Raw genomic sequence first — 144,179 nt, forward strand, 5'->3', positions numbered from 1 at the left:
CCTCCACACCTTAAATAAAAAACAAACAAGGTCAGTGGACCAAAGCAAAAACAAACAAAACACCAAAGGGAAAATCAATAATGTGCATCACATCTCAACATGCAAAAGAATGGTCGGTGTCCAACAGTAGCATGAGTAATCCTAGAGGCATAACATCAGGAGGTACAGCTAGACCACTTAATTCAAACAGAGAAGAAGAGGCACATTACCCTAGACAGGGGAAGAGAAAGTATAGAGAAAGGCCCCAAGAGAGGGAGGGATAGGAGGGAGGAAGGGAGGGGAGAGGACAAGGGGATCCTGGACTCCAGTTCCGGCGTATTATGAATGAAAATCAGCAACGAGCAAAAGCCATAGTACATTTCACAGGGGCATAGGCCGACTCAGGTGACAGCCGTGAGGTAGGAAGGAGAAGAAAGAAACACTATCCAGGGAGACCATGTAGACGTGTATTTTACCACAGCTGCCAGGGAATGAGCCACCAAGTGTTCCATTCGCTGTATCAAGGCAACTTCCCGAAACCACTCATCTAATGTTGGGGGTATGGCCGTTTTCCACCTGCGTGGGATCACTGATTTTGCCGCCTGAAGGAGATGTCTAGTTAGGGAGCTTTTATAAACGTGTATTGGCATCTGGAACATGAATAAAAGAGCTGCTTCCGGAGAGTTGGGGACAGAGACTCCAGTAACCTCCAATATCAATTTAAGTACCGCATCCCAAAAACTCCTCAAGAAGGGACAACTCCACCAGACATGTGACATGGAGCCCCCCGCAGCACCACAGCGCCAACATTTGTCAGGCACAGACGGATACCATTTATGAAGCGCAGCCGGGACCCTATACCATCTAGAGACAATTTTGTAGCTAGTTTCCTGGGCCCTAATGGCTATAGAGGCTTTTTGTGAGAGGGAGAAACACCTCTTCCATTGTGCGTCAGTAAATGTTGTATGTAATTCTCTCTCCCAGGCCCCACAGAAGGAGGGGAGTTGTTGAGAACGCTGTGAAAGGAGTAATTTATATATTGTGGATATGGTATGGGTAGGGGGCTGGGAGGAGACACATAGGCGCTCAAAGTCCGTCAACCCCCTGTGAAGATGTGCGCGTCGGTTAACTGTTCCATAAAAATGTTTTAACTGAGCATACTCATATATATGGCGAGTTAGGGGCACGGCATCGGGGTAGATGGAGGTTAGGGGGAGAAGAGAGGAAGCGGAGAGGACCTGAGCAAAATACATGGGGCCGGTGGACGACCTGCCTAGGAAGGAGCGACCAGCTTTACCAGCAGGAAAGTCTGGATTATCTGTGATAGGAGTTAAAGGACCCAGAGGGTCTATAAGCGTACTTCCAGGCCCTAGGGACCTCAACGCCATGAGGGTATGGTAAACAACAAAGGAGGCTTGAGTCGGTCTATTCCCGGGCAGGATCCACGGCAGGGATGATAGGGTACTGGGACATAGTTGTTGAGCCAACCGGACCCATAACTTTGATTCACGGTTATGAAAAAAATCTAAAACCCGTGCGTGAGTTGCCGCCAGATAGTAGAGCCGACAATCCGGCAGACCAACCCCACCCGAACCCCTGGAACGAGTCAGCAGAGCCCGGCTCAAACGTGCACGACCAGTTGGCCAAATGAAGGAGCCGAAGCATCTCTGAAGCCGCAACCAATAGGAGGATGGGATAGAGATGGGGATCGTCTGCAGGAGATAAAGTAAACGGGGAAGGAGAGACATCTTAATAATATTGATACGACCAAACCAGGAAAACTCAGTCTTATGCCAGGAATTAAGATCAGTGCGAAACTTGGCCAGTAGGGGGATAAAATTATTTGTAAACAATTGTGTAAGATCCCCGTTTATACGGGCACCCAAATATGTAATACCTCTGGAGGGCCATGAAAAGGGGAAATTACTTTGGAGAAGCGATACTAACGGGCCTGGGAGAGAAACATTTAACGCCTCTGACTTGGAGAAATTGATTTTGAAATTAGACCATGTTCCAAAACGAGACAACTCGGACATCAGTGAAGGCAGAGAGACATGAGGGTCTGTTAGATAGACCAATAGGTCATCAGCAAATGCTGAGCACTTGTATTCCTTCCCTCCAATATTAATACCCTTAATATCCGTGTTGCTCCGAATGGAGGCCATGAGGTGTTCCATAACCAGGACATACAACAGGGGGGATAGGGGACAGCCCTGTCGTGTGCCATTGTAGATAGGGAAAGGTGCCGAGAGGGAGCCATTTATTTTTATTTGGGCCGAAGGCGTGCGATACAATGCCATAATTTTTGCCAAAAGAGAGGGTCCTATTCCCACATGCCGAAGGGTTTGATAAAGGGCAGGCCACGATATTCTGTCAAACGCCTTTTCAGCATCTAGGGACAGGATCATGAGCGGGATTCGGTTAGTCTGGGCGTGGTGAATGATATCGAAAGTTTTAAGGGTGTTGTCCCGGGCCTCCCGACCAGGCACAAACCCCACCTGGTCCGGGTGGATTAGGTCAGGCAGGTATTTATTCAATCTATTGGCGAGCAATTTTGCGTAAATTTTTAGGTCTACATTGAGCAAGGAGATGGGACGATAACTGGAGCATAGTTGAGGGTCCTTACCCGGCTTAGGGATAACCACGACATGAGCCAAGGTGGAGCTAGGAGGAAACAGGACCTCCGGGGAAACAGAGTTAAAAGCTAACAACAAAAGCGGTAGCAACCGGTCCGCCAACACCTTGTAAAACTTGGCAGTGTAGCCATCCGGGCCAGGAGACTCTTTCCCCAGGAAGCTCGGTTATAACCCTGAGGAGCTCCGAGGAAGTGAAATCCATATCAAGTTCCTCAGCTATCTCCCCCGACAACTGTGTGAAGGGAGATGGGAAAGAATCCCGGTCCGGCGGATGGGAGGGGGCGGAGGTGGGAGGGTCAAGGTTGTAAAGATCAGAGAAAAAGCTATGGAAGCACTCCGCTATCTCTGGGGTCGTGTGAACAACTTGGCCAGAAGGAGCCTTAGTATTTGGGATGTGTGACTGGGCGATTCTATTTTTTAAAGCTCTGGCCAACATACGTCCGCTCTTATTGCCAAACTCGTAGAATTTACTGTGACAGACTTGAAGAGCGCGCTGCTGGGCAGAGTCCAACAGCTGTCTAGCGTCCTGTCGGGCAACCTGTAACTCCCTTAAAATCGGAAGAGACAGCGCACGTTTGTGAGCCAGTTCAAGAGCGCTAATTTTTTGGAGAGCAACTTTAAGGGAGTGGGCCCTTTCTCTTTTAAGGCGCGCCCCGTGTTTTATGAGGACTCCCCTGAGAACGCATTTAAGGGCTTCCCACCGAACCAATGGGGACGTGTCATCCTGGGCATGATCAAGTGTGAAATGTTCCACCGCTTGAAGCAAATCAGCCTGGCACACCCCATCCAGGAGCAGGGACTCATTCAGTCTCCAAGTCCAGGGGCCTTTAGTGATGAAGGGGAGATGTAAGGTGCAATATACCGGGGCATGGTCAGACCACAGGATACTGCCAATGGACGTAGAGGCTACCCAGGGGAGAGCATGTTGCTGAAGGAAAATGTAATCCAAGCGACTGTAGGTGCCATGCGGATGGGAGTAAAAACTATAATCCTTATCCGTGGGATGTTGAATACGCCATGCATCACACAGTTGCAGTTGTAGGAGAGCACGCTTCGCCCACCTAATAGCACCGTATGCAACACTAGAGCGACCAGTAGAATTATCCACCGTCGGATCCAGGGTAAGGTTAAAGTCTCCGCACAGCACCACAGTCCCCCGGACCACCGGAAGGGCGGTTTCTATAAGTTGGAGAATGAAGGGCACCTGACCCTGGTTAGGAACATAAGCGTTAATCACCGTGAATTCCCTCCCACCAATATTAAGCACTAAGATGAGGTATCTCGCATCGGGATCCACAACAAGATTGACAACCTGATGGGGGAGAGACTTGTGAAGGGCTATGGCAACTCCGCACGATCTGGAAAGAGGATTATTACTGAAATGCCACGTAGTGTAATGTTTGTGCTTGATAGTAGGGGTATGTCCCTCCTTAAAGTGTGTTTCCTGGAAGCATGCGATGTGTACCTTACGCTTGTGTAGATGGTGTAAAATTTGCGCCCGCTTTTCAGGAACATTCAGCCCCTTCACGTTGAAGGAGGCAATAGTAAGGTCAGCCATGGATGCAGGCTAAACGGCTCGCTGAGGTATGCCGGGTAGCGCACAAAGGATCTGAGTCCAGGATCGCCAGGAGGGAAGCAGAGGAGGGAGACAAGCTAGGAGTAAAGAACAGAGCATTAGAGAAAAACACAAACATAAAATCTAACCAAAAAGGCAGTACAAAAACCACTGCCGCACAAGCTAATCGCACAATTACAGAGGACCAAAAATTCGGTCCAAAACCTACAGGGGGAAGGTGACAACTACGCATAAGAGTTATCCGCACTCCTTAGCGTATAATAATATAAGTATTAACAGCTTAACATCATTTGCACATTTTAAATAACGAGAGAGGAAGATATTGGAAGGCATCTGAAGGAAATACTCATAGCAACAAGTAATCTTGAAATCAGACAGCAAGTAAGTAAAAGGAGGAATTCCAGGAGCGGCAGTCCGGGTCATCACGCCGAACGGGCTGATTCCATGGGTGGAGTAGGGTCCCGTTCTTGTCGGCGCCTAGATCGTCTGCGAGGTCCACGCGGAGGGCGACCCTCCACCACAGCCAGGGGCCCAGAGAACGGGCGTCTCCCCCGCGATCCCCCGCCAGCAGAGGATAACAACGAGGGCCACTCCGGAAGTGCAACATGAGGAAGGTTCAAGTCCCGCAAGAAACCAGGCAGGTCGGCCGGGGATCGCACAGTGTAGGTACGGCCCTCCTGTCGGACCATCAGGGCAAACGGGAAGCCCCACCTGTAGATGATGTCCCGATTCCGAAGCATCTCCAGCAGGGGTTTGAGAGCAGCTCTTTGCGCCAGCGTATGTCGAGATAAATCCGGCAAAATACGTAACTGCGTGCCTTGGTGGAGAATGATGGGCTGCCGTCGGATTTTTTGGAGGATAGAGTCCTTGATTGCATAAAAATGGATTCGGCAGATGACATCCCTCGGCCGAGGATCGTCAACACTTACAGGGCGGAGAGCTCTATGCGCCCGGTCGATCTCTATATGGGTATTCGGCGGACGGCCAAGTAAAGTATTGAAGATGGTGGAGAGAGTCGAAAACAGATCAGACGCAGGAACAGATTCGGGCAATCCTCTAACACGTAGTTTGTTCCTCCTATTGCGGTTTTCAATATCATCAAGGTGCTGCTGCAAAGTGAACAACTGAGCTGAGTGCTGCTGGATAGTGGATTGGATATCTGCAATAGTGGCATTATCAGCAACCCGTTCCTGCGTAAGAGTGTCCACCCTCGTAGAAAGTGAGGAAAGTTCAGCACGAAACTGTGTAAACTCCAGCTTGCATTCTTCAACGATCTGTCTGGCAAAGGAAGTCATATCAGCCCTAGTAGGCAATAATTGAACAAGCTGGCGGATATCTGAGAGAGTCGCCGGCCGATTTTCACACATAGATCCAGACGACGGGTCGGTAAAACTTAACCCACTATTGGCTGGCGTGTCCACTTCAGGGGACGGGAGTGGGTGTACTTGAGGACCTTGGCCACTTCACGTAATGCAGGCATATTCCCAGGGTGCTGGGGAGACCCCACAGGCAGGGTCAATGCTGTGGTTGTTGGGGCATTGGGGAAGCTGTGCCATGCGGAGCCCGAGGACCACGAGGGAGAGGCCACCACCAGCCCAGGGTCCCTGGGCGGGAGGGGAAGCACTGGAGCTATCAGTCCCATAGGGTGTGAGGTGAGCTGGGTGATGGGAGGCTCAGGGCCTAGGTACTCACTGTGCCTCCTAGCTAGCTCCTCCAATTGCAGACCTGCAGGCTGGGCAGGTGTGGTGTCTCTCATTCCCGGGGATGGAAGTATGCCGCTGTCGGGTCTCGGCAGGAGAGGGCCCGCAGGCCATGAGCGCAGTGACGGGGGAGGGTGTCGTCCCGGGATGTGCAGGCCCTCCAGAGAGCCATCTTGAGAGGCCTCATGGTCTTGCGGCAGGGGAACGGCATCCGCCGCTGCAGGGGCCCCCAATGCCTCCCAGCTAGACCGGGGATCTGGTGCCTCTGGGTCCGGTACCTTCTGTGCTGGTCCTCTCTCTTCCGGATCAGCTGAAAGAAGGGCCGTGCTCTCCAGAGCAGGCCCGTATCCGCTCGCCTCATGGTCCCGGCGGCCATCTTGGAAATCGGCAGGCGTTGTCGGCCGTGCCGCAGGAACTATCACCGCCCGGGAAGGAGACGGAGGACCGGGAACCATCGAGGGCTGCACATCAGAAGGTGAGTGAACTTGTCCTGGTGTCGTCTCCGTCGCCCCTGAGCCCTGGGCCGTTGAAGCTGAGGAGGTCGGGCGGCCATCTTGACCACCGGCCTCAGCCCGCGTCGCAGCCCGCAGCTGCATCTGGGGCTGTCGCCCAAAATAATCCCCGATATCGCGCTGGGGCGATGAGGGGCATGAAGGGGCTGCTGCCTTTGTTTTTTTTGAATTCTTCCCCATATCTGGGAGTGGATGTCAGCCGATTTTGGACACGCTGTTAGAGGAGCTGGAGAGAGCACGTCTTCACTCTCCCATAGCTGGCCACGCCCAATCCATATTATTTGATAATCCGTCAACTACTAAATCACATTTATGCCAGATTATTTTTTTTTTACTGAATCTATATACATAGAAAGAAAAATATTTCTACTTTTTGGTGTTTGGGTGCGCTCTGAGTGCACTGACTAATCCCATAATGCACAGGGCCAGGTTCTCTGCAATCTGTCAGGCTGGAATGTGTTCTTACTCCCAGTGTCTCAGATAAGAACAGGAATGTGGGAATGGAGGAAGCTGAGAACAAAAGGTAAAGTAACTTTTCTCCATGTCGTACATTACACTGCTGCAGTCATGTTACCTGTAGATGTAGTCCCTGTAAGCACCAAGATCAGCACATCAGGCTCTATGTTATCTCAGGTATAAGACAATTTAATGGGAATTTAGTCTGTTTTATACGCCTGGTACAGGGGGGGAAGGGCAATGATTTATCTTCACGTGATTTTCTTCTTGAACTTCATCTGTGTGTATAGAAATGTTCCGGCTTCGTTTCATAAAAAGCTTGGGCTAAAATCCTACCTTTTACAAAAAAAATTTTCCAAATGTTTTTCTATTTTATTATGTATTATTATTAAATATATTTAAAACATTTCAAAACCAGAATTAATAAAAAAAAAAATCATTGTTTTAAAAAAAAAATTGTGTTTCTTTTAAAACGCTTTCCAAATTATGTAAAAAAAAAAATCATAACTGTTATCATGTATTCCCGGAAGAGATACCGTTTCTATAGTACTGTACAAATTGGATACGGGCTCTTTAAATCCGGAGCGACTAATCCATCTTGTCCAGGAATTTTAATCCTATTACAGATTATTTTTTTTGTACACTTTTTGTTTTACATTTTATATAATTTTTTTTTATGGAACCCTTGAAAAGTAATTGATGTGAATTATATATAGGACATTTATACAGGTCACAGATCTTCAAGGTAACTTCTAATATTCTTTATAATTTACAGTATGGGTTACATTGTTCTCAACACACACTTCCGCTGCTGCAGAACCTCTTTTTGAAGAGGGGAGCCTCCTATCCACCATTTAATGCTATGAAACACTCTTATCCTTTTCAAAGAGAAGGCCTGCAGCAGATTGTGTGTGTATAATGATGTTCTGCAGTAGCTTACGTGTGTATTATGATGTTCTGCAGCAGCTGTGCCACGGTACTGTATAATACAAACTGTAGCTGCTGAAGAACCTCTTCTTTTCTTTTCTTTTTTTTGAAGGAGCACTACATGTTAACCAATTAGTAGTTGGCACAGAAGAAGGAAGTTACTGGAAATTTGATCTGTGGCTGCCAGAAGAGATGAACAGTGCCTATGTAGCGCCGCTCATCTCTGTATAAATCAGAATGTGATGTTTATACAAATAAAACTTACAAACATGTCAATTGAAAATTTACATTAATGTGTATTATATAACAACAATTATATATATCGACATACAAAAATTACAAATAAGGCATCAGACCCGAGATCAGGCTTGGATTTGCGGTCGCAATGCAGCCACAGATATGCGCCCATATTACACTCAAGTGAAACTGACCTTACGGTTTCTTCGCACATGTACTTTTTTATGCAGTAAGAAACACAACATAGGTCACCCATGCATTTGCAGTTTTTGTTAAAATTGAGATCTACACATGGATAACACTCGAAAAAAGACCAAAAACACCAATAAAACCAAAACACATGCTATATGTAGAGACTACTATTTACCATCAGCAAAAATGCGGCTGATGTGTTTTTAGCAACCATTTGAACAGGGCATATGTCCTATTAGGGGGGCAATGCAATACCCCATTTATCCAACAGGCGCTGCAGCTGTCTGCTAATTCCCCCAGCGATAGCAGCTGATTTCAGCCCCGGACCTGCAGTGATCAGCTGATCGCCAGTGGGTTCTTATTGAAACAACCCCTTTAAGCTTTTTCACTGATCAGAAACACTCAATATCACATACAAAGTTTTCCCAACATCCACCAGATACTTCTTTTTTCTCAAAGATGACAAAAACATAATACTGTACTTGCGTAGGGGTCCAGGGACAAGCACTAGTCACATAATTAAATAAAATGCCTAAAAAAACAAAACCTCACAAACTGTATATAACTTTAGATTGTGGGAAATAATCAATATCCAATAGACTTAAAAAATGCATAAAAAAAGAGATACAAAAGTAATAAAACAAGTGAATATTAAAAAAAAAACAACCCATGAAATCTCATGTATTGTCACATACGGTGACTTTCCAGCACTATTACATTTAAGTCATCGTTTTCTAGTACACTGAACCTCACAGTTATATTGCACTGGATTGAGAGCTGGAATGGATTATGTGAATGGTAAAAGCACATTGACATAAAACACTGGTCACTCCCCAATTCTGTTAATGATTTGGAAAAGACAAACGTAGGTAAGAAATGTTTACCCACTTATGTATCAGTGCGAGGCCTTCACGGAAGTAGTCGTCTATACAACCCAGCCTCGATGTCTGAATCTAGGTAAGAAATTCCAAATTCAAAGAAATTTTTGTCAATTAAATTGGAGAAGTTAACAGTTTTGGGACAAGTTTGGCAAATGGGAATAGGGATGTAGTAGGTGCATAGTCAGGAGGAAGATGTAATGATATACTATGTATTCTGACATGATGAGGGTTGATGATCAGGTGGAATCATGTGATTTTAGGAATACAATTAGAAAATATAACAAATTTAGTAGAAGGCGTAAGGGTCATGTATAAAAAATGGAACTACAAATTTTCTGAAAATGATTCATGATCTATGAGGCTATCAATGTTTTAAGAGATCAATATGGCAGAGCTGTGTACACAGAGCATGTTTGGAGGCACTAAGGAACCGTAGGGATAGTAATGTAGCTATAGGGGGTGCAGAGGTTTCAGTCACAACCAGGTCTTGGTACCTGAGGATGCCCAAAGTCCCTTCTACCACATAAGAAGACATTAGTTTTCTAAATGCACATGGCACGTGGGGGCATTTGTCCGAAAGCTATCTCATGGCCAGCTTTGAAAAGTGTCAGTGGGAGACTGGGCTGACAGAACAGGCATTCTGGTTGCCTAGGCAACAATACAGCCGTTCCTGCAGAGCTCGTTGTACCACAACAGCTAGAGAACCTCAGTTTGTTGACCATTGCTATATGTCCAGGATGGAAACCAAAAGTCACGTGTGGGTCGCTGGTTTCTTTTATGTGGCCCATGATAACCTACTCCTATATCAAACCAGGGTCTAGGATCAAAGACTTACATACCATAGAAGCAGCCGATAATAAGGGGGTCCAAATCAGGTTGCCCCATTATCCTTCTCCATGGATAGTGTGAACCTGCACAAGGATCTCACCGCAAAGGGACAGGGAGATGCGAACCGTTTCTTCACTGCATTTTATTATACAAAAATTACTGTCATGAAATGGAGAAGAGACCCCGTAAGTGTTAGACTGGCCCACCAGAGTACCAGAGGATTTTTCTTTGGGCACAGACTCTGACCCAGTTATTGGCCCCAAAGGTCCATATGAAGTCTACTTTGGAGCCAATCGTTTACCACAATGGGACTCCATGTGATTCCCACATAACCTATTATACCTTCTTAACCTTTTCTGCCCACGCCACGTAAATTATTGGGCTAATGTCACCACCCACTAACAGCCCGATCCCGTATCCTGACAGTGAACTAAAATAATGAGCTCCCTGTCATTAAAAAAACTCGCTTCTGCATTTGGACGGTTGGTAGAAAACCTGAGACATAATTAAGCAGAGGGAACTTGGAGGCATGCAGAGAAGACACGATCTGCGTCTCCTCTGCATGTTTGTATATATAGATCGTCGGTAACGGTCATCTAATGGGCTATTACCATTAGATCATTCACTGTTATCAGTGATCTGTATATGGGGAAAGCAGGGAACACATAGATCATGTGTTTCCTGCTTAGGTTCACATCTGCCTTGTGAATTCTGTTTTTCTGTTTCGTCATAAGAGCAAAAACGTAATTCAAGCAGTGACAAATGTGTTGTGTCATGGCAGAATGGTATGCTATTTTTTTCGTTAAATTTGACAGAATCTGCGACAGAGTCGCCAACGCAGATGTGAACAGAGCCTAACCTGTGCCCATAGTAAAAACATATAAAGTAAATTGTAAAAAATAAATAAAATGTTCCTATTTTTTTTTTTTAAACGGAAGAAAAAATAATAAATCGGCACTTAGAATAAATTCCTTTGGGGGTGTCCTAGGAACCTAAGTCCAATACAATATAAAGAAAATTGTGGTTTGAGCACTTCCACGTCTCTCCCTACTCTCTGCTCAGTGTCAATTCCAGTAACACGACTTTTTCTCATATTTCAGATGATTGAGCTTCATTTCACGTGACTGGCCGGCTCAACCAGTAAAGAGATGGAGACTGTGGTTATCGTAGCTATTGGTGTCCTAGCTACTATCTTCCTGGCTTCGTTTGTTGCCTTGGTTGTGGTATGCAGGCAGCGCTACTGCCGAACGAAAAATCTTCTCACACACTACAACAACAAGTAAGAGATGAAGACTTAAAGAGTCTCTGTCACCAGTTTAATACTTCCCTATCTCCTACCTAATCTAATAAACGCTTTGATGCTGATAACTACGGTTTTGTTTTTTCAAAAAAATGTTTATTAGGGACAAAGTTCTGATCACCGGAGCGGGGGGAGAATGACCAGACATCGGCTCCAGCCGTGCCAGGACAATTATCCTCCTCAGCAGCAGTCCTGGCACGGCTGGAGCCGATGTCTGGTCATTCTCCCGTAGATCCAGTGAAGGAACTGCGGGAGTAAGTGATGTTACAGCGTGATCTCGCGAGATCACGCTGTGCTGTGACTAAAGCTGGGCATGAATGAAGAGAAGTGTATGGCGCTGATTGGTCAGCGTCATTCACTTTTCTTTAAAACGCCCACTTGGTAAAACTAAAAAAATTGCCCAGTTGGGCTTTTACATAAAATTTGCATAAATGTAAAAATAATCAGAACTTTGTCACTAATAAAGTTTTTCAAAAAAACCAAAACAGTAGTTATCAGCATCAAAGAGTTTATTAGATTAGATAGGAGCTAGGGAAGTATTAGGAGTATAAGTCAGATGAGAGACCATTGTCGTGACAAATGGGATCTGTAGCCACGGCTATAATATGTTTTTGGGTTTGGTTCTCTGGTGGCAGCTAGAAGAATAGGTGGTACCATCATACCACCACTGGCTATATATAGTTGGTAGTATCTACTCTGGGCCAAGGGGGCTTTATTTGGGGCCAAGGAAGCTTTATTTTTATACTGTTAATAACATGCTAATAAAAGTGCATGTAGGGCAATTCACTAATATACATCTATTATCAAAAATTCCCCACCATTATTCTTCACGTGACCAGCAGTACAATGGTTAAATGTTGTGATACATTGCGGTCACAATATACGACGTTCAGCCATAATAATAATAATAATAATAATCTTTATTTATATAGCGCCAACATATTACGCAGCACTTTACAATTTAGAGGGAACATGAAACAAACAATATCAGACATTACATAGTGACAAAGTTAATTTACAATTCAAACCTGGGGAGTGAGGACCCTGCTCGCAAGAGCTTACAATCTATGAGGACATAAGGGAGACACAAAGTGTAATAGTGTTTGTTCTGTACAATGGTCCGGCCATTTTTATACACATGCGGTGGTAACATAAAGCTGCATGAGCCGGTCACCAGCCAGTATCCGTGTATGACGGACATGAAGAGGAGTGTGAGGGAATCTTATTCTGATGACTAATCTAAATGGAGGGCCATGGAAAGGAGTCAGATTAGGGAATGTTATAGGCCTGTCTAAATAGATGTGTTTTCAGGGCACGTTTAAAACTGTGGATATTGGGAATTAATCTGATTGTCTGGGGTAGCACATTCCAGAGGACGGGTGCAGCACGAGAGAAATCCTGGAGACGGTAGTGGGAGGTTCGGATTATGGAGGATTTTAATCTAAGGTCGTTGGCAGAACGTAGAGCCCGAGTAGGGTGGTAGACAGAGATGAGGGAGGAGATGTAAGGAGGTGCAGCACGGTGGAGAGCTTTGTGGGTGAGAGTAATAAGTTTGAATTTTATTCGGAAGGGGATGGGCAACCAGTGCAGTGACTGGCACAGATTAGAGGCGTTGGTGTAGCGGTTGGTCATAAAGATGAGCCTGGCTGCTGCATTGAGGATAGATTGGAGAGGGGAGAGTTTAGTGAGGGGAAGACCGACTAGTAATGAGTTACAGTAGTCAAGACGAGAGTGAATCAGAGCAACAATGAGAGTTTTGGCAGTTTCCTCCGTAAGAAAAGAGCGGATTCTGGAGATGTTTTTGAGGTGAAAATGACAGGAGCGTGAAAGTGATTGTATGTGAGGAGTAAAGGAAAGATCTGAGTCAAAAATAACCCCGAGACAGCGGGCGTGCTGCTTAGGAGTGATGGTAGTGCCACACACAGAGATGAAGACATCAGGTTTAGGGAGGTTAGTAGATGGTAGGAACACAAGGAGCTCAGTTTTAGAAAGACTCAGTTTCAGATAGAGAGAGGACATGATGTTAGAGACAGCGGACAGACAATCACTGGTGTTCTGTATTAGAGCAGGGGTGATGTCACGGGAAGAGGTATATAATTGGGTGTCATCAGCGTAGAGATGGTACTGGAAACCAAATCTGCTGATGGTTTGTCCAATAGGAGCTGTGTAGAGAGAAAAGAGGAGCGGACCTAGGACTGATCCCTGAGGAACCCCGATAGCAAGGGGAAGAGGAGAAGAAGTGGAACCAGCAAATGACACACTGAATGAGCGGTCAGAGAGATAGGAGGAAAACCAAGAGAGAGCCACCTTCCTAATATTGTGTAGGTCCTCCCCGTACCGCCAAAACAGTTCTGACCCATAGAGGTGTAAGGTGTGGAAGGGCTAATGGGCACGTTGATGTAATTATGTTACTGTGTCTTTAATGTTTTTCCCTACAGGAGCAGAGTTATTATAAACCCCTTAACGACTGCCCACCATCTTTTGCAGGCAGGCGGTGCCGGTCCTTAGTCTACAGTGACGTCTTTTGGCGTCGCTGTAGAAAAGACTTATGAGCGCTCATTCTCTAAGCAGGAGCTGTCACTAACATCTCCTGAAGTTAGAGAAGTCTAGTGAATACAGCTGGGATAAAAAAAAAACCTCTGAACCCAGCTGTTTAACCCTTTGATCGCCACAGTCTGTTGCACAACCGAAGGGGACATCCCTCTTCGATCGCGTCAGCGGAAACCAAGTGACACGATCAGAGACTGGAGGAGCCCTCTGCAGTCAGCACTGGGGACCTAGAAAGGACCTCAGGGCTGTCTATTCTAGAGGCCTGATGTTAGGGCACACTAAAAAAAGTCTCAAAATGTCATTATTTAGAATGAAATAAAAAAAATTGCCAATACATTACATAAAAAGAAAAAACCTGCACACATTAGGTATCCACATGACCGTAATAACCTGAAGAATTATTTTAACAGGTTATTTAGTATTCACGCCACAAAAATAAATTACATAACTTACACAGTAAATTTTTTGTACCCCCCCCAACTGCGCAGGAAAAAATATACAATTTCTCTCTCAGACAACATGGCCTGATATAGCCACATCAATTAAAAAATAAAAAGTTATGGCTGCTGAAAAGCAAAGAGGCAAAAAACAGAAACATTTAGCTGGTCATTTAGGACTTTTCAGGCCCAGTCATTAAGAAGTAAGATGCCGAGGGCTCTATGGGTAGCGATTAAGAGAGCCAATGTTACCTTATGTTGTATTATTTGTGCTTGACCATAATAAGATGGGGTGCTGTCGTAAATGTCGTATTATGTTGTAGTTCTGCTTTAATTGGGGCACTGTGATAGTGTCCACCATGGCATGTGGGTGTGCGTGCGGACACTTTAGTGCGCCGTGATGTTCCTGAGGGAAGGTGCACAGTCAATATATTGAAGTGTTTTGGCATCACTAGGAGAGCAGTGTGATGCAGTGCAACCGGACAGGAGGGTCTGAGTGAGCTGCTGGAGTAGGGGAGTAATATAGGAGCTGCGTGTCCTAAGATAGAAGTTGGCCTGACTAGCGGTATCTAGAGGGGAAATGGTCGGGCAGAGTGGAAGCATTCAAATATCCAGGCAGCACGTGATCTTCCAAGTAAAGAGGCCGGGGAGGTTGCTGACTGTAGCAAGGGGATAGGACGGAGGCTAGTCGGTGGTTTGAAGGCCTGAGAAAGGTGAAGGTACGATACTGTTTGACCGACATCGGGCGTACGAATAGCACTCCGTCACCGCGATACGCACCACAGTAAGTTAACTTTGCAGTTCTGGGTGTTTCTTCTCAAGACTATTTTTTCCTATGGTCCATGTGGCTGCTGACTCATTCCCTTCACGATGACACCATGTTCACGTCTGTATCTTTGTGTTCTTAAAAGGCCAACTGTGGATTTAATTGGAGCAATGGAAACTCAGTCTGAGCCTTCAGAACTGGAACTAGACGATGTTGTGATCACAAACCCGCAAATTGAGGCAATCTTGGAAGATGAAGACTGGATTGAAGACGCATCGTATGTTTATATATCAATACAACCTTAATTCATTTAAGTATTTTACAATAAGGCATCTATGGAAAGCATAATAGGGCAGAATAAGGGATGTATCTAAAACGTGAGCCCCTACCAGGACTATTGAACGACTTCTCAATATTATGTGGGAGAGACAATCCATATGCCTCCATATAACCAGATCTTATAATAGAGATTCATTATACTCTAAATTATATCACGGACAAAAGGTCTTGTTGCCTCCGACCCGCCACCATTAAGGGGCCTCTCTTACCCCATCCGCACTACATACAGCCTTCTCTAAATTTCCTAAATGTGAACGTACCTAGTGGCAGTGTTAGTATTATTTAGTCCTTGTATTATTTTGGTGCTCTTTTGTATAGATTGTACAGCACTATTCTGTATGTAGCTTTAGGTGGGTACTGTATGGAGGTATTATTTATGCACTGTATGGCACTATTATTTGGGTAGTATTTTGGAAATATTACTTTTCAGTTCCCACCTTTAACTACAAATAAGAAAATGAAGAGGGGGCTCCCACATATAAATTGACACCTTTACATACCCTTATTTTGCCGTATACACCAATATATACTGTACATAATGCAAGCAATATTTTATTTCTATGTTTTATAAAGAATCGCACAATCATCATTGATTTTCTTGTTTTCATAGCGGCCTCGTGTCTCATTGCATCTCGATTCTAAAGGTATGAATACTAGAAACATATTACAATTACCATATAAATCATCTGCAGTCATTTGGTCCTAAGAACAGATCTTGCTGTTTATTCTATATATACACAGCTAGTTCCCATGATCGTGACGGATGTAAACAAATACAGCAGAGGCAATGGCCGCAATCGGGGACTCAATTACTACAGAAATGTCAAGTTCGAGTACCTATTCATATAAAATCATTGAACCCCTATAATGGGACTTCTTCCTTTTTAGATATGCCATACACTGACCGAAAAGCTGGTTGCTATGACCATGGGGTCAGGTGCTAAAATGAAAACTTCATCAAGTTTGAGCGACATCATTGTTGTTGCAAAGAGAATCAGTCCGAGGTAAGAAAGTTTAGTGGGTGTCAGGTCGGGTCCATGTGCTAAAGTTGCAGTGGGGTTCTGGCCATGTGTGGACTTCAAATACAGTTGTGGGGGACTAATGTGATTAGAATATCAGGGATTATGTGTTGTTACTATTGGGCTGTTTATTGATTTGTTGACTTCTAAACTTCATTACTTTTACTGGATGACAAACGAAGAGTCACAAAGTCGATATGTGGCGATCCCATACTATAGTGTCTTCTTTTATAACTGGCATTCATCATTTGAAACCATCTCTGTCATTGTGTTTTAGTTTCATGTGGGGTTTCTACTGCTTTGTCCTTCCCAGTATCTGGTCTATGTAAAAACTGTATACTGTTTTATATGCCTAGGGTAATAGTAAGGCTCCATGCACACGACCAGGCCTGTAATTACGATCTGTATTTACGGGCCGTGCTCCCATTACAAAGTATAGGAGGCACAGTCCGTAAAATAAAAAAATAGGACACTTATTGTCCCAGGGAAAGCCGTAACCACCCAGACGTTTCCTCTGCTGAGTAAAAGTATTATTACATGGCGGCCATTCAGCTGAATCGACGAGTAAGCCAGAGAGAAGCTGCTTTTTAGTGGCTCTCCGTTCTGCCACAAAGATCGGGTTCCCCTAATAGGGCAAATAGATAAGGGTCATCCTGATGGGACAACACCTTTTAAGATTTTTCAGAAGCTGTCGCTTCAAGGGTTATGTTGGAAAGTAGGATTGTCTCGGAAAAGGCTATCTCACAATGCTGAGAGTTGTCATTTTGCAACAGGTTGGAGACCATTGCTCTATAGAGTATGTATGCATGTTACTACTTAGTGCAGCAAAAAATAGGTATGATCCAGCACTTTGTGAAGAAATCTCAGGACTTTATTTTATAAACATTAAAAATCCACCCGGCAGATAAAGACAAAGGACCAGTATGCTTACGCGTTTCAAACGCCAACTGCGTTCTTATACCTTTTTCTTGCTGCTGTGGAAGACGCCTGGGCCAGGGCGAGATCCGTGCACCGGTGAGCTGGAAAAATCTTTTCATTTTATTACTTAGTGCACCTGGTTAGGACTTACAGTGGAATTGGCTTCTTTGTGGGCTGAATGAATATGCATGAGAATTCCCAAGAAACCACAATATGCCTCAAGATTATCACCAGCGATGAATGAATAGACACTATTGTTATGTAGAGTGTCTCAGCCCACACAATGCCCTGTGTAGTCTATTGGGGGTTTTAAAGGTAGAAGTTAATCCTGATTAAAGTTCAGGTATAACACTATAGACATCAAAATGTGTATAGCATGAAGCAATGTGGACAAAACTACTACAGTATTATAAGTATTAAACTGATAGAATACAACAAAGCAACCCATAGACATGCTGATTTCTCACCGTGAAGGTACTGCAAGTCTCAGCAGGGATTCCTAGCATGGGGTGCGGCCACCATTGTTATAGGGTCACAGTCCTTTCTTCCTTTTGTTCCAAATGCAGTGATGTCTTGGCTTCACAGTGGGTAAATAAACCAATGTTGATGCAAGATAGGAAAAGTTTAGGATGTGGAAAACGACAGCACACATGTTCCATGGCAGTAGTGGAGCAATAGATGTTTTTGGAAACAGTAGTAGTCAATGAGTAGATCACAATCCATCAGTAGACCTCATAGTAGACCAGTAGATTTTGATGTTGAGAAACCAGATTGTTCTTCTGCAGAAGATGGAAACTTGCCTGCTGATATATGGACTTGAAAGTCTTGACCCGTAGTATTAGCTGGTATGGGTAGCATGTACCAGGGCAAAGCGGAGGAGCAGCTCGGTCATGTATGAAGAAGGCCTGTCTGTGGAGCAGGTGCATTATATAACTGACTGTAGCTGCTATGTAAAATATATGGACATCTGAAAAAGGGCATGCCAAAAAGTTGTAACAGAGTCCTCCACTTGCAACGCAGAGCGATCCCTTATCCCCTTGCAGAACTCTGGTAGACTCCATATTGAAAAAAAATTCGGCAACCCTGTTGTAGAGGGAAGAACTGCAACCAGGCCCCTGAGCTTGTGGGGTGCACTGGCTCTACTGCAAAAAAAAAAAAAAAAAGGGGGACAGAGGAGCCATGACATCGTGATAACTGTGCACTTATGTAACATATATAAAGTCTGGCTCCTAAGGGCTCTCACCTCAGTGATCTGAAGGTCAAGCAGGGGAGTGAGATTAGAAAAAAAAAGTATTTTTTCCCCCCAAAAACAGCGCCACTCTTGTGGGTTATGTCTGGAATTGCAGCTGAGCTCCACTTTACTTGAATATAACTGAGATGTAATACCAGACACAACTCAGTGAGTGAAGCGGTTTCTGGAAAAAACAAAAACAAAAAAACCTTTTCACACTAAGGCTATACAACCCCTTTAAATATTGCTATAATAGGTATGTGACTCCCGCTGGATCGGGATGACTCTTAAAATCTTCTTCTGCAATTTGATGCAATATTTGAAAGAAATGGTTTGTTCCAAGATAAACGTAAATCCATTAGAAACACAAAATTAGAGTTGACCGCTTCTAAAACATCTTCTTTAGTTGTATACCTTACAAGTATAGTGGGCGTTCCTCAGCCAGAAAATCTGTGATTACCTGGTCATGATGTCTGGCCATATGTAGATGTAGGAACCTTAGAACACAGCCCAGAATTTGGACCGGGTACTTTGATTTAGATAAGTTGGTGGTGTCCAAATCAGGACCAACCTCAACCTCAAAGTTTATATACATGGCAGTAATACGGTTCTGTGCAGGAGCCATATTTGGAGCCAAGGACAGGATCCAATGCCACCCTGTCAGATGTGAAAAGCCTTTCCCAAAGCAAGTTATGGAATAGGTTTTCCTGATCTCACATCCGATCCCGTCTGTGACACTAAATATACGGCACCATTGTTCAGGTGCTGCACATCTAAAGACTGGTGGTTGCAATACATATCACACACATATCGTGCTGGGGAACCCTGTAACGTAATAATATGGTTGATCTATGATGATCTATTATCTAATGTTGCTTTATTCTGTATTTAGAGTTGATGATGTGGTTCGTTCCATGTATCCTCCTCTGGACCCGAAACTACTTGATGCAAGGTATATGTGGCAGTAACTAGATCATACTAGTAGAACAAACCCACTTTATGGGAAAAAGAGTTCATACCATTTACATATAATCTAAAAAATATGTCTATGAATGGGGCAATCCAGTCTTCTGCCATGGTAGATACAGCTCCGTAGTGGAGAATATGCAAGGTCAAGTATGGTAGTCGATAAATAGGATGTGGCTGGCATCTCGTTTGAGGTTATATATGTATATGTTTAATGCCCAAATCTGCTGAAATTTATGGTCAGTTCTATCTTAATAATGATGTAGGCCCCCTTCACATATGTTTGGTGACCCAGTTTTGTTTCCATCCAGAAACGCCAGAGGGAAACTAATGCCAGAACCGATCTCATGCTTTCCTATAGCAGTTTTGGCATTAATTGCATCAGTTGTGATGTCGGACAGCGTTTTTCTGTCCAGCTACGGACGCCAGACCGGTGCATAAAGTGCACAAAAATGTCATCAGGCATAAAACAACAGGCCGGACACAACTGATATATGTGAACCAATCCTTACCTGTGACATTACAAAATAAGGAACTATGTATGCCATCAACAAAAAGGAATTACCATGGATCGAAAGTTAAAAAAATAGTAACTTTGCAAAAATATCATACCGTTTGGTGTATATAGCTCCAATGCAGACCTGTGTCTCCATGGTTACAGACTACAAACAAACCCTATTTAGTCTGATCCTGCAGCCATGTTCGTCTATCTACCATCTATGAATGTACTCCTCTTATACTGAATGTATGTTAGTTACCAATAATCAGGAGACAGATGGAAGAGAGTACGTGTCAAGGTCTATAGCAGACTTAGTCCAGTAGCTTAAACAATCTGGCAGGGGGAGGGAGGTGAAAATAGCAAAAGTAGTCAAGTAATAGTCTAGGTTTACACAGATAAGTGGCAATAGGTTGTAGCGTGAGGCAGAGACGTGGTCAGGAAACTATCCAAGTTCAGTACACAGGTGAGCAGCAATAGATTGTAGCGTGAGACAGAAAATAACTAGTCTACAGGCAGGAAGCAAATCAGGAGGTGCAAAGGTGAGACTTTTATAGGAAGCCAAAAAGGGGGAAACTAATCAGGTAATCAAGGCAAGGAATCCAAAGAACCTGGACAACAGATTCAGCAGTGGAGCTGTCTAAAGTTTCAGATGGCTCAGAGGAGCTGCTGCCTGGGACGCCGGAGGATCTTTATTCAAATCCTGACAGTATACCTGCAGGATCAGACTACACAGGGTTTGCTTATAGTCTGTAACCATGGAAACGTGTAAGACCGTTTGGGAGCTGTAGACACATAATTGTATAATTTAATCAAAACTATTTGTAAAGTTACTTCATTTTTTTTAAACTTTAGATGCATTTGAGCAATACAAAATTGGTTGCAAAGTATACATACCCTTTAATGTAAATGGAGTTTAAACTCATGTAGCAGAAATCTCTCCAAAGGTTTTTTTCAAATATTGACTTTACTTTTTCTTTAAGGCCCTGTTCACATGGTGTATTTTCCAGGCAGATAACCTGCCTGCACTTTCTTGCTGCGTTTTCCACAGCGTTTTTTGCCATTGAGCACCACGGGCAAAAAACGATTTTTCTGCCTCCCATTGATTTCAATTGGAGGTCAGAGGCAGAACTGCGACAAGAAAGAACAAGCCGCTTTTTTTCCCCCGCCTCCGGAACTCATTGAAATCAATGGGAGGCAGATTCAGCCGTTTTTTGGCGCTGATTCCGATTCGGTTTCCGCGTCAAAATACTCTGTGTGAACTGGGCCTTATAGGGGATCACCAATTATGATCACAATTTTGAGATCTTTCCAGAAACACTAGTAGGACTTGTCCATATCATGTATTTCTATTTTCAGGACCACTGCTCTTCTGCTGTCTGTGAGCCATCTTGTTTTGGTGACAAAAAATGCTTGTCATCTGACGGTCGGAATGGATTGGATCGATCAGTCTCTTTCGGTAGCTGAGGAACATATGCAGGTTCTAAGAGAAGCTGCGATGGCCACCGAACCTGAACGAGTGATCACAGGAGCAGAGAACTTTCTGCAAGAACAGTCTACGATCTAGCAGCCTACGGAAGTTGAGCAACCCCACCAATGTTTCCCATCAATCGCTTTACCTTTCCAAATTTCTCTCATAGACCCTCTTGGACTGCATGTCTTTAGTTACAACTAAAGTGTCCTTTTTCAAAAATATTGCTGGAACAGTTCTGGTGGGACCACCGTGGTTTCTAGATATTGTACTATTGTGGACCTGATCGAAATTTATAGGGCTTGCCCAGAATTTGAGAAAAGGTTCCGCTTTTCTCCCCAAGCAACAGCACCACAAACTGCATCTGGTATTTCAGCTCTGCCCCCTTTCACTTGAATGAAGTAGAGCTGCAATACTAGTCACAGCCCAAGGACAAGAGTGGCGCTGTTTCTGGTGATTAAAATGCAGACTCTTTTTTTCTAAGCATGGACATCCCCTTTAACAGCAATATGTTACACCACTGCTGGTGCCAATTCTTTATGACTAGAAAGTCTCACTCATACCCCTATGTATCTTATAAATAATGGCTTGTAAAAATGTTGCTGAAAAAAATACAAAAATTCTGGACATATATATAGAACCTGCTTTTGTATCTAGTGTCTGTATATATAAAATCTGCACATGTCCTCTCTCTGGTATAGCCTCTTTCTCGTGGTTTACATTTATAATGGAGTTCCTTATAAGATGTGGACATCTTCTCCATTGTATATTACGCTGCATTGTTAAATATTTCTGTAATAAACTGTTGAGCTCTTAATTGTAATCTGGTTTATTAAAGTTTCATAAAAAAATGCAAACAAACCAAGGGTGAAACCGACCACAGGAGCAAGGAATAAGTACAATACACCAAAAAGGGTCACAAAAATACACATACCAAAATCATAGGCCCAACCAATGCATACCAAAGCAGGTCATTAGAAAAGCCAAGAGGTCGATACTGTAAAGACCTTTTTACACTGGCCAATTATCGGGCAAACAAGAGTTCATAGAACGCTCATTGGCGATAATTTCCCTGTGTAAACAGGGCAGCGATCAGCAGATGAACGAGCAAACGCTCGATCATCTGCTGGTCGTATAGTTTAAAAAAAGTTAATTATCATCGTTGCCGGCAGCACATCTCCTGTGTAAACATGGAGACGCGCTGACGATGTGACAATACACAGGGACGAGCGATCGGAGCGGTCTTGTTGATCGGCACTCGTTGCACAGGCCAAAATTGGCTGATGTAAAGGGGGTTTTACATTGGCCGATTATCAAGCAGACAAGCGTTCGTAGAACGCTCTTTGCTGATAATTGCCCTGTGTAAACAGGGGAACGATCAGCAGATGAACGAGCGAACGCTCGAACATCTGCTAATCGTATTGTTTTAAAAAAGTGAAATGTTATCTTTGTCGGCAGCACATCTCGGTGTGTAAACAGGGAGACGCGCTGCTGACATGGTAATAATGTATGGGGGATGAGCGATCGGAGTAACGACCACTCGTCCACATCCATAGCTCCGTGTGACAGGAGCAAGCGAGCGTCGATCAACCATTTCTCGTTGATCGGTGCTCGCTGCACCGTCCGATTTATCGGTCGGTGTAAAAGAGCCTTAAGAGGACCTTAACTGTTGACTTGGGGTAAACCATGACTCAGATATGAGGCAAAAGTCACCTGATAACTAAGCATATATGCACCCAGGTAGACTGTATATATGTGACCCAGTGTACAACAGGACAAAACAAAGAACACACTAGACTAAACACCACAATAAAAGGGGAGATTAGATAAAAATAAGTCTAGGGGACTTGGAGAAAAGAAATCAAATTAAAGTGAATAGTTGATCATATAACAACCAGGACAGTTGTCTGGCAGTATTTTGTGCTTGAAGGATCCCGGGGGGAGGGCAAAGAGGCCTCAGTCCTAAATCTAATATGGAAAAGCCCATTAGATTCCCAAAACAGAAATTGGGATGTATGAACTCCCGTAGAGAATGAAGAGTTATTGAACAAGGTAGTAAGGGGGCCAGACCTAGGGGTCATTTCTTAATCACGTGATCCCACAACTGTAGGATAGGAGGTACTAAGAATGGTAGCATTGATGTAGGAGGCCAAGGAAGGGACTCTAAGGGCACCGGACAAATGTTTCTCTTCTAGGAAACCCACTGCTTCACTGGTCTATGATGAAACCAATTTGGCAACCGAGTGAGGAGGCATGCCCAATGGTATAATCATAGGTTAGGGAGCCCTATCCTACCCCTAAATTTAAGGCACGCGAGAACCGTTCTCACTATGCGAGGTCTGTCCCTTTCCCCCCTACCAACTGCGTAAAGGCAGAAAGAAAATTGCTGAAAGAAGGCAGGTGGAAGAACAATCAGTACCGTCTGGAACAGGAATCTAGGCACTGTCCATCTAAAGATGTCCGTCTTTAGAGAATTTATTCTCCCAGACCAGGACAGAGATTTCCATCGATACACATCAAGGTCACACAGTAGTTTTCGGAGAAATGGAGAAAAGTTGAGCTCGTATAGGGACTCGATCAACGAACCCAAAATTGGTAATGTGAGAAGAACACCAACAAAATGGGAAACTCGATTGCAGTAAATGGGCTGGGGAGGAAGAGATACAATAAAGGACCTAGGTCTTAAAGGAATTTACTTTAAAATGACTCAAATGACTAAAGCATTAAAATTATGTATTATTAATAGCAAAAGAAAATGTGTAGGGAAGTTCATCTGTATATAAGGCACATTTATGATGTCGACCGCGCACTGTCAAACTTCGGACATCTTAATTACTCCGAAGAGCTACCGCCAAATGCTCTATGATAAGAACATAAAGCAGAGTAAGGGGGCAGCCTGGCCAGGTTCCAATTATGATCAGGAAGGGGGCGGACACCACTCCATTTACTCTAAACTTAGCCAAAGGATCGCTATACGGGACATGATCTTCTGTTGTAAGCCCCCTATAAAATGCCTTCTCGACATCGACTGAAAGCTGACAGAGGTGCCTAGCAGTTTCAGCAGGAGATATTAAGCTCAAGGTTTTAATACTATTATCTCCTTCTTCCTTACCTTCGAATAAACCAACCTGATCCCCATGTATTACCTGTGGAAGGAACGTTTGCAAGTGTTCAGCAATAATTTTGGAATATAACTTTGTCACAATAGATTAGGGAGACAGGGCAGTATTGCACACAAATAGGAGAATCCTTTCTTGGTTTGGCAATACAGGAATACGCACCTCTAGAGCATGGCGAGGAAAATGTTAGGTTGGGGACACACTGTTAAAGACTGGGTCAAGTTGTGATTAATTCTAAAAATGGAAGGTGAAGCCATCAGGCCCCAGACTCCTGCCAGGAAAGGTGTTTTTTACAGCTAGTGTACCCTCTGTAGTCGACTCATCTGAGAGTAATGCAGTATCAGAAATATATCTACATCTCAATATGAAAGGAGTATCAGCAATGAGATTGCATATATTGTATAAATCCTCATAGTAGGATTTATAAAACACATGGACAGGGGAGCCATTTTGAGAGGACATAAGTGGCAAGATACCAGGGATGGATGGCTCTAGCCAGTGATTTCTCACATTTGTCTAAACGTTCATAGAAATGTTTGTGAAAGATACATTCGGTCAGTGATCCCACGTATTGGATCCCTCACCTCCAGAAGCTCCGTCCCACATATGGGATCCCTCACCTCCAGAAGCTCCGTCCCACATATGGGATCCCTCACCTCCAGAAGCTCCGTCCCACATATGGGATCCCTCACCTCCATCCCACATATTGGATCCCCAACCCCCATATCGGATCCCTCACCTCCAGCTCTGTCCCACGTATCTGATCCCTCACCTCCAGGAGCTCTGTCCCACATATCTGATCCCTCACCTCCAGAAGCTCCGTCCCACATATCTGATCCCTCACCTCCAGAAGCTCCGTCCAACGTATCGGATCCCTCACCTCCAGGAGCTCTGTCCCCCGTATCTGATCCCTCCCCTTCAGGAGCTTCGTTCCACATATCTGACCCCCTCACGACTGTCCCACATATGTGATCCCTCACCTCCAGGAGCTCCATCCCACATATCTGATCCCTCACCTCCAGAAGCTCCGTCCCACGTATCGGATCCCTCACCTCCCGGAGCTCCGTCCCACATCTGATCCCTCACCTCCAGGAGCTCCGTCCCACATCTGATCCCTCACCTCCAGGAGCTCCGTCCCACGTTTCTGATCTCTCACCTCCAAGAGCCCCACCACATTAGCAACAAAGAAAGTTGCTTTATGTGCGGCCTCAAGGGAGCCAAGCCACTGTACAAGATGTTGAGAGTTTAAAACATTATTCCCTTTTGATTCTGGTTCCATGTTTATTGATAATCCTCTAAGGAAACATTTCATGGCCTTCCAACAGTTTAGTTTTTAATGCTAGTGAACCTTAGTCACTGGGCCATGAATCTATAGCTCTGAAGTGAAAGCATTATTTTGTGCCAATAAAGAGATATTCCTGCTATAGACATTTAATAAAAGATTGGTGGGAGTCTGATCACTGGGACAGTCAGGACGGAGATCCAGCGACACTCACTTACGTCACGGCAAGAATGGGGAGTGACAGAAACAACCGAGCTACAGCGTTTCCATCCCTCCCTATTGACTATGATGAGATGATCTATAAAGAACAGGAAGTGTCACAGTCTATTGTGAGACTCCGTGGCCTTAGTGAAAACGGCAAGATTTGTTTTTTTTTTTATCTATAAATAAAAAAAAATAAAAAAAATTCTTAAAAAACATGTTTAACATAATAGGCCACTTTCTGATAACCTATAACTTTTAAGTAGGTATCCAGTTTAAAGGGCACTGCATACAGAAACCCAGATTCTTTTCCTCCTGGACACAACCCCATGAGTAGAATATAAGAAGAGTGGGAATATTGAGACATCCGAGGCGTTTCTGAAAGAAATCCACAACAGACAGGATATGGAACAGAAGCAAGTCACTTACATTTATGGTGCCTTGTTCATATACAGCAAGGCTTTGCCAGAGACAGAAGAAGATCGATGAAATATCCCACTGGGATCAGTACTTCGGAAAATAATGAAGTCAAACAACCAACTTTAATGTAATTTTTTTTTATTTTTAACTTAGGATCCACAACCCCCCCCCCCCCCACCCCTCAAAAATAATTAAAAAAAGTTCACGGATTTTCCCCCAAAAAACAACTATGTAAACGTGGAATCCCATCAGCAGAAGATAAATCCATATTCTCTATTTCTTTGTCCAAATTAAAATATATATAAAAAAAAAATAATAAAAAAATAAAATAAAAATAATAATAAATGGTAACATATTGCTTGTCCATGCTGCTCTCTCTAGTCAAAGCTAAAATCAATTAAAAATATTTCTGGAATTTTGGTGCATCTGGACAAAGTTTGAAAACTTTTAAACAATAGTAAACGTCATCTCTCTCTATATATATATATATATATATATATATTTATATCCATATATATAAAAACAGGGACCGATGAGACATTGCAGACATCTTGTACACTTGCAATTTTTTTTTTATATTTTAAAACACACATTGCATTGTTGTAGTGTATAAATAGACCATAAACAGTACATACAAAAGGGACATCATGAAATGACACAGGCAAATAAGGATCATGATAAAAAGGCAATAATACTTCCATTTTTTTCCCCAATGTATTTTCTACACAATACAAGCTCAGCCCGAATGAAGGAACACGATTCCATTTAAGATTGTACGGACAAAATGAAATGGGGGCAAAAAAAAAAAAAAAAAAAAAAGGCAGAGACCTAATTCAAACGGTCATATTAAAAAATAAAAGAAATAAAAAATATTCTGAAGTCGGCTGAAAATGAATTCAACCTGCATAAGGCCACATCTCACACAGCTGCTTTTTTTTTTTTTTAATTCTGGAAAACCTAAAAAAAAAAAAAAAAAAAAAAAAAAGCAGCCATGACAAACTATGTATGAACGTGGCTTAATTCGTTGTTGAAGCAGCAATAATAAAAAAGTGTATCTTTCAAATTTTTACAAATAAACGGACTCTAAAAAATGTTGTTAAAAAATAACATATAAATGTGTAATCAATCAAAAATTAAAAAAAGACAATGATTAAAAAAAAAATGTGCATACGGTCGCACGGAGTAAAAATAAAATAAAATGTAACGGTTTTATTGCACGATCAACCCATATGTACTCTCACACCTCACACACACACACATACAAAAGATACACATTCACCATAATACTGATTTCAAAGCATGTACCCGTTTGAAATGGACAATACAATTTAAGGTGTACCTATCCCTTATACAGCCATTTATAATCCGGTGATCTTTATAGAGAAGCGGTCACTAGAACACACCTTTACTGGATCACGATTGCACCCGCTTATGCAGCACTCCATGGGGCCAGGCAGGTGGCCTGAAGTGGAAGGTGGCCCGACAAAAAATTTAATGTGTTCTTTTTCTCAGATCCGCTGTATGGCATAGAGGTTTAGAGGGCAATTGATGGCAAGCTTTATATTACCCTTCATGCCGTGGCTGGTTACTGAATGCCATTGCCACCTTTAGTTCCACATTATGAGGAAATATTACATGTATGATAAATGTTAAAAGGCTTGGTCTCGGCGCAATATTCCCGTTACGTTTCGGGACAACTATCCACATACAAAATGGCAAGTGTAATTGACAAGTCACTTTAATACATAGTACACAAAGAATGAGCTACACGAATATACGGAGAAGTTTTCCACTGGGATTTTTTTTTTCCAACCGTCATTTTCCCCCCGTATGTTAAGCAATTTACCCCCCCCCCATACTGATAAAAGACATACGTTTTTTTTTTTCCCCCAAGAACCTGCAGTCCATATGGAAGCGCTGCCTCTTGCATATTCGCTTCTTGTGAGCAAATTTAACATCTTCAGCTCACTGTGTTGCCGCTGCTACTTTCAAGTGAATATTCGAGCTTATACACCGGACAGAGCCATAAAACTGCATCCATACAAGTCTATGGAGCCCTACCGTACTTCTGTATGCTCTGCCGAGTGCATGGAACCTAATGGGGCTGTCCAAAATAGAAAAACCCATGGTCATATACCCTATTAGGGAATTTGGAGTTCATAGAGGGGGGTCCTCGGTTCAGGATCCTCATCTCTTGGCCATAGTAAAGAGTATCTCTCGCTCTGGAGGACCTGTCCGATCCTACATTATACAGAAAGCACATTGATTTGAATGTGCACTGTGTAATACTTCATGTCTCCTGTGGTGGAGCTGCAGGGAAATTGAACACTTACAGCCAGGTTTTCCCGCAGATCACAGGGAGTCCCAGCAATGGGACAATTTGTGATCATCTTATGGTCAAGGGACACTTCTAACTAGAAGGGATTGTCCAAAGTGGAGAACACTTAAGCATAAAGTATCAATTTTCAGCAAAGCTCCACAAGTGTTATTGCTTTATTTGCCATTTACAATCCGGTGATATTTTCGAAAATGAGAATTTTTTTTTGGGCAGAAGCCTCATTTCACTTCTACTGGTCAGGTAGTCAAACACTTAAGATTTGAGTTGGCAGATCGTTGGATATCCCGCCCAGCACTCAGAGACAGGGTTAGAGTTCCATATATACGGTTAGAGGTCTCATTTGGTCAAACAGTCATCGAAACAAGCCTGCCCTGTACTTTTACAAAAGTCAAGAGCTGGGTGACCTGTACGGGATATTGGTCTCTTCCGATTATCACCTTCCTATTACATTAGATTCTTGGCACATAAAATGAACATGAGGTCCTATAAGACTAGAATTAACATTCGTTTGGGATACAAATCTTGGCAATTTAATGCGATCGTCTGCTGCGGACCGAGGTTTGTGCCATCCAACAGGTCTTTAATAGCATTACTGGGGAGGGGATATTCACAGACCTCATGGTTTAGAGGGGCCGAGTCTTAAGAGCTCAAGCGCGAGTGCAGGACCGTTTTTTACATTCGTAGGCGATCATGAAAAAAGGACGACCATCGTCATAGGACCCCCCCCCCCATGTACCACGCTCTGTGTGTAGATTAAAGGGCCTATAAACCTAAAAAGTCAGCAGCTTATAAAATGAGCTGCTAATATTCCGTTTTTGGCTGGTTTCACATGGCCAAGTTTGTGCGTCCATATTACAGCGGTAACCCTATTGTTCCAAGTCCGGGCGGCCACATGATGGCCTTGTGAAACCAACTTTTATCTGTATTTGTCAACTTACGAGGAACTAAAAACACAAAGTATGGCAATCACTCCAGGAATAAAATGGCTGTAAATGAACACGTCCATATACAAATCGCCGAAATAAAATTAGTCGTAAACATTTAAGAACTGCCTACCCCTCACGACGCCCATAGTAAGGAGAGGTATCTCCGTTATAAACCGCAGGGTCTTAGATGCTTTACTACTCTGATGTATTGCCCGGCAGCTCGGTCATTATGCTACATTATAAAAAGGCATCGTGCTACTTTCTAGAGTTGTCATCCTCTTGGGAGTGTGGGGGGGGGGGGCTCAACAACATTAATGCTGCACACATACATGTTCATGTCTCTCGGTTTACAACCACTGGATCACCCATTTGCATTCACCTTGCGTTCAAAGTCACATGACAAATTTACGCTAAAAATCCGGTTTCTTAAAGGGGTATCGCGCATTTTCTAAAAAACATTCTGGGCACATTTTGTTAAAACTGATGAGTCTATTTTGTGTGTGGCACTAAAGATGATCAGTCAACATACGAGCCCGATGACTGAAGCTCAATGATCCCGCTTGAACGTGGCATGAGAACGGTGGTTATCTTAGGGTATGTAAAATGGTTTTGGCCACAATTTCTAGGGCTTCTTTTTTATAACTGGACTCCACTTGCTCTGCATTTACAGAATGGCATTGGTCACTCTAATAGGGATGCAGATTTGCATTTCTTGGGGCGTCGTTGCTCATCTAATACAAAGGCAACATTTACTGTAATCATCTTATAACATTTTGCACACTTCTATAAAATAAGTTGAACACAATGGTTTCTTTTTTATTATTTTCAATGATATTGCAAAATACATGTTCCTGAATGCTGCATGAACAGTAAAAATGAGGTATATCAAAAGGAAAAAAAAAATAGAAAATAAACACTGTACATACATTTGTCCAAAAAAAAAAAAAAAAAAAAAAAAAAGGAAAAAAAATTCTTGATAGTAATTTTAAATCTGTTAATTTAAAGCTATTGCCGAGAATATTAAATATAGACTGGCATACGGGTGACAGGTGTGACCTACTAAGGATATGACGCCGCGATGATGAACGGGGGCGAGTCGCACTGTTTAAAAGGGGGAATCTTCATCAAAATTCAATATGTGCCTTCAGCTCAAAATCCCATTCCTGAGTCCGAAAATGTGTAAGTCGTCTTATAATTATTCCATGGGCGTTTTGTCGGTCCCTCTGGGAACTTGCATTCGAGAGGAAAAGAAAAAAAAAAAAAAGGAAAGAACGAAAACTGACTGCAGAGCAGTTGCCCCAAAATCGTATTTGGCTACCCTGTTCCCCGTCCCTCCCCCTCCCCCACTATCTAATCTTTCATTAAAAGTTTAGGTACAAGCTGAACTATCACAACACTTTTTTTCATAATAATAATAATAATAATAATAATAAAAAAAAATAAAAAAAAATTGCATTGACAGGGCATAGATTACATCATTCTTATTACGATTGTGTAGAAACATTCTAAATGGCAGTGTCATCAAAATAAAAAAATACACCATGGTTTTAAAAGACCTCGAATGTCTGGCAAATTGACAGCCTCACCTGAAGCTCTGACTAGTTGACGTCTTGACTCTCGAGCTACCTGTTTCGTTTACGTCAGATAGTAAATTTGTGTACCCTGAGAATTCTGGAGTTGAAGTCCTCAACCTGTGATCCACTCCCCCATCAGTGCTAGTGTTAAATGAGATTGGCACCCTGTTGCCAGATTTAAACTGAGAACCGAACGCCTGTGCAAAGTTCTCGATCTGGCAAGTGACTTGTTGTCGGACGTCTTTGTGTTGATCTAAAGGGTTGGCCAGATCCTGAGGTTGTAGGTGGAAACCTGAAGAGGACTCCAGGCCCTTCTGTCGATCCTTCTGCCCGTTCATTTCCTGAGATGAAATCTGGTAACTTGAGGATGTGTCTAAGGTTTTCTGCGAGTCTATCTGATCAACCAACTCTTGTGAAGGAGTCAACTGCTGCGTCTCCAGCGATAAGGAAAAGCCAGTTTGGGGGCCCACCACCATGCCAAAGTGCGACTTTGGAAAAGCAGACGGTAATACTGACGTTACCGACTGACTGAACCCACACTCCAGAGGAGATGTAGTGTAAATCTGTTTGTCGGGAAAGAGAGAATGATTGGCAAGAGATGAAGATAGGCTGACAAACTGTAAACTCGGCCCCAGTGGGAATGAAGTTGTATGGCTTGTTCTTTCCAACGCTTGCTGAAGATATTTCGAATACTCCTGAAACATGTTGGACTTATCATTTGGTGTCGAATGCGAGTCGGAGCAGACGTTCTCCTCCGGCACCAATCCACTGTGGTCACCCGGCGTCTGCAGCTCTCCGTGGTGCTCCGCAATGTTAAAGGAGACATCGGGATGCCCAACCGATTTATGAGTGTAGTGATCCAGGATGCTCTGGAGAACCTCATCGGGAATAACAGACTTGTCGTGACAGTTCTTGATTTCAACATTCAGTGCCTGGGAATCGATAAGAGTTAGTGGGTTGTCCCCATCAATAACACTGGACATTGCCGACTGAATGACCGATTGTTGCGCCACCATGTGCCCTACATTCACGGCGTAGGCATTGTTGCTGCCAGAGGCCTGCAAGTAGCGCCTCTTCTTCAGGAACTGCATTGCATCATCATAATTGCTACTAGTGGGACCTTTGTTACCAGAACTTTGAAGGAGGTTCATGGCGTCTACATTGGTATTTCCCACCATGTCAAGAGAACTGTTGGGTTTATCTGAAAGTTTATGAAGCCCCATGTTAGCGGACTGAGACTCCAAAGACAGATCGTTCTTCTCTGCCGGTTTCCGGTTGAGCTTCTTGAACACCAATTTTGGCCCCTTGGTATCCAAGTCTTCAATGCCCGTGCTGGACGAACCACTACTGGAAGACATGATTGGCCCGTCCACTGCATAAGTCTGAATGTCAAGACCTGCTGCCAAATGTCCCTCATTCAATTTGTTGCCTTGCTTATGGTCCTTATGAGAGGGACCATTTCTGGACTTGCTTTTTTTGCGCCCAGAAAAATTGGAATTTCCCTGAGATAAATCAAAGTTGCCAGACAAATTATCCATACTAGGATTCGATGACCCGGGCTCCAATGATCCTTTATTCATGTTTTCCCCACATGTCCTTTTGTGCTTCAGCAACCTATCTGTTCTTGAGAAGTACTGTCAAAACACAAATTACAGAATGAACGGGAGAAAAAAATATCAAAAAATCATCACACACAACTTTTTGGCGCCGCACGACAGACTATGACGGTGCTGGAAGCGTGTTAAGGACCAGCGCCGTAAATATACATAAACATATTGAGGATGCAGGGACAACAGTTGTGCCTACGCCATAACCCGTGGAAGGACGGCTGTGATTGCCAGTTGGCTTCCCGCAACAATGGCCGAGACAGGAGAGAACTCCACTCTTGGTTATTTAACATCTTAGATGCCACGGCGATCTAAACAAACGGAAGGAAATCTCGCTGTCCTATTGCAAAAACAAGACCTCATATGTATGAAAAATAACGTTATGCTCGTTCTCCAGACACGTCCATTTTAGTAAACGGTTGTATTCCCTTAAAATGAACAAACATTCTGGAGCATCTATTCTTACAAAGCTCTGTTCTACCTCTATTATTCCTCCTGGAAATTATGAATGAATTGACAACTGAGTATTAGCATTTCCCTTGTCTATGGGAAGTGTCACTACACACTGTAATTGAACAGTGTCAGTGCAGGGTGACCCTCCCCATAGACAAGCGGAATGGTAATACTCAGTTGTCAATTTATTCAGACATATCAAGGAGGAATGGCACAACGGGGGAATAAAAGAATTTACTTATAGGGAAGGTGTCATGATTTTTTTTTTTATTATTATTATATTGCTTTAAATAACATTTTTGTTTATATTTTATTAATTAGTGTTGTGACTTTAAACTCTTTACTGTGTTCCTACTTTTACTTCTCTATGGGGGCTGCCATTTTTTTTTTCCATCTCTGTGTGTCGATTAACGACACATACAGAGATGGAATACGGCACATACAGCCCCATAGAGAATGCGAACGGGAGCCGTTCCATTCACTGCAGCGTATGCCGTCTGTGTGGGAACGGCGCATGCGCTGCTCCCACCCGGCTCTACGAACGAGCTTCGTTTTTGTCTATTTTCATGTGGACCAGAAGCCGCTGCCTGACAGTAAAATGACGACTTCCGGCCATAGGTTCAACGAAGCGAAGGCGCAAGGAGAGTAGACCAGCGGAGGTGGTGGCGGCGGCAGGAGCAGGTAAGTTATGTTCGTGTGATACTGTCTGCTGAGCCCTGTATCTAATCCTCCTACACTGTGCAGTCGCTCAGAAAATGGCGGCACACAGTGTAGGAGGTTTGAAGATTCAAACCCCTCCTTCTCCTGGCACTAGCCAGAAGAAGGGAGGGGGGATTGTGTGAGGACACTAGGGAGAGTGTGTCTACCCCAAATTTGCAGCATAAATCAATGAGGTTGCTTTACCACAGTGACCATGCTGCAATTTTTGGGAACTGCTCCCTCTAGTGACCAGCACATGGAAATGTTATAAATTAGAATCTAATTTAGAATATTTCCTGACTTCTGAAAAAATTAAAAACAATGTGTAAATCCCTCAAATAATAATTATTTAACTGAAAAATAATTGAAAAGAAAATTCTAGCGACACATTCCCTTTAAAGAGAAATGTAAGGGAAGCCAACAGGTCCTGTAAAACATAACTGATAGGTGAAGTGGCCTATGAAAATACGGTGCTAGAGAGAGATAGGGAAATTACATTGTAAGCCATATTGGGCACAGGGATGCGGGTTTGCAAACTATGTACAGCCCAGTGGAATATGTTGGTGCTATATAGAATAGGTGACAACGGGCTCAACCACGTACCTGCTGACAAGTGTCACATTTGTATGGCTTTTCTCCGCTGTGTGTCCTCTTGTGTCGCTCCATGTGGTATTTCTGAATAAATTTCATGTTGCACTGATCACAGTTAAAAGGTTTTTCACCTGAAATATAAAAACAACAACTGATGAAATGTTCACGGTAATGAGAACCTGCTGCTGGCACAATACTACCCCTCAAACACATGGCGCTTTTACCATGTGCAGGTGTTCTTGGCTGTCCGACCTTCTAGAGACTAACTGATGTATATTTTCTCGCTTTTAAAGAGATATTCCAGCAAGAAACATTTACTATCCATTGATAGGTGATAAACGTTAGATTGATGGGGATTCGACCACAGGGACCATATGAAGTAGGGGTCAAGCATACGCGCTGCCTCTCAAGACGACAATTATGAACAATCACTATCTACGTACCGCTATGTATTTTTTCATGCCGCTGGAGCAAATACTTCTGTATGAAACTCATATTGCATTGACTGCACTGAAATGGTCTTTCACCTATTAAAAAAAAAAAAAAAAAAGTGAGAAAAAAAACATGACAAGGATATAGAGATAAAAACTATTGCCTTAAGAGCATCTTCAACAAGGCTTATCTTTGTAATTACACAAGTCAGAATAATAGAACAAGCAATCTGCATTATTTGAGGGTTATTCTCCTTAATTAAACTTCAGATGATGTGATCTCTCATCTGTGTACCCTCATAAATAAGGGGTTCCACCCAGCCCTCTTACAATATGCAATTTAGCAGCACCCGCTGCATACTGACAGATAACGGGACGGTCATATGACCTCAGATTTACTGCCGAGCAACAGTCGGTGGTCCCAGTCCTAACTGATCGTCCTATAAGCTCCACCCCCTCAGAGACACTGCATTTATTTGCATAATGGGATATATACTCTTTACACCAGAAACTGTACAATAATCTACTGTAGGGTAAAGACAAAATAACTTCACCAGTGCATTACAGGAGCCCAGAAGAGCGGTGAGTGGTCTGTCAACAAGCTCGACGACGGTTTCCATTGACAACCACAAGAATTGTTAACGCAGCTCTGTAATATAATACAGGCTGGAACACAGGATCAGTACAAGATAATTCAATGTGTTTAGACGGTTTACTAGAGAATATATTTATCTGTAAACCGCAAGGTGGAGCCCAATGGTGGATAAACACTGACCTACTGCCCCAGTTGTGCTCTAGCAAGGATGACTTTGCACTATCGTCAGATCCTCTATCCGCAGTTCCTTCATATTTGACAGGAAGAATAGCACAGAATGCAATGTTATTCTTCCGATCAAAACGATGGACACCACGAAAGAACTCAGACGGACCCCATTATAGTTAATGGGGCCTGTCGGTGCCAATCATGTGACTGCTTGGGCAGTGCCATCATGGATTCCGCTATAACGAAAACCATGATGTCAGTGCGAACAAAGCCTTAAATCGTTTAACATGCAGCCACCCTCCAACTCTGACAGAAGCGATCAGAGAAACCGGTGATGGAGCCGGTTGCTCCTCAGTGTCTGTAAGACGTCTACTTCCAGGACAAAGCTCTATTTTCCAGTCAGGCCTGAGAACGTAGTTATGTTAGGTTTTATTTTAGCCCATGTAAGACATACCTGTATGTATGAGCACATGTCTGCGCAGATGATAGGAACTCCTAAAAGCAGCACTGCAATGTTCACATATATGAGGTTTCTGATTTGGAGACATATTAGCAGCTTCACCTTCACCACCTAGAGACTGAAAAGGAAGAACGTCAATCAGATTTGCTTCCGGAACATAAATATATGTGTATGTACAACTCTCCAATTTCTATAGTCAGTATCAGAGTTTCAGGACTGAAAGCCAATACCAAGTAATTCAACGGGTGACAAAGATATATTGCGATCTGCAGTGTAAATGAATGGAGAGAAGTGTATGACGCTGATTGATCACTGATTGGTCAGCGTCATACACGCCTCTCCACAACGCCCACTTGGTCATATAGTAAAACACGCCCAGTTGTCCATTGAGAAAGTCATTAGCATAAAGTTAATATAGGTCAAAAATGATTGTTTTTCTAAATAAAAAAACACTGCTGTAATCTACATTACAGTGCCGATCACATCATGTACAATATAGGCCACTTATAATGTGGGGACAGAGCCTCTTTAACCCTTTCACTGACCAAGCCGTATAATAAGTCATGACTTTTAACTCTTGCGGAGGAAGATTCTTTGGACAGGAGCTTTGCTTATTCATCAGATTTAGAATCTCAGCTTTTATGATGCCAAAACCAAAGCTCTAGGGGCCCTGGATGGAAGTCTGGGAGCAGGATGAAAAGTTTTAGTTGGGTTTGTGCCTCTGTGAGGTGGGGATAGGGGAACTTTCCTTCATCATCCTCTTATGTGCACTCCGATCATTACATTTAGGTCTTTAGTCAGGACATTTATCGACTCACTGACAGAGATGTTTACCAGCATCGGGATCAGAGATTTTTTGTCTTATCAGTTCTGGAGATTGTGAATAGAAGTGAATGTAGACATAGGGATCAGTGACAAGTATGAACTCTGCTCCTGATGAACTTTATTTTGAACTATTTTTAGCAGGTGATGTGTCTCAAGCTCTGAATTTTAGCCACAAACATGACTTTTATAAAAAAAAAAAAATAAAAAAAAAAATAAAAATTTTTACACACGTTACACCTTGATGCAAAATTGCAGGAAGGTGCCCATGAGTGTAAAGTGGCATTTTTTTCAAGGTGTCTACATTCATTAACCCCTTGGCGACATGTCACGTATGGGGAAGTATGTTCCAGCTGACAGACACTCCATTGCAATGGGCGTAATCGAAGATCACTTCGATTCCACCCGTATAACCCCTTAAATGCTGCGGTCAATAGCGACCGCAGCATTTAAGCCGTTAAAATAAGGGTACGGCCCTCTGTGACGTGCCATCGCCCCCCCCCCCCGCATAGCTTCTTAAGAGACTAAGTATAGCGATATACTGCAATACATCCAGCGATCGCTGCGCTGGTTCAAGTACCGTAGGGGGGACTACTAAAAAGTAAAATACAGTTAAAATATATTTTTTTTAACGTACTAAAAAAAAAAAAAATACTCAAAGTTCAGAAATAAAACCCTCTTTTCGCATATTCGCAAGTTTACAAAACTGATATCGCCGCATCCGTAAAAGTCCAAACTATTACAATAGATTACGTAACCCACTCAGTGAATTCCGTAAAAGAAAACAAAAAACCCAAATTACTGTTTTTTTGGTCACCATAGCTCTCCAAAAAAATTAAAATAAGAAAAATTGGATAAAAACTGATCAAAAAGTCGCATGCACCCCAAAATGGTACCAATAAAAACAACAGCTCGTCTCACAAAAAATAAGCCCGCACACCGCTAAAATAGACTGAAAAATATAAAAAAGTTATGTCTCTAAGAAAATGGCGACACAAAATGTATTTTGTTTAAAAAAAAAGTTCTTTGTAAAATTGGTAAGCATGAAATAAACTAGATCAACTTGGTATCTCCATAATCGGATCAACCTGGTGAATAAAGTGAACATATCGTTTTTACCGCACAATATACGTCATAAATACGAAACCCAAAAAACAAACAGGTTGATCGCAGTTTTTTTTCCCATTTCACCCCATAAAGTATTTTTATTCCGTTTCCCAGCACATCAAACAATGCAGTGAAAAACGACAACTCCTCCCACAAAAAACAAGCCCTCATATGGCGGTCAACGGAAAAATATAAAAAAAGTTATGGCTTTTGGAAGGCGAGAAGGAAAAAACTAAAATGAAAATCTGAAAAATGGCTGTGTCTCCAAGGGGTTAAAAACGTGGGTATATGAATTTCTTATTCAGGCTTTATCGGGGTGTCAAAAATGTGAAAATTGATGGCATCAAAAGCAGGTTTATAGATGGCAATAGTGCAGTGCTGCACAGCTGCCTCATGATGGCGCCTTGTTATGAACACTTCTAATGTGTGGCTGTTCGCAGTGTTATTTTTAAAGTGGCAGTGCCAGGAAATCTTCATGGAATTGCTGTTTCCATGGTTTTTTCACCATTAAAAATCAATGATCTAGCCACAAGCACAAACAAAAGGAAAGGCTTAAAAGCCATTGAGGCCCCATGCACACGACCGTAATTTCTATCCGCAACTACGGACAATATGCAGACCCATTCATTTCTATAGGCCACGGACTCCTTTCTGTATATTTACGGATGTGTCTCCAGGGCTGTAGAAATGATCCGCAAAATTCAGAACCCGCAAAATATAAAACATCTCCTATTCCTGTCCGCAAATCTATGGGTGCACGCGGAATTGACAGCGTCTAAGGATGTGCATCCATAGCCAACCGTAATGGTGGAAGCGTTGCAATGCGACGGCAGGGTATTCCCCAAGAAAATGTCACCTGAGCGATCATGTGACCTTCTCAAAGGGTTGGGTCATGTTGGTGACCGTTTGTAACCTCCCTTTTCTTTTGCGGATCTGTAGATACGAATGCACTACGGACCGTATGTGCGAAAACGTGCCAGATATGCAGATGACTTGCGTCTCACTACGGATCCGGATTTGCGGACAGTAAAAAAAACACTATGGTCGCGTGGATGAGGCCTAACTTTGTGCATTTGGTTATGTTTTTTTTTTTCTAATTTCTGGGGAGAGCCTGCTCCAGGGCCACGCTGGGTGTACGTATAATTATCTCCCTTTATAGCACAGAAAAGTCTATTTATAACACATAAAAAGGGAGTTCACTCAGGGACAGTCTGGTCTCAATGTCCGTCCACGCTCTAGACCCACATCCCACAGCTGTCACTGGCATCACTGTGTGAATGGGACTTTTGCTGCACTTTATATCGGGTTCAGTGACCCCTAAAACAAACATGTCAGTACACAAGAGGCCTTGGAGCTGAAAGCCAGACAGATCACATGGCCGCACAAGTCCTGCTGTATCCAGTCTTCAGCTCTGAACAATCACAAGTCGTCTATTCTTCACAGGGATCAATGACGGAGGTCCCTGTCCAGTCTCCTTCTCCAATGCTGCAGATATAACAGGAGACATCTGGCCGTGCTGTATCCACCACTGTATCTGGAGCCACGGGCTGCACATCACCTTTCTTTAGTTATATAGGTTGAAAAAAAAAGTCGAACCTCACAGAAGAGGCTGATCCGGAGTTTGGCTACACGGGACTTTCTACGCTATTCTGACCGACGGGTCTAAGGCCTTTTTCACACGAGAGTTCAATTTGAGTGTGCAAATAACAGACGGTTTTGCATCCATATAACAGTCATTGTTGTCCATGTATCATCCGTTTTTCTCCTCTGCAGGCGCTCTCTGGTATCGGTTTTCTGCATTTTTTATCTGCGAAAACAGACAGCACAGGGCTCCAAGAAAAAACAGACATCGGTGTGTGACTGGCCCCACTGACTTGTAGGAGTCAGCGTGCTGTCCGCTGTTAAAACCATCGTGTGAATAAGGCCTACACGTGTATTATGTATAGCCCCTTCTAACAAATTTGGTGCAAATCATTCCAGCTATTTCCTTAACTTAAAGGGGTTGTCCAGCTTGGGGGCTGTTTATCTACAGCACAGGTCATCAGTACATGATCGCTGGGCGTCCGACACCCAGACCCTGCAGTGATCAGCTGCTCCGACCTCCTCCAGGCTCAGGAGGTTATGCAGTGGTCGGTGCTGGAAGCAGTTGGCTCTGTACACGGTATAGCGCCCGTGCTGCGTGTACTGCACCTATTCACTTGAATTGGAGCAGAGGTGCAGTACTGCCACGGTACAGGGGTCAGAGCTATCTGGTTCCCGGCACCGACCACTGCATAGCTTCCGGCACCCGGAAAAGCTGATCGGCGTGGGGTTAGGGTGTCGGAGCCCCACCGACCATATACAGATGTCCTATCCTGTGGGGAAAAATAAAAATAAAATACTCCCCAACCTGGTCAATCTTTGTAAATTCGTCCCTCTGGAGTATTAAATGCCTTATTTTATGGGGAAAAAAACCAAAAAACATTTGAAGCAACGCAAATAAATAGATATTTGCAACAATCAAAATGATTGGTCACAGAAAATCTCCGGTACTGCCGATACCTTGTAAAGTAACAAACCAAAGACTGACAGATAGAACTTTGGGCATATTGTGCGATGCAGTCAAATGGCTAAAACTTCTATTCAGCTTTATCCGTGTAATCTTTATTGATGGTAAAAGCTGGTAACAACCACTGCTTATTACATCTCTAATGGGCTGTACACCCAGCTTTCCCAGGGTCCTGAAAGGTAAATCTGCCTAGGTTCTTGCAGGATATTAAATTGATGGCACAGCGACATCCATACGAGTGTGGTGGTGTCTGGTACTGCAGCTGAATTATTCTCAGCCCCGATCACTTGAAATCGATAGGCCATCGATGGAAAATCCCTTTAAGCAAAGATCAGAACAACTAGGCAGATTGGCTAGAGAAATCTGGTGAAGCCTCCATTGGTGACTTTGTAGTGACGGCCGGTAGTGTCACCGAGCCTTCCCTGTACCGGATAAACATCTGACGAGTTCCCCACTCTACAAGGACTTGCATGTCAGGATTTTTTTCTGATTGTATGAAATAGTATTGAGTGCAGCTCAGAGCACAACAAGTACTTTGCTGGGTAGATCCACGCTTATAGAGCAGACATCTGTCCGGAGGATCGCGGCACACTTCAGCAATGTTGGGAGGCCAACCTTGAATTTTTGGGATCGAACACCAACTATGCTTTAGCTCATGAATGCGAGGTCCGCTCTCCATAGCGACAGACTTTACATCAGCGCAGGGAGAAAATATTGACATAGCGGCCTTGCTGCAGATAAGGGGATTGTGGAGCAGACGGCCGGGATTCACTATTCGTCAATTATTAAGAGCTCCTTTTGTGACGTTTACTTTGTACGGTCCTCACCTACGTGTAAACAGCCTGAACCCAGGGCTGGGGGTGCAGAGAACACTGAGAAAGAAAACTGAAGTAGCCAAAATTAATCTGGCAGATAATCCATAAGAATAACTATTTGTTAGGCTCAGTCCACATCTCATTTTACAGGCACGTTGGCGGTATATGCCTTAATTCTGGATTTATACTTCAACGTGCCCATAGACCCCCCATATGCACTCAGTGTATGGAGTAGTAAAAAAAAAAAGGGGGGAGGTCCTTTTGGCTTATGCTGGGCAGGAATATCTTTCAGAACTGTATAAAGGAGCGTGGTCCTACCATGTTGTCTATGCAGTCGGACATCGTAAAAAAAACAAACCAACGTATACATTTTTTTACAATGGGAGTTGATGGCCGGTGTATCCCATACATCGTGTATATCCTCAGAAGAGCCTGAAAAACGAGATGTGAACTGAGGCTTTAGCTATAAAACTCCGGCTTGTGTCTTTAGGAACAGATCCAGTTGTATGTAGAAGGCACCCAGTCATGTGATCACTAGAATACAAGTAGTAGCGCTGCTGCCCAATAAGGCCCTGTTCACATAACTGTTTTTTCCCCTAAGCTTAGCGTGTCTGCCAGAAAAGCTCCTGATGTGCCAGCTAAACATGTCCACAGGGATCCATTAGCCGTCATTCTTTGGGATGTCTGACTGATATATGGCGGTATGAAATAGTGTAGTCCATCACAGGCACCCTTTAAAGAGGCTGTCACCAGATTCTGAAACCCCTATCTCCTATTGCATGTGATCGGCGCTGCAATGTAGAGAACCGTAACATTTTTCTTTTTTTAAAACGTTCATTTTTGGCCAAGTTATGTGCTATTATATATATATATATATATATATATATATGCAAATGAGCTTTGAAATGGACAACTGGGCGTGTTTTTTTCTGTATGTCCAACTGGGCATGTTTACTTGTTTTACTAACTGGGCGTTGTGGAGAGAAGTGTATGGTGCTGACGAATCAGTGACCAGTCAGCATCATGCACTCCTCTCCATTCATTTACACAGCACATAGTGTTCTTACTAGAACGATGTGCAGCCACATACACAAGTGTCCTGATAATGAATACACATGACCTCCAGCCTGGACGTCATGTGTATTCAGAATCCTGACACTTCTGAATCTTTTCTGTGAGATTCCAGCAAGCCACGCGTAATCTCGCGAGATTACGAGGTAAACGAGATTTCGTTTCCCTTGCTGGAAATCTCACAGAAAAGATTCAGAAGTGTCAGGATTCTGAATACACATGACGTCCAGGCTGGAGGTCATGTGTATTCATTATCAGGACACTTGTGTATGTGGCTGCACATCGTTCTAGTAAGAACACTATGTGCTGTGTAAATGAATAGAGAGGAGTGTATGACGCTGATTGGTCACTGACTGGTCAGCGTCATACACGTAAACATGCCCAGTTAAAAACACAATACATGGCCAGTTGGACATACGAAAAAAAACACGCCCAGTTGTCCATTTCAAAGCTCATTTGCATATATATAAAATAGCTCATAACTTGGCCAAAAATAAACATAAAAAAAAACAAAACGTTACTGTTCTCTACATTGCAGCGCTGATCCCATGCAATAGGCGATAGGGATTTGAGAATCTGGTGACAGAGCCTCTTTAAATGTTATAGGTCATGAGCTCTTCATGATGTACATGTTAAACAGATGCCATACTAATCTATAGGTGACGGATGTCTAACAGCCTTTGTTTAACGTACACGTTGGGGGCTTTTCCCGGCGTATACACTAAACCATAGGCCAAAAAAATCTTGGCGTACAGGGCCTGCATGCATATGGAGATAGAACTAGCTAAGGTAGCTGCCTCTTCTCGTGTGGCCAGCTGTCCGGATACTTGACCTGCAGCTGCACAATTGAGAGCCCGGTTCTATGTGCTTTGTTTTTAGGACAGATCACCCGCTACACAAAGCAAATAAACTTCTGTGCTGCTTCGCTTTCAACAACGGCTGCACATAGGTCTTCTCCAGCTGCATCTGGTGGCCGCAAATCAGACTAAATCATTTGTAGTTGCGACTACACGCCGTGACCTGATAGATTGAGCATGTGCAGTAAAGAGAAGAGGCAGCCGTCAGCCAATGACTACCCCCCCTCCCCTCCCTGCCGTCAGACTAGACAGGAAGCCGAGATATACAACTTACAAGTTCAGATGAGGTCAAAACTTAGAAGACTTCAAGCAAATAACAGACAGATCCGAAATAACATATGGGGCAGGGGGCCACTGTAGCCTGTCAACGCTGCAATTTATGAGTGTGAAACCATTGTTACATAAAAGTGATCCGCAGCCAAGGAAGAGACAAAATGTTCCTAACCCTTGTACAAGAGCCCCCTCCCCACCACCACCAGAAAAGTGGGCACCTCGGCCGATGTCTCTCTCAATAAGGGAAGGTCTAAAATGAGGCAGGAGGGATGGCGCCAGCTAGCAGTACCAGTCCATGATCTGCCCACCCCCCAGGGAGCCAGCACTCCTGCATCACCAGACTCGGGACGAATATTGAAGTTAGTGAACCTGGAAGCCCACGTGAGCACATTAAGGCTCTTACTTTAGAGGAGTCACTCCGCCTGCGCTTGGATTTTGCTTCCTGAGCTTCTGAGCTTGGACGCCTGGTCTTCTTCATGGATGGACTTGCATGTTTTGGATCGCAGCCATTTTTTTCAGTTCTTATTAAAAGCTGTGAGAAGATATGGGTACGATTAGCTTTAAAATATGGAGCGGTCACTCTTTAAAAAGGAATATTTTCACTTTTCTAATTGAATGGAAACTATATGGCATGCTGTGTTACAGAGGGTCTCGTACACTATACAATAAAGACACCTGAAGCACATCGGTTATATAGCATGCAGCCAGACACACGTAACCAGCCTGATACACTAATAAGACGCCACAAGAGATTGACTTCAGAGCCCAGAATACCTCAATTTACCTCCTGGGAAAAAAAAAAAAAAAAAAAAAGGCCCAGGAAAGTTAAATCACTTACCAGTATAGTCCCTGTCTGAATTTTGCCCCCACCCCCGAAAGGACAAGCCTTGTGCAAACAACACAGCAACAAGTCGTCCTTGTTTAGTCACGTACAGGTCGCCTCATCGTCCATGGGCTCTGGCACTTATGTGGATCTTCACGGTACCAAAGGAAAAATGGTCACATGCCCCCATGAACGAGAAATCATACGGACAGTGCAGACATTTCACAAAAGCAGATACTTTTATGTGACGCTCATTCACACACGATTATGCTCCACTGCCGCACCATTCATTCATACACACGTCTTTTCCGTGATTGTGCGGCTGGAGAGGTTAAGACGGGGACAAGTTTAACCTGTTCTAGCCATCAGTGGGGGGGGGGGGGGGGGGTGTCCTGGTAGTCAGACCCCGACCAATCCAACATTCATTACCTCTCCTTCCTGTGGCTGGAATACCCCTTTAAATCTCAGAACCAGTGACTGTACTCCAAACATTGAGATCAGGGGCTAAATGTGATCTACAGGGCTTCATACCGCCTGATCTCACAGACCCCGCCAATGTCACCTACTGCACAGACAATTTGTGTGGCGTGACTGTTCTAACATGTTCCATTCAGACATTCATAAGCGGTAGACAAGTTCTTTTGGCGCGCCCCATCAGATGGCGTATAACAGAGCGATTCTTCTCCTAGAAGAATTCCATTATACAACAGCCTATGGCTCTGTATTACGCAGCCTCGGGGACTATGTGCCATGTCCGTAGAGTCAAAGACCGCAAAAATCAGTAAGTACACACGATTATGTTCTGATGATGTCATCACTGCACTTTCTACACAACTAGCTTAAATAGCCTGGAGAAAAAGAGATTTTCTTTTTGCCAAAATTCGGAGAGCATTCTAGAGAATAGAAAAATTAAATAAGAGCAACTCCTCGAAATAATGGCTACAGTACTGAATGCCATGGATTACACAAGGACGCATCATCCAATGCGGACTCGAGAGCCGGTCGTATGTCAGTGACCAACAGCACAAATATGCGCCTTCAGACTGCGACACGGCCTGGTCGCTGCGACGTGTTGGATATAAAGGGGCTTGCCGACAAACAGGCAACAGTGAGGTGTATTTTGGGATACTCTATATCCGCGTGCTCGGTTTATTTTGAAGCGATGCGCAGACAACACAAGTCTACATTCATCTCTATACGGAGCACAGTGGGGGGCCGCAGACTGGCTCAAATCTGATTGAAAAAGGGATTTAAGGACTGAACAAAGCTCCGGCCCCGTACAATGGGCTGGCTTGAGGTGGCCATTGAAACCTTTGTTTCACTTGCTGAAGCCCTAAGAGAGAACGTCTCGATGGCAAGATTTATCTCCGCAAAATTCAATGGCTCCCAGACTGCGATGTCGTCACACCTGCCATGGACAATTCTGTGCCCCACAGCAACACGAGCGGACTCTTATACCACATTTACCGAGAGCAGATAGCAGGTTCAACGGGGGAAGCTGTAAACATTAGGGAACTGTATCCCACCAGACGATTTTAGTCTGCTTATATAACGGACTCCATGTAGGAAACAAGAGTACCCAAAATTCCCATTTTCTACACCTCAATGGGCAGTCAATAGAAAAATTACGATGGAATCGGCCATTAAATCCAGAGCGAACAACAGTCAGGAGGCCTGAATTGGGACATGCGTGATTTCACGTGACTGGAGTTGCGCGTCTTTTTCCCCATCTTAGAATCTCCGCTCCAAAGCCGTGGGAGAAGCCATGTAATAAACATATACAGCTGCCTATTCTTCCTCCATTCAAGCAGCGGTCACTTTTAGGAGGATTATGTTGCACAAGTTCTGCATTAACATGAACGGGACCTTCTTGCAATGGCGCGCATCTGAAGGCGTTGTTCGGCATCGGCCTCTGAGAAAGAAAAACGCACCCACTACTTTTGCAGAGAAGCCGTTCAATGCTTACGAACCAGTTCTCCGGCCGGGACGCTCTTTCTGTAGTCTGTAATGCTAACAAGAGGAAACAAACAATCGGCACGAACAATAGTGGAGATCAATGGTCTTTAATACCTTCAAGAAAGGCCAAACAATGAAAAGGCATCTGGTCCCAAAACTGAAGTGGTTGTGAAGAATGCCTCAGTGGGTATCACCCATTCCGAATGAATGAATGAGCTGGAGCTTCATGAATATCTGTTTAGCTCACAAAATGGCTGCCTCCATGGAGGTCACTGGTCACCAATCTCATACATATTGATTTACCTTACAAAATGGAGGTTTCAGCACATGGCAAACTTTAAACCTCATGTCACATCTACAATACACATACGGTGCGGTGCGAGTATTAGAATGGACTGGGATGTCCCAAAAAAATTACACCAGCCATACATTATACAATATTAAGATCTCAAAATGAAAAAGTTCCAATCTGTTGGAAAATCTATTCCCCTTTACTTATAGAAAGTATCGAGTGTATAGCGAGTATGGCGTCCACTGCTGAGATGGTAAGAGGTTGGGCAGATTTCTTCCAAAGAGGCCTCATCAGTGGGACATCTGCTTGTCTAAGGCCCGAGGACAGGAATGAGCAACACCCATAAGTCAAGTCCTGCCCAATTCCACAATAGACTTGAAAATTTAGGAAGGACTGCCGTTAAACCCAGTAGCTCCCCTTATCCAAATAGTAACCCACACAGGGGTGCAGGAAGCAGAGATATGGGCACCTGTTAAAAATAAAGAAAAAAAAGAATCAAAGAGAACATCAGCTCTGTAGGGTCAAAAACATCCATATTGGACTCCTTCCCATAGAGCCGCTAGTTGGGTTATATAGAGATCACCAGAATGGGGCTTTACTCATGGAAACTAGATCAGACCGGGTGACCAGATGAGGGGCTCCACCCACTGCTGAATGGAGCCGGATGGCGCCAGTGACAACTGGGAGAAGGCTCTTCCATCTGTCCCATGAATGGTGGCTACAGAAACAGCAGATGCCGTATGATGATGCACCTTAACTGTGTTGAGTGACCCCGAGCAGAGTACGTGACTGCCGGGACGTAGACCTGGGTAAGAGTTGTCCAGACCCGGCCTGGTATCCAGTGAAGACGACGCAGCTATTCAGCATAATGTGGCGGCTCCTGAGAAAACGCTTCTAGCACAGGAGGATGATGGCCGTGCCCCGGGACTCTATAATACATTCTCCAGCTTTACTTTATGTACATATAGTGACATTTATGTCATTTATTACGTTTTCATATTCATCTGGTCGCCATCCTTGTTCTGGAAATCCTCCTATGACTTCATATTCAATATACAGATCCTTCCGGTACAGCACATCTTGCAGAGAAACAGTTACAAGGATCTCTATACTGAACACAGACTCACAGTAGACAGGGTTTCCCCATCATTGCCCAGGGGCAGTGATCAGCTAGTCGGCAGCACATCTCCCTGTGTGAACAGGTCCCCATTTGCTTATATGGGAGTTACGGAAACAGCGTAGCTCAGTGAGCTACGCCGTTTTCTGATTACGTGGTCGGAAATTACAAGTGGCAGTGGAAGCGAGAAAGGTAGAATGGGGCCCCGTTCTAGAGATCGGTGCGTGTCCCAGAGGCTATGCCATCAATGTCCCAGATGGGCAAACACCTTTAACGCAGGTGTAGAAACTGGCCAATAAGAAAATGTCACCTGCTTTAAAAATAACAGATCCTATAAAAAAAACCTGGAAGAAAACCAGACTATGGCCCGTTGCAGACAGCTGTATCATGGGCATAACTCACGTCGCGCGCCCCCCCCCCTCGCCCCTGGCCGTACTGAACCAAACTTAGATCAAAGATTAACCCTATGGAGAGCTCCGTTTCTGGGGAGTCCGGGTCTGCTGGCCGTAATACGAACGTTAAAATGTAGCCATATTATGGTCGCGTGAAACCAGCTGAAATCTAGAAAAGAGTGGACACATTGACACTGGGCACGCACGCAGACCAGAACGCAATATTCTCCATACAAAACACAAAGGTTATATGGAGCAGACCGGGCACAAGATGGAATAGAGAGGCCGATCATTCATCCGACAATCAGACTGATAACCTGGAACTATGATAATAAAAGATCATTTCTAAGGCTCTATTCACACAGTCCTGCATGCAAGTTTGAATAGTCCCGCCAAATACATGGGCACAAAAGGACACTATTAGCCCATATAAACCTATGGTAACCTCACAGTATAGGTTTGACGTCACTAGTTACTGGGAGTTCTAGTCAATCCAGACCAGGATGTATCGGAGGGAACCAGGCAGTTTACCTTTAGCAAAGGGAGCAGCGGCCAGATGCCCCGTTAACACCAGGAGAAGTTCGCACTCATTGTGGAATGATTCAGGGAATGTATCATCCATCTCAGGGAACAAATAGAGGAACGGTCGCCTTATCGGGAGCTAGAGAATTACAAAAACAGAGCTGCTTTCTACAAAGCAAAAGAAAAACAAACAGCGCCACAACTATCCATGGTTTGTGTCAGGTATTGCAGCCTCTCTCCACTGAAGTGAATAGGGCTGAGCTGTTATACCACACACAACCAGTGGACAGGCGAGGCGCTGTTTTTGGAAGAAAGAGGACATGTCAAGAGGGCGACACGTCCTCTTTAAGAGGTCAGAACCAGAAAAACATGTCAATATATTATTTGTATTTTTCATAAATTTGAGCGTTTTTTCTTAGCACTTCTTAGCGTTTTTTCTTAGCACTTCTCAAAACGGAGCGTATTTCATGCATTTCAGTTCCGTGTGGTATCAGCGCTCCGTACCCCCCATTTCTTTAGCAACGGGTGCGTGAAAAACAGACAGCACACAGTAGTCTTCCGTGTTTTTCACGCACCCAATGACTTCAATGGGCGACGCGGTCCGCAAAAAACGGACCAAAATAGGACATGAAGTAAGATTCACGTAACGGGGACACTGCGTGAAAGACCACGGACATGCGAATAGCCCCAATCAGTTGCATAGGCCCGTATGCTGTCCGCTTTTTTGAATGGACAGAACATGAACGTATAATACGCTCGTCTGAACAAGACCTAAAACACACACAAAAATGTGTGTGTGTGCGAATGTGTCATAAGGTGGGTTTACGCACGGCAATTTTTCAAACCAAACAATCGGTGGTTTGACAAAACGTGGCTGATGATCTGATTGAAATTTCCTTCATTAGGATCCTCATAGATGGCGGAGTAAACGCCACCCCACTAGACAAGGAGCCTCAGACAAATGCTGTTCCCAGCGACAGTTACACGATTGTGCCGCTGACCATGATGATCGTTACAGCAGAACGATCAATTAAGATCAACGATAACGGATCGCTCCATTGTTGATCTTCATTCACACTGGTAAATTAATGTTGAGAGGAAAAATTGTACCTAAAATATCACAGCTACAACGATGCGTTTTATTAGATTCTCGTTTACCTGGTTATTTACTTATATAATTCGCCCGGAATTTAGAAATTAAAGGGGTAGTCCAGCCAATAACATCCCACATCCACTGGATAAGTGACAAAGCTTAGATTGGAGGGAGCCCAACTGCGGAGCCATCAATCTGGGGTTCCCCACTGATCAGACAGTGATGGCATTTCCTAGTGATATAATAACCCTTTAAAGTGATTATATGGTATCACAGACCGCAAGCAATCTCCACTTGCTGATAAACTATGTTAAAAAGAAGTCCCCCAACTGAAGCGGATCGGGGGGGGGGGGGGGGGGGGTCACAGCTGCAGGGGCACACTTTATTTACATGCCGCTTGTCTTGATTGGTATAAATAATCTCCCCCGCAGCTGTGGTCTTCAGGAGCAGTGATCGCTCACCAGTGGCATTCACACATCGCAGAACACAGGCTCGGTGATGTCGCAGAGCCTAGACCCCGCCATCCGCTAGGAAGAAAAGGCAGCGCGCCCTGGATATAAAAGTTATACTGCCGCCACTCAAATTGAATCCACTGGGGTGTAATGTACATTTAATAAATAGAAGGGGGGGGGGGGGGTTGCTCGTACTGAAGTCAAATCTCAATTCAGCCTGTATTGCACTGCATTCTGGGAGCTCCAGGGACCATCATAGAAAGTAATAGACTAGAGCTAGTCCAGTCACTACTTAGAGGGTTTCATGGACATTGAGTGAAAGTTCATTGAAACCCTTCTCGTTCATGCTTTGCTCTCGGTTAGTGCTCAACGCTATGATTTTGTGGTTTACCATGGTGAGAATATCCGATACGGGGGGAGTGCACAGGCACGACGTCACACTGCGGAATAATCATTTACATGGTGGACATTTCCTCAGGTGTGCCCCTTTACGTGACAAGTATATGAGGCTGGGAATATGCAAATATTTTAGCCCCCAACATAAAGCTCGTTTGTGAGGTGTAAACAGCAGTGCGGTTACTTCTCCCAACTCCAGAATATTCAATGGGAAGAGGAGAATAAGTCGCTGCCCGTGTATGAAAGGCTAGCAAAGATCAGACATGATTATCTTTCAGTCCCTAAAAATTGATAGCCTATCCTCAGCATAGGCCATCGATAGCTGATCGGTTGGGGTCCGACTCCCAGGAGCACCACCGATCAGCTGTTTTGAAGGGGGTGCGGTGTTCGTACGAGCGCTGGTTCCCCTTCATTTCCACTTGCTCACTGTGAATGGTCGACACGGATGTAGTGGTGATTCACAGGTATTGCAGCCTTCTTCTCCCATTCTCTTCATGGCCTATCCTGAGGAAAGGCCATCAATTTTTGGGGACTGGAATACCCCTTTAGCCCTAATGGAAGAGAAGTGTTGCCATGGGGTGTCCCCTCAATACTGTAGTCTCGGATCAGGTCTATTAAAGAGGTTCTCCCCAAAATCATAAGTTATCACCTATCCACAGGATAGGTGATCATTTCCTGATCGCTGAAGGCCCCAACACCGGGACCCCCACCAAGCGCGAGCACGGGGTGCCGAATACCGCACACAGTGAGGAGGAGCTTGAATGGAGCGGTGGTCGAGCATGTTCCCACCACTCCATTCAATGTCTGAACGACTGAAACATCCGAGCGATGTCTGCGTTATTCCCATAGACCTTGGATGAAGCAGTACCGCACATGCTCGATCGCCACTCCATTCAACGTCCTCCGCACAGAGGTCGAACAATGCGGAGGAATGGGGGGGGGGGGGGGGGTTGGGATCCCTATTCACATGATCGGTGGGGCCTCTAGCGAACAGAAAACGATCACTTATCCTGTGTAACCCCCTTTGATAGACGCGATCCGATACGACAATAGGAAGGGGACACCCCATGGCAACACTTCTCCTCCAGGAGGATTAAAGTTCATCATGTCCGATCTTTGCTTCCCCCCATTCATATACAGGCAGCGCCTTATTCTCTTCCCGAAATTGAACTAAACATGTATGATCAGCAGAGCCGAGTGCGCGCGTTTACTCTGGAGTCGGGGAAGTGACCGCACTGCTGTTTACTCCTCACAAATTAGCTTTATGTGCGCTACATTGGCTGGTAATATGCAATTATTTTTGCCCCCAATTTTCTGATTGTGGAGGCCCCATCGATTGCAAGAACAGGGTCCCGAGATCCTCCTCATTGCTCGATCGCCACTTCATTAAAGCTCCTCCTCACTGCATGTATGAGGAGGTTTGGGACCCCATTCTCGTGCTTGGTGGGGGTCCCAACGATCAGCATGTGATCACCTATTCTGTGGATAGGTGAAAATTTATGATTCAGGGAAAACCCCTTTAAAGCTATGTTCACACAGAGTTTTTTGACGCGGAAACTACGCCACGCAAAACTCGTCAAAAACGTCCCTAAAATGCCTCCCATTGATTTCAATGGAAGGCGGTTTTCTCACACGAGCGGTAAAACCGCCTCACAGGAAAAAGAAGCGACATTCCCTATCTTTGGGCGCTTACGCCTCTGAACTCCCATTGACTTCAATGGGAGGCAGAGAAAGTGTATTTTGCGGTGTTTTATGCCAGCGGCGCTCAATGGCCGCGGGCGAAAAACGCAGCGAAAATCGGCGCGCAGGCAGAGGAAAATCCGCAACAAAATTCCAAACTGAATTTTGAGGCAGAAATTCCGCCTGCAAAAAACTGTGTAAAAATAGCCTTAAAGAGGCTCTGTCACCAGATTTTGCAGCCCCTATCTCGTATTGCAGCAGATCGGCGCTGCAATGTAGATTACAGTAACGTTTTTATTTTTAAAAAACGAGCATTTTTGGCCAAGTTATGACCATTTTCGTATTTATGCAAATGAGGCTTGCAAAAGTACAACTGGGCGTGTTGAAAAGTAAAAGTACAAGTGGGCGTGTATTATGTGCGTACATCGGGGCGTGTTTACTACTTTTACTAGCTGGGCGTTGTGTATAGAAGTGTCACCCACTTCTCTTCACAACGCCCAGCTTCTGGCAGTGCAGACACAGCCGTGTTCTCGAGAGATCACGCTGTGACGTCACTCACAGGTCCTGCATACATCGGCACCAGAGGCTACAGATGATTCTGCAGCAGCATCGGCGTTTGCAGGTAAGTCGATGTAGCTACTTACCTGCAAATGCTGATGCTGCTGCAGAATCAACTGTAGCCTCTGGTGCCGACACGATGCAGGACCTGTGAGTGACGTCACAGATCTGCACTGCCAGAAGCTGGGCGTTGTGAAGAGAAGTGGATGATACTTCTCATCAGAGCGCCCAGCTAGTAAAAGTAGTAAACACGCCCCGATGTACGCACCTAATACACGCCCAGTTGTACTTTTACTTTTCAACACGCCCAGTTGTACTTTTGCAAGCCTCATTTGCATAAATACGAAAATGGTCATAACTTGGCCAAAAATGCTCGTTTTTTAAAAATAAAAACGTTACTGTAATCTACATTGCAGCGCCGATCACAGGCAATAGCAGATAGGGGCTGCACAATCTGGTGACAGAGCCTCTTTAAGGCCCTATTCACATCACGTTTATGATGCACATTTAGCGTTTCTGCCAGGAGAGCTCCCAACGTACACGTTAAATGTGCCCATAGAATTACATTTGCCGGACAGAAGTCAAAAGAGCGTCCTCCTACTGGCCAGTATACCGCAGGAAAAAAAAAAAGAATAAGAGTAAAAAATAGAATAGTAGACTACACTATTCCATAGAACGGTATCCAGTAAACGTCACGTGGTGTAGAATAGATATATATATTTTTTTATAATGGAACCTTATGGGTGACAAATTCCACTGTACGGCATCCATTTAACGTATACGTTGGGAGCTTATTCCGGCGTATACGTTAAAGGACAGTCCTAAACGTGACGTAAACACGGCCAAAGATATAATGTCAGACAAATGAGTATCTGGCAATTACTTAAACCTGTGGTCCTAAATACGTGCCTCGCAAGCTCTTGCAAAACTACTACCCCCAACAGGACTGCTGTCAGGACATGCTGGAAGTTGTAGTTTTGAAATAGTTGGACAGTCGCAGCTTGGGGACCACGGGTGAAAAGTGATCTGAATGAAGATCTATGTCAGGGAATAAGATGGTCCAGATGAGGGAAAAATGGAGACCAAATTTACCTGTAAAAATCGTCACAACCCTAGAAAATAATCTTCAATGGTCGCCATTTATTCCGTGATTAGACACGATCCTCTGGTGAGACTCATACACAGATACATGAAAGGTGATCTCTATGAGAGAAGCAAGGCATTGTGGGAAATCTCCTCCTCAGCATTGCTTCACACGGACTACTCCCAGACATTTACCAGTGGCCGGCCAGAACGTGCAGATCTCCAGAGACCACCGTCTTTACCGTCATAGACAGAATGACTCATTTAATTGACAATCTTTAGGTCTATGAAATAATCAAAATCTGTGCCCCAGTGTTTATAACCTGAGCACAGAAAGCTCATTTGAATGAACTTTATTTATACGTAAAATTGAGAACACAACGAACGCAGACTACAAAATACACATGTTCTGATTAGGACTTCCTGTGGACAAAACCAAATGCTTTGTCTGGGAGGGGGGGCATAAATTCCAACCCCAAAAACTGCAGCATTCTCTAATAGAGTCAGCGGGAGTTTATAAAGTGCCGCAGTTTATGCATTTGGGGAAAAACATGGCGGCGAAACACCACAAAGATGCCAGGGCTTGGTAGACGGGGTATAAAGTGCCGGTACGCTTATAGTACATAAGAATTTGGGCTATGGGCAGCTCCACAGATGCTGCTGCTATTGTTCCCGGGGGCAGGGTGAGTGGGCCACAATCTCCCTCCATTTTGTGTTTACAAACAGACTGGTGTGGAGGAGGGGAGAGCTGGGGGGGGGGGGTAACTTACCTTCCAGGGTGTAATAATGACGTAATAGGGGTACACAGGAGTATTATAATGTTATTACAGCTCACCTCTCTATTGAGGCCCAGGTCTGGGATGAGCCCCGGGCTGCCCACCGTCACCTCTACGATCTCGGCCTGTCTCTCCCTGTAGTACTGGTGGTAGTGGTCGTGCTCCCCGAGCTTCTCCTGCTTGATGCCCGTCAGGCTCTGCAGGAAGTCAGCCGGGTGAGAAGGGGGGGAGCCCGGCTCTTTCTTCAGGATCATGTCCCCCGGACCCGATAGAAGAGTCGGCGGAGGAGGAGGCAGCAGTTCTGAGCCCAGCCGGGCGAAGGTAGTGACCGGCGGAAGGTGGCTGAACATAAGCATACTGGGGGGGAACGTCGGCTCCATGGCTCGCCGTGTCCCGGGGAAGGTGAAACACAAGAGCTGAGACAGAGTGGGGGCTGCTGAGGTAACGGACCGGGCCAGGCAGCCGACTAGGTCTTCACACACTCGCACATCCTCACAGTATCGCCTTTCCTCCTTCCATCGAGCCCGCTACCGATCGCCGGGGGCTCTCGGCGGGAAACAATACCGTCATTGACCGCCGGCCTACTGAAGAAACACGACGCCCGAAAGCTCCACAATAGAAGCGGTTGGAGAGTAGTTCTGCGCAAGCGCGGGGATCAGAAGGCATCTCATTGCGCTTGCGTAGGACCCAGAAGGCTTCTGACCGCGCGTGCGCATAGCTCCACGACGCCTGCTACGCATGTCCTGTGGTTATTTAGAGTCCATTGCGCAAGCGCGTCGCTGCGTATAGTTGCGCATGCTGTATCGGAGCAGTAATATGCGCGCATGCGTTGTAGGCTTTTTTTTTTTGTGAATGGCTTTATTTAAAGGGACACTGCAAAGCTGTAATCTGCATTTGCTGCCCAATTCAGCGCAGTCTGCTCATGTTTGTGGTTGCTGAGTGTAAAGGTCATAGATAAGATTACAGACAGAAAATGTCACGTTTCAAGAAGCTCTGGAGGCATTGAAATCAATAACTATAAATTATAATAACGGGCGTTCAGTGTAGCGGCATTAAGAATTGTTCAGCTGGTCATATATGTGAGATAGCAGACCGCGCCTGAGTATAGGACTGGTCAATCTTACTAAGATTTTCTCAAAAAAATGTGCCGAACCTCATTGGCCGTCGCAGTCCTACAATGGGGTCAAACGTCTACCACCTTTTTAGACGATTCCGGTCCGATATTGAAAGTAAAAAGCGTACGCAGGAAAACAAATGACCGCGCGTCCTCAGCGGACAACTCCATCCACAATAGCAGAAGATAAGCGGCCAAAAGAAAAGAAAATGTGATCGACTGACTTCTCAGCAGATTCCACTCACGTGTTGCACATGATATTTACCCCCAAACCATCGGCTAAACGAATTAAAATCCGCCGTTTTCACGGTTATTGTTTTCTAATATGTTAATGCGGTTGTCAGGTTTAAATATCTCCTTTAGAAAAACCTTCATTAACCCTTTAGTGAGGGCTTGTTTTTTTCAGGACAAGTATTATTTTTTAATGGCACCATTTTGGGGCACACAGTTTATTTTTTGCTGGGGGATAATGAAAAAAATCCCTGAAATTCGACATTTTGTTTGCGTCTTAATTTACGCAGTTTACCGCGTGGTATAAATAACATAATAACTTTATTCAGCGGGTCGTTACGATTATGGCGATACCAAATGGATTTAGTTTTTTTTATGTTTTACTACTTTTACACCGTAAAAACACTTTTTCTTTAAAAGTATAATTTTTTGGGTCGCCGTATTCTAATTCGAAGAGCCACAACTTGTTCTTTTTCGGCCGATGCAGCCGTATGGGGCGTATTTTTTTGCAGGGAAGACTTGTCGTTTTTATCGGTACCATTTTAGAGAACATCTGACTTTTTGATAGCTTTTTATTGCATTTTTTGGAAGGTGGGATGAACAGAAAACCTCATTGTTTACTTAATTTTATTCTTTACAGCGTTCATCGTGCGGGGTAAATAACATAGTATTTTTATATTTTGGGTCGTTATGGACGTGACGATACCAAATATGTCTAGCTTTTTTTTTTTTCATAATAAAGCATTTTGTAAGGGGGACAAAGTGGGTTTTTCACTTTTTTTTTTTTTTTACTTTATTAAACTATTTTTCTTTTTTTTTTCCACTATGGGACTCTACTATGCGACTATTTGAAACTTATTATTATTTGATACTTCTGTACTGCATTGTATTATGCCTTTGGCAGGCCCCCGGCTGCCCTGCGATCGCGTTGTAGGGCTTCCGGTTGGGTGAGAGGGAAGTCCCTCCCTCTGAAACCACTTAGATAACATTCGCTTTTGACCGTGGCATCTAAAGAGTTAAACAGGCGGCATCAAAGGTAACTAGGCATCCAAAAACCAGCTCTACGCGACACGTGACACCCGTTCCGGACTTATGTCATGGCGCTGTGCCATAAGTGCCTTTAATGACCGTCATGAAAAGGCGTATGGGCGGTCATTAAGGGGTTAATTAGCTGGAGCCGAGGGCATCTTCAAAGAGAGTCTGTCTCTCTGTTCTGTCCTGTCCTAGACATCCCATTAATTTCACCGAGCACTATGTAATGCTACATTTCCCCTGTGGTGGCGCTGCTGGGAGATTGAACACTTTCTGCCATGTTCCACCACAGAATAAAGCTGATGGCTGGGGGTCCCAGCATGTGGGCAACGTCTTAAAAGTAATCCGTATGAATTTTGATATACTGCAGATGTCCAGTCCCGCCAATGTACATGTATATATTTCCTAGTACTCAATGGAGCTACACTTTAGTCTTTCATACCATTAGCTAATATTGTTGTGTGAAGAAAGTTGATCCAGCGCTGCAGGTACGTGGTTAAAAAGGAACGTATTCCCAATTTTATTGTATCAAAAGATTAAAAATTCGATGTCAGGTGCATATGGGCATCAAGGCAGTATTAGGTGGATGGATGGATGCCATGACTAAGAGCACTTGCCGTGCTTAAAACGCGTAGGCGCTTAAATATCCACCTAATACTGCCTTGATGCCCATATGCACCTGACATCGAATTTTTAATCTTTTGATGCAATAAAATTGGGAATACGTTCCTTTTTAACCACGTACCTGCAGCGCTGGATCAACTTTCTTCACACTTCTATTGTTTGCCGTGGACCGTCGCGGAGATCCGAGTGAGGCAAAGGTGTCAGGCGTTGGACTGGTGAGCTGGAGGTTTCCTCCCCCCATTCTAATATTGTTGTGGCAGATAAGTCATGACTGATATCAGAGAGGATAGACCGTTGGCATGTATCTGCCATCCTGCCTCCAGTCAGGGCACCAAAGTGCTAATGTCGCAGTGCTCGGCCATGTTTGTGCAGGGGGAGCGTCCATTGTCACCTGTTGATATGTCGGCTCGACATTGCAACGTTTATTTCTAATCTTATAAACCGTTCTCAGGGTATTGACTCTCTTGCAACCCATTCCTTTCGAGAGTCACTTAGCAGGAGCGGGAGACCTAGTAATCTGGGTGTTTGGGCCCCCTAAGGTGTTAGGACCGGGGTACGACGTCTACCTCTAAACCCCCTATAACTATGTCCCTGAAGTTGGTCTTGGATTTGCAATTTTGAAGACCTAGTTAAGACAACCATAACTTACATGAACTTTATCTTGGAGGAGCCAACCATGCCAACTTTAGCTTCAACATTTTTCAAAAGTGCTTGAACCACTGGACGGAGCCACCAGATATGAAACCGAATGAGTTTTTTTTATGGTGTAATCATTCATCACATCGTTTGTGAGGCGGAAAAAAGACAGTAGTCCATCCAGTTTAGTCTATTATTTTGCAATGTTGATCCAGAGGAAGGCAAAACCCCCATGAAGAAAAAGCGAACTTTCCTCATCTTACGGAATAATTCCTCCCCGACTCCAATATGGCAACCAGAATAATCCCTGGACGACGACCCATCTCCAGTAATCTAGTAACCATAGCTTGTAATATTACTTCACTCAAGAAAGGCATCCAGGCCCCTCTTCATCTCTTTCATAGAGAGTTTCATAGTCTCACTGCTCTTACAGTAGAGAATCTCCTATGTTTGTGTAGAAACCTCCTATCCCCTAAACATAGAGGATGCCACCTTGTTATAGTTGCAGTCCTGAGTATAAATCAGAGAGATCTCTGTATTGAACTTTTGATTTATATATAGTTATTAGGTCACCCCATCGGACATAATTTTTTTTCTTCTAAACAAAATAACCCAAATTTTGATAATCTTTCTGGGTACTGTATGCCACCCAATCAATTTATTACTTTAGCTGCCCACCTTTGAACCCGCTCATGCTTTCTTGTGCCCGAAACTGTACACAATATTTCATGTGTGGTCTGACTAGTGATTTATAAAGTGGTAGAACAATTCAGGGATCTTTTACCAACTTGTAAGAAGTTTATAATGAATCTCACACATTTAGAGAAAAAGCTTCCTCTACTACTTAAAGGGTAATTTCCACCTCAGACATTTATGGCATAGCCACAAGATATGCCATATATGTCCAATAGATGCGGGTTGCACCTTTAGGACCTAGCTTTAGAACGGGGACCCTGACCCCCGTCCTACCTTCTCCCACTGTCGCTGGGCTCCAGCTACTGAGTTAGGATTTGGCCGGGACTCAGGAAACAGCTGAGCTCGGCTGTTTTTGTAACTTCCATAGAAGTGAACAGAGAGAGCTGCACATGTGCGCAACCCCCCCCCCCCCCTATTCATTCTTCGCCTGGATGCGCAGATCACTTGCAGCAAACAGGGATGTTAAAAGTAAGGTGCAAATTTATTCGGACTTCAATTTTGACAGGATAAAACTAGACCAGATAGAAACTGCGCCAAATTTATTACAATAGCACCCACTTTATGACACTTTTCTCTCTATTACGCTACATCTTGACTGTTGTACTTTACATCAATATTTTGTGCCAAAAAAATGGTGCACGCCATTAATAAATCTGGCCCATTTTACCACTCCTCTAAACCATGACTATTTTTCTATACACTTCAAAACTGTCAAAGGGTGCAAAAAGGGTCTAAAATAATAATAATAATAATAATAATAATAATAAACTTGGTGCATAGAATGTAGTAAAAGATAGTACATAAAAGATGCAGAACTTTAATGGTGCTGAGCGAAGTAACAATTGCAAGAAATAATATTGTACATAATTACATAAAATATTCATGTAAAATTAACAAGACGGAACCCTTCATCAGACATACAAGAAAGAAAGAAACAAAAAAGTGGCACCTATGACGATTATGCATTGGGTGCCACCATTTTTAATAAATTAAAACTGAGCCAGCTCAGCAGAAAAAAAATTTGGCCTTTGCAGCTTCTTCTCTAGCGCACTCCCAGTCAGTACAGACAAGGAAATAAGACAAAGTCTTGCAGAATGTTTAGGGAAGGGGTAGGGACTTCTGGCTCGGTCTCTTGAGTCTGAGACTGTGCAAAAATACAAAGGTTTATCCTCAATATTCTTAAATAATATACATTTCTTAAAATGCAGAGTTCTTACGATATATACAAATAAGGGGCAGGTGTCCGGTCCTCTTTAAAGGAGAAAAAGCATTTCTTACCTATCCGCTGTATAGGTGATCTAGGTTAGTATGGTCATTGTTCGACCACTGGGACTCCCACCAATCCCTAAAACGGGAGACCATTGTCCCTCGTACCTCCTAGCTGTATGATCCCAGCTAGGAATATTTTGGAGCGGCAGTCAAGCATGCGCCCTGCTGTTCTATTTAAACTCTATGGCACTGACGGAAACGAGAAATATTTATCTTTTAATGGTTAAAGGGGTTGCCCCTGTCTATATGAAATTTTTGGTATATGGACGTCAAAGAGGGAAATCCCTTTATCAGGGCCCCTCTTTTAGCTGGGAGACGAGCCACTGCAAAGAACATTTCCCTCTCTGGAGGACCCATGAGAGTGTAATACCAAATTTCCCCTGCAGTGGCCGCTAGTCACTGGAAGTTTCAGCTGCCAAACCTGCAGCTATCAGCTGATTGCCAGCAGGGCCTAATTTTCCCAGATTGGGTAATCCCTTTAAGCATACCTCCTAACATTTAAATACCCATTCGCAGGACACTTTTAAGCCCCACTGTAGTCCAACCAAGAACACCTTCAAAACCTCTCAGAAATGCCCACTTTTGGGTACACTTGCATAAACCCTGCCCCTTTTGAAGCCAATATAAGAGTAATTTCTTCTAAAACTAAAAAATCGTGTTCAGTCGTTTCATTTTATGGAAAAGCTGCGTGAGATAATTAATATGGCTGCCATTACTGTTCTGACCGCTCATTCACTTTTCATGATACATCTGACAAATTATGCAGCAATACTGGAGAGATTGGCTATTTGATAAACCGAGAAAGCTGGCAACCTTAAAGGGGTTGTTTTATGAAGACAGCCCCTTCATAAAAGTAGTCGGTACAGCGATCAGCTGATTGCCTGGGTCCGTCTTCTCTTAACCCTGGCGATCAGCTGAATTCTCATGCCCGGCTTCTCTAACCCCTGGCGATCAGCTGTTGTGGCCAGGGGAAGCCATAGCCATTCATACAAGTAGTATTACATGACAACCATTCAGGTGAATGAGCTGGAGCTGCTTTAAGGCTATGTTCACATTTGTGTTTGAGCCTTCGTTGCAGATTCCGTAAAATTTGACATGAAAAATAGCGCTGCCTGCAAGTGAGTCAATGGGGTCTGTCGGGCCCTGCTGGTATCAGATCCGGCATTGCACCGTGGCTTCCATTATAAGCAAGCGGTTATCTTTTTCTCACAGAGGAGGATACCGAGCAGGGGTCATCCCCTCTATGGTGTCCACATACCCTGTCTAGTAGAGCGTATGTCCACCAGGGTTGCCAACCTGATATTGTTGTTTTTTTTCAGGAAAATTAATCCAAAAATCAAGGACAACCAAAAATATTTAATGGACAAATTGTAAAATCATAATAAATCATAAAGATGATGTGTGATGTATGTCTACAGATTAGAATAGGGATACAAAAACTTTAGCAACATGTGCTTAGACTTCTGAAATGATGATAATAACCTCTATTTGCTCCTCCAACTTGAAAAAAATCCCGAACATATGGACAAAAGTCCACGATTTTTAGGGACTCTCCAGGAATTTACAGACCCTTGGTAACCCTGATGTTCATGATTTGAAGCCCATTTTATTTGCAATTTTTTTGCTTATCTTATACTCTGTATTATAATCTGTGTCCCCCCCCCCCCAGATCACACGCAATTCTACAGACCTTTGTGCCCGACATTCCCTGCTTGTTCAGTTTCTGCATAGAGTTACCTATTGGGAATCATACAGTCTACTGTAGTTAGGGGTGTGCCTGTCAGCAAACTGTTGACTGATTCCAGTAACAACCATCAGAATTGAATGCAGTTCTTACTCAAATTTTCATGTAGATTATATCTAGATGAGCAAAAGTGTCTAAAGGTGAGCATATAGTCTAAAGGGGTTGTCCAGGATTTAAAAAAATAAATAAATGGATCTGCTTTTTTGTTTGCCAGAAACAGCGCCACACTTGTTCATGGGATGTGTTTGGTATTGCAGTTCAAGCCCATTGTCTTGAATGGCGATGAGCAGCAATACCAGACATAGCCCATGCCCAAGAATGGCGCTGGTTCTGAATAATAAAAGCAAATCTATTTTTTTTAATCCTGGATAGTCCTCTTAAAAATGTTAAGAACAAATGTAGGACAAGAACATATATAACTGGTTCCTGACTACAGCCTCCGGTGGATGGACATTATATGTATTGAAGGCAATTGTCATGTCCCATGCATCAACTGTAGCAACAGGGAGATCTTTAAAGACGTCCTTCACAATCAGGTATTGGATGTAGCCATGAAAGTCACTGAATCTCTCGGAATCTGGGTGGATTTCTCTGGTGTTCTCGGTTTTGAGGATAACCTTGGTATCTGGACTCCTTAAGAAGAGTCTTTCCACGGCTCTGTGTACGTTTATAACTCTCCTGATGAAGAGCTGGATTGGGAAAGGTCTGAAGTGCTGACCGAAAGAGATGACGATCACATGGTGAGGACCTCCAGCTAGATGATCAATCTCATCGCTCATGTAGGAATCATCTTTTACAACGTAGGAACGCGATGCGACAAAAGGATGACTGTGCTTTTTAAAGAACAGCAGAATATTATTTTTGTCATCTGCTGCAAAAAACATTGAATGGAGGCCAGCGCGGTGTAAATTAAAGATCTTGAATCCTGTCGGGAAAAAAAAAAGTTGACATTTTTTAACTTCTGAGCCATCATTACATAAGCTATTTTTTCTTCAATCTCCTGTGAACGCACCAAGTGTTCTGACATTGCGTTTGTGGATGAATGAGGATATCAAGGGTGTGGTGATGTCATATTACCGTCTGATGCATTGGTATAAAAAAACGGGTTCCTACACCGGTAATAGATACTGGGAGATGAATAATGGTCGTCTATCATCTGTTACCCAATTCCTGGGATGACTCTGCCGTCTGTGTGACTGCTGTAGCCTTTGATTGGCTGCAGCAGTCACATTGGATTAACTGTCATCACAGGAGGCCGGGCTTTACACCGCACAGAGGGATGAAGCTTCTTTTTCCCATTGAAGTCAATAGGAGGCGTATTCAGCCATTTTTTGGCGCGGTTTCCGTGTCAAAAAACAGTGACAAAAAACTCAGTGTGAACAGGGACCTTAACTTTTTTTTAATATTGTTAAACCATAAAATTCAGTTTGTTTTCTTTTTATTTGCGTTTTTTTTGGCAGAATCGTAGCTTTTCCGCTGCAAAAACGGCAACATTTGCCTATTTGTTGCAGGTTTTACCTCTCCATTGAATGGGGAAAACCCGCAACAGAAGAGCAGCGATTCCGCTGCATAAATTGACATGCTACAGATTTAAAAAAACGCACCACAGGTGAATTTATGAACGGACTCTCTGCAGATTTTTACCGCTGTGTGTGTGAGATTTGTGCAAATTTCATCCACCCTGCCGCTACTGTAATATGCGGCGGATTCTTCGCAATGAAATCCGTTGCGGAAAATCCTCAGTGTTTAAGCTGTGTGTGTCCCTACCCGAAGTCAGTGCCTGTATGCTGTTCTTATTTTCACATCCAGCTCCGTGATGATCATGTGTATGTGTGCATTCATGTATGTTGTGAGCGTACGAAGATCTATGTGGCGAACGTGCACACAGGGGAGAACATGGCATATGTAAGTCCATGTATGTTAAACTGGTTGTACATCATCAGAAAAACATGGTTGCTTTCTTCCAAAAATAGTGGCACACCTGTCCACAGGTTGTGTGGGGTATTGCAAATCCGTCTCATGGAGTTGGGCTGCCTTACCAGACACAACCCAAGGACAGGTGTGGACTGTTTTGGGAAGAAAGCAACCAGGTTTCTCTACTCTAATCCTGGGCAGCCACTTTAAGGGCGTGCGTATGTAGTGAGTTTGTGCATGTGTACCTCCATGTATGTGATGAGCTGCTACATGTCAATGTATGTAGTGAGCGTGCATAGTTGGTGGTTGTGCATGTATGTGTGCCTGCATTTGGTGAGTGTGAGTCCTTGTATGTAGTGAGGATGTATGTGTATGCATTTAAGTATATGCTGAGTATGCATATGTGTGGATCCATGTGTATTGTGAGCATGTGTATGTCCATGTATGTAGTGGGCGTACATAGTTGGTTGTGCGTGTATGTGCGCCTGTATTTGGGGAGTATGAGTTTTTGTATGTAGTTAAGATGTATGTGCTAAGTATGCATATGTGTGGGTCCATGTGTATGTCCATGTACTGTATGTAGTGGGCATGCATATGTGTGAGTACATGTGTGTGGTAAGTATCTACATATACTGACTGCACTGATACATGACATGCTGCTATCAAATTTGCAGTTTTCACTTTTGCTATGTGTGCCATGTTGCATTCACTACACGGCTGGGGGTGGAGGGACTGTGTCTCTCTCCGGTTTTCAAATGTAAAAGGGTATTAAAAAGTTCAGGAAAGGAGGGCACTCGTGAAATATTTCCCTGGCACCACCTATGTATTAAAACTGTTCTGCCCAAGGTGGATTTTAATACATAATATAAATACCTTTTAACATTTTTACTAAAGTTTCAAACCACTGCCGCACTGTTGAGTCTCCAAAAAAATAGACCATCTTATCCTTTAAACAAGCGTACATCTGGTCTTGGGTAGTAAAGTCGGGGATGTTACAGAAGACAGGTCTCCACTTATTTTGTAATACAAAACCACTGGGAAATGGAGACTCCATTCCGATCATACATCTGCTTAGGTTAGAAGGAGCTGTGGACATGGAGAAAATAACAGATTACATAAGATTCCATATATGCTTCTCCTTCTCTATCCAGAAAATATATATATGTTACAATGTCTATAGACCCTTATATGTCATCATTATATAAAGTGGCATGGGAAGTCATTGGTGAATAGGTGGTGCACCTAGCTTTAGTTTTGCACTGTGTCAGAGGACCTCCAAGCTATACCACTACCAACCGGGTTATCGTAATTTCTTGATACAAGGGTAAAGTTACCAACACTTCATTACTCTTTACACAATACTTCAACAGTCCACCATTTTTGAGTTATGTTTCTTCCTAAAAGGGTTTTACTGTAAGGACAACCTGTGTCCATATGACCTATAAGGGCAGCATCTCCCAGTTCTGGATAATAGAGGGTGATCCCAAGCAAGGGATTTCCTTCTCTGATGTCCATAAGCTCTATTAGGGCATATAGACATAATAGAGGGGTATGTCTCTTGTTGAGACCACGTTCAGTGGAGACTCGCCACAAAGAGCGGCTCCCGCTTTGGAGGACTCAGCCAAACCATGCATTACACGGTCACCTATTCATTTGAATGAACTCTGTGTAATACTACATGTTCCCTGTAGTGGCCGCCACATTGGAAATGTGTAGCTGCCACCACTGGTGATCAGTCAATCGCTAAGGGTTTCAGCTGCATAATGTAATAGCTGTAAAAAGGGTGAACTGATTAAAAATTGGGAGAGTTCTGGCAAATCCTGGTTTGTTAACAATTAGAGAGAACGTAGTTGTAAATTCACAGCTGCTAATGGCTACAGAATTTCTATATGTTCAGACAATTCAGAGAGAACTTGAAAGAAACATTTACCTCTACATGTGGATACATTGATGTCATTAAAATCTCCTTGGATATTATTGGCTACCTTTTTCCTAAAAGGAAAACATAAGAAAATATATTAACCCCTTGAAGACAGTTTTTTTGTTTTTTTCATTTTAGTCTTTCCATCATTGCATTTCAAGAGCCATAGATTTTTTATTTTTCCCCATCGAAATAACCATATGAGGTATTTTTTTGGTTTGCGAGACGAGCTAAACACCGTGTTCCAAATTATTATGCACATTGGATTTAAGTGTCATAAACATTTAATTATTAGTTTTTCAATTAAACTCACGGATGGTATTGTGTCTTAGGGCTCTTTGGATCATTGTAATCAATCTCAGACACCTGTGATAATTAGTTTGCCAGGTGTGCCCAATCAAAGGAAAACTACTTAAGAAGGACGTTCCACATTATTAAGCAGGCCACAGGTTTCAAGCAATATGGGAAAGAAAAAGGATCTCTCTGCTGCCGAAAAGCGTGAAATCGTGCAATACCTTGGACAAGGTATGAAAACATTGGCTATTTCAAGAAAACTTAGGCGTGATCATCGTACTGTGAAAAGATTTGTGGCTGATTCAGAGCACAGACTGGTTAGTTCCGATAAAGGCATAATGAGGAAGGTTTCTGCCAGACAAATGAATAGGATTAGGAGAGCAGCTGCTAAAATGCCATTGCAAAGCAGCAAACAGGTATTTGAAGCCGCTGGTGCCTCTGGAGACCCGCGAACCTCAAGGTGTAGGATCCTCCAGAGGTTTGCAAGTGTGCATAAAGCTATTATTCGGGCACCCCTAAACAATGCTCACAAGCAGAAACGGTTGCACTTGGCTCAGAAATACATGAAAACTAATTTTCAAACCGTGTTGTTTACTGATGAGTGCCGTGCAACCCTTGATGGTCCAGATGGATGGGGTAGTGGATGGTTGGGGAATGGCCACCATGTCCCAACAAGGCTGCAACGTCAGCAAGGAGGTGGCGGAGTCATGTTTTGGGCTGGAATCATGGGGAGAGAGCTGGTAGGCCCCTTTAGGGTCCCTGACGGTGTGAAAATGACCTCTGCAAAGTACGTAGAGTTTATGATTGACCACATTCTTCCGTGGTACAAAAAGAAGAACCGTGCCTTCCGTAGCAAAATTATCTTCATGCATGACAATGCACCATCTCATGCTGCAAAGAATACCTCTGTGTCATTGGCTGCTATGGGCATAAAAGGAGAGAAACTCATGGTGTGGCGCCCATGTTCCCCTGACCTCAACCCTATTGAGAACCTTTGGAGCATCCTCAAGCAAAATATCTGAGGGTGGGAGGCAGTTCACATCAAAACAGAAGCTCTGGGAGGCTATTCTGACATCCTGCAAAGATATTCAAGCAGAAACTTTCCAAATACTCACAAATTCAATGGATGCAATAATTGTGAAGGTGATATCAGAGAAGGGGTCCTATGTTAACATGTAACTTGGCCTGCTAAGATTTTTTTTATTGAAAGAGCTTTTGATTTCTGTAAATATGACCTCCTGATGCTGCAAATTTAACAAATTACCATTTTCGTTCTCTTTACAACCTTTAAAATGTTTTGATCTCTGTTGTGCATAATAATTTGAAACAGTGCATTTTGAGTTTTTTACTTCTAAAAAAAAATCTGTTATCATTAGGAGATTTGTTCAATAAAATTTGGATTATACTCCAACGGTTGATGGCTTTTTTCTATGTTGTGGGGGCTTTTTTTTTTGCAAGGTGACCTGTAGTTTTATTGGTACCATTTTGGGATAGATGTAACTTTTTTGGATCACTTTTTAATCAATTTTTTTGGGAAGCGAGGTGACCAGAAAACAGCAATGCTTGCACTGTGAATTTGTCTTTTCCTACGGTGGGTTACATAATGTAATATTTTACTAGTTCAAACTTTCATGGACACGGGGATACAATCATCTTTTTTATTGCCTACATCATTTTTTTCGAAAAATGGGAAAAGGCTTTTTTATTTGTACTTTTAGTTAATAAAATGTTTTAGAGTTTTTTTTAAACTTTTTCTCTAGTCCCCCTAGGGGACTTTACCATGCGATCGTTAGATCGCTCATGCAATACACTGCAATACTTATGTATTGCAGTGTATTGACTTTATCTGTGCTCTACTGTTAAGCCTTGCCTTTGGCAAGGCATAATAGTAGGGCACTGAGGGCCGACCATGGGGGGGATCGGGGGACAGGGGGAGCAACTGACCGCAGCATCTGAGTGGGTAAACAGCCGGTACTGAGTTATCACTGATCCCGGACGTTCTAAGTGATCGCCGCTCCCGAGCCTGCGCCATCTTAGGGTAGCGCACATGTGACGTAACTGTATGTCGGATGGCACTAAGGGGTTTAAATATGTGATTGATTTAACTGTTCATAAAGATCTGAGATGTCAGTGATAGGCAGACCTCTATTTCTAGTAGGTAAAGGGGTCGCCAGGCTTGGAGAACTCATTTTCATATTTTCTATTAGGGGATTCTGGGATAACAGAGTTGAGTTCACACAGGATCTATTACCCGGAGTAGAGAGTGGATACAAAGAGCGTGACTATTGAGGAGCCAGCAGGTCTGTTCATTGAATGAACAGCCCCCTGATTTTTTCATAGGAACTGTGTAGTGTTAAATTTTGCCTGTGGTGGCGCTGCAGAAAAATCCAACAGTTGCTGCCATGTTCTACAGATTTTAGCTGCTGGTTGGGGGTCCTAGCAGCCGATCAACTTATATAATAGGGGACCTTTCTAACAAAAAGGCATTGATCAAAGTGGAAAACTCCTTTAAGAATTCTACAATGACAGTGTTTGTTGCATAGGACGGGTGTGCATAGCAAATGTGGTGCCAATATTTAAATAAGGGTCAGAGTAAATTTTTCCAAAGCATTTATTGAGCATAAAAGGTTGGTGGAAATGAAAATTTTGAGAAAGACTAAATGGGAAAACGCTTGGTTGAACTCACATCGAAAAGGACATGGGGATATTGGTGGAGGGTGAACTAAACTGCAGCAATCCGTGTCAGGCAGCTGCTGCCAAGGCAAATAAGATGATAGGATGCATCTAAAGAGGCATAGATGGGCATCATTAGAACATAATTCTACCGCTTTACAAATCACTAGTTAGACCACAAATAAAATATTACGTTCAGTTTGGGGCCTCTGTGTATAAGAAAAACATAGAAGAGCTAGAGCAGAGTTCAGAGGTGAGCGACCAAAACAAAAAATACAATGCAGCACCCGGAAAAATGATCAAAATTGGAACTATTTAGTTTAGAAAACAGATGAATGGGGAAGACCTCATTACTGTATAAATATAACAAAGGTCAATACAGAAATCTGTCTAATGATCAATTTATATCCAGGACGGTAATTATTTACAAGGGGGCATCCTCTACATATAGACAAAAGAAGGTTTCATTATCAGTACACGAGAGGATTCTTTACTGTAAGAGCAGTGAAACTATGGAACTCTATGGCACAGTATATTGTCATGGTTGATCAGTTCCCTCTAAGATGACCAAAATTGGCTCCTGTCTCATAGAGCTGGTTTTCCCTTTTCTCTGGATCAACACTGCGGGATAATAGGTTTAACTCGATGTCCTTTTTCAACCTTACTATCTGAACACTGGTGGCCAGGGCAAAAAGTTCTACAATATGAAGGCATTTGTACTTGTAGAGCAGTGTTCAATTGAAGCACTTGTAATATACTTTATTACCACTAGATGGCAATGTTTAATAAGTCAACAAATGTATCGATCACTAGTGATACAAAACTTTTTTGGTCCAAGTCCCAAAATGCTCTATTCAAACAGTCACAATAAACTTTTGATGCCGCAATAAACTTTGACAAGTTAGGGCACAGTTTAGTTTGTGTTGTTTGCGTTCTACCAGGATGAAAGGAGTGAATAGAAGACAGCTAATCAGGAAGAGAAAGTGTATGCGAGAATCTTCCATTGAAAGCCATCAATAAAAGACATTTGGCATAACGGACAAATGAAAAACAGTTCACTCAATTCACACGAACATAATAAAACAACACAATAGAAACACAGAGAACGTCATCAATAACACTTGTCTAGCAATAACTTGTTTTATAGAATAAAAATAACACGTCTGCACCATAATTCCAAGCAGTACAGGATATAACTGACACATTGGCAGTATAAAAAAAAAGGGATGGGTTTTGCATTGGCATCTTAAAACACATATATACAAGTTATATTAGTATTACATTGGCACTAGAAATACACTTGTTCTGTCCTTGGGTTCTTTGACGTTCATTATTGACTTTTTCATGTATTGAATTGAGGGCCTGTTCACATAAAATATTTTATCCTCCCTTCCCCATGCGTTTTAAGTTTCACCATAGGCAGTGGGTTATTTGCACTGCGATGATTGATCGTGATTGAGTAACACAGTACCTGTGTATGGGGCGGTAATGGCAAAAATAGTAAGTAATCTTACTGACACTAAAGGTTGGTGACACATTTCCTAGACCTCATCTGTACTGCTTAGGGGCAGTCTGACCATTAGGGCATTTTTAGGGTAGCGATTGAGGGCTAATGCCCAGAAGGAGTCTACAGCCTCTTGGTCACAATTACACCCAGCAGAATCTGTGTATCCTTCGTCTATCAAACGTGTACAATGTTTAAGGGGGGGGGGGGGTGCCAAACTCCACTCTTTGGAGGAAGGAGGCAAGGCCATTTTAACACATAGGTGGGCCCTGTGCGATGATGTCATAAGGGCTCCCCCAGCTTTAGTGGAAATAATGTGGCACCTATCATTAAAACTGTCACGTTATGTAATGGGCTTTGGAAATATTTTTCATAGTGTTTTTTTTCCCCCTAGTGTGCGCCAGCCAGATACCCAAGAAATGCCTTTGCTTCAGATGCCCTCCAGATTGCCACTAAAGTGCTAGCCACAGATGCCCCCTGAGCCCTAGCCACAGATGCTCCAAAGCCACATCTAAAATGCCTCAGATGCCCACCAGAATACTTTCCACTTGCCACATGTCCTGCGATAGAGACCCCCTGCAGAATGCCTGACATGTCCTGTTCCTACCTCCTCCACTAGACAGGGCTTCTTCACTAATTCTGGCGCACCACACATGGCATCATTATCTTGTGTGCCATTGGGGACCCGATGCAGCTGCACCACTAGCCCTATGCTTAAAGCAGCCGTGGAGAATGGGGCAGCCAATCTCTTGTCTATGGGCACTCTTTGTATCTGAGACAGCTCCAACCTGCAGAGACATACTAAACAGATATTGGCAGTTGCTGGTAGAAAACCTGGCAGACACTGGGCACAGTAATAGTGCTTTAGTGAAATGGAAAGTCCTGATTAATGTGAACAAGAAAAGAACTGTGTCTGAACATGGGCAGGGATGGGGCATGTGGGTACAAGCTTCTTATAAGGATCTGGACCAGCTCTTGCCCATGTCTTAGTCCTAATATTAAGTAAAATGGAGCTCGGAGCTACGTTCTAGATCTATTCCTCTCCCCTCTTGATTATTACATTGGACACTGTGAAGGCCAATCTCCTGTTATCTAGAAAAACAGACCGTGGGAATTCCCACAGATCCTGACAGATGAGAAGCTGTGTGTGTATATATATAAGTAAACACAGTAATTCATACGCGATACAGTTCTTCAATAGTAGTCACGATAATATTGTAAGTAAAAGGGGTTATTCCAGCTGGGCAAACCCTGATTATTTTTTTGTCCCCCTAGGGGACTTTTAAGGCTCGCTTTAAATTGTATTCTATAATGCATTGTAATACTTCTATACTCCAATGCATTGGTATCCTGTGAAGGTAAAACTGACAAGCACTTGTTAGGCCAAGCTTAAAGGGGTTGTCCAGTTTGGGGGCTGTTTTTTTATCCTGATAACCTATCCACAGGATAGGTCATGAGTATATGATCGGTGGAGGTCTGACACCTTGGCCCAATACGATCAGCTGTTCTGGCTGCCATCGGGCGTCGGAAGCTATGCAGGGTCGGTGCTGGAAGCAGATGGCTCTGACTACTGTATAGCAGCCGTGCTGGGTTACTGCAGCTCTGCTCTGATTCACTTGAATCAGAGCAGAGCTGCAGTAAGGCCAGTATACAGTGGTTGGAGCCTTCTACTGATGACCCTTCCTGTGGATAAGTTATCAATATAAGAAACAGCCCCAAACTGGACAACCCCTTTAAAGGTTATGGAGATCATTGACATGGTAAAAGTAATTGAGCTAAAAAAGTTGCACTAAATTTCAGGCTGCAATCTCCATTCCTTTGTTCATTTTCAGTCCCCCTGAAATTCAGTTTGCAACCTGCTCCTAGTTTCTGACATTTCTCATGTGGACGTGTCCCTCCCAGTAATACAGGCTGGATGAGAAATCTGTGTGTCTAGGATGCTGCTTCCTTCACTAACTCATGTATCAGCACAGCTTCATTCCTGTACTGCTTTCTTCTTCTACAACCCACAAGGGAATTCTTCTCCATAATGCTGACAGACACTGATGCTGACGAGTGTGTGATTTCCCCCTCCCTCTCCCTGCACTGCCATACTTAGCAACATATAAATCCTCAAAAGCAGGATTTTGAAGCCCACCACTGTTTCCGCCGCTCCGCCCGAAAACACCCAGAAACACCCATTGTTCAAGTAAAGTTACATAAATCCCTCCCCCCCAGACCCTACAGCAGCAAAATTATAGGAAAATTTTAATCAAGACTATTTAGAAAGTTGTTTAATCTTGCATTTAAGAAGCAAATGAACGTTAAAAAAAAAATACGAAAAATGACATTGCAAAGGTGTCTATAGCCTTTAACCCCTTCCTGACATTTTTTGTATGGATACGTCATGGAAAGTCAGTGCTTGCCGCAAAATGTCGTATCCATACGACAAATGGATGACAAGGGCTAAGAAGCTGAGTACTGCCATCATCCCTGGGTGTCAGCTGTATGTTACAGCTGACACCCTGCTGTAATGGCAGGGACCGAAGTTAGCACCGATTCCCGCCATTAACTCCTTAAATACAGTGATCAAAAGCGACTGCTGCGTTTAAGGTGTTTGTACCTAATAGCCACCCTAGCGACGAGATCACCGGTGTGCCAAAGTCTTCTATGGCAACCAGAGGCCTAACACTGGCATCCCGGTCTACCTTGTATGGAAGCCTCCAATGGAAAAGACCAGTGGGGTGAAAATGCTCACTACACACCTTGATTAATGCCTTGAAGGGTGTAGTTTCCAAAATGGGGTCACTTCTCAGGGGTTTCTTTTATTACCTCACATCAGAGCCCTGCAATCGGGAACCAATACTTTGTAAATCACCAAATTAGGTCTCCATTTCGCATGGTACTGTCGAATGTCCAGGCAAAAGGTTTGGGCCACATGTAGGGTGTTTCTAAAACCTGGAAACCCAGCATAATAATTAGAGAGATGTCTTTTCATGGTGGCACAAGCTGGGCACCACATATTTGGCTTAGCTATGGAAAAATTGGCATTTTCACTCTGCAACATCGAGTGTACACTAATTTCTGGAAAACACTTGCAGGGTTAACATGCTCATTACACCCCTAGGTGAATACCTTGAGGGGTGTAGTTTCCAAAATCAGATCACTTCTGGGGGGCTTCCACTGTTTTCGTCCTACAGGGGCTTTGCAAGTGCAACATAGCGCCCAGAAACCAATCCAGCAAAATATACAGTCCAAAAGCCAAATAGCGCTCCTTCCCTTCAGAGCCCTGCCGTGGGCCCAAACAGCAGTTTATGTTCACATATGGGGTATTGTCGTACTCGGGATAAATTACTTTACAAAAATTGCTTTTTCGCCTTTATTTGTTTAGAAAATAAAAAGTTTTGCACTAAAAAAAAATAAAAATCTCATTTTCACTGCCCAATTCTAATAAAGTCTATGAAACATCCATGGGGGTCAAAATGCTCACTACACCCCTAAATTAATTCCTCAAGGGGTTTAGTTTCCCAAATGGAGGCACTTTTGGGGAATTTCCATTTTACTGGTCCCTCAGGGGCTCTACAAATAGGGCCAAGAAACTAATCCAGCAAAATCTCCAAATGATGCTCCTTCCCTTCTGAGCCCTGCCGTGTGCCCAAAAAGCAGTTTATGAACACATATGGGGTATTTTCGTACTCTGGAGAAGTTGCTTTACAAGTGTTGGAGGGCTTTTTCTTTTTTTATTCCTTATAGAAGTTGTTTTTTTTAGCTAAAACGACATCTTATTGGAAAAAAATATTTTTTTTTCATTTTCATGTCCAAATTCTAATATAAAATAGGTATAACACCTGTGTGGTCAAAATGCTCACTACACCCCTAGATGAATTCCTTGTGGGGTGTAGTTTCTAAAATGGGATATTTTTTGGGGTGGCCTTTTGTTTTGGCATCACAAGACCTCTTCAAATTTGACATGGTGCCTAAAATATAATTAATAAAAAGAAGGCCCCAAAATCCACTAGGTGCTCCTTTGCTTCGGAGGCCGGTGCTTCAGTACATTACCACACTGGGGCCACATGTGGGATATTTCTAAAAACTGCAGAATCTGGGCAATAAATTTTGAGTTGCGTTTTTCTAGTAAAACCTTCTGTGTTACAGAAAGAAAAGGATTAAAAATGAATTTCTGCAAAAAAGAATTACATTTGTAAATTTTACCCCTATTGCTTTAATTCTTGTGAAATGCCTAAAGTCTTAAGAAACTTTCTAAATGCTGTTTTGAATACTCTGAGGGGTACAGTTTTTAAAATGGGTTGATTTATGGGGGGTTGTATTGTATGGGCCCCTTAAAGTCACTTCACAACACAAACTGGGGGATGTGAATTAGCAACTATTTTGTGTGGTATAACTATCTATCTTACAAGCAGATACATTTTCATTTTTTGCACATTTAAATAATGAATGTATCGTCCAAATTTTACCAGTAACATAAATTCCAATGTCTCACGAGAAAACAATCTCAGAATCGCTTGGATAGGTAAAAGTATTCCAAAGTTATCAGATTTAAAAAATGAGGCTCTGTCAGGAAGGTCAAAAGTGGCTGCAGCAGGAAGGGGTTAATACATGGCTTAATAGGAACTTAATTATGGCAGCTATGTTAGGCTTCCATGTTGCCATAGCAACCCATCAATACCCCTCGATGGGGCCCCATTGGAAAGACAAAGGGATCCTACTCCTTATTTTATATCTTTAGGTTCTGCGGTTGCTGTTATAATAGCAGATTCTAATGGGTAAACGACCAGGATCAAAGTTATCTCCGATCCCAGCTACTGCAGTGGAATGTCAGCCCTCAATCCCAGCTGTCTCCTGCTGGTGATGACATGGGTGCAGCTTTATGTGACGCCATAGTATTGCGTCAACTACCCTCTTACCGCAAAGTACTATTACATTGCAGGATGGGAAGGAGCTCATGTCATTGCATCCGGTGATATCACTTTGGTTATTAACCCCTTAATGACCGCTTTTTCACGGCGGTCATTACTGGGCTTTATTCTGATGCAATAGCCGTTTCACTCCGCTGCAAAAGGATAAATAAACAGAGCAGGGAGCTGTTAAATCTCCCTGCTCTCAGCTGCCAGAGGTAGCTGAGGGCTGGGGGCGTCCCTGCTCGACCGGGTGAGATCGATATTAGTATCGATCTCACCCGTTTAACCCCTCAGATGTGGCGCTAAATAGCGAGCTCCCTCTCATCCCACTGACACCCGGCGATAAAGAATTAAAAAAAACAAAATAAAGGAAAAAAGTTACACATATTTGGTATCGCCGCGTCCGTAACGACCCCGACTATAAAGCTGTTACATTATTTAACCCGCACGGTAAACGGCGTAAAAAATAAAATAAAAAACAATGGTAAAATTTCTGTTTTCTGTGAATCCGGACTTAATGAAAAGTGATCAAAAGTGATCAAAAAGTCGCATCTACTCCAAAATGGTACCAATAAAAACTGCAAGTCGTCCTGCAAAACACAAGCCCTCACACAACCGCATCGGCGAAAAAATAAAAAAGTTATGGCTCTTCAAATATGGAGACATAAAAACAAATAATTTTAACAAAAAAGTGTTTTTACTGTGTAAGTAGTAAAACATACAAAATCTATACAAATTTGGTACCGTTGCAATCGTAATAACCTGCTGAATAAAGTTATTGTGTTATTTATACCACACGGTAAACGGCGTAGATTTAGGACGCAAAAAAAAGGGGTGAATTTTCAGGTTTTCTTTTACTCCCCCCCCCCAAAAAAAAGTTAGTAAAAGTTAATCAATAAATTATATGTACCCCAAAATGGTGCTATTAAAAAATACAACTTGTCCCGCAAAAAACAAGACCTTATATATGCTCATGTCAGAGCCCAAACCCCCTCTTGCCGCATAATTGAAATATATGGCCCTTCTGAAGAAGTGTTGTCATGAGTTATGGGAAACTGAACATGATGATCTAGCTAAGAAGTAGTGGTCCTACTATGACGAATAAAACAAAGTTACTCTTCTACTGCTGTAGGTTCATCACCACTCATCCTCACCCCGGGACAGAATGGCATGTGCATATTTGCCTATAGCCCTCATAAACCTTGTAGGGTGGCATGACCCTTAGAATGGGCTCCTTTATTTATGCCGTGGAGTATGTGAAGAGAGAAGACCATCTAAGCAGGTTCACACTATCCATGGAGTAGAGGGCCTTAGGCCTCTACTCTCCATTGGTCCGCTGCTATGCTACGTAGATCTTTGATCGTAACTATAAAAAACCACAGAAAGCATTGTAACCAAGAGAATGAATATATATTGTAAATATTTCACCTTTTAAACAGCGGCGTCTCTGGCTCCTTGAGGAAGGAGATGTCTCGGTTGAAGGACTGGAGAGTACTTAATGAACCACAGTGGAAATTGTCCTGTTTGAGACAATAAAATGACTCATTGTCTTTTACGGGTTTATATTCACATACTTCTCCTAATGTGTCCAGCTTGAACCCACATGTACTTCTAACGGACTGGTTTCTGTTTACGAATGTTCCTACAAAGAATATAAGACCATAGTCGTTGTCCCTTGCTCTCCATAGAGCTGAAACCGCTTCACTCGAATGATAAAGTAACAAAGAAATAAAGACTTTGCCTTCCCAAAATAAAATAAAGTGGACGTGATAAGTTCCGTTGTTGAAATCTTCGACCACTCCCGAGGCTCCGGCCTTCAGTGTAGGGTTATATAGTCTAGGTTTTATGAAGTCTCCTCCATATGTCTTCCTATTACCCAAGTAATCAAACATATCAATTTGGACAATTAACTCATCTCCGGTGCAGTACTTCTGTCTTGGGTTTATAATAATTGCCCTGCTCTTATTGGCGCTTGAGGCATATTTAGTATCATTAAACGACACTAGATGGATCCTTTGAGATGTCTTGTTGAGGATAAGAAGCTCTTCTCTTGATAGGGTAATGCTACTACTGGACTTTACCTTAGGTATAGGAGTCTTTTCAGATAAATGCACGATTGCAGGGGAAACCTGAAAAATACAGAATGATAATAGTCTATAGCATATTTCTAGTTATTTATTCAAAAATGCACAAATAATGAATTTTTAGGAGAATTCTATATCTAACCGTATTTTATATTTTCTCCATTGAACTAAAGATCCCCAAAAACCAGGATATTGTATTAGTAGCTGTTGGGTTACATGTGGGCTGTCATGTGGATGCTCCTACCTCAGTGTAGTAGTATCTTTACCCTATGCAGGGCTAACGCACACAAGACTAATACAAATAGAGAGGTCAAGGGGGAGCCGAAAGGTGTCTCTTTATACTTGTACTCTAGGTGACCCGGTGACTGAAGACCATTGCCCTATAAAATGTCTGATAATACTTTAGCTTTCTGTCTCCCCTTATGGTAGCAAGATCAGTTTCTCTAAAAAGTCATTAAGACAGATCACCAGCAAACTGATTAAAAATATACTTCTGTTTTCGGTCTACAGATCCTATGAAGATCTATTTGTCTCCATGGATACAGACCACAAGCAAAATCTGTGTAGTCTGATACTGCAGTCATCTGTTACTCCCTTTCATCTGCTCCTTGTGTCTTAAGGCCCTTTTACACCTGCCGACGCTAGATCGGCGCTCTTTTGCTCCTGTCACACGGAGCTATGGATGGGGACGAGCGGACGTTACTCTGATTGCTCGCCCCCATACATTATCATCATGTCGGATGCACGTCTCTTTGTGTACACAGGGAGATGTGCTGCTGACAATGGTAATCTTTTTTTAAAACGATACGACCAGCAGATGATTGAGCTTTTGCTCGTTAATCTGCTGATCGTTCCCCTGTTTACAGAGGGCGATTATCGGCAACGAACGTTATATGAACCCTTGTCTGCCCGATAATCGCCCAGTGTAAAACCCCCTTTACTATCCTGCAAACAGTAGAATATAAGACAATAACACATGGCTGCAGGATTAGACTATACATAGGGATTGTTTGCAATACACATAGGTCTGCATGGAAGCTGTATACACAAAACTGTAGTGGACTGCATTCAAGCCAAAGCTCCTTGCTCCCAGTTGGTGGGGGTCTCATTAGAAGAATGTATCATGTTCCAAGTCAAGGGAACAATCTTATTCCGATCTAGAACCCCTTGCATGTGTTCTGGAGCTCCTCCTATAGTTGAACACACTTATGGCATATATGAGAAGTTGGGAACAAGGAAGTCTCCCTCGAAGAAGCCATATTGCTCCTGTAGGTCGGTGCTCAATGTGATTTAATAGAGATTATATATAGAATTCCCCTCTAACCCATGTCCATATCATGCACTGAATATATGGACTTCACTACATCTGCAGCTACAATTGAGCTAATTCTGCACAACCTTCTGTATTCATCTAGGAACATAGCAGCCCAGTCATCATCAGACACATTTATGGTACACCCAGATTATAAATCTAATCCCATTAATCAGCGACCACCCTTATATCCGAATATATCAATATTACCGCCATATTAGTAGAGTTGACGTAAGGCAAAGATTCAGTTAGATGCCTTTTCCCTGTATCTAAATACCCTGACCGAGACAAGTGGCCAGTTGGCGCCCCCTGGCAACCAGCATTGGGGGGAAAAAACCCTGCCAGCCCCTAGAGCTTCACCCTCTGAACATTTGCTGTATATTTTTGAATGTGTTGCCCGGATTTAAATCCTAATTTGGATCTCTTAATGAGGTTATCAAATATATCTGAAGATGTTTGCATCTTATATTAGTGCAGCTTATTATATTACGTATGAACATGGAGGTTCTCAGAACATGACGTGTAGAGCTCATGGTGAGAATATTTTTCTAGATTTCCTGTCAGTAATCCAATTTGAGAACATGGCTGATAACATAGAATCGGCTGAAGATAAGAGAGACATAAAATATATTAACTATATTAAACTTTACTAAGACCAGATGACGCGGGCGTAATATGGATGCAATTTAGCGTCTGTATTATGGCTGCAATTCCCCCACCCCCTATGGAACTGAACCATGGGTACCGTATTACAGCGTGAGTCATAATGAGGTCTTAAAGTGGTCAACTCATGAAGACAACCCCTTCTTATTCTGAAGCTGACTCAACAATCAGATTGGGATGTGGCTTCAGTATTACATGACAGTCATTCAAGTAATGTAATACATGGACGAGCTTGGTCCGCCAGAGCGAGACAATGTTTGCAACAGCTCTGGGTCATAAAGGGGGGGAGGGTGCCAACCTGGGGAATCCCCTTTATAATGTCATGACCCCTTTAGTGAGATTTCTAGATATGAATGAGATACTGTACCTGTGTGAACTGACGATGAATTAGGAAACTTATGACCATGATGCTTATGAATGTAGTAGCCAGAAATATTTTATGGTTCAAGGTGCCAGACATCAGTTTAAGATTAGCTCTGAAAGACATAATTGTTTTCTTCTGTTATTAAATATTAATAATAAACTCTATTTATGTTACATTATGAGTGCGCTGTATTCATGAGATGAGCCCCCCTGCCTCTCCGTGCATATCCCTGCTTCCCCCGCCTCTCTCTGCGGTGATTGGCAGGCTGCTGTTAGGAAAACACCTGTTCCCTTAAAGTCACTATGACAACCTTTCTAGCTTCTGGGTGGTTCTTCTTTTTTCTTGAACCTATCTCTCTTCTCTGTCCTTCTGCCAATCAGCTGTGGGGTTGTATTTGTACCTAGCTTTTCCCACCTGTCTTTGCTTGTGAATTTTCCTGTCTCCTGGTTTCTGATCAAGCTTCTGACTGCTCCTGCACTTCTGTTTTCTGGACCTCATGTATACTTACCTCGGCTTTTCCCTTGTTAGGCCTCTGCTTACAAATTCTGATTATCCGCTCCCGGCTGGTTTTGACCGTGGATTGTCTGATTACCTCTACTCCATTTCTGGACTTTCAGTTAACCTATTGAATGTCTGGTTTCCAGCTCAGGTTTGCCTGCATTGCACCTCCTTTCCAAAACTACACTCCGTTACAGCAACCTGGGTTCTAAGCAGCAAATTCCATCCCACCTTGCGGTCGGCTCTGGCGTACACCTTAGATTAGTATTAGACACTGTCGATCAGAGTGGTTATGGATTTGAGGTTGCGGGTTTACGTGCACGCTCTTTCCCGGCAGACTCCAGCAGCCTTGGGGTATCGCTCCACTTGCATTTCCATAACAGCTGCTGTATTAGCATGTATATTCAGCAGCCTGCCAATCACTGGCCTAAAGGGCAGGGAGATGCGTTGAGAGGTGGGGGGAATACTCCCTTTACAAATACGGTGGTCTCATAACTATGAGTCCACTTTATTCCTGCAGCAATCCTATTAGCCGCTTTGGCAGCATATTTACCTGGCAAATCCGTTTTAAGAATTGTATAATAATAGTTGTTTTAAAGATCTCTGCTTGCAGTCAGTTAATGGAAACACAATTTTTATATTCAGAGACTTAAACCCTGGTCATGTTCTGCTGAAACAGGTGTACAGAAAATCAGGAGAAAAAAACTACCTCCAAGATTCTCTGTATGAAATCAAGGGCCAACGAAGGGATAATAACTATATGTCTGTAATATATAGGTCCAAAGTTGCCCCAAGTCCAAGGATTTGGAGCAGCCAAGATGAAAATGTTTCTTGACTATATATTGATTTATGTTTGCTATAGATCCAGATTCTTAGGAGGAGCTAATGAGACATGATATATGTTATGTATTTGACACTTTATAAGCCGATTACTTATATCTATTCTCGTCCTTTTTCGGCAATCAGTTAATGCACAGATAGGCACATAAGAGATTAGAGAAGACAGATAGACGGGCATAACATTACTGAGGGCCTTGAATGTTAAGGTATGAAGATTAAACTGAATTCTGGAGGAGATGGGTAACTAGTGAAGCGACTAGTAGAGAAAAATGGTACTGGTGGAACGGTTGGTAGAAAAATTATTTTGCATTCATAATACCAAAAGCTTATTTACAGAGATACCAGTAAGTCGAGATAGAGATGGCGTTAGTGTGGGGGAAAATGACAGGTCTGAATCGAAGATATCGCCTAAGACACAGGCATTAGGTACTGGAGTTATAATAACAGTTATGGAAAAATCAGGGACATCCTTAGGGGTGTTCGACCTGTGTGGTAGCACAGGGTGCCTCACCTGTCATTATTAAAGTGGGCACTATTGGGCCCGATAGTCTGGGCATTTAGACCTTGCATAGTTTGTACCAGAAGCAATGAAACGAGAGCTGCATTCCCTGATGTTTTGACAGTGTCTTAGGCTACTGTCCGGCTGTGGTATTTGGGCTCATTACGGCAATATTATTTGAACATTGTATTATATGGGTACTATATGGTAAATAATAAGGCGGAGGGGTGTCAATAGGATGTACTGCCCAGGGCACTAACCAAACTAAACCTGGTCCTGATGTTTGAATGCTTGTTGGTCTTAGCTAGGTTAAGTAAGAGGGAAGACATTATGAGGGAAATAGTAGACATTACTATCATAATGGGATCACTGTGAAATGCTACAGTTCCCATGAGAAAACTATACAAGGGGATTGCTATTTAAAGTGTAGCTAAACTTTCAGAGAACTTATGATATGTCAGAAGTTTTGATAGGTGGGGGTCCGAGCACTCGGAAAGCCAAGCAGTTCGTGTACGGACTCAATAGAAAGTCTATTGGGCCCGTACCCCAACTGCTCGGCTTTCTGAGAAAAGCCAATTAGAAACGAAGTGGCACAGCACTCATCCGAGCACTTCTGGCGCTTCGATTTGGCGATCGGTAGGGGTCTCAGTGCTCCCACCAATAAAAACTTCTGACATGTCACTATAACATGTGAGAAGTTTTCTGAAAGTTTAGTTACGCTTTAAGCATTTCCTTCATGTAGTTCAGTAATGGATACAGGGATAGGGCAGAAAACAGAATCTTTTCTCATATTTTGCCAACTTTTTATAAGGGAGATTCTGAACAGTGATGTATTAAGTGGTGCGCTGGGCACATGCAGACCCCAGATCAGACTCTGCAGATACTCCTCTATCCTCGTTCCTGCAGTTTTGAATCCTCTTCAGATCCCAGGCACCGCTGCTGCAGACATTCTGTGGTATCGCCCGGGAGCGCAGAAAGGTGCACCAATGAGGAGAGGTGAATATTTTGTCAGGGCGCGAGACACCCGGGAGAATTGCCTGCTTTTTTCCGACAGGTCTCCTGGACATTGTGGGAGAGTTGACAAGTAAGGGTACAGTCACACGTGGCAGATTTTGTTGCACAAATTGCTGTGACTTAAAATCAGTTCCATTCATCTAAATGGGGTTGTTTCTGCTGCAGGTGCCGGGATTTCTGCAAGTTCCATTCAGATGAATGCTACTTATTCTTATTCTGGGAAATTTCTGCAACAAAATCTGCCGAGTGTGAGTCAACCCTTAGGCCCCATGCACACAACCGTAGTTTTCATCCGTAATTATAGTTCAGGTAATTACAGATGAAATTGCAAACCCATTAATTTCTATTGGCCACGGACACCTTTCCGTATATTTACGGATGTGTGTCCGGTACATAGAAATGATCCGCAAAATATAGAACATGTCCTATTGTTGTCCGCATTTGTGGCACGGACTCGCCCATAGAAGTCTATGGGCGCTTCCGCAATTGCGGATGGCTATGGATGTGCAACCGAATTTGCGGATCCGTATTTGCGCACAGTAAAAACCCTTACGATTATGTGCATGAGGCCTTAGGCCTCATGCACACGGCCGTGCCAGTGATCATGGCACGCGGGCCGCATGTTTGTGCCGCGCTCCCATACAAAGTATGGGAGCACAGCCCGTAAAACCCAAAAAGTAGGACATGCTCCATAATCCGAACATGGTGCCGGCACATTTTAGCCGCGTTGTGACCGTGTCAGGGCCGCTCCGTGTAGCCTGAGGGTATGTGCACACGAGAGGTGCCTTTTACGTCTGAAAAGAGACTGTTTTCAGGAGAAAACAGCTGCCTCGTTTCAGCCGTAAAAGCTCCTCCTCGCATTATGCGAGGCGTCTGAGACGCTCGTAAATCTTGAGCTGTGCTTCATTGAGTTCAATGAAGAACGGCTCAAATTACGTGGCAAAGAAGTGCCCTGCATATAATGTATATAAGTGTCCTGCACTTCTTTGCCGAGGCAGTCCATTTACGCGTCGTCGTTTGACAGCTGTCAAACGACGACGCGTAAATTACAGGTTGTCTGCACAATACGTCGGCAAACCCATTCAAATGAATGGGCAGATGTTTGCCGACGTATTGTAGCCCTATTTTCAGACGTAAAACGAGGCATAATACGCCTCGTATACGTCTGAAAATAGGTCGTGTGAACCCAGCCTGACCCTTACCATTCACATTTAAGTTCAGAACTTAGATTACAGGTGGTTTCTGTGTGTCAGAGACATGCAAGATCGTTGTCACTGAACCAGTCAGTCCCACAGTACTGACGGATTCAGGTTTCAGCGCTAGATACAGCTGTTCTGTATACAGGATACAAAACAGCTGTATCTCAAAAAGTAAAAATGATTTTTAATAAAAAGTAGTTAAAAAGTTGCACCAATCACACTGATAGACATTTTTATAAATAAAAAAAAATATTATTTTCAGCTAATGCTGACTAGTCCGCCCGCAATTCTTGCATCCATTGAATTTGTCAGTATTTGGACGGTTTCTGCTTGAATATCTGTGCAGGATGTCAGAATAGCCTCCCAGAGCTTCTATTTTGATGTGAACTGCCTCCCACCCTCATAGATATTTTGCTTGAGGATGCTCCAAAGGTTCTCAATAGGGTTGAGGTCAGGGGAACATGGGGGCCACACCATGAGTTTCTCTCCTTTTATGCCCATAGCAGCCAATGACACAGAGGTATTCTTTGCAGCATGAGATGGTGCATTGTCATGCATGAAGATCATTTTGCTACAGAAGGCACGGTCCTTCTTTTTGTACCACGGAATAAAGTGGTTAGTCATAAACTCTACGCACTTTGCAGAGGTCATTTTCACACCATCAGGGACCCTAAAGGGGCCTACCAGCTCTCTCCCCATGATTCCAGCCCAAAACATGACTCCACCACCTCCTTGCTGACGTCGCAGCCTTGTTGGGACATGGTGGCCATTCACCAACCATCCACTACATCCATCTTGACCATCCAGGGTTGCACGGCACTCATCAGTAAACAACACTGTTTGAAAATTAGTCTTCATGTATTTCTGAGCCCACTGCAACCGTTTCTGCTTGTGAGCATTGTTTAGGGGTGGCCGAATAATAACTTTATGTACACTTGCAAACCTCTGGAGGATCCTTTACCTTTAGGTTTTCGGGACTCCAGAGGCACCAGCGGCTTCAAATACCTGTTTGCTGCTTTGCAATGGCATTTTAGCAACTGCTCTCCTAATTTGTCTGGCAGAAACCTTCCTCATTATGCCTTTATCTGAACGAACCCGTCTGTGCTTTGAATCAGCCATAAATCTTTTCACAGTACGATGATCACGCTTAAGTTTTCTTGAAATAGCCAATGTTTTCATACCTTCTCCAAGGTATTGCACTATTTCACACTTTTCGGCAGCAGAGAGATCCTTTTTCTTTCCCATATTGCTTGAAACCTGTGGCCTGCTTAATAATGTTTAAGTAGTTTTCTTTTGATTGGGCACACCTGGCAAACTAATTATCACAGGTGTCTGAGATTGATTACAATGATCCAAAGAGCCCTAAGACACAATACCATCCATGAGTTTAATTGAAAAACTAATAATTAAATGTTTATGACACTTAAATCCAATGTGCCTAATAATTTGGAACACGGTCTATCTATCTTTCTATCTATCTATCTATCCATCCATCCATCCATCCATCCATCCATCCATCCATCCATCCATCTCATATCTATCTGTCTTATATATATATATATATATATATATATATTACATGCCTTGCAAAATTATTCACCCACCTTGGTGCTTCTCCTGTTTGTTGAATTGAACTTGGATTTAAAATGGATTTTTAAATTAGATTTTATGTATTGGACCTGACAAAATACTCCAAATTGTTACAGTGGAATGAAAAAAATACCTTAAAAAAATTAAATAATATTAACTGAGAATTGAGAAATTGTGAGTTCATATGTATTCATCCCCTTCTGGTCATATCAATTACCTTCAGAAGTCACATGATGTCATTATAAATACACCTGCTCTGAAAGGCCCCGGAGTCCGCAACACCACTAAGCCACGTGAAGATCAAGGAGCTCTCCATACAGGTCAGAGACAAAGTTGTGGAGAAGTAAAGATCAGGTATCGGTTATAAAAAAAAATATCCCATACATTGAACATCCCACGGAGCAGCATTAAATCCATTATAACAAACTGTTAAAAAATATGGCAGAACTACAAACCTGACAAGAGAAGTCTCACAGACTCATCAAAACTGACGGGCCAGACATGGAGGTCAATAATCAGAGATTCAACAAAGACACCAATGATAACACTGATGGAGATCCAAAGATCCACAGCGGAGATGGAAGTATCGTTATTGTTTGTGTCGCAGTAAAAAATATTTTGCACCTTCAAACTGCTAGATGTGTTGTGTAAGTTAAATGGTACAAACCCTCAAAAACTACTTTAATTCAAAGTTGTAACGCAACAAAACAGGTAAAGCAATAAGGCAGGTAAATACTTTCGCAAGGCAGTGTATTGCTACAAAATATTTTGCAACTCTCCTTTTTCTGAATGTGCCCTTCGTTTTGCATTCATCAGTTGAATTAAAATAAAAAAAAATTAAAAAAAATCCCAAGTCTCCTTAACCTGTTCCTGACTTTTACCTGGTGCCATCAGCAGGAGGGGGCAGGCGCAGACACATGGCACTGACGTCGTATTTCTTCTCTCCGCCCCCTTTTATTCACTAGACTGTGCTGGCATCAGCAGATTCAATGGGGTCATCCATCACCATTATTATCACGCTTTATTCCATGTGTTGGGTCTGGTATTGCAGTTTAGCCCTATTAAAGTGAATGTGGAGCATCAATACCACAGGTGGACAGGTGTGGCGCTGTTTTTAGACGAAAGCAGCCATGTTTTCCTAATCCTGTACCACCCCTTTAATCCAAGGATCCTGGAAAGGAGATGGGGGCAAACAAACTCAAATTCCAGACGCAGCCTCTCTCCAAGATGGCAGGTTAGTTCACCTACGTTGTCCCCTTTAAAATAGCAAATCAAACCCAGAACTAAAGTAGAAGAATAAGTAGAGAACAGTAAAAGAGGGAAGCAGCAGGCAGGGTGAGTATTTTTTGCCCCCCCCCCCACATAGTAACTGCTGCGATTTCAGTAGTCAATTCTTACCTCCAACCGATGGGCTTGTAAAAATCATATACAGGATTGTTGTTTGCAGATGCCCCCAAAGGAATACTTCTGTTTATGAGCGAAACGAGTCTCACTATACCCAAAAGACACAAGCACTGAGCAAACAGTAAATACTTGTGGGTGGAGAACTTGGCAGAGCCGTTTAATTAAAAAGGAAGTTGAAAACAAACGCAATTGGACATTACACAATTTAGTGATAGGAAATGATAGAAAAAAAATAAAGCAAACAAATAAAATACATCAGAACCACTGGTATGTTTGTAACCTCATTGGAATACATGAAAGTAATGCTGGGTACACCGAGGTAGGGGCATAACTTAGAGGGTAGAAAAGAAAAAACAAAAAGACCGTCCAGGATATATCAAGCACTCACATGGGTATGTAATAAGAATAAATAATTTATTAATTGAGTAGTAAAAAAAGACCAATTCCCATAAGAAAATACCAAAAAGTGATATAAAGAAGACACAATAAAAAAAGCTACCTGGCCAGGAAAAATATTCTATAAAGCACAAGAGAACATTGGTATTACAAATAGTAACAATTCATGAAAATGTAACCAGTGAATGCAATCACCCAACAATATATGGAAACAAGGTCACATAATTTGTATAAATATATCCAATGAAAACATATGCAGTGCACAAATAGAGAGTAAATATATCACCCTTTTAGAACAAGAAGGACGTAAACACAGTGAGACTGTCTGACATATTGAGGGTTAATTGAGTAGAGGAGCCAAGTTATAGCCAGCAAGCAGGAGTTGAAGATAAGCATATATATGTTTTTGGGCTGCCTTGGAGGGTGGGGACCCGGTCGAAGGCCAGGAAATCTTCTTGGCACTCCGACCTGCTCCCATATACTAATGTGCCACAAACAGGAAGTTAATATCACCAACCATTCCCATATTATTTAGGTGTATCCATATAAATGGCCAACTGTAAAGGATCTGCCAGGCACTACGTCTGTGGAGACTCCCAGGGTTAATCAGTCGACACCTGAGGCCAGACCTCTTAGACTGACACCGGCTCCCACCAATCAGGGTGGCAGGCTCAGGAGTGGGAGAGCCTATCGCGGCCTGGTCAGTCAGAGTTAGCTCCGCCCCCTGTCCATTTATACCTGCAGTTTTCTCTTCCTCATTGCTTGTTATTCTTTTGGATTCCTGGCCCCACTGCTGCTTGCTCCAGCCTGCTTCTGCCGTGCTTCTGCCTTGCTGCAGTTCTCCTTGACTTGACTTGCTTTGCTTTGCCCCTGGCTTGCTTCTGTCTCCGTGCCCGCTCGGGTTACTCACTTCGTCCTGGTCCTGACTGTTCGTTCGCCGCTCCGTTTCCTCGTGGCGTTCCGTGGCTACTGCCCCTTCCCTTGCGTGTTCCCTGTTTGTTTTCCTGTGCACTTAGACAGCGTAGGGACCGCCGCCCAGTTGTACCTCGTCGCCTAGGGCGGGTCGTTGCAAGTAGGCAGGGACAGGGCGGTGGGTAGATTAGGGCTCACTTTCCCTTCACCTCCTTCCTGCCATCACAGAATAACAAGCCCTTACCTAGTCTACCATTTCTCCTACGCTGTCGCTATCATGGACCCCCTTGAGACCCTGACCCAGCAGATGCAGGGCCTCTCCCTACAGGTCCAGGCCCTGGCCCAAAGGGTTGGGCGCACCACCTCACCTCTAGAACCCGACCTCAAGTTACCTGACCGGTTTTCAGGGGACCGTAAGACGTTTCTCTCCTTCCGGGAGAGTTGCAGACTATATTTCCGCCTTAAGCCCCACTCCTCAGGTTCCGAGAACCAGCGGGTGGGTATCATCATATCCCGACTCCAGGAAGGGCCCCAAGAGTGGGCCTTCTCCTTGGCTCCTGACGCCCCTGAACTTTCCTCTGTTGATCGTTTTTTCTCTGCCCTCGGACTCATTTACGACGAGACTGACAGGACTGCTTTAGCCGAGAGTCAGTTGGTGACCTTACGTCAGGGTAGGAGACCGGTTGAGGAATACTGTTCTGATTTTAGGAAGTGGTGCGTAGCTTCTCAGTGGAACGATCCGGCCCTAAGGTGCCAGTTTAGGTTAGGATTATCTGACGCCCTGAAGGATCTGCTGGTTAGCTACCCCTCGTCTGACTCTCTTGACCAGGTTATGGCCCTAGCAGTACGACTTGACCGACGTCTCAGGGAACGTCAGCTAGAACGCTTCAGTGTGCTCCCCTCTGACTTTTCTGCGATCCCCCCCGAGGTCCCGCCTCCTCGCCCCTCCACGGAGGACTCGGAGGTACCCATGCAACTCGGGGCCTCCATGTCCCCTCGACAACGTAGGGAGTTTCGCAGAATGAACGGTCTCTGCTTCTACTGTGGGGACGACAAGCATCTACTGAACACCTGTCCCAGGCGCAAGAATAAGAAGCCGGAAAACTTCCGCGCCTAAGTGATCATCGGGGAGGTCACTTGGGCGCACAGGTATTTCCCGTTAATGTGAAACGCAATAAAATTTTGCTTCCCTTTCAGGTCTCGTTTGCTGGCCGGTCTGCCACGGGCAGTGCTTTCGTGGATTCTGGCTCATCTGCTAATATCATGTCTGTGGAATTTGCTATGTCTCTAAAGATGCCTTGTATTGATTTACCTTATCCTATCCCTGTAGTAGGAATCGACTCTACTCCCCTTGCTAATGGTTATTTTACTCAGCATACTCCTGTTTTTGAACTCCTGGTTGGCTCCATGCATTTGGAGCAGTGCTCTGTACTGGTGATGCAGGGATTATCGTCTGATCTGGTATTAGGTCTTCCCTGGTTGCAGTTGCATAATCCCACGTTTGATTGGAATACTGGGGATCTCACCAAATGGGGTAATGAATGTCTTATGTCATGTCTTTCTGTTAACTCTATTTCTCCCCGGGAGGAGGTAAACACGCTTCCTGAGTTCGTTCAGGACTTCGCCGATGTGTTTTCTAAGGAGGCCTCCGAGGTGTTGCCCCCCCATAGAGATTACGATTGCGCTATCGATTTGGTGCCTGGTGCCAAGCTTCCTAAAGGTAGGATATTTAATCTTTCATGTCCTGAACGTGAAGCCATGAGGGTGTATATCCAGGAATGCCTGGCCAAGGGTTTCATTCGCCCCTCGACTTCTCCTGTAGGTGCTGGCTTCTTCTTCGTGGGGAAGAAGGATGGTGGTCTTAGGCCGTGCATTGATTATCGTAACCTGAATAAGGTCACTGTAAGGAACCAGTACCCACTTCCTTTGATTCCGGATCTTTTTAATCAGGTTCAGGGAGCCCAATGGTTTTCTAAGTTCGATCTACGGGGGGCATATAACCTTATCCGCATCAAAGAGGGGGATGAGTGGAAAACTGCGTTCAACACACCCGAGGGTCATTTCGAATACCTGGTCATGCCCTTTGGGTTGTGTAACGCCCCTGCTGTCTTCCAGAATTTTATTAATGAAATCCTGAGAGAGTACCTGGGTAATTTTCTTGTTGTGTACCTTGATGACATACTGGTGTTTTCCAAGGACTGGTCCTCTCACGTGGAGCATGTCAGGAAGGTGCTCCAGGTCCTTCGGGAGAATAATCTGTTTGCTAAGACTGAAAAATGTGTCTTTGGGGTACAGGAGATACCATTTTTAGGGCAAATCCTCACTCCTCATGAATTCCGCATGGACCCTGCCAAGGTTCAAGCTGTGGCGGAATGGGTCCAACCTGCCTCCCTTAAGGCGTTACAGTGTTTTTTAGGGTTCGCCAACTATTACAGGAGATTTATTGCCAACTTCTCGGTCGTCGCTAAGCCTCTTACGGACCTTACCCGCAAGGGTGCTGATGTCCTCCATTGGCCCCCTGAGGCCGTCCAGGCCTTTGAGACTCTCAAGAAGTGCTTTATCTCGGCCCCCGTGCTGATTCAGCCCAACCAAGAGGAGCCATTTATTGTGGAGGTTGACGCTTCCGAGGTGGGAGTGGGGGCCGTCTTGTCCCAGGGTACCAGCTCCCTCACCCATCTCCGCCCCTGTGCTTACTTCTCTAGGAAGTTTTCGCCCACGGAGAGTAACTATGATATTGGCAACCGCGAACTTCTAGCCATTAAATGGGCTTTTGAGGAGTGGCGGCACTTCCTGGAGGGGGCCAGACACCAGGTAACGGTCCTTACGGATCACAAGAATCTGGTTTTCCTAGAATCGGCCCGGAGGCTTAATCCTAGACAAGCTCGGTGGGCACTATTCTTTACCAGATTTAATTTCTTGGTTACCTATAGGGCTGGGTCCAAGAATATTAAGGCTGATGCTCTGTCACGTAGTTTCATGGCCAATCCTCCTTCCGAGAAGGATCCCGCTTGTATTTTACCCCCTGGTATAATCGTCTCTGCCACGGATTCTGATTTAGCTTCTGATATCGCGGCTGATCAGGGTGCAGCTCCCGGGAACGTCCCTGGGGACAAACTGTTTGTTCCCCTGCAATACCGGCTGAGGGTACTCAGGGAAAACCATGACTCCGCTCTATCTGGTCATCCTGGCATCTTGGGCACCAAACACCTCATTACCAGAAACTATTGGTGGCCTGGGTTGCCTAAAGATGTTAGGGCTTACGTCGCCGCTTGTGAGGTTTGCGCTAGGTCCAAGACCCCTAGGTCCCGACCTGCGGGCCTACTACGTCCCTTGCCCATTCCCCAGAGACCTTGGACCCATATCTCCATGGATTTTATCACCGATTTGCCTCCATCTCAGGGCAAGTCGGTGGTGTGGGTGGTAGTCGACCGCTTCAGCAAGATGTGCCACTTTGTGCCCCTTAAGAAGCTACCTAACGCCAAGACGTTAGCTTCTTTGTTTGTGAAACACATCCTGCGTCTCCATGGGGCCCCAGTCAATATCGTTTCGGACAGAGGGGTACAATTTGTTTCCTTATTTTGGAGAGCCTTTTGTAAAAAGTTGGAGATTGATCTGTCCTTCTCCTCCGCCTTCCATCCCGAAACTAACGGCCAAACGGAAAGGACCAACCAATCCCTGGAACAATATTTAAGGTGTTTCATCTCTGACTGTCAATTCGATTGGGTCTCATTCCTTCCCCTTGCTGAATTTTCCCTGAATAACCGGGTCAGTAACTCGTCAGGGGTCTCCCCGTTTTTCTGTAATTTCGGGTTTAACCCAAGGTTCTCCTCCGTCTCCCCTGGTTGTTCCAATAATCCTGAGGTAGAGGATGTTCATCGGGAACTGTGCACTGTCTGGGCCCAGGTTCAGAAGAACCTAGAGGCGTCCCAGAGCGCACAAAAGATTCAGGCGGATAGTAGACGTTCTGCTAACCCCCGGTTTGTCGTCGGGGATTTGGTCTGGTTGTCGTCCAGGAACTTGCGTCTTAAGGTCCCGTCCAGGAAGTTTGCTCCCCGATTTATTGGGCCTTATAAGGTCATTGAAGTCCTCAACCCTGTATCCTTCCGTCTGGAGCTGCCCCCATCCTTCCGCATACACGACGTCTTTCATGCTTCCCTCCTTAAACGCTGCTCCCCGTCCTGGTCCCCCTCTAGGAAACCTCCTGTTCCCGTTCTCACCCCTGAGGGGGTGGAATTCGAGGTGGCCAAGATTGTGGACAGTAGGATGATCCAGGGCTCCCTCCAGTACCTGGTCCATTGGAGAGGATACGGGCCGGAGGAGAGGACTTGGGTACCTGCTCGAGATGTTCACGCTGGGGTATTGGTCAGGAGGTTCCACCTTCTCTTCCCCACTAAACCGGGTCCTCTTAGTAAGGGTCCGGTGGCCCCTCATAAAAGGGGGAGTACTGTAAAGGATCTGCCAGGCACTACGTCTGTGGAGACTCCCAGGGTTAATCAGTCGACACCTGAGGCCAGACCTCTTAGACTGACACCGGCTCCCACCAATCAGGGTGGCAGGCTCAGGAGTGGGAGAGCCTATCGCGGCCTGGTCAGTCAGAGTTAGCTCCGCCCCCTGTCCATTTATACCTGCAGTTTTCTCTTCCTCATTGCTTGTTATTCTTTTGGATTCCTGGCCCCACTGCTGCTTGCTCCAGCCTGCTTCTGCCGTGCTTCTGCCTTGCTGCAGTTCTCCTTGACTTGACTTGCTTTGCTTTGCCCCTGGCTTGCTTCTGTCTCCGTGCCCGCTCGGGTTACTCACTTCGTCCTGGTCCTGACTGTTCGTTCGCCGCTCCGTTTCCTCGTGGCGTTCCGTGGCTACTGCCCCTTCCCTTGCGTGTTCCCTGTTTGTTTTCCTGTGCACTTAGACAGCGTAGGGACCGCCGCCCAGTTGTACCTCGTCGCCTAGGGCGGGTCGTTGCAAGTAGGCAGGGACAGGGCGGTGGGTAGATTAGGGCTCACTTTCCCTTCACCTCCTTCCTGCCATCACACCAACCCTGTATATAACAATACTTTCTGGATAATGATTGTTACTTTCTTTAATAATATCTGTGTATTGTATACATATTTCAACTTAGCTTAAATGCTTATACAACTCTAAATACTTATCAGTATGTAACTGATTAAAATATTTAACACAGGTAACGTACCCTTTAAATGCCTATGATATAAATATAGGTACTTTTGAGAATATGTCTGATTGTCTGTGATGAAGTCCCAGCTGGGATGAAACGCGTTAGGCAGACTGTTAGGGTATGTGCACACACACTAATTACGTCCGTAATTGACGGACGTATTTCGGCCGCAAGTACTGGACCGAACACAGTGCGGGGAGGCGGGCTCCTAGCATCATAGTTATGTACGATGCTAGGAGTCCCTGCATCTCTGCAGGACAACTGTCCCGTACTGTAATCATGTTTTCAGTATGGGACAGCAGTTCCACGGAGTAGCAGGTACTCCTAGCGTCGTACATAACTATGATGCTAGGAGCCCGGCTCCCTGCACTGTGGTCGGTCCACTACTTGCGGCCGAAATACGTCCGTCAATTACGGACGTAATTAGTGTGTGTGCACATACCCTTACACGGTGGTGAGAGACGTCATCACACCGTTTACTTCCGACGTGGCTGCTTGCAGCGCCATGCCACAAACCATTCTGGTTTGTTAGAGTCAAGCTACCACTGAACGCTGACCTTTATGATACATATTCTACCCTTGAACCTGAGGGAAAAATGCCTTGATACTACACAAAAAAACGAGACATCATTATTAGATGGATATTAACCTGTGATTCCTCATTTGAGGGAACGGACTTGCATGCATGTGGTAATCACAACCTTATCCACCTGTCTCTTGAGTTCCGGAGCTGATCCACTTCGTTACGAAGTTGAAGTGAGGAGGGAGACTAAGCTATGGGTCAGGAAATACTATTGAAGATACTTGTCTTCACGTAGCCACAGCAAGTTTTTGCGAGCGTTAACAGATGGACTCTGGACTGAAGATCTCACAACCAGATAAGTATACTCAATCTAATCTAGGTCATATATATGATTATCTTCAACTCCTGCTTGCTGGCTATAACTTGCTCCTCTACTCAATTAACCCTCAATATGTCAGACAGTCTCACTGTGTTTACGTCCTTCTTGTTCTAAAAGGGTGATATATTTACTCTCTATTTGTGTGTATTTCTATGTTTTCATTGGATATATTTATACAAATTATGTGACCTAGTTTCCATAGATTGTTGGTTGATTGCATTCACTGGTTACATTTTCATGAATTGTTACTATTTGTAATACCAATGTTCTCTTGTGCTTTATAGAATATTTTTCCTGGCCAGGTAGCTTTTTTTATTGTGTGTTCTTTATATCACTTTTTGGTATTTCCTTATGGGAATTGGTCTTTGATATGACTTTTCCCCCTTTTTTACTACTCAATTAATAAATTATTTATTCTTATTACATACCCATGTGAGTACTTGATATATCCTGGATGGTCTTTTTGTTTTTTCTTTTCTGTTTTAATTACTAGGATAGCACCGTGTGGCATTCGGTCCACAAAATTTCTTGAGTTATTGGATATCAACTCTTCCTTTTTTTCATAACTTAGAGGGTGCATCCGAGCCCTGGAGACTGAGGGGAGATCAAATGGTCTCTCTGCCCCATATGAGGAGATCAGTACAATAAATGATTTTGCATTGGCACCCAGTAGCTTTAAAGGGGTTATGTGGGGACCAAAAACTATTATCAGTGTATCCCTGCAGTAAGTGAGTACACTCGCTAATATACATTCCAGTCCCCCGTCGCGCTGATTCTAAGATTTTCATACATTTTTACAGCGTTGGCGGGGGGGGGGCGGAAGTTTAGTTGCACAGGCTTATTTGATGATGATATGACTCTTCTTCTCATGACCGGCCCCGCTGTACTCCATGTAAATCGATGTACTACTGCTACTGCTTGTACATAGAGTACAGCGGGTTGGACACGTGACAAAGAGTCGTATCTTCATCAAAGAAGGCTACGCAACTAGACTTCCGGTCCCCCGGCATCACTATAAAAATCTATGAAAATCTCAGGATCAGCGCGACGGGGGACCGGAATGTATATTAGCGAGTGTACTCACATACTACAGGGAGTGCACTCAGAACTGGGACTAAGCCCACATATATCTGGGGATGGTAAGGACCAGCATTAAACTACTTAAAATCACCCAGGGCAGAATGGGAGGAGTGAAATAACAAAAAATGGAGCCAGTCACTAACCCCACATATATGGATCACATAAACAACACAAAAGTTTGAACAGCACATTCCAACAAAATGATACAGAACGTGTATGCAGGTGCATTATTCCGGTCGTTACTATCGCGCCAATTCCATAAAGGTTTGTGTTTTTTTTGTTTTTTTTTACACTTCTAGTATATAAAACTTTTTATGGAAAAAAGGGGTTTTATTTTCAATTTTACTGTTATCTTTTTATTTTTTAATGAACTTTATTTAACTGTTTTAATATTTTATCTATTTAATATATTTTTTTTAGTCCCACTAGGGGACTTTACACTGCGATCTTCTGATCGCTGATATAATGCATTGGTAATACTCCGTATACCAAAGCATTATTGCCTGTTAGGCCAATTCAATTTTTAGGACCGGTTCTCAGATGTGAAGTGTATATTTGTATGACAAATTCCACTCTGGGATATACCTGTATTCATGGTTATTCATTAGTCACAGATGGCAGCAGTGCATGAATAGGTCTAACCACCTGTATAATTTGTAAAAGGGCGTTGCGAGCATAAATCCGAGGAGATCAATAGTTCTCTCCCTTTACCTCCTAAGCACTCCTGATTAACATGACTATGAACCTCTGCCTCAGGGCTGGCTCTGTTCTGCTAAGTTTTTTTGCTGAATCCTACTTTAGAGTATGTTCACACAGCTTATTTTCAGCCGTTTTTCGGGCAGTAAACTCTCCGAAAAGCGGCTGAAAAACCGGAAGCTGAGCGCCTCCCTCCAAACAACTGGCCATTGATTTCAATGGGAAAAACGGCATATCGTTTCATCTTTTTACGCGACCGTCATATCTCCACTCTGGGCTGATACCTTATAGCCCCGCCGGATCCTTGGTGCTGCTGTCTCCCCGTTCTTCCGTTGCCACAGCAAATGAGTAGTTCCTACGCTATTCACTATGCACATTTTAATAATTGTATTATAATCCGCTGTGTTTACATGACCATACACTTTTAACCACTTTCCGACATCCGCCATATATATATGGCGGAGGTCGGGTGGGGGAGTATGTAGCTGGCTCACTGTCTGAACCCGCTCCATAGAACGAGTGTGTCCGCTGTATCTTATAGCTGTCACTTCAGTATAATGAACGGGATCCCGCACATTTGACCCCTTGGATGTTACGGTCAATAGCGACCGCAGCATCGAAGACGTTACAATGAGAGTGGCGGCACCCTCTGACGTTCCATCTGCCCACCCCACGAAGCAATCACAGGGTGCCGATGGTCGTCATGGCAGCCTCTTCTCAACATTTGACGTATACTAACGTCATACCCGGGAAGAGGTGGTATGGAGCAGACTCAAGGGCCGAGCCCGCTCCATACTACACGGGTGTCGGCTGTATGACACAGTCGACACTTCACTATAACAAACAGAGGCCCCCTCTGACAGCCCATCGGCCCTTTCATGACGCGACCGTGGTGTGCCGATGGTTGTCATGGAAGCCTGTGCCATCATTGTGCTCTTATTAAAGAGGCTTTGTCACCACATTATAAGTGTCCTATATTGTACATGATGTGATCGGCGCTGTAATGTAGATTACTGCAATGTTTTTTATTTAGAAAAACAATCATTTTTGACAGAGTTATGACCTATATTAGCTTTAGGCTAATGAGTTTCTCAATGGACAACTGGGCGTGTTTTACTATATGACCAAGTGGGCGTTGCACAGAGGAGTGTATGACGCTGACCAATCAGTGACCAATCAGTGTCATACACTTCTCTCCATTCATTTACACTGCAGATAGCGATATAGCTATATCACTATGTGCAGTCACATAAACACACTATAACGTTACTCAAGTGTCCTGACAATGAATATACATTACCTCCAGCCAGGAAGTGACGTGTATTCATTCTCCTGACCACTTCTGAAGTGTCTCTGTGATTTGGTTGGATCGCTTACATGATATACTGCAATACTAATGTATTGTAGTATACATTACTATTGCCTACGGCAGGGCTTAATAGGTGTACAAAGATGGCAGACCTATGGAATGGACCTTCATTAGGCCCCCCACGCTAGCATGACAACCATCGGCACCCCGCGATCACGTCGTGTAGGGGCTGATGGCACGTCAGAGGGGACCGCCCCCCTCATTCTAATGACTTAGAAGCTGCGGTCACCATTGATTGTGGCTCTTTACACTGAAGTGTCGGTTGTAAGAAGCAGCCGACACGCTCGTTCTATGGAGCGAAACTGATACACTTTGTGGAAAAAACTGATATTATGTGTGGAAAATTTGGAAATGGCTTAGCATGCTAGGCAAGCGGATCTGCCTGATAGGGCATCTGATTGTTGTAAGGATGAGAGTATCCTATTTGAAACCCCCTCCTATTAGCCAGAATGGGGAACTGCTGCATCGCTTTCTTTGGAGGATCAATCCACACTCGCCGGCTTCTTCTGGCAGCGATAACAATTTCATTCCCGCTAAGCCCTGCCCACTTTAAAAAAAACAAAACGAGTTTTTGTGCTAATTGCGATTTTTGTATGGCGTAGAGTGCTTCATAAATGACCTCCAATGTGTCCATGTGGTTCACGAACATTCAATTGATTTCAGTGTGAAGAGTGTTATTCTTTATTTTCCCCTGTGGTGGCGCTGCAGAGGAATTGAACAACCTGTGAACAGCTTATTATCGGGAGAATATTCTTATGAAAATGCTCCTTTTTGTCCAAGGTCATCTTCTTTATTGTGCAGCAACAAAACAGTCTGGACAGCACGTTATCACTGTCGCCTTTCAACGCTGGGATCCCGGCTTTGAATCCAGCCAAGAGCTACAGCTGTATAGAGTTTGTATGTTTTTGCCATGTTTGCTTTGGTTTCCACCAGCTACTCCGGTTTCCTCTCCAAACAAAAAACATACTGACAGATGAATTTCCTTTCTATGAAATGAGTTCTTACAGTGGAGGAAATAAGTATTTGATCCCTTGCTGATTTTGTAAGTTTGCCCATTGTCAAAGACATGAACAGTCTAGAATTTTTAGGCTAGGTTAATTTTACCAGTGAGAGATAGATTATATAAAAAAAATAAAAATAAAAATAACATAGTCAAAATTCTATATATTTATTTGCATTGTGTACAGAGAAATAAGTATTTGATCCCCTACCAACCATTAAGAGTTCAGCCTCCTCCAGACCAGTTACACGCTCCAAATCAACTCGGTGCCTGCATTAAAGACAGCTGTCTCACATGGTCACCTGTATAAAAGACTCCTGTCCACAGACTCAATTAATCAGTCTGACTCTAACCTCTACAACATGGGCAAGACCAAAGAGCTTTCTAAGGATGTCAGGGACAAGATCATAGACCTGCACAAGGCTGGAATGGGCTACAAAACCATAAGTAAGACGCTGGGTGAGAAGGAGACAACTGTTGGTGCAATAGTAAGAAAATGGAAGACATACAAAATGACTGTCAATCGACATCGATCTGGGGCTCCATGCAAAATCTCACCTCGTGGGGTATCCTTGATCCTGAGGAAGGTGAGAGCTCAGCCGAAAACTACACGGGGGAACTTGTTAATGAAATCAACACAGCTGGGACCACAGTCAGCAAGAAAACCATTGGTAACACATTACGCCGTAATGGATTAAAATCCTGCAGTGCCCGCAAGGTCCCCCTGCTCAAGAAGGCACATGTACAGGCCCGTCTGAAGTTTGCAAATGCACATCTGGATGATTCTGAGAGTGATTGGGAGAAGGTGCTGTGGTCAGATGAGACTAAAATTGAGCTCTTTGGCATTAACTCAATTCGCCGTGTTTGGAGGAAGAGAAATGCTGCCTATGACCCAAAGAACACCGTCCCCACTGTCAAGCATGGAGGTGGAAACATTATGCTTTGGGGGTGTTTCTCTGCTAAGGGCACAGGAATACTTCACCGCATCAATGGGAGAATGGATGGAGCCATGTACCGTCAAATCCTGAGTGACAACCTCCTTCCCTCCACCAGGACATTAAAAATGGCTCGTGGCTGGGTCTTCCAGCACGACAATGACCCGAAACATACAGCCAAGGCAACAAAGGAGTGGCTCAAAAAGAAGCACATTAAGGTCATGGAGTGGCCTAGCCAGTCTCCAGACCTTAATCCCATCGAAAACTTATGGAGGGAGCTGTAGATCTGAGTTGCCAACCTCGAAATCTTAATGATTTACAGATGATCTGCAAAGAGGAGTGGTCCAAAATTCCATCTAACATGTGTGCAAACCTCATCATCAACTACAAAAAACGTCTGACTGCTGTGCTTGCCAACAAGGGTTTTGCCACCAAGTATTAAGTCTTGTTTGCCAAAGGGATCAAATACTTATTTCTCTGTGCACAATGTAAATAAATATATATAATTTTGACTGTGATGTTCTGTTTTTTTTAAAAATATAATCTATCTCTCACTGGTAAAATTAACCTAGCCTAAAAATTCTAAACTGTTCATGTCTTTGACAGTGGACAAACTTACAAAATCAGCAAGGGATCAAATACTTATTTCCTTCACTGTATGTATGTTTGTGAGAAAGGAATTTAGATGGTGCTCCCTTATTGGGGACAAGAACTGATGTGAGTGATGACAATGTCTTTACAGCGCTGCAGAATATGTTTCTGCTATATAAGCAAAAAGGTAAATAAATAAATGTCCATATTCAGCATTATTCCATGGATCAAATGGGGTAAAATAGGGTTTGCTGTATTTCAACCCTTGCCATGGGTACCAAGAGAGCTTATCCCACCTCTGCTTGGAAGTAGTAGGTATTCCACCCATGTTCTCAACATTAGTTAGCGTGATCTTTCAGATTACTAATTTTTACCCCATCTTCAATATCTGTCAATCCTCCTCCTTCCATCCATAATTAAAAGGGTTGTCGCAAGATTAACATCTATCACTTATCCAGAGGATAGATGATAATTGTGTGATCGCTGGGGACATCGCCGAGATGGCCACGATCATTAGATCCTGAACCCCCCCACATTCCTCCTCACTGCACCCACACAGTGCGGAGAAGCTGGAATTGAGCGGAGGATGAGCATGCACTTTTCTGCTCCATTCAACGTCTATGGGGCTGACGGAAACAACCGACTGCTGTACTCCGCTGTCTCTGTCAATTCCATAGACTTTGACTGGAATGGCAGGGTGCATGCTCGTCCTCTGCAAAAAATTAAGCTCCTCCTCTCTGCATGATCAAAGGGAGGAGGAGCTTGAATGGGGGATTTGGGACCTCCGTACTAGTGATCGGTGGCTGCCCCAGCGATCACACAATTATTACCGGTCCTGTGGGTCAGTAATAAGTGTTAGGGTATGTGCACACGTAGTGACCAAAAACTTCTGAAAATACGGAGCTGTTTTCAAGGGAAAACAGCCCCTGATTTTCAGACGTTTTTTTGAGCAACTCACGTTTTTCGCGGCGTTTTCGCTGCGTTTTTTACGTCCGTTTTTGGAGCTGTTTTCTTTGGGGTCTATGAGAAAACGAATCCAAAAACTTCCAAAGAAGTGCCCTGCACTTCTTTTGCCGAGGCTGTATTTTTACGCGTCGTCGTTTGACAGCTGTCAAACGACGACGCGTAAATTACAGGTCGTCGGCACAGTACGTCGGCAAACCCATTCAAATGAATGGGCAAATGTTTGCCGACGTATTGTAGCCCTATTTTCAGTCGTAAAACGAGGCATAATACGCCTCGTTTACGTCTGAAAATAGGTCGTGTGAACCCAGCCTTAATCTCGGCACTACCCCTTTTAATGATGAGTAATAATCACAAGTCGTGATAAATATGTAATCGATCAAAATTTATTATACAAACCATAAAACAATGCAAACAATAAAACATTGCTTTATCTAACAGATGTAGGACAAGAACAGATTGATTTGGTTTTTAATGATTGTCTCAGATGGATGAGGAATATAAGATCCAAAAGCAATGGTCATATCCCAAGCATCAATAAACTGAGCACTCAGTCCTGTGAAGATATTCTTCATTAAGAGATATTGAACATATCCATGAAAATCACTGAACCGTTCAGCATCAGCATTTATTTCTCTGGTGTTTTCTGACTTTATGATGATTTTTGTATCTGGGCTTCGAACAATTAGATTTTCTAAAGCGCTACGAATATTGAGGAGTCGTTTGATGTAGAGATGAATAGGAAAGGCCCGGAAATGTTGTCCTAGAGTAACAACGACAATGGTGTCACTGCTGCCAGCAAGTCGGTCTATTTCATTGGAGATATAGGAATGATCTCTCTGAGTGTAGAAACTGTGAGTTACAAATGGGTGTCCATGCTTCTTCCATTGGATATATACATTATTTTTTAAGTCTAAAGCCAAGTGAGTCCTGTGTAAACCTCTTCCATGGAGGTCAAAAAACTTCAGAGCTGACAAAAAAATTAAGACAAATAGTTAAATGCAGTCTGTATATTCATCTCAACAGGGCTCTTTTGCCTATTATTGATTCCCAATATTACGGTGCCGGTTTTTGCCCCCTAGGACAGAAGAGCCGGCTGTTTGTTTTGTCCTCCATTCCCTTTACATGATCCTTGAGTCAATTCCCCCATTCCTCGTTTGCTAACAATGCAGTTTCTCTAGAGAGACGTCCTTCATATGCTCTTGCCACCAAGTAGCAAAGCTCATGGGACCAACCATGGCTGGGCCTTAAGGGCGCCATAGCAGCGGCATGATCTACCTCTATGCTATGTACGCCCATAAGTGTTGAGGAATATGAGGAGACAGGAGCCACGTAATGAGATGCAGAAAGTACACTATATGATGTTGCACCCTATTCAAAGCACTGAAATGTCCGAAAAAGTTAAACTTTATTGCAACCCATAGAAAATAATGGAAGTTACATGGGACTATGATGGTCTACAACAGATTCCACTTAAAGCCATGAATGGTTAAGGGTTACAACAATATCCAAAATTTTTATTAACATTTTTTCAAATACTATTATTAATATTAACAATTTCATACACTAAGTATTCTAAACTATGCAGGGCCAGACTGTAGGGAGGGAAAAAGGGTCAATTGCCTAGCGCCTCCACCATCTAGGTACTTCCACCTTCCAGTTTTAAGACTTACTTGTCAACACCCGCGGGAAGTACTCTATCCATTGACGTAAGGTTGAATCTCCCATAAAATATATCATTTTACCAGCTAGGCAAGTGTTGATGGATGGTAGTGAAGGCAGCAAGCAATGTGCAGGGTACCATACATTTCTGTAAAAATAGCCAGTAGGAAATGGAGAAGACATCCCATCTTCACATTTGGAACTTGAAAAACTTTCTATAAAATGATGGTGTCAAATATTAGGCATGAAATCGGTATCACAATAGTTTCTATTCTAAAGTTCCAAGCTATTCCCGGTCAACGATAGCACCAGACACACTGTAATACACTACATTACAATCACACCAATGATTAACCCATCATCACATTGCAATGACTCTCTTCACACAAAGAATATAGACAGTGGCACTGTGAGAGCAGCCATGGGGAAATTGAAAACCTCGTGGCTACTCTGCTCTACTATCCGTCACTTCAGCCTGTAAAATTCAGGCAACAGAAGTGTAAATGATGTATGCAATTCCCTAATGTAATTTGTCCAAACCCGGGTTTCATGAGTCTGTAGAATCCTTAGAACCAGGTTAGAGCAGCAGTGAGAGTTTTCACTGCTAAAGTAGGAATGGGATGGATGTAGAGGTTCTCCAGAAGGAATTTTTGTTTTCATGGGTTCCCCATCGTAAAAAGACTGGGAATTACTGCCCTAACATATGAGGCAATGTGGTCCAGAGGTAGAACTTCACTGATCCTATCTACTGAATCAGATGAGTGGGAAGAACCGAGTTAGGAGTCTTCTTTGTTAATAGTTTTGACTGCAGGTTGTCCTCAAGATTGATGGGTAGGGCAGAGCTGTGTGTGATTGGGTGGTCTTGAATAGGTCTACAACATTAAAGGGTAACTAAACATTTAAAAAACTTTTGACATGTCATAGTGACATTTCAGAAGTTTGATTGGTGGGGGTCCGAGCACTGAGACCCCCACCAATCACTAAAACGACGAGGCAGAAGCGCTCAGGTAAGCGCTATGCTGCTTAGTTTCTGATTGGCTTTCCTCAACACTCCCGGTGTACGGGCACAATAGAAAGTTTATGAGCTCGTACACCGCTTGCTCAGCTTCCTGAGGAAAGCCGATCAGAAATGAAGTGACACAGTGCTCATCTGAGCGCTTCTGCCACTTTGTTTTAGCGATCGGTGGGGGTCTCAGTGCTCGGATCCCCACCGATCAAAATTTCTGACATGTCACTATGATATGTCAAAAGTTTTTTAAAAGTTTAGTTACCCTTTAAAAATAATACTCTGAAATGTCGCAGATACAAGTGAGAAGATGACATTGTGTTCTCTAACCATCACTGAATTCCATTGACTGCAATGCTGTAGAGAGTGTAAGCCTTTTTGACCAGAAGTGTAGATTGAGATTGAATTCATTGGGCGGCAATTGATAGGTGATAAGTACGGTCCGTGGGAAAACTCCTTTAATTAGTTCTATAATTTAGCATTTTTACAAGATGTCCATTTTTGGATTGGATCCCACAAATCCTTTGTACTAGACTGTCCACTGATATGGAAAATTTACCAAAATTCCTTAGTGGCAAAAGGTATAGACCCATTCTTCTTCCTGTTCTCCTTTTTTAAACATTTTGTGAATCCTCCTTCTAAACTTTCTGTCATCCAAATCGGCTTCAAGCCTTCCTTCCCACCTCAGTAACCTCCTCCTCTCCCCTGCAGTCCCTGACACTTTTTGCCAACCCCTTCAGACCGTACCAATCTATAACATTTTTTCTGAATTTTATTCGTGTTAACTAAGTAAAATAAGAAAAAAAGAATTGAGATCGTACTCACTATTACATCTCAAAACTTCAATACGGTCAACGTCTTTTGGAATTTCTATGCCGTTATTGGACCTTTCATTGAATGTTAAAGAAAAAACAAAAAGTAAAACTTCTATACGGAGCTTCTAACTTCATTCCCACACATATAGGCAAATTTTTGGGTAAATGTTTTTGAATGGCGATACATTACAGATACAGCAGTGATTATGTGGGCAGATATTATTCTGAACTTCATAACAATCCCTGCAACGTGTGTTTTTTTTTGTTTTTTTTATTACACATTATGGATTGTTTTACATTGTAGATAACATCGAACATGTAGATATTGTAGATAATCTGTGCCACTACAAGGGAAACAATGTCACAATAATCTGATGAATACCACACCCAGAAATGGATAATGAGATGATTTGAGGACAATGCAAGTCTGTAGTGAGCTAGCTACCCAAGCCATGACAATCTGCTTGCTAGGGATGTACTGACAAAAAACCCAGTCTTTTCAATGAGGCAGCAACCATGGTCTTCCACATATAGCAGAATTGACAAGAATCTTGGAAGAGCCTAAAGGTGGATGCTACAGGATTAGAAAAACATGGCTGCTGTTTTCCAACCATACCAGACACAACCTGTACACAAGTGTCTTGTTTGTTTTGGACTACGCTATTCATTCCGTCAAAACGACGGAACCCCTGCACAACAGAGACCAACGGAAACCATTGGCACTGGATCCGTCACCATTGAAATCAATGGTGATGGAAACCTATGGTTTCCGTTTGTGTCGGTCAGGGCTCCGTTCCGATGGAAAGCCCCGTTGGAACGGAGCCCTGACGTAGATGTGAACGAAGCCTAATTCTTTAAGCTACTTTTTCTTCATCTCCTACTACTACATGAACCCTGTTACTGTAAAAAAAAAAAAAAAAAAGGGGGGGGGACACGTCTTATTTTAGCACTAAGTTTCAATTTTGTATGTATTTTTAAGAAAATATCAAGTGTTTAAATATGTAAAGGTTTCCCTATCATAAGCTGATCACAAATACAGCTAAGAACTCCAGTGACTGTGGAGGAGCCTGGCAGAAAGTGCTTAATTTCCCTGCAGCGCCGCCATAGGACAAATTAAACATTACACAATTCCTATTGAAATCAATGAGCTGTCCATATAATGCATGGATGTACTAAGTCCTCTACAGCGAGATTGTGCTTTTTAGCTGCTCTCTATTTTGAGAGCAGGAACTCACTAGGCAGATATGCTACGTAAAACTACACAGCGTATCCGACCTAGAACCCGCAGTATATGCCGCATTATATTTGGGAGGAATTTCTGCAGCGGAAAGCGGCACTTAATATACTTGATATTTGAAAATGAATTTTCTGAACCGGACAACACCTTTAACCCCTTAACGTCCTATGATGTAACTGTACACCATGGCCATGAACGGGGAGTTTAGAGTTGGCTCACGGGCTAAGCCTGCTCCACACTGAGTGAGTGTTGGTTCTAAGTTACAGCCGACACTACACTGTACTGGCCAGATTCAGAGACCCTGGATGTTTAAAGAGGCTCTGTCACCACATTATAAGTGCCCTGTCTCCTATATAAGGAGATGGGCGCTGTAATGTAGGTGACAGTAATGCTTTTTATTTAAAAAAACGATCTTTTTTCACAACGTTAGGAGCGATTTTGGTTTATGCTAATGAGCTTTCTTAATGCCCAAGTGGGCGTACTTTTACTTTCGACCAAGTGGGCGTTGTACAGAGGAGTGCATGACGCTGACCAATCAGCATCATGCACTCCTCTCCATTCATTTACACTGCACTAGCGATATAGTTATATCACTATGTGCAGCCTCATATACAAACCCTAACATTACTACAGTGTCCTGATAATGAATACACATGACCATCCAGCCTGGACGTCGTGTGTACTCAGAATCCTGACACTTCTGAATCTTTTTTTGTGAGATTCCGGCAAATGAAACCAAACCCTCGTTTAGCTCCGTGATCTCGCGAGATTTCGTATCCGTTGCTGGAATCTCACAAAAAAGATTCAGAAGTGTCAGGATTCTGAGTACACATGACGTCCAGGCTGGATGGTCATGTGTATTCATTATCAGGACACTGTAGTAATGTTAGGGTTTGTGTATGAGGCTGCACATAGTGATATAACTATATCGCTAGTGCAGTGTAAATGAATGGAGAGGAGTGCATGATGCCGATTGGTCAGCGTCATGCACTCCTCTGTACAACGCCCACTTGGTCGAAAGTAAAAGTACGCCCACTTGGGCATTAAGAAAGCTCATTAGCATAAACCAAAATCGCTCCTAACGTTGTGAAAAAAGATCGTTTTTTTAAATAAAAAGCATTACTGTCACCTACATTACAGCGCCCATCTCCTTATGTAGGAGACAGGGCACTTATAATGTGGTGACAGAGCCTCTTTAACCCCTACGATGCCACGATTAATATCAACAGTCCAAAGAGCCATTACAAAAAGGGGGTTCCCTCCGTCACCCCATCTACCCTCTGATGACGCGATCACATGGTGTTGATGGCGATCATGAATGGCTGTCATGTCCTAAATGAAGGCCTCCAGTTCTGCTATCTTTGTACTCCCATTATGCCCTGCCTGGAGCCGATAAAAATTACAATACACTGCAATACATAGGTGTTGCAGTGTATTCTACCAGCGATCAAAGGATCACTTCTTTAAGTCCTCTAGTGGACTAAAAAAAGATGTAAAAAGAACTGTTAAATGGTTTTTATTCATGTATATATAATTATTTTTTTTAAACCTACCTTTTCCCATTTTTTCCCCCTAAAGTAAAAAATAAAAAATTGATATCGCCGCATTCAGAAAATTCACAACTTTTACGATATAACGTTATCTTTCCTGTATGCTGAATGTCATAAAAAAATGAATAATTAAAGACGGCAGAAATGCTGTTATTTGGTTACCTTATCTGTCAAATAAAATGAAATAACAGGTGAACAAAAAGTCGTATGCACCAATAAAAACAACAGATCTCCCCGCAAAAAAATAAGTCCTCATAGCGCTCCATCAATGGAAAAAGAAAACAGTTATGGGTCTCATAACATGGCGACACAAAACACATTTTATTTTTAACAAATAGTTTTTTCTTTGCTAGAAATAGTACATCATAAAAAACAACATATATATGGTATAGCCGTAATCGTACTGACCCGCAGACCAAAGTTAACATAAAATTTTTACTGCATTGTGAACGCCATAAAAATAAAACCCAAAAAACAAAGGAGAAACCGCTGTTTTTTTCCATTCCACCCTAAAAACTAGTTTCCTAGTACATTACACAGCACAATAAATGGTGCCATTAAAAACTAGAACTTGTCCCACAAAAAAAACAAGCCCTTATACGGCTACGTCGGAAAAAAAAAAAAAAAGTTATAGCTTTTGAAAAAAGGGAGGAAAAACGAAAAAGGAGAAACTGAAAAATGACTGTGTCGACAAGGAGATAAACATTATTCTATTACGCTATTTGATGACCAATAACACGCTGTAATAATGTCATGTGATTACCCCAAATCAGTCCTAGACACACATTTCCAGTAATGTGATTTGCAATATTGTACCTCAAAGGAATAATTACCTTGCAAAAATATTTTTCTGAATTTGGGTAAGGTAACTCACAGGTGTGTTTCTGCTATTCAATGATATGAAGGCCTCACATGGCACATGAGGTGGCTTGATGCAGTTGAACGACTCTCCATAATCACACAATTCCTCTTGTGAATTTAAGTAGAACCCGCATTGTGTATGAACCTCTTCACTTTTGTTGAGGAACGTTCCTGAGAATGTAATATATCGGTATCCAATGTTTCTTACTTTCCACAAGATGGACACTGCTTCACTAGGATGTAACAGAACTATAGATATTTTCACCAGACCTTCCCAGAACAAAGTGAAATGGACATGATACGTTCCATTGTTAAAATCTTCAACTCTTCCAGATGCTCCAGCTCCAAGTTCTGGAGAAAATATACGGGCTCGTACAAAATCTCCACCGTAGGTCTTCTTCTTACCCAAAAAATCAAACATCTCAACCAGAACAGTTAATGGGTCTCCCACACAATATGTTGATAGATGGTTTACAATGGTTGCTCTGCTCTTTTCTCCACAGGTGACCCTATTTGCCTCCGTGAAATCTACATCTGGAATTATACGATTCATGGCATTAAATAGGTGGTTGACTTTCTCACTTTCGTCCTTGGGTTCAGTTTGTGAAACGTTTTCGGATTCGGTGGAAAATTGAAAATGTTGGATTTGAGAGATCCAATGTGTTGGAGAAAACTGAAAGGTGAACAATTATTTTTTTTTTCACTAAGTAATATATAATATGAAAAATTAAGTAGGTAGAGTCGGATTAGTTAATGAAGAACATACCTGGAATGAATTCAGATGATAGATAAAGCTAAGGACTACGAAACAAATGAATGCCAGACATATAATGATGAGAAGTCGCTTTTCAATAAGTTTGGACATGCTATTGGACCTGAAGAAGAAACACACGTAATTATTGTTCTCATAAAAATGATAAAATTGTAAAGATGGCAGCCTATCAAAGTGCAGCTCATATAAGGAGCTTAATATCATTAACGTGTACGTAGGTTAGTAATCCCGTGAAAGAACACTAGAGTCAACCTCTCCCCAGCCTGGGGTGGACAATTTGGGCGTAGATCCAATAACGTCATAGGTCAGTACTGTTGTAGACAGTAAAAATTGGGATTGTGGAACCCAGGCTGATTATTTATAAAGGTTTAATTTGGGTATCCCAAGGTCTGGGATATTCACACCATAAAGTAAAGGCCTTTTACACAGGGTGATTATCGGGCAGACAAACGTTCATAGAACGCTCGTTGACAATAATTGCAAACAGAGCAGCGATCAGCAGATGAATGAGCAAACGCTCCTTCGTCTGCTGATCGCATAATTTTAAAAATGAAAAATATTATCATTGTCGGCAGCACATCTCCTGTGTAAACAGGGAGACACGCTGCCAACATGATAATGTATGGAGACGAGCGATCGGAGTAACAACCGCTCGTTCCCATACTAGCTCCTTTTTTGAAAGGAGCAAACGAGCTGTCTCATTGATCGGCGCTCGTTTATACGGCCCAGGACATGGCCTGATGAAGACGCTGGTCCAGTATCGAAACGCGTAGCTTATTTAAGCCTTCAAAACCCAATAAATTCTTTATTACTAATTACTTCATTGTCTGGATTTACAATTGATGTTAGCAGCGCTGTATTTCGGTTCTTTTTTTCCTCTCATACTTCCTGTATCGTGCGGTCGCCTTTGTGCCACCGGTTTGGGCCTAGCTGCAGCTACATCATCAACTATTACCTGCCTTCAGTAGAGTTGTGCCTACCCTTGCACAACTCCAATAGGTGAGCATAATCTGCACCACTGTTCATCGTCCATAATCTCCCTTGTGACCTGCACCATGTGGCGCCGTGGTTTTTTTCTCCCTTTTCTTCTATGGCCTAGGAAAGGCTGTGTAAGAGGACTTTTAGTTTCTCTGGGTATCGTAAAATAGGTCTCATGATAACTCAGCTGAGGTCGTTTTTCAGTGGTCGGCCTAGGCGCCTTAGTTTCCGTGAAGGGAAATATTAAGACTTCAGCATACCAAGACATTTTGGACAATTTTTTGCTTCCAACTTTGTGGGAACAGTTTGGGGTTTGGCTCTTTTTTGTTCCAGCATGACTGTCCCCCAGTGCACAAGGTACATAAAGACATGGGTGGTTGGTTGGGTGAGTTTGGTGAGGAAGAACTTGACTGTTCCTCACAGAGCCCTGACCTCAACCCAATCCAACACCTTTGGGATGAACTAGAGTGGAGATGACAAGCCAGGAACTCTCCTCAAACATCAGTGTCTGACCTCACAAATGCTCTTCTGGAAGAATAGGCAGAAATTCCCACAGACACTCCAAAATCTTTTAGAAAGCAAATGAAAGATGAAAGATGTTTTAGCTGCAAAGTGGGGGACCAACTCCATATTAATGCCTATGGATTTAGAATGGGATGTCAAAAAAGCTCTTGTAGGTGTTCCAATACTTTCGTCCATTTAGTGTATTACATTTCACTATTACCTGTTCACTCATGTCGTCACGCCTATGCATCATAAGACCTTTTGACCAAAGTTTAGGACCTTGCCTATCCACCATGAAGTGGGCGACTAACCTCCTCTGGGAAAGACTTGGACTAAAGGGGGGGGGTGGATGGTGGAGCTTTACGTATTTTTACTCTTCACTTCAAACAGGGATGCACCTACCCAAAATGTGGTCCAATTATGATGTATTTTTCCACTTCTAGACCTTACTGGACCAGACTTCTTCGCCCCTGCCTTAATCTAGTAATTTGTTACTATTAACTACGATGAATGAAATACATTTCCCTGCAATATTTGCGTATGAATTGAGTCTTACCTTGTTGGAAGAAGTCAGCTGTTCTGCGCGCCAATCTTACATTAGAGAATGAGCTGCAGTACAATCTAGTTCTCCTCCCACTGCAGAGTGTAGATGACAGCACCACGTCATATATTTATTCATAGGTTTAATTTAACAAGGGTAAATCCAGTGTCCTAAACGCTTTCCGAGTCTATAGTAGAAGATTTTGTAAAACGTATGCCAGATATTCCCATCCTGGGATCATCATAGGAAACCCCTATCTCTGCTCTTATCTTAGAAAACAGTAGTGTTCCATCACCACTAAACTAAACTTTTCAAAAACTTTTGACATGTCATAGTCACGTCAGAAGTTTTGATCGGTGGGGTCCTAGCACTCTGACCCCCACGATAGTTAAAATGAAAAGGCAGAATCGCTTGGGTGATCGCTGTGCCGCTTCGTTTCTGAATGGCTTTTCTCAGAGCGGTGTACGGGCCCAATAGAAAGTCTGTGGATCGTCTTTCTAAGGATAGACGATCCGAAACAAAGCAGACGAGTGCTCACCCGAGAACTTCTGCCGCATCGTTTTAGCGATCGGTGGTGGTCAGTGCTCGGACCCACACCGATTAAAACTTCTGACATGTGACTATGACATTAATAATGCAAACTTTTCTAATATGGGTATATATTCTGCAATTTCAAGGGAGCTCCACTTTGAGGCCAACTTATAACATCTATTGAAATCTAAATCCACTTAGAACTTAAAGCTGCATAAATTTCTAAAGGGAAATTCTGGGAATCTAATAATTTTACAAATCTTCCATAAATAAGCAATATACCACTGGCAATGAATATAATTTTTTGTTTCTGGCTGTATGTGAACAGGATTCTTAAAATGGAGTAATGTGGTCACTACTGGTTTGTTTCAAGACCCCCGTAGGGCTTTGCAAATGAGGGCCAGGAACTAATTGTTTAATTCATTGCAAATTACAAGAGAGGATTGGAAGTATTTTTAGGAAATTCCCTTTAGGAAGCCCAGTAAAGGTCCTATTACACGGCCGATTTGGGCCGTTAAAGCGAGTGCCGATCAGTGAGACCGCTCGTTGATCAACGGTCGTTTGCTCCTTTTACAAGGAGCAATGATTGGTTATGTATGGGGACGAGCTATCATTACTTCATTCGTTCTTCCCCATACATTTTCAACGTGTCGGTAGCACGTCTCCCTGGTTACAACGATAATTTTTTCTGCTGCATAAACGATACGATCAGCTGATGAACGAGCGCTTGCTCGTTCATCAGCTGATCGTTGCTCTGTTATCACAGGTCAATGATCGGTAACAAGTATTCATATGAACGCTCGTTTTCCCGATAATTGACCCATGTCAAAGGGCCTTTAATTTGCAGGAACATTCTTGCAGATTACGCCAACAATAGGGGATCAGAGTGCTAAACCTGGTATATCTCTCAGGGAAAATAAATTTTCTTTATGATCTTTCTTTGGGTGGCATGCTCCTAGGAATTGGCAATCAAAGTGGATAGACAAGTAATATTTAAAGTAAATGGCGTGAAGCCTAATATTATGTATTATTTTAATTCAATGCAGCTATTAACAAATGGTGCCAGGTTGATGTTATTGTCCATTGTTCTGTTCGCCAAGATATTATGTTCATTGTGACCTCTATGAAAAAAGGAATTGTGGGCTTAGTCTGAGGCTCGGTGGGCAGAATTTTTTTTGAAATTGAAATATCAACATACACTGAAAAAAAAAATATCTATAATATTTTCTAAACAGGTCCTTTTCTGATTTCCTTTAACCCCTTAACGACATACCACATACTAGTATGCGGTAGCCGGTAAGGGGAAGTATGGAGCGGACTCATGGGCTGAGCTCGCTGCATACTCAGCAGGTGACGGTTGTGTTATACAGCCGACACCTCACTGCAACGGGCGGAATCAAAGATCACTTTGATGATCACGACCACGGCATTTAAATGGTTAGAATCAGGGGGCGCCCCCTCAAACACGGCATTGCGCCCCCCGTGATGGGTTCTGCCATTGACTATTGTTGTAATGGCAGCCTGGGGGCCTAATGAAGGGCCCAGGTCTGCCATCTTTGTACTATGGCAGGGCTTCAAAGGAGACTGTCAGAATCACGATATACTGCAATACATTAGTATTGCAGTATTTCATGCAAACAATCTCTGGTTCAAGTCCCCTGGGGGGACTAATAAAAAAAGTAAAATAACAGTAAAATAAAGATTTTTATAATATTCCCCCAAAAATTCAATATTAAACGTTTAAAAAAAAAAAAAATTAACATAACTGGTATCGCCACGTCCGTAAAAGTCCGAACTATCACAATATAGCTTTGCTTAACCCGCTTGGTGAATGACGTAAAAAAAAATAATAATATATAAAACATGCAAATTGCTGTTTTTTGGTCACCTTATCTCCCAAAAAAAAGGAATAAAAAGTGTTTAAAAAGTCACATGTACCCCAAAATGGTATCGGTGAAAACTACAGCTCGCCCCGCAATAATTAAGCCCTCACACCTCTAAATTCATTGAAAAATAAAGTTATGGCGACACAAAACATTTTTATTAATAATAAACTATTTGATTTATTTTTTTTAAAGTGGTAAAACATAAAACAAAACATATTAATTTTGTATCGCCATAATTGTATCAACCTGTAGAATAAGGTGAATATGTCGTTTTTCCCGCCTGATGGACGCCGTAAAAACAAAACCCCCCAAAAATTGGTGTAATCGCTGTTTTTTGCCCATTTAACCACACAAATATATATTTTTAATTTTCCCAGTACATTATGCAGTACAATAAATGGTGCCATGAAAAACTACAACTACAACCAAGTCCTCATATGACTGCTTGAAGTTATGGGCTCAATACCTGTTCTGAAATACATTCAGTTTCCGATGACAACATTTCTTGTTCTGACGTCTGTATGTCTGTCATGTGCGATGTTGACATGGAAACCTTATGTAATACTTGCCAAATTTTGTAAAGGAACATCAGGGGCATGAAGTATCTCACAGAATTTTTTTTGCCTCATGCGACGCGCATTTATATAGGACTTCCCCCCCCCCCCCAACTATGAAATTTTAATCTCAAATAGTGCATATGGCCCCCTTCATCACATCCTAAAATTCATACAAACCCCCTAAGCTAATACAGACACCAGACCCCATACACAAATACAATTCCCAGACCCCCTTAATCAATACAGACCCCACACCAACCCCCTAAATAAATAGAGACCCTCCAGAACCTCTAAAATAATGAAGACCCCTGACCAGACTCCCCCCTAAATTAAAGGGGTTATCCAGGATGTGAACATTTTTTATTAGGGGCTGGAAATTGAATAAATAAACCCAAAAAAACAATAACCTTTCCATTCCCCCGGCGATCCAGCGCTGTAGCTCCGGCAATACTCCCGGTGGTTTAGATGCACGATGTAACCAATGCAGCCAATCAGAGGGCTCAACAGTTATGGGTTGTATTTCTGGCATTATGAAAGAAACACAATTCGTCAGCACTGAACCCCCTGGACCCTCTGATTGGCTGCAGCGGTCACATGCTACGTGCATGTAAACAACCACCGGGAGTGCTGTCAGAGTGACAGTGCTGGATCGCTGTTTTTTGATCACCTCATTTCCCACAAAAAAATTGAATAAAAAGTGATCAAAAAGTCTTGTGTACCCCAAAATTGTATCAATAGAAACTACAGCTCGCTCCGCAAAAAATAACCCCGCATATCGATTAATTTATGGAAAAATAAAAAAGTTACGGCTCTCAGAATATGGCGACACAAAACAAATTTTATTTTCATCAATTAGACTTCCTTCTAAAAGTAGTAAAACGTTAAAAAAAACGATATAAATTTGGTATCGCCATAATCAACTCGACCCACAGAATTAAGTTAACATGTCATTATTACTGCACGGTGAATGCCGTAAAAACAAAACCCCAAAAAATATTGAGGAATCACTGTTTTTTTTTTCCCGTTCCACCACACAAATAATTTTTTCCCAGTTTCTTGGTACATTATATTGTACAATAAATGATGTAGTGAATAACTATATCTCGTTCCGCAAAAATCAAGCCCTCATACGGTTTTAGCGATATATATATATATATATATATATGTGTATATTACCAGTTTAGAAATCATTGCTTGGTTAAATGAGCCCTAGTTGTAAAAGTTGCAGAATACTATGCAGGAATAATGGTGCAGAGCTTACTTACCGACTAATGTCAGATCGACGTGCAGAATGACAGTGATATACTAATAAAACGTTCGTCATTGAACGTCTAATGTATTACCATAAAGGTGTATCCGGGCGTGCTCCTTTACTCAGACACCTGGTGGGCGTTTGAGAGAATGCAACATTTTTGTCTTCACAAAATAAAATAAATCTGCTTTCTAAATTCCAAAGTAATTGTAACAAGCTAACCTGGACATACACATAAGAAAAATGTCTGTGATGAATTTGGCAGGTTCCCCTAACATCCTAATGTGTATGTCGGCCTAAACGAGGAGTGGATGTGCCATGTTAGATTCCAACATGCCCTATCCTTTGTTCTATCGGGAGATAAACTGCTGCTAGAAGTGACTGGCAATAGCTTGTTTGCCTCCCCTGTATTGAGTAAATATGCCCTGGTGGTTAATGAAGTATCTGCCAAGGTCACTCACTGGGGAGGGGGGAAGTTAGGTGTTTGGAGTGTTAGGAGTCCACAGAGTTATTAGTTAGCGTTCTGCGCGGGGACTCCAGAACTGCTTCTTACGTCACTGTCCATATATGGACAGTGATGTCAGGAGTCTTCCCTGGACCGTAGTCCCGGGGAAGACCCTCTACTACCGCTCTGCCCAGGGACTCCGGCACCTCTCCTGACATCACTGCCCATATATGGACAGTGACATCAGGAGCTTTCCCTGGACCGGAGTAAATAAATAATTGAAAAAGTGATGAGGGTTCTTACGATTTTTCATAAACAGCCAGATACAACATAGCAGCAGGCTAGCATTACAAGGATGAGAGGACCCATGGTTTTTGGGCTTTCTCAGCCTAATAATACCAGCCTGCGGCTGCCCCAATGCCCAACCATCATAGCAGATAGTCGGGTACGGGATCGTACTCACCGCCATCAGGAGTACCAGGGTAATAATGGAGGGTTAGCGTTAGCCTTTTCACTGGCTCACACTAAGCTCTTCCTTAGTAATGGACGCTGTCAATCAGACAGCGGTCATTACTAAGGCAGTAGTAGTAAAGTTAGAAAAGAAAAGAATAGAAAATAATATTTTATTAAATTAAAAACTCCCCACAAAACCCTTGTTTACCATGTTATTGAGTAAAAAAAACAAAAAAACGCAGTCATTGTAGTCCTCGAATCTGGAGTAGTCCAACAACCCAACCTGTAAAAAAACACAAACACACAAAAAAAAGTAACACATAAAAAAGCAAAGCAATTATTAAATAACCTTTCCAGGGTCCAACAACTACGGTGTTTCTGTAACTTTGGGAGATATAGGGGGCGTCAGCACTAAAAGTGTCTAGAGCAGCATCAACTGTAAATACGACCCTGTCCATATGTTATATATGTGTTAATATAAACCTGAATGGCTGGAGCCTGAAAAATCAATGATTTTCTAGTTATTGTAAATTATCCACTGATGGGTTCTTTCCCCATATAATCACCTGTCTGGCTGGCAAAATGATATATCTGATCGGAGGTTCAACTCTTCATCCAAGGATTGAGAACTTTGCAAAAATCATGAAATTATGTTTGTGTCCATTGTACTATCATGGTGCCTATCTGTAGCTGAGGGAGCTCACTGCATACAGCCCCCATTGAGTTTAATACTAGCTATGTCAAACCATATAGTTACCTCCCAGTGGTGTAGCTATAGGGGTCGCAGCGGTTGCAATTGCCACCAGACCCTAAAACCACGGGGCCCATGGTTCCCTGAACCACGTCTATCCACAGTAACTGAAGTAACTGTGTGCCAATCATGTGTGATACTGTGTGCTGGGACCTGTATCTAATCCTATCATGTGTGATACTGTCTGCTGGGCCCTGTATCTAACCCTATCATGTGTGACACTGTCTGCTGGGACCTGTATCTAATCCTATCATGTGTCTTACTGTCTGCTGGGCCCTGTATCTAATCCTATCATGTGGGACACTGTCTACTGGGCCTTATATCTAATCCTATCATGTGTGATACTGTGTGCTGGGACCTTTATCTAATCCTATCATGTGTGACATTGTCTACTGGGCCCTGTATCTAATCCTATCATGTGTGATACTGTCTGCTGGGACCTGTATCTAATCCAATCATGTGTCATACTGTCTGCTGGGCCCTGTATCTAATCCTATCATGTGTGATACTGTCTACTGGGCCCTGTATCTCATCCTATCATGTGTGATACTGTCTACTAAGCCCTGTATCTCATCCTGTTATGTGTGATACTGTCTACTGGTCCCTGTATCTCATCCTATCATGTGTGATACTGTCTACTAAGCCCTGTATCTCATCCTGTCATGTGTGATACTGTATACTGAGCCATGTATCTCATCCTATCATGTGTGATACTGTCTCCTGCGCTCTGTATCTCATCCTATCATGTGTGATACTGTCTCCTGCGCTCTGTATCTCATCCTATCATGTGTGATACTGTCTACTAAGCCCTGTATCTCATCCTATCATGTGTGATACTGTCTCCTGCGCTCAGTATCTCATCCTATCATATGTGATACTGTCTACTAAGCCCTGTATCTCATCCTGTCATGTGTGATACTGTCTACTGGGCCCTGTATCTCATCCTATCATGTGTGATACTGTCTCCTGAGCAGGGGCGGATTATCATGAGGGAAATCTGTGCACGTGCTATACTCATAAACAGGTGTAAATTGGTAGTAACAAAAGCTTAATTGCTGGACCCCACACATAGGCATGTTATGTTCAGAGTGTCACCTGACGAAAAACAATAGTTATACACCCAGGCAGCAAAGGTCCTATCAGAGTCTCAGATTAAAGTCCCACCTTCCCAAACAGACCATGTCTAGGTCCGAGGAGGCGCGATCATGTGACGTATGATCCGACTCATATCATGAGAGTCGTCACGGTCTATATCCCCCCGTGTGGGTGTCGGAGTGAACATAACATGCCTATGTCCGGGATGTAGCAATTAAGCTGCTTATGCTACACATGGGGATATGATTTGGTGTGTATAGGGAGATGTTTGTATGCAAGACGCCACCACCTTACGAAGCCTCGGTGAAACGCGCGTCGGGTCAACAGTGGTGGTCTGGTCCTGGTCCCTCTTTTGTTACCATCAACTATTTGTGTATGTATATACTTCATGTCGGCCATATTTTGCTACTACAATAATATTAACTGCAATATGCTTATTTTTACTACCAACTTCCACCTGTTTATGAGTACAGCCACATGTGTACTGACTAGCCTGGTTATACCTGTAGTCCTCCTGAAGGACCTTGACAATCTATTTATCCTGACTAGAGATGAGCGAACCGGGACAACCGAACCCGGTTTCGGTCCGAACATCGGGAAAAGTTCGGTTCGTAGCGAATCCGAACTTCACCGGGTTCGGCCGAACCCGTTTTGACCGAACCCGGTCAAAAATATTATACAAATCGGCAGCCACTTGTCTCTATCAATCACTGATAGAGAAAAGAGGATTCTGATTAAAAATAAAATAAAAAGCATTCCATACGTACCCAGTCATTGTCTTGGTGATGAGTCCCTCTTCTTCCTCCAGTCCGACCTTCTTTTCTGACGCGGCAGCCTGTGATTGGCTGCAGAGGCCTCTGCAGCCTGTGATTGGCTGCAGAGGCCGCGGCAGCCTGTGATTGGCTGCAGCGGTCACATGGGCTGTAACGTCATCCAGGAATGTCGGGCCGGATGTCGAGAGGGACGCGTCACCAAGGCAACAGCCAGGAGACCGTACTGGAGGAAGCAGAAAGTTCTCGGTAAGTATGAACGTCTTTTTTTTATTTATTTTTTTATACGTAGCTCTCAGTCTGTTACCTCTCCTCCACTCCTGTCCTCAATAGCACCTTCACATGATTGGCAAGTCACCACATAATGGTAAGAGCAGAGTTCACAGCAGCACAGAGTATTTCAGGAGATGAGCGTGCGGATCTTGTGCGGGGTGGTGACTTGCCAATCATGTGAAGGTGTTATTGAGGACAGGAGTGGAGGAGAGGTAACAGACTGAGAGCTACGTTATGGTAAGAGCAGAGTTCACAGCAGCACTGAATCTGCACGCTTATCTCCTGAAATACTCTGTGCTGCCTTAAACTCTGTGGACAGGTCAGGATCCTGTTTCTTTTAAATGCTGCACTGTAGCGCAGCCTTATATAGTGGATCAAGCGGGTTCCCCAGCAGCATTTAAAAGAAACAGGATCCTGAACTGTCCACAGAGTTTAAGGCAGCACAGAGTATTTCAGGAGACGAGAGTGTGATTGGCTGCAGAGGCCGCTGCAGCCTGTGATTGGCTGCAGAGGCCGCTGCAGCCTGTGATTGGCTGCAGAGGCGGTCACGTGGGATGAAGCGTCATCCCTGGAGGCCGGCCTTCTGACGTCATCCGGACGTGCGTGACCGCCACTACAGCCTGTGATTGGCTGCAGCGGCGACATGGATGAAACGTCATCGCTGGAGGCCGGACAGGAGGAATGTAAGTATGAACTTATTATTTTTTTTTTTTTATTACATTAAAATTGTATTTTCCGCGCACCGAGCATGGTACTGTCAAGGTTGCTGAAAGAGTTAGTGCAGCCCATTAACTCTTTCAGCACCCTGGACAGTACCATGTTCGGTGCACGGAAAATACAGGTTCGGTCAGAACTAGTTCGGTCCGAATCGAACTTTTTCGTGAAATTCGGCGAACTAGCCGAACCAAATTTTTCATAAGTTCGCTCATCTCTAGCCACAGTAATATTGCATACAGCACGTTGGAAAATGCCATAATTTCTCTCACGAAATCTGTGAGTAAATGCCTCTGTGTGAAAATCAGAGGGACATGGAGGTACAATACTGGCCTACAGAATACTATACCACATCGATTATACAAAGATGGCATCCAGAGCAAGAAATTTATTTTATTGGCCATTTTTTTTTTCTCCTGTAGTCAGAATGACCATATACATAGTGTGACTGCGCAGCAGCAAGACCCCTCACATCAGCTTTACTATATTGAACCCACAATCTGACCAGGCCTTAAAGGCACAGTGTCACCACCCAAAAAATTGTAATATGTTAAAGATGTTAGTGCTTTATTAAAAACGTTTGGATTAATTTGTGTGTTTGTGTGACTTTTTTTTAATTTTTACACTTTTTCTTCCCTATGGGGGCTGCCATTTTTTTTCCATTTCTGTATGTGTCGATTAACGACACATACAGACATGGAATACGGCAGCTCCAGTCCCGTAGGGACTGCGAACGGGGCCCGTTCCATCCACTATCATGTACGCCGCTGTGTAGGAACGGCGCATGCGCCACTCCCACACAGTTCAATTTGAAATGCGCGCCGTCCGGCGCCATTTTCCTGTGGACCGGAAGTCGCGGCCGGACAGTAAGATTACTACTTCCGGTCGCGGCTTCCGGACTTGTGCACATGGAGCAGCGGCAGCAGACGGAGCGGATGGACCGGAGGGAGCGGCGGTGACTGGGGCAGGTAAGGGATTTCTATGTATGTTTGTGTTTCAGTGTGTGTTTACTACTGTATGTAAACCTTCTACACTGTGTGTTAGCTCAAAAAATGGCGACACACAGTGTAGGAGGTTAGACCGTTCAAACCCCTCGTTTCTCCCGGCACTAGCCAGGATAAAGGAGGGGGGGATTCTGAGAGCTCACTAGAGCGAGGGATTTTTACCCAATTTTGCAGCATAAAGCAATGTGGTTGCTTTACCACATGCAATGCTGCAATTTTGGGAATGGCTCCATCTAGTGACCAGCAATGGGAAATATTATAAATTAGAATCCAATTGAATCCAATTTATAATATTTTCTGACTCGTGAAAAAAATAAAATAAATTAGAACAATGTTTAATCACCTATACACTAATTGTTTAACTAAAAAAAAAAAAACATGTTTTGCTGGCAACACATTCCCTTTAATGACCAGCTCACGATTTTTGTTTTTGCATAACGGCCTTTCAGCAGCCATAACTTTTTTATTTTACATTAACGTAGCTACATGTGGGCTTGTTTTATGCAGGAGAAATTGTATTTTTTTTATACGCAGTTTTGGGGGTCGATAAAATGTTTCATGTTCGTTCATGTTTCACGCTAAATACCCTGTTAAATTAATTCTTCCGGTTATTACGGTCATCCAGATACCTAATATGTGAAAGATTTTTATGTAATGTATGGGCAATAAAATATATTTTATGCTAAAAAATTACTTTTTTTTTTTTGGAAACTATTCTTAGTGTGCCCTAACAGCAGGCCTATAAAACAGACGACCCTGATGTCCTTTCTAGGTCCCTAGGGCTGACTGCAGAGGGTTTCCCCAGTCTCTGATAACGTCCAGTGACGCAATCGAAGAGGGGAGTCCCCTTTGATTATTCCGCAGTCACGTACCGCGACACTCAGAGGGTTAAACAGCTGGTGTCAACTTTTTTCCCGATCCCTACTGTATTCACAAGGCTGCTCTAAGTTTAGAAGCTATTAGTTACAGCTCCTGCTTAGGGGATAATTGCTCACTGGAGCGCTCAGTAGCCTTTTCTACATAGGCGCCAAAAGACGGTGTAGATTTAGGAACTGCAGGTCTTAATATATTTATATTCTGTCTATATTGACAAGTTTATGAAGAATCATCATCATTCTAAATAAGATAGTATTAGGAAAGTAAAATATGAAAATCTAATGTCAGGGGAAGATTTAGTTTGTTTGTATATTGTTCTATATGTAAAAGAAAAAAACGTGCATGACCTCTCCGTACATTATGTATCAACTGGAGCTTCAAGGCTCATCTAGTACCTATCATTGGTAATTCCCAATAAAACACATAACACGGCTTCAGAATATTCCACAGAAGTAATAGGCCTCATACCAAACAATAAAATTCCCGTCCCAATATATGTTTAAATAATATTTGCCTTCATGTGAAGATAGATTGCTTTGTTTAGGAGGAAAGTAGAGATGAGTGACCCTTGGGTCTTCTTGATTTGCCCTTTTTGGCTAGCATTGTGCGGCCTGTTAAAGAATGGAGTTCACACAGCCCATGGGATAGTAGAAGGCCAATGTCAACTAGGCCAACCTCAACTAGTCCTCCACCTTAAACTGGGTCCATAACTGATGCCTATATAATAGTGTTCACCATTAAATATATATTCATATTTTCCCAAACAGTTTATGATTCTTCAACTATTAGTATGCTTCTCTTCACAACAACCAAGAGGCTTAAACTTCAAGCAGAAGAATGTGAGGTAGGAGACGACCGACAATAAAAAAAAACAATTGGCTATTTTTCCAGTAAAATTAACAAATATATGTTAGAAACATATGTATCTGGCTTTTGATCACATGTTCTGGGGAATGAACATTATTTGTATTGTAAGCAATGGTCATGTCCCAAGCATCAACCACGGCAACAGGAAGATTTCTGAAGACGTCCTTCACAATCAGGTTATGGATGTAGCCATGGAAGTCACTGAACCTCTCCGCGTCATTACCATCATTTCTAGTATTTTCAGTTTTAATGATGACCTTGGTATCGGGACTCCTCAAGAATAGATGACTCAAAGCTTTGTGTAGATTAATAACTCTCCTGATGAAAAGCTGGACTGGGAAAGGTCTGAAGTGTTGACCTAAACAGATGACAATGACGCAATGGAGGCCTCCGGCTATTCGGTCTATCTGCTCATGGACATAAGCATCATCTTTGACCATGTAGAAGCGACTTGCAACAATTGGATGACTGTGCTTTTTCCATTGTAAATGTATATTTCTTTTTTGATCTATTGCTACCATCAACGTCTCCATTCCAGCTCTATGTAGATCAAAATTCTTGAGACCTATTGAATAATTTGACATATACTTGATTAATTTTAATTGATCTTGTTTCTATCCATTATATTTCTCAAAAAAACAAATCAGACGGCCATGGAATAATTGCTTATAATACAATGTCAGGGATTTGCCATAGGTTAGGTTGGATCATGTCATAAGTAAAATAGGCAATAGCCTTGGGGCCTTCACCGACCTGACACAATCATGCTCAAAACATACATCATGGTGCCGGCTATGTTATTATTTAGAAGTTTTATAATATTTGTGTACTACAAAATTGTACCTGAATGCACCTTCAAAATCATTCCATAGAGTACCATATGTACAGAAATATTTTCCCCCGAAAAACACTGCTTCTAGGCAAGAATAGCTCCATACGGTTGGCCTCGATGGAGCATGGTATGGCAGCATAAGAGACCTTAAAGGGGTTTTCCTTAGGATAGGCCATCAATATAAGATCGGTTGGGGTCCCACTCTCAACACCCCCATCGATGAGCTGTTTAAATGGGCTATGGCGCTCGTACGAGTGCCACAGCCTCTTTCTTGTTTACATCAATTTTATTTTTGTTCGTACTTTCACTGCAGATCTGCAGGGGTGACAAGAGTCGACCCCTACCGATCAAATATGGATGGCCCCAGTGTAGGCCATCAATTTAAAATATCATTGATAAACCCTTTAAGGCATGTTTGGATAAGAGAGGAGTCCTCGACTTAGATACTTCTCTATTAGCCCATTGATTTAATGGATGTCTATTGATATTAATTTGTTCTGTCTTGTGACTTATTTTTTCTAAACATTACAGGTCCCCTGGTGATAAATAAGGGATGGGGTGGGAGGAAGCTTCAGGCCCATTCAAAGATCTCTTTTTAATATAAACAAATACAGGAGAGCATGATTATTGGATCTTACATTTTCCTTACGATGTGAAAGGGGCCTTACTGTGGAGAACCCACAATCTTTAAAGAGGGGTTGTCAAAACTGTACCTCTAAATTAAGTTTTTTGTATACTGTTTAAATCCACTCTGGATTTTTGAGTTATTTGACCTGATCTTACCTTTAGAAGTCTGTAGCAGATACGTAAACCATTGTCGTGCAGTTGAGTCTCCCATGAAGGAGATCATTTTGTCACTTAAACAACTTGACATCTGCTCTTCTGTAGTAAAGTTGGAGATGCTGCAAAAGATTGGATTCCAGCTATTTTGTAACACAAAACCACTGGGAAATGGAGACTCCATTCCAATCTTACATTGCTCCAGAGTCAATGGAGAGGACACTGAGGGAATGACGCAAGACAAAGATATCAATAAACTTTCATTACAGAGTATTTCCACTTAAATCTAGCCATACATTAGTAAATCAGAAGTTGCCGTGTTATCCATGAGCCAGAGCAGATAACAAAAGCCGGCCATACACTAGAGATTTTGGCTTGTTGGCTGACTATCAGCGTGACGTAATTGGCACAGATGCCGACTAAAGACAGGTATTTGTTTCTATGCACTATATTTCTCAAAAACGCAAATCAGACAGCCATGGAATAATTGTTTTTAATACAATGTTAGAGATTTGTCGTAGGTCAGGTTGGATCATGTCAAGAGCAAAATAGGCAATTGCCTTGGGGTCTTCACCAACCTGCCACCACCATTCTTATATGTAAGAATTTACAGAGACTTAGTAAAATACTTACTGTTACAGTTGTCCACATCAACATATTCAGCATTTTTTGGAATTTCTCTGGCGGTGTTTTCTCTGGGTAAAGAATTATAAAACAATGTTTGTCAAAATATTATCTAAGCAATATATATTTTTTATGATACCCCAGTAGCAAGCTATAGAAGGTTTCTACAATGGCACAGAATGACCACCAGAGAGAATTAACATAAAATTGTGCCAGCAAAATACCTGGCCTTTGCAATACTCCATTAAGGTCCAATTTGAATAGTTTCTAAAATGTTCAGACACATCACTACACATTACATGATAAAACACTGGACCAAAGAGACATGGATTAGCATGTGATAGGGAATATTAGTAGATATAAGAAATAACTTTAGAAATCAGTGCCAGGTAGCTGCTCACAAGGCAAATAGAATATTGTAATGCATCAAACAGGGCCTTGTTGCAGACCGCTCCGATGTTATGTACAAGGTCAATGGAATCCTTTTTCAAATCCTGCCTACAGAAAGTCTAGGATGTTGTTAATCTAGGATGTTATTGGAACTATCCACGCCTTAAGTGGAATACCAAGCTGAAAAGATCCATTTGACCCTTGTGTAAGCCTTAGGGTATGTTCACACGGCGGGGGTCCGTAACGGCTGAAATTACGGGGATGTTTCAGCCTGAAAACATCCCCGTAATTTCAGCCGTTACGGCATGTGCAGGCGCTTGAACGCCGCGTCAATTACGGCTGTAATTAGCGCTGCTATTCATTGGAGTCAATGAATAGCGGCTCCAATTACGGCCAAAGAAGTGACAGGTCACTTCTTCTACGCGGGCGTCTATTTACGCGCCGTCATTTGACAGCGGCGCGTAAATATACGCCTCGTGTGAACAGACAAACGTCTGCCCATTGCTTTCAATGGGCAGATGTTTGTCAGCGCTATTGAGGCGCTATTTTCGGGCGTAATTTGGGGCAAAAACGCCCGATTTACGTCCGTAAATAGGCCGTGTGAACATACCCTTAATGGTAGATTTAGACCAGGACTGTGAGCAGGTCTTCATAAATGAATTGGAGAGGGGCTTGTTAACCTACAGGCTGTCAGTTTGAATCTCTTCAGATACTGGCAGAGTTGATCACACTAAGACACCGTTCTGCACTGGGCAATGACTCCAGTTACACCCTCGACTCATCTGAATGATTTAGGAAAATCATAACCTTTGTGGCTAGAATGGTATGAAGGCTTTTACCCTGGCCTTGTCTTACATGATTTTCATCAATACCCTGAGTATCAAGGAAACTGGAAGGAAAATGTAGGCCAGTCTGAACCTTCAAGGGATGGGCAGGGCATCCACTGCCAAGGGATTGTTCCCCTGATAAAGGCTGTTAGATCCTTCTTTGGCACTTGCCACATCCCGGTGATCTGCTTGAAGATCTCTAGATTCAGAGACGATTCTTCTGGGACTGCTAGACCTCAACATAGTCAGTCAGCAATAATGTTGTGGGAGCCTTGAATATGTATAGCAGACAGCTGGGTAGGTTAAACTCTGTCTATGTCAAGATCTTTCCCACTTCCCTGAGGAGGGGTTCTCATCGGGTGCCACTCTGCGTGATGATATGTTGTCTGACCTTACATGGACTGCTTTCTACTGGAACTGTAGAGCAGAGTAAAATAGCATATCATATGGCTTTGAGTTTCTTTAGGATCAAGGACATAGACCTCTAGAAGGGAATTCTTGAGGTGTATACTCTTCCAGGTGTGCTCCCAACCTAGTGGAGATAAATCCGTAATCAACAAGATCCAGAGAGAGTGCTTCCAGGACCTTCCATCTCTGAGCTGTTTCCACATCTGGAATTAGTCAATCGTCCAGGTATGGAACCACAGATATGCCCCGTGTTCTTACAGGCAGCAACAGCGGACACCACCTTAGAAAGGGTGTGAGGAGTTGAAGAGCTCCTGACTAGAAGAGCTGTAAATTGCAGGGTGCTTGACACTACCTCTTATCTACACAGCTATTGTTAGATATTTTCTGTGAGGCAGGAAGATGTAAATGTGAAGGTAAGCATCCTTCAATACCGGAGAGGCCATGAAATCTCCTTTTTCTTAAATATAGATCATGGATATGATTATCTCATATCTGAATTTTTTCATCCTAAAGAATCGGTTAAAGGAACAGTGTCACCACAATTTTTTTTTTAATATGTTAAAGATGTTAGTGCTTTATTAAAAACGTTTGGATTAATTTGTGTGTTTGTGTGTTACTTTTTCTTATTTTTACACTTTTTCTTCCCTATGGGGGCTGCCATTTTTTTTTCCATTTCTGTATGTGTCGATTAACGACACATACAGACATGGAATACGGCAGCTCCAGTCCCATAGGGACTGCGAACGGGGCCCGTTCCATCCACTTCAATGTACGGCGTCTGTGTGGGAACGGCGCATGCGCCGCTCCCACACAGTCCAATTTGAAATGCGCGCCGTCCGGCGCCATATTCGTGTGGACCGGAAGTCGCGCCCGGACAGTAAGATTACTACTTCCGGTCGCGGCTTCCGGACTTGTGCACTTGGACCAGCGGCAGCAGACGGAGCGGACGGGCCGGAGGGAGCCGCGGCGGCAGGAGCAGGTAAGAGATTTCTATGTATGTTCGTGTTTGTGTGTGTTTACTACTGTATGTAAACCTACTACACTGTGTGTTAGCTCAAAAAATGGCGACACACAGTGTAGGAGGTTAGACCGTTCAATCCCCTCGTTTATCCCGGCACTAGCCAGGATAAAGGAGGGGGGGATGCTAAGAGCTCACTAGAGCGAGGGCTTTTTACCCGATTTTGCAGCATAAAGCAATGTGGTTGCTTTACCACATGCAATGCTGCAATTTTGGGAATGGCTCCATCTAGTGACCAGCAATGGGAAATATTATAAATTAGAATCCAATTGAATCCAATTTATAATATTTCCTGACTCGTGAAAAAATAAAAATAAATTAGAACAATGTTTAATCACCTATACACTAATTGTTTAACAAAAAAAAATAAATCATGTTTTACTGGCAACACATTCCCTTTAAGGATTCGGAGGTCAATACCTTTCCTTCATTTGCCGAAAGGCTTAGGAGCTAGAATTACAGGAGAATAAACACCTGTTCCTTTATTTCTAGGAATTGTAGTAAGAAGACTTTTAGGATGGCCTGATATAAAAGAAAAGTGGGCGAAATTTTCCCGGAGGAAGGGAACGGAAATGTTTTGAATAGCGGGACTACATGAGCTTCAGCCCCAGATATCTGAGCTTATACTTTGCCAGCTTTAGAAGAAAGTTGTAGGCAACCACCTACAGGAATGGATCCGGTGTCGGAATTTTGGCTTTCTGGTGTCAGAGATAAAATCTGAACCCCAGCCTCCAGGGGAGACTGCGACCTTAATGCAGAGCCTTAGACTGCTCGGCTATCCTGACTAACTTTCTTAAAGGAACAGTGTTAGCACAAATTTTTTTTTAATATGTTAAAGATGTTAGTGCTTTATTAAAAACGTTTGGATTAATTTGTGTGTTTGTGTGTTACTTTTTCTTATTTTTACACTTTTTCTTCCCTATGGGGGCTGCCATTTTTTTTTCCATTTCTGTATGTGTCGATTAACGACACATACACACATGGAATACGGCAGCTCCAGTCCCATAGGGACTGCGAACGGGGCCCGTTCCATCCACTAACATGTACGCCGCTGTGTGGGAACGGCGCATGCGCCGCTCCCACACAGTTTAATTTGAAATGCTCGCTGTCCGGCGCCATTTTCCTGTGGACCGGAAGTCGCGGCCGGACAGTAAGATTACTACTTCCGGTCGCGGCTTCCGGACTTGTGCACATGGAGCAGCGGCAGCAGACGGAGCGGATGGACCGGAGGGAGCGGCGGCGACTGGAGCAGGTAAGGGATTTCCATGTATGTTTGTGTTTCAGTGTGTGTTTACTACTGTATGTAAACCTTCTACACTGTGTGTTAGCTCCAAAAATGGCGACACACAGTGTAGGAGGTTAGACCGTTCAAACCCCTCGTTTCTCCCGGCACTAGCCAGGATAAAGGAGGGGGGGATTCTGAGAGCTCACTAGAGCGAGGGCTTTTTACCCAATTTTGCAGCATAAAGCAATGTGGTTGCTTTACCACATGCAATGCTGCAATTTTGGGAATGGCTCCATCTAGTGACCAGCAATGCGAAATATTATAAATTAGAATCCAATTGAATCCAATTTATAATATTTCCTGACTCGTGAAAAAAATAAAATAAATTAGAACAATGTTTAATCACCTACACACTAATTGTTTAACTAAAAAAAAAAAACATGTTTTGCTGACAACACATTCCCTTTAAGGGCTATGGAGCTTCTAATTCCCCTCTCTGGAACTTTGTCTGCTTCTGTATTGAATTTTGGGGAGTCAGAGGAAGTTTTCTACGTTTGAAGGGTCTGTTTCTTCCTCAAAAGACTGCAGTAATGATTACCCCTTCTTGTCTGAGAAGCTCTCCCTGATCTTAATCAGCTCGGAGTCAAAGAGTCTACTTGACTCATACACATACTATGGGATTCATGTTGTAATAATGATAATATAATTTAAACAAATACTTTTGAACTGTGTGGCTTTTGTAGGTTATGATTTGGGGAGGTCTCACAGTTTAAATTTGAGTTAATTTATGCACTTTATGTAGGTTTTAAATGATCAGGCTTGTTGAATTCCAATACGCCCAAGTCCCTCCTTCCGCAACATCTGACATTGAGAGCCAGTGGTGAGGCCCACATTTAAACACACTGCCAATGCCAAAGCTTTACTCCGACACTCATTCACCTGTGTCTGCTAATCATATTTAAATAAGTAGACAAGGAAAAGACTCTCATTTACTGAGGAAGACCCGCACCATCCTCAAGTCATCCCACAAACACCCTGGATGCTAGAAATGCAAGACTCTCCGTAAAAAAAAAAGAAATTAGAGCAACCTAAAAAGACATCAACACAACCAAATAGTACAAATATAATAATACATAAAATAAATCCTTACCTTTTAAATATAAATTTTTCTAGTGGAGTGAGGAATGAAAGATCCCTATTGAAGGACTGGAGGTAAGCTAATGATCCACAGTTCAGAGAATCGGGTTTGTAGCAGTAAAATGCTTCATCGTCTTTTTCATTTCTATATTCACATATGTTTTTATCAGAGTTCAGTTTGAATCCACATTCACTTTTGACTGACTGATTACCATTCACAATGGTTCCTATGAAATATATAAGACCATAGTCTTTGTTCCTTGCTCTCCATAGTGCTGCAATCCCTTCACTTGGGTGGTAAAGGACAATAGAAATATAAACTCGCCCCTCCCAAACCAAGGTGAAATGGACATGATAAGTTCCATTGTTAAAATCTTCGACTTGCCCTGATGCGGCAGCTTGGAGATTGGGTGTGGAGATTCTTGCTTTTATGAAGTCCCCTCCATATGTCTTCTTGTTACCAAAATTGTCAAACATCTCAATTTGGACAAGTAACTTGTCTCCAACACAGTACCTTGTTTTTGGATTGAGTATGGTGGATCTGCTCCTCCTAGCACTAGATACTTTGTCAAGGTCAGTCAAGGTAATGTTAGGAATCATGGCAGACATTCTGTTGAAGATTTCCATACTTCGAAGTTCATCTTCTGAAAGCGTTGGTGTAATCACAGTAAAATTGCTTACGTCATGATTTTCAGGTTTGTGATCTTGAGTAAATGTAGTTTTAAGCTGAAAAATATGATAAAATTATTAGAAAAATTGTTCTAAGTTGTATGGAGCCATAAAATACCCCCCATAGGAATTCATAGAGACTTTTTTTTTCATATAGTATCCTAAAAATAATAAAAATAAAAAAATGCATGTCTTAATTTGAAGATAATAGGACCTTAGAGCATTGCTTCCAGGGCGCATAGAAAAATGAGTCGCACTCCCCTTTTCAATCTCCCACCAACGTTTAATTCCTCCGCTGGTTTTTTCTGTATCGCCTCGGTGCGTGACCACTGCAGCCAACTACTTGCCACATCAGTCACATGCCAGGATGAGAGATCATCACTGGAGCAGGATGAACAAAGACCAGCGAGGCACTAGGGAAACTTTAATGTGGAAGCATCCGGGAATGGAAAACATCTGTGTTGTAACAGGCCCTCTAAAAAAAATGGTTTTACATAGCTGTAATATGGACAATTTTTGGATTTCGATTATGGCCACAAAACCCACACGCGCCACAGTTTTACTGCACTAACCTTGGGTCACCATAGAACCCTATGGTCATCTATGTTTGTGTCGGAAGAGCCACTGAAGGTCAAGGTGTTGGGGTTATTATACTAAAATTTAGTTGTATTAAGGCCATAGGAAAAGTGAGGAGCAAAATGTACCCAATCTTTACTTTGTTCAGGTTATTGAACATTATAAAACAGTGAACAACAACATTAACTAAAAAAAAAAATCTATATTCTTAGGCCCCATGCACACGACCGTAGATTTCCTCCGTAATTGCGGACCGTAATTATGGTTCGCAATTACGCACCCATTCATTTCTATTGACCACGGACACCGTATATTTGCGGGAAGGTGTCCGGGCTGTAAAAAGCATCTGCAAAAGAAAGGATATGTCCTATCTTTTGCTTTTTCCAGACCGTGTTCCCATACTTTATATGGGAGCACGGGATGAAAATGCGGATGGCTGTTCGCGGCTGCCAGGGGCCGGACGTGCCCGTAATCGCGGACCGGGATTGAGGGCATGGCCGTCTGCATGAGGCCTTAATAGAAATTTACAAAACCAAACTAATCTTTATGACCGTCACAAGTATCACAGCCAAAAAGATTTTATAGTTTCATGTAGAAGGTGAAAAACAAAGAAAACTTTTTTGGTTAAAGATTTTTGCATTTTAGTATGTTGGGGACCATGTCTTCTGGTTCTAGATTTCTTATATACTAGATTAATGCTGTTCTCTTCTTAGTCAGTAGGTTCAAGAAAGAAAACTGATTTTCAAAATTTTAAGGACGGGGCCGGGTTTAAGCTTCATGCCCTAAAATGCACCTTGAATTGCCTGGACCTAAATGCAAAATTTGTGTCAGGACCCTCCCCTTACACCCATATTCCATTCATAAACCTGCTATCCGCTTATGTAGCAGAGGGGCATTTGGGCAAATTTAGAACCCAGAGGCAAGAACTCATAAGAAAACATTTTATAAAGAAATAATCTGCATAAACTGTTTTGCAAGATAAGTTAATATTGTCCTTTACTCATAATGTTGTGATTGTTAGCTACAACCAGAGGAATAGCTTTAAGCTCCAAGTAAGGCTGGATTCACACGAGCATGTTCGGTCTGTAATAGACGGAACATATTTCGGCCGCAAGTCCCGGACCGAACACACTGTAGGGAGCCAGGCTCCTAGCATCATAGTTATGTACGACGCTAGGAGTCCCTGCCTCGCTGCAGGACAACTGTCCCGTACTGTAATCATGTTTTCAGTACGGGACAGTAGTTCCACGGAGAGGCTGGGACTCCTAGTGTCGTACATAACTATGATGCTAGGAGCCTGGCTCCCTGCAGTGTGTTCGGTCCGGGACTTGCGGCCGAAATATGTTCATTACGGACCGAACATGCTCGTGTGACTCTAGCCTAAGGTGACATAAGTGTCACCCTGCATATACGTGCTCCCCTCCATCAGATAAGAGGTTTATATTACATTAGACTGAACAACCATTATCTCTTGAGCTTTAAACTCAGCCAATCCAGAAGTAGGCATTGTTCTTAGTTACTGCCTTATCTTCCTTCTTCCGAATGGTGTGTGTGCGTATGGTCGGGTGAGTCTTGAGGCCCCTTGAAGCCCTCAGTGGGGTTTTGTAAGGGTACTATTACACGGCCCGACATGAGGCATGTAAACGAGCACCAATCAATGAGATAGCTTGTTGATCGGCGCTCGTTTCCTCCTATCACACGGAGCAATGATTGGCTATGTATAGGGACGAGCACTCATTACTAGGATCGTTCGTCCCTATACATCTTCATCATGTCGGCAGCGCGTCTCCCTGATTACACAGCTGCCGGCAACGATGATTTGTAATTCTGCATAAAAGAGTAGATCAGCCGATGAACGAGCGTTGGCTCGTTCATTGGCTGATCGTTGACCTGATTACACAGGGCAATGAGCGGGAATGAGCCTTCATATGAACACTCGTTTGCCCGATCATTGGCCTGTGTAATAGGGCCTTAAGAGTCTTTTTGTGTATACAGCTAAATTTTCTTTAAACAGCAAAATATATTTCTCTAAGCTTAAAAATGAAATTGAAGACAAAATGAAGTATAGGGCAAGATGATTGAGTTAGATAATTTCTTTCACACAGTAGGAAAAAAAAATATCTTGACAGGTTCTCCCTTAACATAACTGAGCTTGTTTAATGAAGTGCTCTCTGAAACATTATTCTCAAATACAATGCAGCAGATTATGTCAGGATTTGAATCCAGAAACTCCTGTGTCGCAGGTTGTAGCTCTTCTCATTGAGCTACTGTTGATGCTGGACATCTCCACTGCTGAATCGATAGTCCAGGTTCTCTTGATTCTCACCTCTTGAGATTTCTTGCCTTGATTACCTGATTAGCCTCACCCTTTTGGCTTCCTATATAAGCCTGGCCCTGGCACTTTCTCCTTGCTAGTCTATTGAGCTTCCTGCCTCCAGTCTAGTTCATTGCTGACTTACTTTAGAAATGTATGCCACTTATCTGTCCACCAAACTTTCATTGTTTCCTGACCATGTCTCTGCCTTATGTGACAATCTGTTGCCACTTATTTGTGTACTGAACCTGGACTTACTTGACTACTCTTGATATTATCACCCACTTAACTCTGAGTCTGCTTCCAAATTTTGACAGCAATATTTCAACAAAGTAGCATGTCAAAACTGTAGTGCACTTAACATTGAATATTGTTTGGAGAAATGGTTTCCAAATGAAATACCAAAACAAGCATTTATCCTTTCTAATTGTATATTGTGTTCATCCAAGATTAAATTAAAATAAATAAATCATATATATTAACAAATATAAGAAAGGAACAGATTAATTTGATTCATAATGACTATTTCCGGTGGGTGGACGTTATATGATCCATAGGCTGTGGTCATGTCCCAAGCATCAATCACACCAACATTAATTCCTCTGAAAATTTTCTTCACCAAGAGATATTGAATATATCCATGAAAATCACTGAATCGTTCAACATCTGTATTCTTTTCTCTGGTGTTTTCCGATTTTATGATCACTTTTGTATCTGGGCTTCTTAAAAATAAACTTTCAATAGCTTTGCGAATGTTGAGAACTCTTCTGATAAACAGGTCAAGAGGAAAGGGTCGGAAATGTTGTCCTACAGCAATGACGATCACCATGTTCTCTCCGCCACTGAGACGGTCAATTTCATTAGTGATATAGGCATGGTCTTTCATAGTGAAGAAGCTCTGAGTTACGAAGGGGTGTCCATGCTTCTTCCATTCAATGTAGATATGATTTGTTAAATCAAATCCTAAAAAGGTCTTATGCCAGCCATTTCCATGATTATTAAAAAACATGAATGCTGCAAATGTGAAAAACAATAACATTTGTTTTCAAGGCACGGTAAATTTCATTTAAATTAGTCCTAAAATGTAATAATAATAATTAATAATAATAAATAATAATAATAGAAAATAACATATTTTACGACTACTTTAATTAAAAAAATCTATACATTCTGTATCTGAATATTTTTTATTATAATTAATAATAATGAATCAAAAATACCTATTAGGAATTTACTTCATTGTTTTTTTTTTAAATCAAATTAGTTCTAAAAACGTAATCATAAATATTTTTAATCATTTAATTTTAGGACTAATTATTTATTAATTTAAATAATTATAATACTAATAACAACATTTTTTTTAATTGTATTAACTTGATTACTGCCCTATAAATATTTTTTGTTTAATTGATTACAGGACTAAAGAATATTATATCTTTAAAATATAAAATGTCTAGATTATTTAGTTATTGCAACTCAAAATTGAATTGATTTACATAAAATGTTTAATACTTTTCATCTCTGAGTGTTTTTTGACATTGAAGTGGGTGGCAGAAAAAAAAACAAAAGGCACCCCTATAGTTAATTCAATCACTAAGTTCCCATGAGTTATAAAGATGCATGTAGTAAAGTGATTACCCCTTAAAACTTTGTCCGACAAATGGGTCTAGCAAATGTGACCCCCAAGATCTTGAGAGCAAGCCAGTCATGTTCTTCAATGGTAAAACCCCTGCATATTTAGTCTTGTGGCTCCCATTCACTACAATGTAAAAAAAAAGGCACATTTGCGGGGGTTGAGCCGTTTCATTGAGGGTCAGGACAGTGACAAACTTGTTCTCAGGATTATTGGGGACCCTGCTGTGAGATCCCCACCAAAATGACTCATATAACATATTTGATTGGCTGGTAATAGAGTGTTCTTGGTAAAAAAACAAACTCCTTACTATCTAGCCCTTATATATCGCCAATCCAAGTATCTTAAAGGAACGGTATCATGATTTTTAATTTTTTTATTTTCTAGTTGAGAGCGACCAGCATAGAAGCTGATTTATAGGGGGAAAGAGGGCACCATTTTGGAGACCGGCCAAACTGTAGGTAAGTGTGTGTGTGTGTTCTGTGCATGTTTGTGGCCCCCCTCGTCACGGCCCCCCCTTCATTTTTTTATTTTTTATGTCGCACGTTCCGCTGGACCTATTGGACTACATCCTAGATTCGTTGCACCACTGCGATGATCTACGTTTTTGTTTCTGAGGCAGATTTTTTTTCTGACTGCCAAAAACTGTGTGAACAGGACCTAAGAGTTTATACTCAGAGTGCGGTTTTGCCGAGTTTTTCCCGCATGGCCGAAAAGCACCTCGAAAAATGCATGCGTTTTTACGGCAATTTTTCCGATGCGGTTTTCAGCCGCACGGCGAAAATGTGTCAAAACTGCACTGTGTGAATACACCCTTACAAAATATTTTTTATTTCAATAAAAACTCCCCCACAGGACACTCGGTAGCCATTTTTAAAAAAAACGTAGATCAACGTAGTCCAAACAGTCCAGTTGAATCTGCACAAAAAAAATAAAAAAAATAATTAAGATAGTAATGTGAAAAATAAAAAAACGTACCTACAGCCGACTTCTGTCTTCTCCCTTTTTAAAATGCAGGCGTTTTCCGCGTGAATAGTGTGCGCTTTTTGCAAGTCTTTTTGGCGCATAATTAGGACTCCCATTAACTATAGCGACATTTGGAGAGTTTTACGCACAAAGAATTGACCCGATGCCTCTTTTTTACGCAAATCGTTTTTTTAATAACGCTCGCTTAAAAAAACGCGTTGTATGTACTAAGAGCGCGCTTTACCATTGATGTAAATTGAAAGCTTAATCAAGCGGGTTTTTTACGCGTTTTTTGGCACATAAAATGTGCCAAAAAACACGTAAAATACACGCAGTGTGAACCTGTCAACTGATAAGTCATATATCACAGGTTCTTCCCTCTTGACTTTCATCATTCTTAGGGCTCGTCCACACTCTGCAGAATTGCCGCGTTTTATCCGGCCGGAATTTTTGATGGAAAATATGCAGCAGAATACAGTAGCAGCATAGTGGATGAGATTTAACAAAGCTCATCTACACACTGTGTAAAAATTCAGAGCAGAAATTGACCTGCGGTGCATATTTTTCGTACCTTAGCATGTCAATTCCTGCTGCGGAAAGTGTCCAGAATTGCGGTGTTTTTCGGAGGAGATGTCACCATCCCCCAGCATTGAGTAAAATGCAACAAAATACGCTCCATGTTCTGCCGTAAAAACCACGGGAAATGGTGCGCTTTTGCCGCAGTGGAATGTCTGCTATTTCAACGGAATTGCTGTAGAAATTTTCTGCAACAATTCTGTTGTGTGTGGACAAGCCCTTAGCCTTTTGGTGTGTTCTTTAGCTTCAGTCAGCTACCATTTGTGCAATCTCTTAAAAAATGGAGCTGGACACTGCTTAGAAATTTGAAGACACCTTTTCCTGGCTTGTAGTCTCCCGCCCTGGCTCCCGCCCACATTTACAGCAGCTGTAAGTCAGGTTTCTTCTGCCTGATTCACCTTGCTGTAATTCTTGGAAGTGCTCCCTCTGGTGACCAACATAGGAAAACATGTCAATTTATTATTTAATTTTGAATACTTTCCACTTTGTGGGGAAAAAAAAATACACAAAAAAACCCGAAAAAATTTTAATAAAAATAAGTAACTTGCTTGAAAAAATGTTTTCAATTGCGAAACATTCCCTTTAAGCAGAAGATAAAATTGTACAAAAATATACATACTTTTCAAGACTTTCGGAAAGTACTCGACCCACTGACGAAGGGTTGAATCTCCCATCAGATGTATCATTTTGTCAGCCAGACAGGTATTTATATGAGAGGTGGGTTCATAAGTTAAGTTACAATATAAAGAAAACCATTGGTTTGTCAGGAAAAATCCACTCGGAAAAGGGGGAGACATCCCAATTTTGCATTTTGTTGCCATTTTTCTTGAGTGGTCTGAAAAATAAATTTACCAGATTAAAAAAAGAGTGAGAAATGTTTCCGAAAAGTCCATGCTCACAGATGAGAATTTATCCACTTTACTCACAGTAAATGGGACCTCTTTGGACTATTGTTAAATATCCAAATTTAAAGAAGTATCATAAAAGGTAGGTGCACACTGTGGTTTTGCCGCATTTTGTGCCGCTGCCATCATTTACAGCAGTGGCCAGTGGGTGAACCCTACTGCTGTGAGACAACATCCATAGAACGCAAAAGGTACTCTAATTTTAAGGGTGGACTCGCACATTTGCGGCAAATTTCACCCTATGCATAGCATTGAAATCTGCAGCAATCCGCGGCACCGCATCAAAATCTGCATGTAAAGCAATGGTTGCGGTCGAATCCGTGGTGTAAAATTATGCCCTGTGTGAATCCATTGGCATGCGTTATTTCTTGCAGGATCATGGGGTCACCACAAGAAATAAAATAAAAAAATAATCAAAAAGGAAAACGGTCACTAAAAGCTGACTAGGGGATTCCCCCTAAAACATGTAGATAAACTATATGGCCAAAAGCATGTGGACACACCTGACCATCATAACTTTTATGAGTTAGATATATCATTATAAAACCATAGGCATTAATATGGAGTTAGCCCTCCTTTTCTGGCTACAACAGCTTCCACTCTTCTGGGAAGGCTTTCCGTAATATTTTGGAGTGTTTCCGTGTTTTCCAGAACTGGGACTAAGCCTACATATATCTGGGGATGGTAGGAACCAGCATTAAACTAATTAAAATCCCCCAGGGCAGAATAATTTTAATTAATTAGTTTAATGCTGGTTCCGACCATCCCCAGGTATATATGTAGGCTTAGTCCCAGTTCTGGGTGTATGTGCAGCATAGGTTCCCACCTTACAGAGGTCGCCTTGTAGTGGCAGGTGGGCTCACACAATTTGATCAAAATGTGCGCTAAGAACCTCCCTATTGTAAGTAGATTCAGCAGTAATGCGTATTTATATTTAGTGGCTTAGGTGACATTAGTGTTCGCAGTGTGCTGTCGCAATTTTCTTGTGTGCTGTATATTTGCAGTCACAGGCGTTCTTGCACCTGTATAAATGTTTTGTATCATTTTGTTGGAATGTACTGTTGTTTAGCAATTTACATGAACATGACTAGGAATGCAACAGTAGTAAAATGATAGTAAAAAGATAAAAGCTCTTACTTGAACACTTCAGAACTTCAACCCTTTCAATTATTTTGGGAATCTCTGCTCCAAAATTAGACCTTTTAATGAAGAAAAAAATAAAAATAAAGGAAAAAGTGTAATAACCTTTGGTATATACAGTGAAGGAAATAAGTATTTGATCCCTTGCTGATTTTGTAAGTTTGCCCACTGTCAAAGACATGAACAGTCTAGAATTTTTAGGCTAGGTTAATTTTACCAGTGAGAGATAGATTATATATATAAAAAAAAAGAAAATCACATAGTCAAAATGATATATATTTATTTGCATTGTGCACAGAGAAATAAGTATTTGATCCCCTACCAACCATTAAGAGTTCAGCCTCCTCCAGACCAGTTACACGCTCCAAATCAACTTGGTGCCTGCATTAAAGACAGCTGTCTTACATGGTCACCTGTATAAAAGACTCCTGTCCACAGACTCAATTAATCAGTCTGACTCTAACCTCTACAACATGGGCAAGACCAAAGAGCTTTCTAAGGATGTCAGAGACAAGATCATAGACCTGCACAAGGCTGAAATGGGCTACAAAACCATAAGTAAGACGCTGGGTGAGAAGGAGACAACTGTTGGTGCAATAGTAAGAAAATGGAAGACATACAAAATGACTGCCAATCGACATCGATCTGGGGCTCCATGCAAAATCTCACCTCGTGGGGTATCCTTGATCCTGAGGAAGGTGAGAGCTCAGCCGAAAACTACACGGGGGGAACTTGTTAATGATCTCAAGGCAGCTGGGACCACAGTCACCAAGAAAACCATTGGTAACACATTACGCCGTAATGGATTAAAATCCTGCAGTGCCCGCAAGGTCCCCCTGCTTAAGAAGGCACATGTACAGGCCCATCTGAAGTTTGCAAATGAACATCTGGATGATTCTGAGAGTGATTGGGAGAAGGTGCTGTGGTCAGATGAGACTAAAATTGAGCTCTTTGGCATTAACTCAACTCGCCGTGTTTGGAGGAAGAGAAATGCTGCCTATGACCCAAAGAACACCGTCCCCACTGTCAAGCATGGAGGTGGAAACATTATGTTTTGGGGGTGTTTCTCTGCTAAGGGCACAGGACTACTACACCGCATCAATGGGAGAATGGATGGAGCCATGTAGCGTCAAATCCTGAGTGACAACCTCCTTCCCTCCACCAGGACATTAACAATGGCTCGTGGCTGGGTCTTCCAGCACGACAATGACCCGAAACATACAGCCAAGGCAACAAAGGAGTGGCTCAAAAAGAAGCTCATTGAGGTCATTGAGTGGCCTAGCCAGTCTCCAGACCTTAATCCCATTGAAAACTTATGGAGGGAGCTGAAGATCCGAGTTTCCAAGCGACAGCCTCGAAATCTTAACGATTTACAGATGATCTGCAAGGAGGAGTGGGCCAAAATTCCATCTAACATGTGTGCAAACCTCATCATCAACTACAAAAAATGTCTGACTGCTGTGCTTGCCAACAAGGGTTTTGCCACCAAGTATTAAGTCTTGTTTGCCAAAGGGATCAAATACTTATTTCTCTGTGCACAATGCAAATAAATATATATAATTTTGACAATGTGTTTTTCTTTTTTTTTTTTATATAATCTATCTCTCACTGGTAAAATTAACCTAGCCTAAAAATTCTAGACTGTTCATGTCTTTGACAGTGGGCAAACTTACAAAATCAGCAAGGGATCAAATACTTATTTCCTTCACTGTGTATATATATATATATGTATATATATATATCCAACGTATTCAATGGGGCGGTACTGTGAACAGGATTCTAGATTCAAATTGTGGGTGCTCCACTCACCAGGCGACCTCCAAAGCTGGACTTATGGAGAATAATAGCACAAAAAGGAGAGCGGCACTCAAGTGGGCATAATATAAGACTGAAAGTGTATTCACCCATAATGAAAAGGCGACATTTCGACACGACCATAGAGTCATTTTCACTAAGGGTCGAAACAAAACACCAAAAATCCTAAGTGTTTTGCTTGTTCGGGATTATATTTACTTTAGTTATTGATGAAAAAACAGAATTTGATTTATATGTATTTCTTTTCTTTCCTCTTTCTCAGAGCCCCCCGACCCTCCAGCCTGTGCAACGTACGTTACATACTCACACAGATAACATGGCTGCAGCTACCCAACCCTTTCTGTGCAACGTACGGTTGACTAGCATGTTGCACTGGCAATACCTGATGGTTTCTCCCTGCACTTGCTATAGAGGCACTCTGGACAGGAAGCAAAGCAGTGCGTCATCTGACTGGGTTTACCTGGGCCCAGTGGCAGATTACCTGAGGAGCGGATGCGGCGACAGCCTGGGGCCTAGGGCTCTGACAGGGCCCATGGCTCCGGAACCCCATAAGCCCCTGAAATGCATCAGAACAAAAATGATGGCGGAGGAGAGAGTTTGTAAAGGGGAGCATTACTACTGAGTGGGGCATAAAAGGGACATTAGCACTGAGTGTGGGCATAAGGGGGTATTAATTCTAAGTGGGGCATTACTGCTGAGTGGGGCATCAAAGGGGGCATGAGTATTACGTGGGAGAATAAAAGTAGGCATTTTCACTGTGGGTGCATAATAGAGGGCATTAGTATTGAGTGGGGGCATAACAGGGTTGTTAGTACTTTGGGGCATAAAAGGGGGCATTATTACTGTGGGGCATAAAAAAGGGCATTAGTACTAAGTGGGGGCATAACATGGGGCATTATTACTGAGTGGGGCATAAAATGGGAAATAAGTACTGAGCAGAGGCATAAAGGGGGCATTATTAATGAGTGGTGCCTAAAATGGGTCATTAGTACTAGGCCAACATAATTTGTGCACATTAACTGTTAATTGCATCATAAACCGAGTTATTGTACTCAGGACATATCATGAATAATATCTAATAGATTATTCGAGAATCCACTCATAAGAAATAAAGCCTAGTGGCAAATAATTGGCTACAATTGGATCATTGCGGCACGGTTAAAGGGAATGTGTTGCTAGAATTTTTTTTTTTTTAATTAAACAATTTTTATTTAAGTGATTACACATTGTTTTTTTTTTGGTTTTTTTTTCACAAGTCAGGAAATATTATAAATTAGATTCTAATTTATAACATTTCCATGTGCTGGCCATTAGAGGGAGCAGTTCCCAAAATTGCAGCATGGTCAATGTGGTAAAGCAACCTCATTGCTTTATGCTGCAAATTTGGGGTAGACACACTCTCTCTAGTGTCCTCACACAATCCCCCCTCTCTTCTTCTTGCTAGTGCCAGGAGAAGGAGGGGTTTGAAACTTCAAACCTCCTACACTGTGTGCCGCCATTTTCTGAGCGACTGCACAGTGTAGGAGGATTAGATACAGGGCTCAGCAGACAGTATAACACGAACATAATACACACATCACATACAGTGAAGGAAATAAGTATTTGATCCCTTGCTGATTTTGTAAGTTTGCCCACTGTCAAAGACATGAACAGTCTAGAATTTTTAGGCTAGGTTAATTTTACCAGTGAGAGATAGATTATCTAAAAAAAAAAAAACAGAAAATCACATAGTCAAAATTATATATATTTATTTGCATTGTGCACAGAGAAATAAGTATTTGATCCCTTTGGCAAACAAGACTTAATACTTGGTGGCAAAACCCTTGTTGGCAAGCACAGCAGTCAGACTTTTTTTGTAGTTGATGATGAGGTTTGCACACATGTTAGATGGAATTTTGGCCCACTCCTCTTTGCAGATCATCTGTAAATCATTAAGATTTCAAGGCTGTCGCTTGGCAACTCGGATCTTCAGCTCCCTCCATAAGTTTTCGATGGGATTAAGGTCTGGAGACTGGCTAGGCCACTCCATGACCTTAATGTGCTTCTTTTTGAGCCACTCCTTTGTTGCCTTGGCTGTATGTTTCGGGTCATTGTCGTGCTGGAAGACCCAGCCACGAGCCATTGTTAATGTCCTGGTGGAGGGAAGGAGGTTGTCACTCAGGATTTGACGGTACATGGCTCCATCCATTCTCCCATTGATGCGGTGAAGTAGTCATGTGCCCTTAGCAGAGAAACACTCCCAAAACATAATGTTTCCACCTCCATGCTTGACAGTGGGGACGGTGTTCTTTGGGTCATAGGCAGCATTTCTCTTCCTCCAAACACGGCGAGTTAAGTTAATGCCAAAGAGCCCAATTTTAGTCTCATCTGACCACAGCACCTTCTCCCAATCACTCTCAGAATCATCCAGATGTTCATTTGCAAACTTCAGACGGGCCTGTACATGTGCCTTCTTGAGCAGGGGACCTTGCGGGCACAGCAGGATTATAATCCATTACGGCGTAATGTGTTACCAATGGTTTTCTTGGTGACTGTGGTCCCAGCTGCCTTGAGATCATTAACAAGTTCCCCCCGTGTAGTTTTCGGCTGAGCTCTCACCTTCCTCAGGATCAAGGATACCCCACGAGGTGAGATTTTGCATGGAGCCCCAGATCGATGTCGATTGACAGTCATTTTGTATGTCTTCCATTTTTTTACTATTGCACCAACAGTTGTCTCCTTCTCACCCAGCGTCTTACTTATGGTTTTGTAGCCCATTCCAGCCTTGTGCAAGTCTATGATCTTGTCCCTGACATCCTTAGAAAGCTCTTTGGTCTTGCCCATGTTGTAGAGGTTAGAGTCAGACTGATTAATTGAGTCTGTGGACAGGAGTCTTTTATACAGGTGACCATGTAAGACAGCTGTCTTTAATGCAGGCACCAAGTTGATTTGGAGCGTGTAACTGGTCTGGAGGAGGCTGAACTCTTAATGGTTGGTAGGGGATCAAATACTTATTTCTCTGTGCACAATGCAAATAGATATATATAATTTTGACTATGTGATTTTCTTTTTTAATTTTTTATATAATCTATCTCTCACTGGTAAAATTAACCTAGCCTAAAAATTCTAGACTTTTCATATCTTTGACAGTGGGCAAACTTACAAAATCAGCAAGGGATCAAATACTTATTTCCTTCACTGTACATGAACATAAATTACCTGCTCCTGCCGCTGCTGCCGCCTTCGCTCCTATTCCTTGCGCCTTCGCTTCCTTGAACATATGGCCGGAAGCCGCGGCCGGAAGTCGTCATCTCACTGTCCGGCAGCGGCTTCCGGTCCACATGAAGATGGCGCCGGATTTCGCTCTGCGGACGAGCTTAGTTTTGGTCTGTGTGGGAGCGGCGCATGCCCCATTCCCACACAGACGGCGTACGCTGCAGAGAATGGAGCGGCTCCCAGTTGCATTCTCTATGGGGTTGTATGTGCCATATTCCATCTCTGTATGTGTCGTTAATCGACACATACAGAGATGAAAAAAAAATGGCAGCCCCCATAGCGAAGTAAAAGTAAGAACAAAGTAAAAAGTAGAACACAAGAACACAAATAAATAAAATTGATGTTAATATCATACGAAAAGCAATATGATAAAAAAAAAATTTCATGACACCTTCCCTTTAAGAGCTTAGACCCTCGGTGGGCCAGTCCGACAATACAGATCACGTGGAGCACTAACTTGTTAGGGCTCACGCCAGGCGCTGCTGAGAGACAAGCTGTTCAGGCCATGACATATGTCCATCAATTTAACTATGTAAATATGTTTCTAAAAGTTGACCAGTAGAGAACCTCACCATTATGAAGGCCAATGTACATGTTTAATAATGTAAAGGTTTAAAATAAATTTTCTACTCATTTAGGAAAAAATTTAAAATTAACAAGTATTTACCTGGTAAAGAGATTCTTCTGCACATTGGTCAAATAGGTGTAAGGTGTGTTTCCACTCTTTAGGGATATGAAAGCCTC

The 144,179-nt window shown here is 42.9% G+C and overlaps 6 protein-coding genes across 10 annotated transcripts in view; 1 reads left to right on the plus strand and 5 right to left on the minus strand.

Annotated features, from left to right (window-relative positions):
• Positions 1-6,844: 6,844 nt before the first annotated feature.
• On the plus strand, positions 6,845-22,234 carry TMEM98 (transmembrane protein 98). Of its 3 annotated transcripts, none has more exons than XM_075846625.1 (7): positions 6,845-6,926; positions 11,025-11,203; positions 15,123-15,254; positions 15,927-15,960; positions 16,205-16,320; positions 19,377-19,436; positions 21,306-22,234. In XM_075846625.1, the coding sequence occupies exons 2-7, from the start codon at positions 11,073-11,075 to the stop codon at positions 21,511-21,513; spliced, it is 681 nt and encodes a 226-aa protein (XP_075702740.1). In that variant the 5' UTR covers positions 6,845-6,926; positions 11,025-11,072; the 3' UTR covers positions 21,514-22,234. The 3 variants fall into 3 exon arrangements, with proteins under 3 accessions (XP_075702740.1, XP_075702741.1, XP_075702739.1); XM_075846626.1 differs by lacking the exon at positions 6,845-6,926 and adding an exon at positions 6,977-7,036; XM_075846624.1 differs by lacking the exon at positions 6,845-6,926 and adding an exon at positions 9,088-9,172.
• A 7,271-nt stretch (positions 22,235-29,505) lies between these two features.
• ZNF281 (zinc finger protein 281) lies at positions 29,506-55,572 on the minus strand. 2 transcript variants are annotated; one of them, XM_075846850.1, is made up of 6 exons: positions 54,974-55,572; positions 44,178-44,306; positions 36,276-36,399; positions 35,071-35,154; positions 34,640-34,758; positions 29,506-32,911 (listed from the first exon to the last, which is right to left on the minus strand). In XM_075846850.1, exons 1-6 carry the CDS (start codon positions 55,292-55,294, stop codon positions 31,286-31,288), a joined length of 2,403 nt encoding a protein of 800 aa, XP_075702965.1. In that variant the 5' UTR covers positions 55,295-55,572; the 3' UTR covers positions 29,506-31,285. The 2 variants fall into 2 exon arrangements, with proteins under 2 accessions (XP_075702965.1, XP_075702966.1); XM_075846851.1 differs by lacking the exon at positions 44,178-44,306.
• A 7,021-nt stretch (positions 55,573-62,593) lies between these two features.
• LOC142665464 (NXPE family member 1-like) lies at positions 62,594-79,986 on the minus strand. The gene is made up of 5 exons (XM_075845169.1): positions 79,891-79,986; positions 76,893-77,593; positions 66,099-66,166; positions 65,048-65,260; positions 62,594-63,185 (listed from the first exon to the last, which is right to left on the minus strand). The coding sequence occupies exons 1-5, from the start codon at positions 79,981-79,983 to the stop codon at positions 62,647-62,649; spliced, it is 1,614 nt and encodes a 537-aa protein (XP_075701284.1). The 5' UTR covers positions 79,984-79,986; the 3' UTR covers positions 62,594-62,646.
• Positions 79,987-101,358: 21,372 nt separating this feature from the next.
• On the minus strand, positions 101,359-118,455 carry LOC142666155 (NXPE family member 1-like). Its single transcript, XM_075846113.1, has 6 exons — positions 116,204-118,455; positions 108,843-108,951; positions 108,049-108,749; positions 104,439-104,500; positions 102,619-102,822; positions 101,359-101,915 (listed from the first exon to the last, which is right to left on the minus strand). Exons 1-6 carry the CDS (start codon positions 116,239-116,241, stop codon positions 101,380-101,382), a joined length of 1,650 nt encoding a protein of 549 aa, XP_075702228.1. The 5' UTR covers positions 116,242-118,455; the 3' UTR covers positions 101,359-101,379.
• A 1,516-nt stretch (positions 118,456-119,971) lies between these two features.
• LOC142666157 (NXPE family member 4-like) lies at positions 119,972-130,306 on the minus strand. Its single transcript, XM_075846116.1, has 4 exons — positions 129,600-130,306; positions 124,591-124,652; positions 123,961-124,179; positions 119,972-122,910 (listed from the first exon to the last, which is right to left on the minus strand). The coding sequence occupies exons 1-4, from the start codon at positions 130,211-130,213 to the stop codon at positions 122,375-122,377; spliced, it is 1,431 nt and encodes a 476-aa protein (XP_075702231.1). The 5' UTR covers positions 130,214-130,306; the 3' UTR covers positions 119,972-122,374.
• A 2,633-nt stretch (positions 130,307-132,939) lies between these two features.
• The window catches only part of LOC142666156 (NXPE family member 1-like), a 39,101-nt gene continuing 27,861 nt past the window's right edge, over positions 132,940-144,179 (minus strand). For both annotated transcript variants that reach the window (XM_075846114.1, XM_075846115.1), the window contains exons 4-7: positions 144,103-144,179; positions 138,363-138,424; positions 136,940-137,155; positions 132,940-134,159 (exon numbers count right to left, since the gene is read on the minus strand). The exon at positions 144,103-144,179 is cut by the window's right edge and continues 645 nt beyond it. In XM_075846114.1, the coding sequence (XP_075702229.1) occupies positions 133,624-134,159; positions 136,940-137,155; positions 138,363-138,424; positions 144,103-144,179 (891 nt within the window). In that variant the 3' untranslated portion in view covers positions 132,940-133,623. The remainder of the gene's footprint in view (positions 134,160-136,939; positions 137,156-138,362; positions 138,425-144,102) is intronic.

Source organism: Rhinoderma darwinii, chromosome 13 (genome assembly GCF_050947455.1).
Source record: "Rhinoderma darwinii isolate aRhiDar2 chromosome 13, aRhiDar2.hap1, whole genome shotgun sequence".
Lineage (NCBI taxonomy): Eukaryota > Metazoa > Chordata > Amphibia > Anura > Rhinodermatidae > Rhinoderma > Rhinoderma darwinii.

Excerpts from the sequence above, each read along its gene's own strand:
- TMEM98 (XM_075846625.1), top strand. The coding sequence starts at position 11,073 with ATGGAGACTGTGGTTATCGTAGCTATTGGTGTCCTAGCTACTATCTTC. Across the intron at positions 11,204-15,122 it reads CTCACACACTACAACAACAA|GCCAACTGTGGATTTAATTG; the intron begins GTAAGAGATGAA and ends TGTTCTTAAAAG. Across the intron at positions 15,255-15,926 it reads GACTGGATTGAAGACGCATC|CGGCCTCGTGTCTCATTGCA; the intron begins GTATGTTTATAT and ends TTGTTTTCATAG.
- LOC142666155 (XM_075846113.1), bottom strand. The coding sequence starts at position 116,241 with ATGACTGCGTTTTTTTGTTTTTTTTACTCAATAACATG. Across the intron at positions 108,952-116,203 it reads TTTTTTTACTCAATAACATG|GTCCAATAGCATGTCCAAAC; the intron begins GTAAACAAGGGT and ends TTTCTTCTTCAG. Across the intron at positions 108,750-108,842 it reads ATCATCTGAATTCATTCCAG|TTTTCTCCAACACATTGGAT; the intron begins GTATGTTCTTCA and ends TTCACCTTTCAG.
- LOC142665464 (XM_075845169.1), bottom strand. The coding sequence starts at position 79,983 with ATGTCTGGCACCTTGAACCATAAAATATTTCTGGCTACTACATTCATA. Across the intron at positions 65,261-66,098 it reads ATCCACATGTAGAGGTAAAT|CTCCTTCTAACCTAAGCAGA; the intron begins GTTTCTTTCAAG and ends CCATGTCCACAG. Across the intron at positions 63,186-65,047 it reads TTTAGTAAAAATGTTAAAAG|GATTCAAGATCTTTAATTTA; the intron begins GTATTTATATTA and ends TTTTCCCGACAG.
- ZNF281 (XM_075846850.1), bottom strand. The coding sequence starts at position 55,294 with ATGGAGCCGACGTTCCCCCCCAGTATGCTTATGTTCAGCCACCTTCCG. Across the intron at positions 36,400-44,177 it reads GGCGGAGTGACTCCTCTAAA|TCTCTAGGTGGTGAAGGTGA; the intron begins GTAAGAGCCTTA and ends CTTCCTTTTCAG. Across the intron at positions 32,912-34,639 it reads AATGTGACACTTGTCAGCAG|TACTTCTCAAGAACAGATAG; the intron begins GTACGTGGTTGA and ends GTGTTTTGACAG.
- LOC142666157 (XM_075846116.1), bottom strand. The coding sequence starts at position 130,213 with ATGGAAATCTTCAACAGAATGTCTGCCATGATTCCTAACATTACCTTG. Across the intron at positions 124,653-129,599 it reads GAAAAATTTATATTTAAAAG|AGAAAACACCGCCAGAGAAA; the intron begins GTAAGGATTTAT and ends TTCTTTACCCAG. Across the intron at positions 124,180-124,590 it reads TGATGTGGACAACTGTAACA|TGTCCTCTCCATTGACTCTG; the intron begins GTAAGTATTTTA and ends TCATTCCCTCAG.